The 119,338-nt window shown below is 43.3% G+C and overlaps 2 protein-coding genes across 6 annotated transcripts; one reads left to right on the top strand and one right to left on the bottom strand.

Moving 5' to 3' along the window:
- The first annotated feature begins 2,898 nt into the window (after window positions 1–2,898).
- Window positions 2,899–37,002, top strand: FHL1 (four and a half LIM domains 1). Of its 4 annotated transcripts, none has more exons than XM_074883098.1 (6): window positions 2,899–3,451; window positions 32,745–32,926; window positions 33,640–33,817; window positions 34,307–34,476; window positions 35,028–35,214; window positions 36,004–37,002. In XM_074883098.1, exons 2-6 carry the CDS (start codon window positions 32,771–32,773, stop codon window positions 36,159–36,161), a joined length of 849 nt encoding a protein of 282 aa, XP_074739199.1. In that variant the 5' UTR covers window positions 2,899–3,451; window positions 32,745–32,770; the 3' UTR covers window positions 36,162–37,002. The 4 variants fall into 4 exon arrangements, with proteins under 4 accessions (XP_074739199.1, XP_074739197.1, XP_074739198.1 ...); XM_074883096.1 differs by lacking the exon at window positions 2,899–3,451 and adding an exon at window positions 23,968–24,059; XM_074883097.1 differs by lacking the exon at window positions 2,899–3,451 and adding an exon at window positions 23,977–24,059 and having other exon boundaries at window positions 36,007–37,002.
- An 800-nt stretch (window positions 37,003–37,802) lies between these two features.
- MAP7D3 (MAP7 domain containing 3) lies at window positions 37,803–84,486 on the bottom strand. 2 transcript variants are annotated; one of them, XM_074883095.1, is made up of 22 exons: window positions 84,317–84,414; window positions 77,264–77,322; window positions 76,506–76,548; window positions 70,364–70,465; window positions 69,446–69,526; window positions 67,876–68,039; window positions 64,930–65,044; window positions 63,951–63,983; window positions 58,857–58,958; window positions 56,370–56,468; window positions 55,879–55,977; window positions 54,657–54,782; window positions 52,192–52,337; window positions 51,674–51,810; window positions 50,851–51,095; window positions 46,269–46,404; window positions 45,091–45,271; window positions 43,842–43,946; window positions 43,542–43,595; window positions 42,656–42,749; window positions 42,023–42,221; window positions 37,803–40,914 (listed from the first exon to the last, which is right to left on the bottom strand). In XM_074883095.1, exons 2-22 carry the CDS (start codon window positions 77,282–77,284, stop codon window positions 40,605–40,607), a joined length of 2,592 nt encoding a protein of 863 aa, XP_074739196.1. In that variant the 5' UTR covers window positions 77,285–77,322; window positions 84,317–84,414; the 3' UTR covers window positions 37,803–40,604. The 2 variants fall into 2 exon arrangements, with proteins under 2 accessions (XP_074739196.1, XP_074739195.1); XM_074883094.1 differs by lacking the exons at window positions 76,506–76,548; window positions 77,264–77,322 and having other exon boundaries at window positions 84,317–84,486.
- Between the last annotated feature and the right edge of the window lie 34,852 nt (window positions 84,487–119,338).

The following is a 119,338-nucleotide window of genomic DNA, read 5'->3' as shown; positions in this document are numbered from 1 at the left end:
CCACGGGTGGAGCATATCACCCCCAGTCCCAGCCTGACAGGTGGAAACCAGGACAGCCAAACCCACTCAAGGGGCATGTGAACGTTGTTCTGCATGGATTCACCCTGAATGCATGTGGCTTCCTTCCACAGAGCATCAACTTGCAAAAATGGGGCCCATTGTGTGGAAGACTTTTTCCTCCTCTGTGGCTGCAGATGGATTTAATAGAAACAGCATGGAGACACAAAGGATGATGCAAACCACATCTCCTTCTTCACTGGTGTGGATGAGACCATGCTCTGAGGTGAGCCCTTTGCTTTTGGGGTAGTGTCCTGCCCCGTGAGGTTTCTTGCAGAGTACTTGGCTGTAGAACAGCCTCCCTGCGTGGCTCTGTGAGCTCCACCATTTCCAAATAAAGTTTTCTAGCAGTTAGATTTGAGTGAGTAATTCAACCGACTCGGTTTTAAGTGCTTGTGCTCATAGTTCATTTTGTTTAGATAACTAGTCAAGGATACATTGGAGCATTGGAGTTCTTTTTTTTAAAATTTATTGTGATTGCCAAAAATCAATGCTGATTATCTTCCTTAGCAAGCAATGCTGATAGCATGGGGTTGACTCAGAGTTGTCTCAATCCTTTGAAATGAGTTGTATCATTCTTGCAGTTTATTCTTGTTTAATCCAATGCTTTGGCAGAGTTTTTAATAGTATTATATTGTATGTGTAATACAGAAATGCCCGAGTGCCTTTTCCTTGACTCTAGTTGCGTGCTGTCCTTGCTCTCTAAATCATCTTCTGTTCTATTCCAAAGAGAATAAAGCTGCTGTTGTGATATGTGTGAGGTTAAGAGTGCTTAAATTCTTCTCTGTTAGGTATACTGGTCATTTTAAGCCTGCAGATTTAAGGTCTGATCCTGCAAACACTCACTCGCTGTCAGAGGCAGCACTAATTGAAGGTGTGATAGAGTATTTGCTCTGTGCCACGTGCCTTTGCTGACCCTTATTCTGCTGCTTTTTTCTGGACGTGACACTGTGCCCATGGGGCTGACCGGGGAAGCCAAATGGGCTCTGGAGGATGCAGCAAGTGTAGGATCAGGCCTTGAGCTGTAATCCAACTAGGGCAATGGGTTGTTCAAATACCAGCTTGCTCTGCTGTAATCAGTGGGAGGCAAGTTAAATAGATCAATTTGTTATTCAGCTGCTACTCTATCAGGCTGACAGACATATTGCCTTAAGAGTTGCTTTTGATGGTAGCTGGTGTTTGGGATTTGGCAGTGGAATTTCTAGCTTATGTTATATGTGGAAAGCATCTAATATTTTAAATAAAAGGCAGAGGATCCTGGCAGCAGCCTGATGCTCCCTACAGATACAGGATGCTTGTTATGCTGTAGGTGGGCTGCAGGTACCTGCCGTTGGGCTTGTTCACTTAGTGGGGTGCTTGTGCTTCTCCAGGATGCATCTTCATCAGGGTCAGTCCCCAAATACTCCTTGTAGTGGCAGAGGCACTGACTGGTCTCCAGTGAGGGGGCATTAACTAAGCTCCACTGCTACAGGTGCTCCTGGACCTGTGCTACTCTTGTGTCCTCCTACTTCTGCTTACTGCCAGAAGCAGGAAGGCTCCTTCCTTTGAAGGAAGAAGCCCTGCAGGAGGTTGCTGCAGAGTAAGTTGCCCCTGGTGACATTTTCCTACAACTGTGCAACACCTAGTTCGTCTTTATATCCCAGCACTCTACAGTTCATGCTTCTGGAGCTCTTGGCTTGGTTTATCTAATTGGAAATGTTCTGTCTGAATGTTCCATCCTTTAGCGGCCTGAGTCTCTGTGATTTCTCATGAGTGCCAGAGCTCTGCAGCTGCAGTCACATAAGCAATATCATACTTTGGGGGCACGGGGATGTTGCTGCTGTTCTTGTTGGTCCAATTGCTGGTTACAGCCAGCCACTAGAGGAAAAACTCTTGCTGATGGTAACTGGGTTTTATGCGTGTTGGGAGAGCAGTTGGAAAAATGAGCTAGAAATGGATATTTGGATTCCTTTGAAAATCAAATGTAAACTTCAGTCCATAATGGTAAATAATGTTGGTGCCTGAAGTTGCTCTTGGCAAATAGTGACAGTCTGAGCCTTGAAACTCAGGGCAACCCAATGTTCTCATCCCCACTAGGAGTGTTGTTAATATGGATGATGTGGTGTTGGAAGAATCTGTGGGGCTTACCTGTTGAAAGAATAGAGACACACAGAAATACAAATGCTTTTGTGAAGAAAGTGTGTTTGCTCTTATGCAGCATTTCTTTTAACTAAACAAACACAAATTTCTTGGCCCGAGTATAATGATCTGCTTTCCAGGGATACCAGTGGTGTAGCCAGCATACCCACCAGGATGCCCAGCCTCTCCTGCCATTAGTCAGAAGCTCTGTGGCTCTCAGGCACCACAAAAGCCTATTTATTAGCACAAGAGCTCCAAACCAAGCACCTCCTGTTAGAAAAGTAACTTGCTGGACCACATATCCAAGAGCAGAAGCGTGGAAGAAAGTAGAGCAAACTTGGAAGACATAAGAGCAGGAAAAAAAGAAAAGAGATAAGGGATGGAGAAAGGAGGGGGGGAACGATGTGAATGTTGTCAGATTTGTCTGGTGTGGTGCAGCACAAACAGGCAGGTTTGTTTAAAAACAGGAAGGAGTTGCTACCTGGTAGTACTTTGTCTCATGTCTGCTTTGAAGAAAATACTCCTTTTTTGGCATAATTTTTGATGTGCTCTCTTCAGTTGGGTTCATTCCCTCTCTGCAGGATGCTGACTTGAAACGCATCCCTTCTGTTTGTTTTTTGTCCTGGAAACTCTGTCTATGAACCTAAAGGTGACACATAGTAACAGAGCTGCCAGGAAAAGAGTTAGCTTTGGGAGAGGGTAGCTTGGACAGAATGGGAGGCTGGAGATAAATACGCCCACAAAGTTTTCGTGCCACTTTTTCCTTGTGTGAAAGAGTCTGGGAGCACAACTCCTAGCACTTTGGGGGTAGCAGGGCTTTGCTCATCCTGGTGAGCCCTATGGGTCCCAGTAACAGTGCTTTGCTGTTGTGGGGAGGCAGGGGAATGGCTATGCTGGCAACTGGCCATCACTGGTTGGGTTTTCCCCCCATGGACCATCCAGAGGCCCTGGGAGGAGCAGGCTGTCCCCCCCCTCCAGCTGCTCCCTCGGCAGGAACGGTGCTATTGGCTGGACTAATTTTTTTTTTTTTTTTTTTTTTTTTTTTTGCAACGCACCTCCCTGCTATAAGTGGCAAAGCAGCCGCTGTCCCGCCAGCTGGACACCCCAGCCCAGCGTTGCCTCGGCGAGGCTGGAGGCGCAGCCCTGGACCGAAGCGCTCCCAACGTCCATCCCGCTGCCCAGGCTCTGTGCCCAGCCGCACGCTGAGTTCAGTCCATCCCATCCCTCCTCCGGGCAGCAGCCGCCTCGCAGCAGCTCCCAGGCTCTCCGGCAGCCAGTAAGCACATGCCTGCCTCTCTCCCTCTCGAGCATCATCTCCCTGAGCAGGGCAGGGAAGCGTTTCAGCATCCCATGCTTCGCAGATCTTTGGATTTCAGGGCTTGTGCTGGGTCTTTTCTCTGCCTTGTAACTGCTCTGCTGGGGAAGGGTTTGTGAGAGCAGGGATGGGGGAAACGGGAAGTCTGTGGGTGTATGATGTACTTCTGAAACACTCTCTAGCAAGCAGTTTCTTCATGGATCACTGAGCCTTAGAAGCTGCCTATGTCTTACGGGGTGTTTTGGACGTGGAATTTATCTAAATTCTTGCTTCTCATTCCTCTTGCATCCTCTTTATTTTTTTTTTTTTTTTGTTACACGTATTCCCTCCTGGAAGGTGGTGGCTTTGAAAGTACAGGCAGCCACTGGAGTATAAATACAGCTTTTTTTCTTTGCTTCCCAGCTGAGTGGGTGTTTAGGGAGTGTTTGCAGTGGTACAGAGCTGTGTAAGAGCTGTCAGCTGTGTGTTTTCCTAGGCAGGTGATCAGATGTGCCTGTTTGAAGCTTTTAGTGACAGCTGGGGAGGAAATAACTAAAGCAGTGGCTGTTTCATGGGCTCTCAGGTGATATGATGCTCTCAAAGTGAGGGCTGATACCCTCTGAATTGTGGGAGCAGGCTGGCAGTAACAGAATTGAGGAATATGGAAATGCAAGCTTTTACCTAATAATTATCACATCTTCCTCTTTCTTTCTGTATTATGGAGTATCAGGCAGTTGCAGCGTTTCTGATGAGCCGCACTTGCAGCTGTCCCCATGTGAAAGCAAACACCTTTATCTTTATACAAATACTGCACCCCTGTATCTATCTAGATTTGTGGAATCGTTTGACTGAGTGAAGCTATTTGCTCATGTGCTTGCAAGATGGGTGTTTCAGTCATTAATCTTTAGCGACTAGGCAAAAGATAAGTTAATGTGTGTGACTCTGGTCCAGTTTGTATTGTGTAAGCAGGAGCTAGTCTGTGGTTTAGAAATGGATGTGGCTTCTTTTTAAATCACTGAACTCTAGCACATGAAAGGGAGGGAAAAATGATTAAAAATTGAAACAGTACACCTACCAGTTAGTCTTTTACCTTGTTTTGAGAGGAAGAGTGTTTTTTAAAAACAAAACTTCCGAAAGGAAACAGATTAAATTCTTAAGCCATGATATACAAAGCAAATAGCTGAGCAAGCAACCAAATATGGCTTTAAATTTTAAACTTTCTTTTTTAATGATAAAAGCACTCACATACTTCAGTGACAACATCCTCCTCTTCCTCCTCCCCCTGCCCCCCCCCCCCCCCCCCCCCCAGTACAGCATTCTTGAATACAGAACAGTTCTTAATTTCTCCTTAAAGAGCGCAGTATATAAAAATTCATTCTTGACTAATATCTGCTAGAAAAATGTGGATTAGGTGTTTTGGAGCTAACATCACAAGTGCAACCCCCACCCCACCCCAAGAGCTCAATGCAAAGTTAATTGCTCAGATTTTGGACTGCAGCTCTGAGGAACCAGTCCAGGGCTGGGGTTTTACAGCTGGTTTCTAACTTGCCCTTCTCTTGGGGAGTTTTGAAAGGGGGAGGTCTGTAGGACTGGGCTCTTGACGTGTTTCTAACATAAGTTATTCCCTGCTGTGAATGATGGCTTGCCTGCATGTATGTTGGTATAATTCTTTGCCTGGATGTAAATAATGGCAGCTGTTCAAAAGGAGACGTTTAGGGTACTCAAACACTTGAAAATAAACACTCTCCAGCCCATCTTGGCTGGCCTTTATTTCGGAAGCAGCCCTTCCATCGAAGCGTACCATGAATGGAAAATCTGCATATGGTACAGAGCAGCTGGTGGGAGTCCTGTCAGGTCCCTGTTCGCATCCATGAATAGGGGAGCGATGCTATAGGATGTGCTTTGTCTCTGATCTAAGCCCATATCCCATGAATATGACTTACAGTTTACACCCTTTGCACTAGAATATAGCAAAAGCTTTAAGCAACTGCCTTCCTTCCCCCCAGAAAGCAATTCACTTCCTTTTGTGTAACACCTATGTGAAAAGAGGGTAGTTCTGTGTTATAGGATATGCCATGGCCCTTTCTGTGCTTAGTGCATGCTGATGGAAACTTGTGCTCCTTTGCTGTGGTTTGGGTACCACAGCTGTCATCACCTTCCCATTTCCATCTTGGAAACACATACTCGGTGCATGCAGCTCCTAGCACTGGGTGGGAGCTGGGGCATGGCTGAAACTTCCAGTGCCTCAGTGGAGAAAACTAATTATGTGAGCCAGGAATAATACGATCCTCTCACCACTAGCCTGTGTGAATGATGTCCTTTTAAGTTTATTCCCTCTCCAGGGGATGCACTGGGGGGATTTAGGTGTCAATTCCTTAAATAACCTTGGAAAATTCCTCTGATCTTTGCTGATGAGGTGATCCAGTCCAGCCTATGTTTAGCACTTCCCCTTTTTGTGGTGCTGCTTAGACCTGAAGTGCATTAAATGCAGCAAGGTAAGCCTCACCACCAGCAATGTGCAAAGTTTGCTCAGGCTTTGGGTATGCTCCTAAACCAGAGCAGCTTCCTGCAGAGCAATGAGCAAGTTCTGGCTGGCTGGTGCCAGGCTTCCTCTGGGGTCACACTGAGGTGCAGGTGTCACCAGAGGATGTGTGGTGGGCTGAGCCATGCAGCCAGTGTCTGCCTCTCACCCTTGGGGTCCCCAGCCATCGTCACCTTGTGCTCTGCATGTAGGAGGGCAAAGGTAGCAAAGCTGAGATTTCAGATGTGATTCTGTAACTTCAGATATGTGGAATCACTTTTGCTTGAAAAGGTAGTGGAAGTAATGTCTACACAATAAATCTTCACAGACCTGACCTGTGATTTTATAATAAAAAATACATTGTAAGTCAAAATACTTCTCTGTGATTCATTGGGATCTCTTTTTTTGTATTTCTCCATTACAGAAGATGCAGACAGGGAGATTAACAAAGCAGAAATGTCTGAGATCAGTCGTTTCATGTCTGATTTTTGGCAGAGGGAGTGTGGGAGGAAGAAAGAGACCTCATGTTTCATTTAGATACCCTGATTTGGAGAGGAGTTTTAAGCAGATGGCTGTTGAGACACAAGGACTCTAAAGGATTAAATGCACTTTAGATAAACGCATGCTTCCACTTCTGCAGCGTGGTTTTATAAGGACTGTGCCATATATTCTGGCTTCAGTTCTTTTATCCTTGGGTCCAGTAACAACCCTGTTTGCAGCCACTTGTAGGAGCAAAGGCACTGAGGCTTCCCTGGGGTTCAGAAATGGGATATAGCCCAGTGTGTTTTGACTCCTTGATGTGCTTTGACTGGGGCTTTTTGTGGATGGGCAGCCCATAGCCAGCTCTTGGGACGTCACCTCAGCTGGCTTCTGTGGGAATGAGTCAGAGCTGAGAGGCCATGGCTGGTCTGTGATGAGCGTTTCACCCTGCTAACCCCCCACCTGTGTCCAAAGGGAGCCTGCAGACTCAGCAAAAATAGCGTGGAAACTTGGGCTCTGAAATGATGTGTAAATTGGTGGAATAAAGTCCCTTAAAGAAGGATTATGAGGTGCTTGGTGCAGGGAAACAGTCCTGTGGTGTCTAGAGGCAGTCACAAAGTTGGGCTAAGTTGAGGTCTACATGCTGGGAGGGAGCCTTGCAAAACAAGCAGGGTGCAACGAGGGGAAGGGTGGCAGGAAAACAGAGCCCTGTTCCAGCTTCTTACCCACAGTCCCAGGGGATGCAGGTGCTGTGCTACCACATGCTCACCCTCCCCAGGCCTGTAGCCAAAAATCTCCTACCAGAGAATGACTCATTGTGCTGCTCCAAGTTTTTCCCGCAAAGGCTTTGCTCTGCTCCAAGCTGGTATGTGGAAAGCCACAAAAAAGCCTTCTTGGTGGGGCAGCGTTCACCCTCCCCGTGCGTCCCTGCTGCACGTACTGAAGCAGGATTTGGCCCCTGATACTCTGAGTGATTCGGGTGTGTGTGGTGCCAAGAATGCTGCCAGAGCAAATTCCTGCTGTTAGAGCAAGAGAGCGCGGTGTTGTCTGGGGGAATGGACTGATGCTCTTGTGCTTCTCCAACTTTTTAATCTCCTTCTTCAGAGATGGCAAATAGGGTTTGTGTTCCATGGCAGGACAGGGCTAAAATTACATTTAGGGCTGTGGAGCTGTTCAAAATCAGGGCAAGGACTGCATTATAGCCATGCTGGAATGGGATAGGCAGGGTTCTGAGGAAGCACTTTTTCAAAAAGGCCAAATTAAAGAGTGCCCTGTAAAAGGCTGGAGAGGACAGAGTTCTCGACAGCGATGGAGCTGCAGCCCAGGGTGGAAGGGCTGGTATTTTGCTGTGCGCCTGACTGGAAACTTTAAGGCAGAGTTACAATTTTGGTTTGGATGCTGTTACAGAATTGCATTATATTTATAAATAGGAAATTCAAAACCTCTTGACTTCAGATTGGGGTTTTTGGAAGACCTACTCATTCTGTAGATGTGCCTGATCTTTTTTTGTTGCTTGAGGTGACCCTAGTGATTGATGTAGTTTGGGATGCATCCCTCTCTTCCTTCTGCTTGGCAGAGCTGGCTGTTTGGCACGTGAGTAGGCAGTCAACAGTCGTTAACTGTGATGGATTAAAAGTGCTTGGATACAGCTGCATTTGTGATCTGTTGGGATCAAATGCAGAGTACCAGTTGTCACCCAGACCTCTAATGAAGAACAGGAGAAAACTATTCCTGCTGGGAGCAAGCACTGCAGGGTGGCTTTTCGGCTTCCGCCCCTGGGAAGGGGAAATCAGAGCGGAAAAGAGGAGACTAAAATCTGCCTCACAGGAGGCAACCTGACAGGTATAGTTTGGACCAAAAATATTTCAGAGTCAGTTTACTTGTTGAACTGCAGAGCTACAGTGAAATGAGTTTGTTCTGATGTCTCTTCTGTGATGTAGATGGGGAGGAAGCATAGGAGAAATAGCTAAAAAAAATAGAAAACTTTCCCTCCTGCAAAATCCTCCCACGTGTCTTCCAGACATCAGAGACCTTCATGCTTTATGATGCTTTGAGATAGGGGGAGGTTCAAATCAAATGATAGCTGTCTCCAGTGGTGTCTACTGAAATGATGGGTTTAAGAGACCCCTGTTAACAAGCAATTGCATGTGCTAGATATGCTGAGGGACTCCTGTTGGGAGGCATGGTTGGTATAGAGATCTATAATCCACCTATTTTGCTTCAAGCTAGCTTTAATGCTGAAGCAGCTGCCCCAGTATGTGAGGATTCTTGTGTTACACCAGTGTCTAAGCAGCAGAGGACTTAAAGCTTCTGGCAGAGCGAGAATTTGCTCTCCACTGTTTTGCTTGGCCAGAGACAGCGAAAAATCCACTCAATCCTCCAAAACTGTCTTATGAACTGGTGTGCTGGATGTGCCTTTCTTCCTTTGCTAAGAAAAACAGAAGTGGTTCATCACACTAGACCAATGGCTGGTCCAGCCCACAGTGGTTGCTAGTTGGCTTTCCTGCAGAGAATTGGCTCCTAGCTCTTCCCCAATGCCTTCATTTGGGAATATTCATTCTTCATGTGCTTCCAGTGGTCTCTGACCAAAGATCCCCTTAAGAATAACTATGAAACCACCCTAAATATAGCTCCCCCACTCCTGATAGGATGCTGGGGTGGGAGAAAATAATGTACTTTCTGTTAAAGAAATGCCCCAAGTTGTGGGAACCATTCTGACTTGGCAGGCTACTTGCAAGGCATTTGCTATTTGTTTAACTTGGGACTGGCTGCCCCTGGCAGTTACCATCACCCGCCTTTCTTATCTACTCTTTTCTATAATAAACATTAGAGCAAAGGTTTGGAATTAGTCACTTCTGAGGCACTGCCTGCCTGCCTTTCCAGCTCCTGTCTTTATCATCTCATTTTTGGACTCTCAAGCCTTTTCCACTTTGTTCTGTGCCACTTGGTTTGCCCCTCTTCTCATTGATCCAACATAGCAAAGAGCTCTCTAAAATATCCCATAGGTGTATCATCCCCAGGACTGCCTCATCCCAGAAGACATGTGGCCCTGGGACAGCTGTGTGTACTCGTGCTGCTGCTGGGTACTACAGAGATTTTTCTAGCATGATTTGCCTAATCCAGTGGACAGGCTGGATGAGTTGTTCTGGCTGACATCTGTTCAGACGGACAGCCCGCGGAGGCAGGTTGGGATCCTGAAAGCATCCTGGGGGCCTGGCACCGTGTCCTGCTCTTTAGTACAGCATTAACTGCAGGGCCATCAGTGCTTCGAGGGGATGCAAACACAGACAGCATCTCCAGAAGCACAGGGGTGTGTGGTCCTTGTTTAGAGATTTGAGTAATTCCTACTGATTTGCTTCCACTTAAAAATTCCCTGATGATCTCTAAGTGTTGTCTTGACAGGGTCTTGCTTCTGACAGTACCGTAGGAGAGGCAGTAATGAGTAGTCCAGGGTGCAAGAATCTCTCACTGGTCTCATCTCACTTCAGAAATACACAGAGCTATATATTTCAGTCAACACATGCTAATACAGTTTCCTGTCTACCCTTGCTCTACCCACTGTAAGCCAGTCAGGCTTCCCCTCTGGGACAGCCTGCAAGGTAAATGCCACTTGATGTATAACGTATTTCAGTGCTGCCTCTGGAAATGGCCCCAGTGGCCGCATCGGAGCAGGATGGGAGATCAGCCCACATTCACCCCACAGCAGCACAAAGGCACTCAGTGGGAATGCAAATCTCTTTAGTTCTGTCTGGATTTGCTTTGTTGGATGCATGAGGATGTCATCCACCTCTTGCCATAATCTTCCTTTCTTTCTTATACCGTATCACTGTAATGATTTTTAGCTGAACATGGAAAATTTGACTCTGTGATAGGATGGGTTTCTTGCACTGGGTAGGGGATATAACCCACCTGCTTTCATTTCAGAAGGCTGGACTGGGGGCTTAGCCACAGATTACATATCTTGACCAACATTTCATTTTGCTGGATTGAGCTGGTCAGGGTAGAGTTTTTCTTTCTTGTAAAAACACATTCAGTAAAACAAAAACCCCAAACCCTCTGTTAAATGTAAGAGGTGATCTGGGCAACTTCTGAGCTGTATTTTGGCTCAGGTCTAGGTGTGACAGAAAAATGGACACTGCTGATCTTTTTCAAGCACTCTACACGTTGCAGATAAGAGCAGGTAAATACCTTGGGGTTAGTCCTGCTTCCCTGGCTTCTCGGTGCCCTTTGTGCTGATGCATGTGGTGATGAATGGGAGGAAATTCCTGCCCAAGAGCATAAACAGGCATCAAGTCCTATAACTGTCCTGTGTCCTCATAGTCCTGACATGTGAAATGAAGCTGATGATGGCTGGTGTTAGTGAATATGCTAGTGTCCCCTCCCGATACCTGATTCGAGGAAAGGTTTTTTTGATTTCTGGCTGGAGAGGATTGCAAACAGCATCTCCCTGGTTACTCTGATGTGTTATAGCCTTCTGCAGCACCTGTCTGGTGTCTGGGATGGCAGGGGGCTGCCACGCAGGGTTACCTGCAGTGTGTGTGAGTGAAGGCCATGCCTCACACCTTTTCTCAGTTCTGTGTCGCTGGGGTCAGGCCCAAAGTCAGCTTTCCCTCTGACCTCCAGTGCTAACACAGCCCACCTCCATAGCAATGGCTGTAAATACTGTTCTCCCTGCTTTTATACCCCAGGCTGTGTTGGTGCTATAATGTGGTGAAGTTCTCTGTGTACTTCACTAGACACGGAAACAAACAACCAGTAAATCTGTTACAAACCAATGAGTAATTTGTTTTGGTTACCAGGGAGATTGCCGAGTGCAAATTCAACCTGAAATAACGATGAGCTCATCCTCTGAGCATCGTCGCTGCCTGAGCTGGAGCAGCCGGATGGAAAGGGAGCCAGAGCCAGTAACGCTGTCTGCTCCACTGACATTTGGATGCTCTGTGAGCTGTTTTGCCAGAGAGCTTTTGCCTTGTAAACGAGATCATGCAGGGGATGGTTCATGAGCTGTTTGCTGAGCCTGGGCTTTTACAATTCCTGGAAGTGTGGCAGTAACATTCCTGGTGGGACCATGGGCTGGAGAGCCCTGGGGGCAGGATAAGGTGCCACAGAGGTGGCCTCCTTTGACATCTCCCCTATCTTGGAAACCTCTCCCTGTGCAAGGATTGTGGGAACAACTGAGATACTCGACTTGTTGATAAGGGCTAGTTGTAAACAGCTAGTTAGATAGTATCTGATGGGTAGAGCTTCTCCCCTGCTGCTGTTCCAGGGGCTGGAGCAAGGACGTGGAAAAACCTCACCCTCTTCTGCAACATACCAGGGGCAGGAGCTTGAAAATGTGGGCTCTGCTATTATTTCACCCTGAAGTATCCCCAGTTTAAGTAGATCAGGCCTTGACTTTTGAAGGAGTGATGCTAGTGGCAGAGTTTGGCATCTTTCTGTGTCTGCCTGTCCCTGCAGTTTTTCCCAGGAATAAGCCCATCCGTGACACTAGGTGTCAGGAGGACCTGAGCTTGGGCAGTCACTGGGGTCACATCCTGCCAGGGCACCGCGGGGTCTGGGAGCAGCTGCTGCAAGCAGAGAGATGGCTTTCTTGCTCTCTGCTGCAGAGCCGAGACCTGGGTGATGGAGGCTGGGGTTGGAGGGAGCTCTTGCAGAGCTGCAGGTGCCAGTCAGAAAGGCAGGACAGGGAGGCTGTGCTGCACTTGGTCTCTTTGGCAGCCCAGCTAGAAGGAGTCTAGGCAGGGCTCCGATAGCAACCTGCACCTTTCTCTGCTAAGGTGGAGATGTTTCCAGATGTACTTCCATTCAATGAATTCATATTTTCTGAAGGAATACAATTTTTAACTAAAAAAGTCTGTAGGAAGAAGTACTGCCTGTCCCTCTGCACTAGGATGCTGCAGGGGAGATGCTGACAAAGTTGTGGCAGTGGTCTCTGCTGCTCCCTTTTCTTGATTTTTGCTCCCCATTTCTGAGTTGTCAAATGGTTGAAATAATGTAGAAATATATCAACGTGTCGCCTGGCAACTGTCTTGATGAAGCAATGTATAATCCACTTACCAGAGGCACACTGATGAACCTACTCACATGGCGCAATAACACAATCTTTTTTTGGATTAAACCTCATGGCCCTTCTGGAGCAAGGGTTGAAGGTTGTATCTGTAGAAAGGGTGTTGGTTTTGGCATTTGGTATTTTTGTATTTTGGAAGTCTTTTATTATAATTTTACAAGCATGGAGTGATCTGTCTCTGTTCTTGCAAGTCCTTTCCAGGCCTGTGGGTGGATTTCTTCCAGCTCTGTTCTGGAGCCATGTGGGAAATGCTTTGGTGACGTGACCAGGTCCCTCAGCATCATGGGCAGCTCTGTTGCAGCCACCAGTGCATTCAGCCACCAGCTCTAGGGAAGGGCTTCATGAAATCCTAATATTCAGAGTAGGCTGGTGTTTGAAAGAAGGTGATTTTAATGTGAGGAGTTATAACTGAGATTTGGGTGAAAGAGGCATGAATTCACCCACACGCATCTGCCTTTTATAGGCTGGCAGAGAGTCAGTAGTGGTCTCAGTGGTGTGCCTGGGCCATCCCAGCGGCTGCTTTGAGTCCGCATGACTCTGCTGTGTAGTGCAGCTCCTTCCACCGTGTCCCCCGTATTGCCCGTAATGGAGTTGGCAGGCAGCTAATGAACTACTCCATGGCATTTTATCTTTTGCTTTCAGCAGCTCTTTGGAGATGAGGCACAGCATGTCTAACGTGTGCATGAATTGTTTGCATGTGGTGTTTTCTATTCCTTATGTCACCTCTTTATTATGGGGCCGAGCAGTGGGTGTTTAGTGTTTGGGAGTGGGACAGGCATCCCTGCAGACCTGCACTGCCTCTCTTCCCCATGTCCTCCCCCAGCAGTGTGTCCCCACCCCAGTGTTTCACCTACTTGGTATCAAGGCATGTTTGCTTTTTGGCTGTCTCTGGGCAACTAAAAACACTGCTGTACTTTGCAGATCCTGGACTTGGCCAGGACCAAGTGTAACCTTGCTCAACATTGGCATAAAGCAGGCAAGGCTTGCTACTGGGCTTTCTCTAGCACAGCTGAGAAGACAATTTGGCTCGAGAGGTGTAACTTTATCAGTAGGACAGTAGAGTCCTTGCTATTGCAGGAAAAGTCCTCGATGATGTGGAAGCCTCACCCTTTTCCCATTGTCCTGCAGCATTCCCAGCGGGACATGGGTGCTCGTGGGCTCTCATGCAATGCGGCTGCACAAGCTGGTTTTAAAAGAAAGCAAACCACTGTTTCACATCTGCTTTAGCTTTTTGACAGTTTTCTCTGGCACTTATGTGCAATTAGGGCTGCTTTTTTGTCACATGGAGCCGATCCTCTAATAGTGTGATTTGGACAGTAGTTTGACAGCTAGCAGCAGTTGTATTGAGGCCTGTTTCTCTTTGCAGACTGTGTTACTCGTTGTTCCTGAATTTATTGTCTCGCTGCTACTTGAAAAAGAAAACAAAATCATTTTTTTGGGCCTGGATCCAGCCACAGAGCAGAGGATGGCTTAATCAAACACATAAGTGGTTGTACCAACTCCAGTTGGTTTATTTCTGTGTTTAAAATCAGGCACTCTTCTAAGTATCTTATTTTTCTTATTCCAAGCTTTGTGTTTAATAAATGTAACAGCCCATAGACTTTGCCCATTGTTCCAGGAGTGAGCACTGATAGAAATGGTGTAATGTGCAGTGCTGCTGAGGAGACCCTCAGTGGGAGCATGGGAGAGGAGAGAGGATCTTCTCTTGCCTCCAAGCTCCCTGGCCTGTCCCTGTGGAGGTGGAAGATGAAGGTATTTGCTGGTTCAGCGAATGGGAGGCAAATTAAATTTAGCAGCTTAAATAACCTTGCCTCTCCACATGGCTTTGGGCTGAACTCTTTCTTGCGAAGTATTAGTCTACTAATCTTAATATTTCCAAAGACACAAAAGCAACTGAAATTTTGCTCAGTTACCCAAAAAACTAGAGTGGGAGGGTGTTGTGGGGAGGAGAATTCCCCTGCTCCCCACCTCTGAAACAGCCTCCATCCTGCAGATGAGGACACTCAGTGGGGATGCTGTGAACCAGGGCTGGGCTCCTGTCCGTGGGCTGAGAGCTATTCTGGGCTGGGTCTCTCTGGTTTGGGCTGAAATTAAATATTAACCCTGATGAAAGATTTAAAGATATTTGTTCTTTTTTTTTTTTTTTTTAATAAAATGAGAATCAATGCTTTCTAACTGACCCCATGGAGAATGCTTTTTAGTGTAGACCTTGCCTAGCTCTGATCTGACATGATTTCTAGGGAGACCTGGGATCCTTATCACTTTACGAAAAATCAGATTTACATTCCTGTATCACACAGACACTTTGAAAATATTATCCCTGGCTCCAGAGAAATGGCTCATACATTTTAATGCCGTTATTAGAAATTGAATTGACAACACTTACCCTCAGTGGAAATTGCTGTGCAGCTTGGGGAGAAAAACATGCAGAAAGCACTGGTGGAGACTTCAGAAAGCTCTTGTCACCCTGAGATGTGTGTGCTTTTGGTGCAGTGCTTCTGCTGAATGAAAAGAGCAAGGTTTGATACACACCAGAGAAAGGGCAAAGCACAAGTGTGTGGGCCAGTGGCACGGGGTGAGACAGCAGTAGGGCTCAAAGCATCAAAACAGCTTCTGGACTGAAAGGTAGAGCACATCCAGGCCTTGCACAGTGCTGGGGAAATATGGGCTGCTCTGGACTCATGTGTCCCAGGGTGTTGTGGTGATGTTGCACACAGGTGCTTTATTTGCTGTCTTATCAAGAAGAAGAAATTAAGCTGGATGAGTGCTGGCTTAAACTGGCGTATGAGTATAGTGCTGTTGAGGTTCTCAGACTGGTGAAAGATGCCCTTGGGAGGAGAAGCAGCAAGGAACTACAACAAAAAACCCCAACAAATCAGGTTCCTTTTACATATTTTTTTTTTTTCATGTAAATGAACTTGAAAGAACCAGCTGATCTCTGCTCCTCTTGGGGTAGCTGGTGTCTGAGGAGGACTTCATGTTTGGCTGCAGTGCATTGAGGCTCTGGAGTTGCTGAGCTGGGAGTCCCTTTCTCCTAAGCATGGAGGAAGAGGGACACAGTTAGCAAAATACTCCTTTATTAGGGCTTCAGGCTCTTCTGGAAGTTGGGCTGACTTCTCTGGTTTTGCCTGAGTCCTTAATCTCTTGGACATCAGTTTGGGAAAAGAGCAGCTGAGGCAAGTTCAGTAGGATCGGGGTGAGTGGTGTCCTAGTCTGGCAAAGGTTCCAACTTCCCTACAAAAGGGGTGAGGCAAAGAGCCTGGCTGAGCAGTGCAGTGTGTGGTTGTTAAATGAACAGAGCTTTAACAAGACGCTTGATGGGCCAGTTTGAAAAATATAACATGAATGGTGGCTGAAGTCAACTCTGACCACAAACTAAGCCTGGACAAAGGGGAAAGTTAAATGGCATTCATTTCAGCAGAGGAAATGTGTGGTAATGCAGGATCAGAGCAAGATGCCTTAGAAGGCTGCACCACAACTTGGTCTTACAAGCGGGCAGGTGCTTGTGGGCCTCCTGACCCCCCTCCAGTGGGTGTCTTCTCCTTGGCTTGTCTTGGAGCACGTTGGCTGGCACAGTCAGCGAGTGCTCATGTGATGCAGTGCCAAAAAAACAGTTGTGAATTTGAAGCCACACCAAGGTGAAGTGTTTTCACTTCTCCTGCCCTTGTTTTTGGTGCAACGTGGCCCAGCCTGGCTGAGCCTTCATTGTAAGTGTCGGAGTGTGAGGAAGCTGACCTCTTCTTCCATTTTAGAATGTACTTATCTGAAGTTGAAAGTTGTATCAAACCCTCCCAGTTTCTGAGAATAACTTCTGTGACTAATCCAAACCCATAGGCCTCACTGGAAGGGACTTTGCAGCTTTGTTTTTCCTTCTGAAGAATGCCCAACATATGTCCTGACAATTAGTCAGAGTGCCCAAAAATACCCGTCAACCCTGCAAGCTGATCTCCTTCGGCTCTTGGAGCAGAGACAGACACAGGGTTATGCACTGTGGGGCTTTGGGAAAGGTTATTTTTAAAATGGCCACATAACAAGGGTGATTTGGCCCTTTCAGCCACCAGCACTGTCTAACAACTGAAGGTGTAGGTAGCCAAATGTTAATCTTGCTCGAGGCGACTGTCCTGTGCCCAGGGTAATGGGCTGGTTGTCCTGCTAAACCCATACACCAGGGCTGGCTCCTGTCAGCTCTAAATCAGTGCTCAGGGAATGGCCGTGGGGCTTGTGCCAAGTTCAGGCGGTGCTTTGATGGTGTGCTGGATGCTAGGAAATCTTCCCAACCAGCATGCCAGTGCTCAGAAGGGCATGTCCTTCTCATTAAAGCAGTGGCCTGTCTTCGTCCTTAGTCAGGCAGCGTGATTCTGCCCAGCCCTTTTCTGAGAAGCTTTTGTTTTAACCTTCTCTGACCACCTGAGCTGAAGTTGTCTATCCTCGGAGTCTCCCATGTGATGCGTTTCTGGAGGATGTTTTGCCAGAATCATAGTCCGTTCACAAACAGCCCTTTCTTCTCTGCTGTGAAAATAAAGGGGAAGCACCAAGGCTCCTTGGTCTTGCAGAGTGCCACTTGTCTGGGGTTTTGGCTTGGCCCACTGTGCTGTGGGGACAGAGGAAGGAGGTCTGCAGAACTGATTGCCCAGCACCTTCCCAAGAACATGATGTTTTGCTAGAAAACATCATGCCAAAAGAGTTTCCAGCCTTTGGAGGAAGAGCTTGGGCATAGGCGTCAGTGCCTGCCTTGCAAGTCTTCCTTGCTGCCAGGTCCTGTTGAACGCATGCAGGAGGGTTGCAGGGCTACTGGAAACCCATGTGGGGGATGCTGGAGAACATGTGTGTTGTAGCGGATGTTTGGGTAGCTGCTAATTTCTGACTTGTAGCGGGTAGATTTCCAGGGAAGGTGAATGACCCAGCTTTCAAGCAGTGATGCAAACTAATAGTTGAACTTCCTTCTGTGCTCTCCACAGTGAGCTGTTTAACTTCACTGGGGGAGAGCATTGCTCACCCAGCTGCCGTGCCTGTGAGAAGTAATTGAAAGCAATTAGGAGTGCAGAGATCGTAATGGAGGTTGTGAAATATTATTTCAGTGATGGCTCACTAACAACTTGGTGAAGCCTCGACATGAGCATTTATTGTGTGGGTATGGTAGGATTATATTGCTGTGAGTGTTCATCAGACCTCATCTTTCCTGGAAAAGACTGCTGTGCTGCCTGGCTGGGATCAGTGTGGTATTTATTTGACAGGGACTTAAGTTACTTTTCTCAGCTCTGAAGCCGGGGCTAAGCCATGGGGGAAAAGCTGTGGCTGGCAAACCTTTGCCTCACGTTTGACTCCAGTGGTCATTCCTCCTCCACGTGACTGCATCTAAACTTGAACAAAGAAAGATCCCTGCAGTTGGCCAAGATCACCCTAAAGAGCAACGCCGTCCTAAGAGTGAAGCTTTGGGGTTATAACCTGGAGTAATAACTGAATTGTGGTGCAGCTTGCTTGGCCCCAGGGAGCGCTCCTCCGAGGACCACATCAGCCCTGGTAAAAGATGTGGTGAGCAGAAACCGCAGAGCTCCTCATGGGAGCTCTGAATGCAGGGGCCTGGCCAGCGTGGGTGAGAGCGTGGCACTGCTGGGGCCCCGACATGCCAACCTGGAGACCATCGCCATGGTCTGATGACCACGCCAAGACCATGCAGGCTGCTTCCCCCGTGCCTGCTGGCTCATCTTCCCTGGTAAACACGGCACACCTTATTCCTGCACCCTCGGCTGCTTTTGTGATAAATGAATTTGCAAGAACCAGTTGATTTCTGCTCCTCTCAGGGCAGATGACTTCTGAGGAGGACTTCGTGTTTGACTGCAGCTCATTGAGGCTGCTTTGCTCAAACCGGGCGCTGCTGGGTGGATCTGTGCATGATGCATCTGTAAGACTGCTGGGAAGAAGGAGGTGAATGCTGTGTTTGAGGCTTTTCAGCCTAGTTACGGGCTTCATGCTCTTACAGGGCATCTGAATCAGACCAGTCTTGGCAGTACATGTGGATCTTTCTCTCAAGAGGAGCAAAGGAGGTCTTTGTGTCCCCTTAGGGTTGTCTGATGTCCAGGCACATTCAGACCTGTTGTTTTCACCTTGCAGTTCATGCAAGGGGGGTTGAGGGCAGCCTGCTGAGCCTCCCAGTCTGCTGCCTGCACACTCACAACTCTTCTCTGCAGACTGTGTCGAGGCAGAAGGATGAGAGAGACAGAGCTGGAAAGAGAAACACAGCCCAGATTTAACCTAGTGCATTTAAGACTAATACATTTGTCTTTCTAAGAGATTTTTTTAAAAACCTTCAGCCTTTTGGGACTGTCCCTTTTTGAGCTTGTATTGAAGGTCTAAATCTAACTGTAGGGACCACAGCAGGCACTCGGCATCCTCGCTGCTGGAAGATATAGTCTTGGCATCTTATCTGTAATGCAGCAAAGAGCCACAGGGAGGAGGGAGCAGGGATAGGAGGAAAAGCACTTTCTTGTGCAGTTGATTTGAAGCCAACCCTGAGCAGCACCTAATAGTGCTTCAGCCTCTTCTCACCCCAGTCCTCTCTGGAGCCTGTATGTCCTGAGGCTGCTGCCATGGGTCTGGATGGTGCCTGCACACCACCACACTGCAGCTTCTGTTCTCCAACCCTGACACAGCCAGGAGGGGGGACAGGAGCTGAACAAAGCTTTGGGTCTACCAAGCAGCTCTTGATTTATGCGCAGACACTCCCCCCAGGCCTTGGTGTCACTTGGCTTTCAGCAGCAGTCAGAGGTCTGCCATGTCAGCAACAGGTGATGGGAAGAAGTGCCAGTCGGGAGCGTGTGTAGAGGGGAGCTGCAGAGCAGATGGCAGCAGGGAAATAAATTTGGAGCAGCCATGGGAATAGTCCTGGAAACAGTCCAGCCTGTGGATGGAGGCAGATGGGAAAAACCCAGTTTATAGCTCTTCCCAGTTTTGCTATTTTTCAGATGCCTTTATTTCCAGCTCCATTATCTCTTGACCATTCTTTCCTGTCTTTCTTACATTCCTTACTACACCCTCATCCTTATTTTTTTCTCTCTTCTTATCCTGCCTTCTTTTCCCCCTTTTGTTTCTGCTCGCATCATATCTGAGTTCATGAAGGGTCACCCTCTCTGTGTCTGCCTCCTTATAAATCTATTCCCAGTTCCTCTATCCTTACCTTCACAGCTGATCCTAAAAGCTTCCCTTGGCACTGAAAGGCTCAGCATACAGAACCCAGCTGTGGGCTGGAGTTCAGCATGGAAGAAGGGAAAACACCTTGTGTGTCTTTGCCATGTGCCATTTCCTTCTCCACCATCCCTTCTGAGCTGGTTGCCTGAGGGCACAGGGCTTGCCTGATGGCTGGTGTGTTGTCCCCTCTGTCACTGCAGTGATGTCCTTGCTGGTTTTGCTCTGGATGTGGGTACATCCCATGTGAACCAGGGTATCTCTGTCTTGTGTTCACGTGAGTGCCTGCAGGATGCTTCAGGGGTGCGGAGGCGTGCAGCCTTGTATGCAGAATGGGGGAACCGAGCCAGGGTTGAGTCTTCTGAAGCGTTTTTGTAATACTTCAAAGAGAAGCTGTCCAGTTTGGAACTGAACTGGCTGATTGAAAGGACTAGGTGGAAACTCCCCATTTTGGTTCAGGTGTGATTGTGGGTGGCACTTAGGGTCCCTGGCTGGTGGGGAGCAGGGGCCATTCCCTGGCAGCCCTCTCCAGATGGTCTGCAATGCTCTGCAGTGCCTTTCACTAGAGCAGAGCCAGTGCTGGGAGCAGGAAGCACATGAGATACTGAGTGCTTGGAGAGCTGGATCAGCCCCAGGGGTCAGTCCCAGATCCCAAACCTGCCTGGCGTTTCTGTGGCAGTGGGGCTGCTGCCTCCTCTGTCCTGCTGATGGATGAGCTGCAAGTGCAAAGGTGGGCTTTCTCTTGGAGAGAGCTGTATCTGTGTCCTCTCTCTTCTTAAGCCCAATTCCTTTGTTGGTTGGCTTCCTGCATACTCTGTCTTTATATGTATTTATATATATATGCACATAGGTTTTAAAAAAGTTATTTTGTTTTGTTTCTGCCTCAGAAGAGCCAAGGGATGTTTAACTGGGGTCTGCAATAGGTTTGGCAGAAGGAGTGCGCTCTGCTGTGGGAGAACACACATTGCATGCAACCTAAGATAGATTTAAAATTTAAAAAAACCCTGAATCTGCTGTGTTGTTACTTGAAAAGGAAGAAGTGCCTGTACAAATGGTGAGTGGGAGCAAACCTGGATGTGGAGTGCTAACCCCCATGCTGCTGGGCGCAGCCCTGGCCGATGGGACCGTGCAGGTCCTGTGCTGTCACAGAGGCAGCCTCCAGCTGGAGTGAGGGCATGGAGTGAGTCCAGCGCTGCCTGCATGACAGGAAGGGTAGGGAGCAATATGGGGCTCTTGTTTTATGGGGAGCCCAGGGAATGGCTAGTGTGCTTTTCTATGCAGGTTAACTGTGCATTGCTAAGAAGTGTGTATAGCAGCAGAAGGTACAGCGTTACCCCAACAAGTGGACAGGTGCTCTCCTCCTGCTCATATTTACTGCTGCCTGGTTCTTTCTTTGATGATGGTGACTAATAGTTCATCAATGTCTGGGTTATACCGGCTCTATTTAAGACTTTCTGCCCACTGAGTGACAGCAGGATGTGTGAGCAAGCTGAGACTCCCAGACCTTTACTGGCAGGATTGTTAAGGCAAGAAAATACTCTGGAAACCACAATGTGAATCATTTGTCTATCCGAGTGGATGACACTATGCCCCAGCCATGCCACTTTGCAGTCAGACCTGTGTGGTGGGATCAGTGTGTCCAGTCCAGCTCCCTGGAATCCTGAAAACCTACAGGACAGGTTTAATGTTAAAAACATGAAAACCCAAGCCTGCATGCCCTGCTGTGCACTCGCCAACATGTTTGTAGAACTCTTTTTTTAATTTGGAACCTGTGGGTGCATGGTGCCAGGCTAACAGAGAAGGGCTCAGACAGGGCTGGCACACCTCCTTTCTGGGGCACCCTCCCTTTCCTGGAGGCTTCTGCTCCCTGCCATGTTTCAGAGGGCAATGATTTCTCTCCTTGGTACTTGTGCTATACCTTGCCACAATGGTGTGTTTAATCACCTGGGCTTGCTGGGAGGAAGAGGGGCTTGGGGAGAAGGTGGGAATTGTCCAAGGTCATATGGCTAAAACCAGCCAAAAAACCAAGAGCAGCCCTGTCCTCTTAGCAAGGGCTGTTCCTCAGCCCATCTCTGCTGCACTGACCCAGGGGGGACAAATTAAAACAAAATGGCCTTTTTATTACAGACTGCTCTGGGGAATCACTGGAGGCTTTGCAGAGTGAGCTGTGCCATGAAGTGCTGCTCTGGGGAGTTTCATAGTGAAGCTTCGTGAGCATCAGCAGAGCTGTGTTGTCTCCCTGGTTTTTGGCCAGGCTTTCTCCTGCCCACCTCCTCCAGCCCACGCCTGTTGTCATGCTGAAAACACACATGCATTTGCGCACGTGAAACATTTTGATGGCCAAGTGTCCATCCCAACTCTCCACATGCCTCTGCAATGCTGTCAAACCACTGCTGAATTGCAGCCGCCTCTGGGGTGGGACATGGCAGCTGCTGACACTGCACAGCAATGCTATTCTGCCTTTTGGGATGGGGAGCAAAGGTTACCCTTTCTAATTGAAATACGAGGGTATTCTGGAGGAAGTAGGAAATGACTGCTGAGTGGGAGGGTGCCAGTGCTTTGTGTAGGGAGCTAGAAAGGAATGAGACTGGTTAATGGTGCAAACTCTACGTGCATTGCCAAAAATGAACTCATGTCTGTAAATATTACACTGCGTGCAGCAAGATTAGCACAGGAAAATACCAGTTGTTAGGGTTCCGGTTACCATCTGAATTATGCAAACAATTTGCTTGAGTTTATAGACGAGCTGGGGCAGAATAACGTTGGGTTTTTCCTAGCCAAAGTGTTTTAATGTGCTAGTATTTTAGCACGTTTCCCAGCCTCAATCTGCTACACAAGTGGATCCATGCTGTGCTCTTTTGGGACGGCATGCTGTCAAGTGTGGCTTTTTCCGGGGCCTGTTGGAAAATCAGAGATGTTGGGATGCTGGTGAGATGCTGACCTTGCATGTGTGCTACCTGGGGGCCCTAAGATGGGCATGAAGGCCCAAGAGGTCACTGACCCCGGTGCTGGGGCTGGAGGCTGTGCACGCTCTGCCACATGTGTGTGGTCGAGGAGCTCTCGGGACCTCCGCAGCAGGGACGTGGAGATGTTCCCAGTTCCTGGCTGTAGCAGGGCCACTCAGGCTGAAGATGACGGTTGCTGTTTAGAGGCCAGACACCACTGCGATGGGCTCTGTGGAAGGAATGATAAACATTGGCTCTTCCCAGTGGCTGTCAGGGAGGTTAACTGACTTTCCCACGGCCAGTGTCGAGGCGGGATTAGCAGCTGGGCGTCCCTGGCCCCCGGCCCTGAGTGTGCACCGCCGCCAATTCCATAACCCGGAGCGAGCGCGCGGCCATGGAGCTGCCGCTGCCTGTGTGTCCCCATGGGAGCCGGCCCTGAACCAGAGCTCCCTCCGCTCCCTGTTGTGACTTTGGTGGAAATACATTGGTTGAAGCCATGGAACTGGGGTCTTCCAGGGAGCTCCGTGGATGCCTGAGTAAGAGCCAGTGCTCTCTATAAGCCCCGTGCTGGGGAATGAGCCCAGCCATACCCCTACCTAGATGCTAGAGAAGCCCTGTAGTCATGAAACCCAGCTTTCCAAGCGCTGCTGTTCAGGGACTTGCTCACTTTGAGCAGTTAACGTCTTGAGCTTGCTTAGGGTAAAAGCTGGAGGAGGACCAGGTACAGTCGATTTACTGCCAGTAAAACTTCAGTGTGACCCTTGTGTTGAAAGCAAGTCTAACCTCCCCCATGAAGGTATCTTCTATTCCTTCTGTGGACTGTCAGCTGGGTCCCCAGGGGTACAGCCCATGTCCTTCCTGGGCCCTACAGCCAGGGGACAGCACCTTGCTCGTTCCTGGGACTGCAGTCCCTCCTGGCCCCCATGGGGCTGTGATCTACCTCCTCTCTTCAGCAACAGCAGTGCAGAATTAATGTCGGGCCTGTAATTTAGCTCAGGACTGTTACAAGACGCAATCTAGCTCTAAAGCCAAGGCCAAATAGTACTAGCATGGGGTCAAGTTCCTGAGGCACACTCTGCCTTTGGGACTAATTTGGGTGCTGAGTAGCCGGGCAGGTATTTACATGTTGCCTACAGAGACCTAGAGGTCTCTGGATCCTATTCTTCTCCCTCAGATCACCTAAAATGGTAAGAATTTTCAAGGGGGATTAAGGTTGTGATCTCTGGGGAGGGGAATGGACATCTGGTAGGAGTCCCGTCCGTATTAATAGCCTCCGTTTAAATGTATGTTATCAAACGGGGCAGCTCCTTATCGGCCAAAAGACTGTGAACTCTGTTACCTAAGGGGCTGCTGGTGACTTTGGGCTGCTAATCATGGCTTTCCACAGGCACACAGGTAAAGTGGATGTGCTGCCAGGTGTTGTGGGAGAAACCCCACGTGTGCGATGCCTGGTAAATGGGGAGGAAGGTTTTGCTAACAGGCTCGTCCACCAGAGAAATAACTCTTTTGAACGCAGTCTTAAGCCTCAGCAATCTGCAGCTGTAACTAATGATGGCAAGTGGGTTTATAACCAGTGTGGGGGACTGGCCCTGGGAGCGCAGTGGTGGCAGCGGCCTCATCTATTTTGTAAGCTTCATTGGATGGTAAGTGCTTTTGTACCCACTGCTGTGGGAAGGCTGGGGCTCAGCTGTTATCTGAGGAAGACTAAGTGAAAATGGGGGATGATGCTCTTCCTTGCAGCAAGCAGTTATTGCAGTGAGCAGGGGAAACCTGTAGCAGAGGGGAGCGTGCAGAAGCCCAGCGTGTAAACCCAGATGGTTTGCTTGGCTCTGGTGGGAGGTTTGTGGTCACTCCCTCTTCTCTGTGTTTGTCTTGTAGATCAAACATGCTGACCCTCACCAGTGGCAGGAAAATGTTAACTTTTTCTTCCCATTAACACTGACAGGAATCTTGAGAGCATGTTTTGCGTGTCCCCCAAGGCATGTAAATGTTGTTGGTGTTGTGTCTTCCCATCCTGACTAAACTCCTCTAGCCCTCCAATTACAGACAATTGAAAGCTCTTCGGGATTTTTAAAAGCTTATCTGATTCTTAAAAGCTGACCATGTTTGTGTGTATGTGTCCAGCGTGTGTTTACATCACAACATACAATGAGACATAGCCCAGGGGGTGGATGTGCCTGGGGAGAGGGTGTCAAGTTTGGGGCACAGTTCCTGTGGGCATCAAACGGAGCCAGGGGACAGAGGTGCTCATGAGACTTGGTTCAGAACACAGACCCTCTTCAAAACTGGGGAGGAAAGTCACAGCATGCTGTTCAACTTCATGCTCAGTCTCCCAGGACAAGGCATGAGCGTGAGGCTTCTTGCATGGCACGTAGCTACTTAGGATTTGCTTGTGTGATGCAGATATACGTTCTGCAATGTACCTTTCTGAGTAAATTCTGACTTCTGTGGATTTTTAAACATCTCAAAGGTGTTTAAAAAGAGTGATCCATTCAATTAAAATGAAAGAAGAGATTTACTTTTTAAATTCAGCCCACAAGGCTGACTGATGCTGTAGCGTCTTTTCATTATACTCCTAGCTGTATCTTTGTTTTCTTTCTCATCTTCCTCAGGGAGGTGTTCTCAGGGGCAAGGACCCATGGATTTGATGTTGTGCTGTATTATAAAATGCTGAAGTGTCTTCTGAGCCGATGCTGTGGTTGGAGTGCTTCCACCAACAAGTTATAGGGCAGTGTCTGCTCCCACACCCCGTGGGGAGCCCTGCTCTCCGGGACAGCTGCAGTGGGGTACCGTAGTGCCTGCCCTGGGGGGGTGAATCATCCACAGCAGGAGAAAGGCTCACGTTTGGCTCTTGGGAGCACCTGGGCATGAGAAGGGCATCCAGCTACTGAGGTGGGGGCAGATCTGTGCATAGCTGGGAACATAATTGAGGCGTTTCAAAGGTCAAAGCTTAAGGCAGTCGCAGAGTGAGCGAGCTACTGAACAGGACTCTCTTGCTTTAGCCAGTCTGATTAGTTTTGAAAGGTTTGGGCTTCACTGCTTAAACTCTGCCTAAGTGCTCAGCCTTACTGGAGGCAGTGATGTGCACTCTGGGAGCCTTGTTAGCCTAAGCTGAGCTCTGTGTTAAGTGCAAAAGCAAGCCCTGAGGGAAGTGTTTGCAGGGCTGGAGCAGTGTATTTTTTTTAATAGCAGGTCCCTACTTCCCTGGGGAACTGTGAAGATTTAATAATGATTGGGACGTGCTCAGACATGGTGGAAATAGGACTGTAGGGAATGTTTTTGGCAACTGCCTGAGGAACTTGGAGCTGTTCTTGTTCTAAATAAAGAAGCTTCCATTTTATCAACAGACTAATTTTTGAATTATAGAGTATGAGAGTCGCACGTGTCCCAGCCTGGCAATGGAAGAGCACAGTTCTCCACTTGTTACTGCCATCCTTCACAGCAAAAATGACCTGCAAATAATTTTTTCTTTCCTTTGTCTTTGCAAATGTTTGTTGTCCAGGGCAGTGTGCCAGTGACCTTGAGGTACAGTCCCGAGTGTTGCTTTGCATTTCAGATTAACGGGACCCTTCTTTTAAGGGTATTCCCTGGTATTTATAGCAGACCACGCGACATTGCATAGAGGAATGCTGAGAATAGTAACTCAGGTGACAGGCCAGGGGATGCCAGGTTGTGAGCTGAAATAGGCAGGGGTAGCCAATGCCTGGTGGTGTGGGGGCTGTGTGTACTCAGTCTGCTGAGAAAAATAAAACTGACGGAGTCAAAAAGCAATTGCTCTTTTCCTTAGGTATTGCCATAGAGTATGCAGCTGTGCGTAGGGCAGAGTGTTAAAACCTTCAGCCTCATCTTGTTTCCGAAGTAGCAGAATAATCGTGAAGTACAGTTTCCCTGGTTGTTTTTAGAGACCACACTTCAAGTTCTTCCTTGGTGGTTTATCACATTTAAACATATTCCCCAGAGTCATTAACACATATCCTGTGTTAAGTGCTTTGCTTATCAGCTATGCTTCAGCTCCCTTTGCTGAGTTCTTCGGTTTCATTTGTTGTGCAAACCACTGCCATGCTGCCTTGCGGTGTATAGCTTGACTGAACCTGGAGCAACCAGCCCAGGGGTGATGGGAGAGGCAGGAGGTTGTGTTAATCCAATAGTTTTAGTGGGGTGGCACTTCTTAGGTCTGTGCCATTTCCAACCCAAGCTTGCCGTGCTGCAGGGTACAGCCCTGACCCTGACCATTGGCCGGGAGAGCCCTGTGACCGCTCCACAGCGTGACTTGAGGTGTGTGGAAGCTGGCAGAGCGCAAACATTTGAGATCTGTATTTGAAAGATGGAAGGCATGGTTGTCCAAGGGCTGAGGGGCTGTTTTTTTGAAAAGCAGCAGATGCTCTCTGAGGACAAGTGGCTAACTGGCACCTCTGTGGTCAGGTAAATGTTAGGGTCTTTGTGCCAAATACCCTGATACTTGAGAAGGCCACTGGTTTGGCCAGCTGCCCTCAAACTGTAGCCAAATCCATCAGGGAGCTACATTTAGACAGCACCCTGCCAGGGCTGGTGGCAGAGGGACACCTTGCTTAAAGGGGGGGTTAGTTTCTGGAAGTATTGATGGATTTTTCTTGAGCTCTTGTTTTTATTGAGGGTCCTCTAAGCTATTTAAGGATGGGCACATACTGCACTTACTCCTCCCCCCAACAGCCTGTGCTCTCTCTTCTCACCTGCTTCTCTCCAGAAGAACATCCTGTGCACACGGACGTCAGCCTGGGCCGGAGAATAGTTCCAGTCTGTCCATACTTTTCCTCTGTTTTCTAATTCCCCTTCTGTGGCCCCAGAGTCAAGCTGAGGTGGGGTTTGGATCAGTGCATGTCCTCAGGGTATGTGATTCTCCTGGGGTTACACAGGAGACACTTGACCAGGCTGTTGGTTCACTGTAGTCTGGTGTTAAGGTACAGCCAAAGAAACTGTGTTCAAATACCTTCCAAGCTACAACACCTGCACGTACTGCTGTTTTAAGCACAGCATGGTGAAATGAAGCACAAAGGTACAGCACTTACGGTTTTAGTGGTTAGTTTGATGAATGCTTACCCTGAGCACTGAATTTTGTGTTGCTGTAGCACGGTTGTACCACTGGTGTGAATTCCTGCTGTGTGCTCAACAGCTGCTGCACAGCTTGCATGGGGAAGCTATGCAGTGTGCACTAAAATAAAGGCCCCAAGGAAGCATGAGGAGGAGTCGTGGTTTTTGCATATACCCAGTATATTCTTAGTTTCATGACTTGTTTATTTTCCAGACAGCAAAGACAGGCCAGGGTTAATATACCTGGAAGCTCTGGAAAGTTAAGCAGTGGGGACCTGGTGCAGCTGGAGGGTGAACAGGTTATTAAGGAGATAAACATCTCCAAAACCATGACCTGCTGCCAACCAGGCTTTAGAAGATGTATTTATTTTTTTACAGAGACAACAAATACCTGTCTAGTTTCTGTGAGAGGGGACAGAACAGCTTAGGGGAGCAGCAGTAGGATGCTAAATGCTTTTTCCCCAGGGCAGCAGAGCTCTGAAGTCTCCATGGCCACTTGCTTCACTCTGGGGAAGACGATCTAGTGGTCCCAGCACAGCTGCTACCAGTGCAGGGCCCTGTTCTGCCACAGACTGGTGGCTTTTGGGGCTGGGTGGGCTGCTCCTGTGGGAGGGTTGTAGGAGATGGTCTGGCTGACATGGGCTCTTGGCATGGCATGGGTGAGCAGAGATCATGAGCAGCCAGCACGTTTGTTGGGACAACATGGTCAGTGTTTGCATCCTCATTGTAGGCAAGGGGATAGAGGTGCCTTTTTGGGGTCTAGATCAGGGTAGGGATGACACCACCGAGGGCAGAAAGCGCCTGTAAGAGCTTTTCTTCTTCCTGGAAGAAAATTTATGCCCCAACCTATCTATGAGAGGGGCCTTTTGCTCCATGAGATGGCAAAAGGCAGGCAGAACTGGCCTGCCTGCCTGCACAGCTCAGCTCCTGGGGCTGTCAGGCACAGCGTTAATTTGTCTGTGGAGCTCCAAAGCCGCTGTGATAAATGTATGTCTCCCGTTAGCACATGATGCATTACATGGGAACACAGGATTATGTTACTTCCTGAGCCATATGTTCACGATTATGTGTTCTGATTGAAAGCAACCCTAAACCTGAGATCAGGAACGTTTCGATACCATTTGCACTGGACTCTGTGCAATTGCATTTCTTCTAAATAAAACCCACTTGCTTGATAAAGCTCTGCAGAGCTGGCCATGGCTCACATAGTTTCCATGCTTCTCAGCTGTTTGTTTCATTTACTTGAACCGGTACACACACAACCCTTGGCGTAGTTGTCAGCAGGACGTGGCCGTCTCCTGACCTTGGCAAGGCGGCATTTCCAGACCCCGGTCACCACAGAGTGCAATTTCTGCCAGCTTGGCCTCCAGCCTGCTTCTGTAAGTTTTAGGGGAAGGGTGTGAACCCGGTCCCCACCTCCGCCGCAGCCTCGCTGCGTGATGCTCCTCTCCAGGACTGTCTTTCTGCAAGAGAAATACTCCAACTTACTCTGGCCTGACCTTGTGGAAAGGGTGACAAAGGGGAGACAGTGAGATGACTCTTGGACTTTAAAATCTGCAAAGCAATAGTGTAAATCCAATCTCCTGCCCCAGCATCATCTACTGCCTATCCAGCAGCTTCCTGAGCTCAGAGATGAGGCAGAGGAAGAGCTCTGAAATAGCAGTAAAATGTTCATTTGCAGGCAGGCATCTCCCCGGGCTGTGTCAGGGCTGCTCATGGTGTGCTGCCAACAGCATGTTACTCTGACAGAAAAGAAGGGGTTGTAGAGGAGATGGTGAAGGCAGCAGCCACCCCTCACTTCTTGCTGAGGTGTCTGGGCAGTGTCAGGAGCTGTTGGGTTTGATGTGCGCTCCTCTGGTGAGGTTTGCTCACGCTGGCACCCCTGCTGCAAGGCCCCTCTCCTCTCAAAGGCGGCAAGAACAATCTGTTGGCCTCAGGGGCTCCCGTGCCAGTGTGGGGATTTCTCATGCCGACAGCTTGGGCCACACAGTTGATGGTACCTCTAGAATTACTGGGGTGGGCAAGTGTCCAAGAAAGAGCTGTGTAAACAGGTCCTTGTGCTGTGACAACACAACAGTCCTGACTGCACAGCATCCTACAGCTGAGAGCGAGCCCAATGGGGTCCCGCTGACCCTCCCTTGCCATGAGGGCACATTGGGGAACAACATACCCTCTCTACACCCCAAAAAGCCCAAGCCCTGTTTCAATTTATAAAGGTGCTGTGCTGGGGCTTGGAGCAGCATGGATGGAACAAGGAGCCATTGTGCTGCTGAGCTCCAGTGGGAGCAGGAAGCAAAGCAGCCCCTAAACCGCAGGGCTTGGGAGCTTGGTGGGGTGGTCTGAGGTGATGCTACAGGATGGAGGTGCTAATGGCCTCCCCCACCTCACAGCAGGAAGCAGCAGCAATTTATATGGCCTGTCTGTGTCCTTCTCCCTTTCCTGCTCTGTGCTGGTGCTGCAGCTCTATCAGGAAAAAAATAATTAAATTTCCTCTTGGTGGCCCCCATTGCCAGACCGCTACCCCATCTCGTCCGGTTGCTGATGGTGCAGAAAGTTCAGGGCTGTGTCCCGGGTTGGTGGTGAGGGGGAAACGGGGCTCTGCAGTGCTGGGGGCTGCAGGGGCACGGGCAGCAGGGGCAGGGATGGAGCTGCATTTCTGGGACTGCAGGGGTTAGCATAACCCTGCTGGAGCTTTTGTGGCCCCCTCGCAGGAGTGTTGCCGGCTTCCTCTGAGGAAGGGTGTGGGGAAATGGAAGGAGCCATTAGCAGAAGTGGTCTGGGAGGCTGAGACCGGGTGTGCAGGCTGGGGCGGGTGTCTGGGGAGAAAGCGTGAGCGTGCACCTCCGGCCAAAGTGGAAAATTTTCTGGTCAAGAGCCCCCACACCCACTGATGTCCTGGCTCCCTGGCGTGGTGGAACATCGTGCCTTGTCAGAGCCCTGCTGGCATGAACTGAAGAAGTATCTTTACATGTAGGGAGATATTTTCTTGGTTTTTTTCCTCATGACTTTATATGTGAAAGCCTGGTGAAAAGAGGCAGCTGGAATCTGCACAACTATCCAGCACAAAAGGCCTCGAAGGGCTGCAGCTGGCCGCAGGCTTAGGCTGGAAACATGGAAACTATCTGCTCTGCTCGTGGATGGTGGGGATTTCTGCGCACAAATTATGCGGCACCTCAGCCAGGACCTCGCTGAGCCCTGCAGTGGGCCTGGCCATAACGAACTAAGTGGCTCTCAGTGAGTGATTAGGAATTATTATCCTTGCTTGATGTGAAATATGTAAATAAACCAGTCTAGTATCCTTCCTCTTAAGAAGGTGATGGGGAAAGGCTGGTGTGGGACTCTGCTCTCCTCACCAGCAAACTTTGCAGCCCTGCACTCACAGCAGGTTGGACCCCAGGAGGCAGAGCGCTGCGTTTTTGTGCTTGGTCAGAGCTGTTGTGGGCAGAAATCTAGCATTCATATCTCGGATGGCTATTAAGGGAACTGAAAACATTTGTGTTATTAATGCATTGCTGTATTGGGTTTACGTGACAAGGTTTTGGTAGTGGGGGGCTACAGGGGTGGCTTCTATGAGGAGCTGCCAGAAGCTTCCCCCATGTCTGACAGAGCCAAGGCCAGCCAGGCTCTAAGACAGACCCACTGCTGGCCAAGGCTGAGCCCATCAGCGACAGTGGTAGCACCTCTGGGATAACGTATTTATGAAGGGGAAAAAAACCTGCACAACAGCAACTGCAGTGGAAGGGAGGAGTGAGAATATGAGAGTGCAACAACTCTGTGGACACCAAGGTCAGTGAAGAAGGAGGGAGAGGAGGTGTGCCAGGCACTGGAGCAGAGATTCCTGTGCAGCCCATGGTGAGGCAGCTGTGCCCTGCACTGATGGAGGTTAATGGTGGAGCAGATCCCCACCTGTAGCCTGTGGGAGACCCCATGCTGGAGCAGGTTTGCTGGGCAGCACTTGTGACCCTGTGGGGGATCCACGCTGGAGCAGTCTGTGCCTGAAGGGCTGCAGCCCTTGGGAAAGACCCATGTTGGAGAAGTTTGTGGAGGACTGTCTCCCATGGGAGGGACCCCAGGCTGGAGCAGGGGAAGAGTGTGAGGAGTCTTCTCCCTCAGGAGGAAGGAGTGGCAGAGACAGTGGGTGATGAACTGACTGCAACCCCCATTCCCCAATGCTGCTGTGGCAGAGGAGGTAGAGAAATCAGGAGTAAAATTAAGCCTGAGATGAGGGGTGGGGGGAAGGTGTTTTAAGATTTAATTTTCATTTCTCATTATCCTACTCTGATAATAAATTAAACTAATTTCCCCAAGTCAAGCCTGTTTTGCCCGTGATGGTAATTGTTGAATGATCTTTCCCTGTCCTTATCTTGACCCATGAGCCTTTCATTGTATTTTCTCTCTGCTCTCCAGCTGAGAAGGGGGGTGATAGAGTGGCTTTGGTTTGTGCCTGGCATCCAGCCAGGGTCAACCCACCACAATTGCTTCTGCTAGCTGTAGTGGCAAGCACAGCGCTCCCAGGAGGCAGGGCAGCCCCTGCCCTTGCTGAGCTCCAGAGCATGGCCCCAGGAGTTGGCCCACATGGCCCTACTCTGTAGCCTGCATTTTTCTGAGACTTCATGGTTATTTCTCTCTCTGCATCCTAAATGGCATTTCATGACCTGGGGCATCCAAGCTGCCTTCTTTAGCAGGTGTTTGTGATTGCTGTGACCAAACCCAGGTTGTCTACTGCACCCAGCCTCCCTGAGTGTGATGGTTCGTTAGTCTAATCTAGACCCTAAAGACAAAGCTGGAGGCACCTTGAAATGCCAGTGCAGTTGGTAGAGAACTGTCGTGTTTTATAAACCACCAAGCTGCCTGAATAGAAAAATTGTCCTAACATTCTGGCACCAAAGCTGCTTTCTCTACCAACAAGACCACCATGCATTCATTGCTGAGCCATCTTCCTGATACTTCTTATTTACATAGACCCAAGAAGCTGGAGCAGTCATCAGGGCTTCACCCTCTTTTGTCTTGCAGGGCCTGGCAGTTACACTGTGGGCACCATGTCGGAGCGCTTTGACTGCTTCTACTGCCGTGACCCTCTGCACGGGAAGAAGTATGTGCAGAAAGAGGGCCGGCACTGCTGCGTCAAGTGCTTCGATAAGATCTGTGCCAACACCTGCATTGAGTGCAAGAAACCCATTGGAGCTGACTCCAAGGTGAGTGCTGAGCAGTTAAATGGGTGGTGCTGATAACCCTCCCCTTTTGTTTTCCTGGCTCTGGTCTGTTTGTGAGATGCTGTGTGGAAACAAGTTCTCTTGTGAGTCCTCTGGCTGCTGGGCCCTGTGCTCCTTGGGCAAAGAGCCAGCGGCTCTGGGGCACTGCAGCAGGGATGCTCATGATGGGCTGGGTTTGCACAGGAGCTAATTTCAGGATCTAGATTCAGTCACGTGAACTGCTTCAGATGCTGAATTGTCCTGAAGAGTACTGCAGCTAATCCAGCCTGCACAGGACTTGCAGAAAACTCATCTGGGCACAGCAGTCAGGAACTTAGGGGCTGATTTTTGTCAGTTTGTCAAATGTTTATTGCTTCATGTTTATGGCAATAATAACACACACCTGAGCTTGAGGGGGAACTTGACAACCAGTGCAGCCCACACTTACAGAACTTCATATCTCAAAGCTGTTGGTTTGAAGCATGTTCTGCTACTCTGAAACCCCAAGTGAATGTGACTGTGTCAGTGAGTTTGGTTAAATGTCCTTCCCTTAACTGCCTGCAGATGAGCTGCACCTCCAGCCACTGAATGGAGTCATGCTTAGGAACCAAGAGATCTATCCTTTACTGCTCAGGCTGGTGAGACGGTAGCTTGGTTTTAGGGCTGCTCAGCAAGAGAGAAGGGTTTATTGCTCACTCCATTTCTGTTCATTCCAGGAGTTGCATTTCAAGAACCGTTACTGGCATGACACCTGCTTCCGCTGCTTCAAGTGCTACACGTCCCTGGTCAATGAGCCCTTCATGCTAAGGGAGAACAACAAGGTTTGGTGTAGCAACTGCACTGCCGCTGCGGATGCACCCAGGTGTAAGGGCTGCTTCAAGCCTATTATTGCAGGTACTGGTGACAGGGGTACAACTGCCACATTCTGCTCTGGGGCAAAACTGTGGTGGTTTATCAGGCTGCAGTTAGGGGTACGGGCATCATAGTGGAAGGCTGGAGCACCACAAAATGGTGCAAGTTTTGACACTTGCTCTCACCTGTCCATTTTATCCAAGTGTTGAAAGGCTGCTTTGCAGTTAACCCTCATGTGGATGGTTCACACTAGTAGTCTTGAACCATTTCTACCAAAAGCTTTGCTCTGTAAATCAAGGTCCTCTTCTCAGAAAGGCTCAGGCACCTGTCTGACAAATGTTTTGAGAAAATCTAGGCGGCCCTGGCTAAAGTCAGATACAGAAATTAACAGCTCGGCCCTTGTCCCCGTTACAGTTGAATCCTGTCATAGCTATGGACAGGACTTGCCTACAGGTATGTTACCTTGCACAGGAGGAGGAGTTTGTCACAAGTCTGAAATCCCACATAACAAGTTATTTCTGTCTGTTGTAGGAGACCAAAACGTTGAGTACAAGAAGATGGTCTGGCATAAGGACTGTTTCACTTGCAGCCAGTGCAAGCAAGTGATTGGATCTGGGAGCTTCTTCCCCAAGGGTGATGACTTCTTCTGTGTCTCCTGCCATGAGCATAAGTTTGCCAAGACCTGTGCTAAATGCAAGAATGTGAGTCCTCCTGCTTTGCAAAGGCAGCTGCCAGAACTAGCCCTCACATGTCTTTTGGAAGCTAGGAGAGTAAACCAGCAGACAGATGATGCTGAAGCTGTACCAGTGCTTATGTTCTTTCCTGGAGATACAGGTGGTGCAGTAATGTGAGAGCTGATGGTTCTTGCACATTGCAGGAGCTGAGCAGGGGCTGTAGGGTTATCTGATGGCAATGCCACTGAAACCAGGTGGGCACTGGCCTTGCACTTGCTTTGGGGATGGTTTAAGCTCTCTAGTAGGTATTTTGTATTCAAGCAGTACACCAGTATTTTATCAAATAGCTGTTTTACAACTGATTTGTATAGAATTGCAGAATTACTGCAGGTAAAATAAACTATTATGAAAACTCCATGCACACAGGATTTTGGGCTAGAGGAACTCAATTTAATTTTAATGAGCACTTTCAAGAGCTCATCTCCATGACAAAGCCCTCCCCCCCTACACCCCATGCCTGCATCCCATCTCTTCCTCCTTACCGATTCTGAAACACATCTCTGCTCTTTCCCTCCTAGCCCATCACTTCTGGAGGCCTCACTTACCAGGAACAGCCTTGGCATTCAGAGTGTTTCATTTGTTCCAACTGCAAGAGGCAACTGGGCGGGAAGCGCTTCACAGCTGTAGAGGATGATTTTTACTGTGTTGACTGTTACAAGGAGTGTGTTGCCAAGAAGTGTGCTGGCTGCAAGAATCCTATTACAGGTATGTTGGATTAAATGCAGCTTGAGGGCAGTGGGTGCTTAAGGTCAGAACAGCGATTCCCAAAGCCCGGCAGCTCAGAGGCTTCTAACACCAGAAGCAGGTCTAGTATCCTAAACCCAGTCCCAGCAATTTACACATGCTCTAATTCTAAGCCACATGCTCTTGCTGAATGGAGTGTGAGTAACTGAGCTCTTCACTCTCCGCACAGCTCAAAGTTACCTTTTTCAACACTTCCCCAAGTAGAACTGTTCCAAACTATATCTTAGTCTGGGAACCTTAGGTCTAAAAGGAGCAGTGTTCTATTGCCCCAAAGTGACATTTGTTTTGCTTCTGCTGTATTTTGCACATATCAGTTACTGGATTACAAAACTCAGCCCTGAAATGTGGGCACTACCCTGCCAGCCCCATGAGACTTGCATTCTGTTCTGCATTTTAGAGCATGGGTCTGAGCCCGTAACAACCAGATGGGGCATTCAGCCCAACCTGTCCTGGGTCTACATCTTGGTCTTTCCTTCAGCTTAATGGTTTCCTGGAGAAAGGATCCAAGGGAAAAGGCTTCTTGCAGGGACAAGCTGCACAAGCCATATGCTAAGCTGCTTGTTCCTCTAAGAGCAGTAATATTGAGCAGCAAACAATGTGGTTCAGCTGCAATTCTGGTTGGTGTTTTAGGCATACAAATATGGTCTGCAAGACTACAGGAGGCAGTAAGAATGGGATCTGCTGCTTGGTGGGCTAACCCAGCCAAGGGAAAAGCTACTATCGCCGTCCTATAATTGTTTTCTCTCCTAGCAGGATTTGGAAGAGGAACCAGCGTGGTTAACTATGAAGATGAATCCTGGCACGATTATTGTTTCAAATGCACAAAGTGTGCCCGTGGTCTGGCCAACAAGCGTTTTGTTTGCCATAATGGAAAAATTTACTGTGCTGAGTGTCCCAAACGACTGTAAGGAACAGACAGCAACTGCTGTAAAATGGATTTTAGAGCTCTGCTTTCCAAAACAGTCCTGGTAAAGGAGCAGGTTTTTGCATGTTAAGAATTTTAACTTTTTCCATTTTAGTATAAAAACTAAAGTAGCCTCAATATACTGGGTTTGACTTTTGAAGCTCCTGCAGTACAAAAGCATGTAGTGTTGCAAAAATCTAACTTTGTTTCCAAGTAACTTCTAGTATAAAGGCTTGAAATGCCCTTAGATTTAGAGATCCACATACCAGATAATCTGCACGTGGCTTGAACTAAAACAAAGCTAGTTTTAAACTTGTCTGGCATACATTTAAGCTTGGCGCTTAAATGAAGTGGGTTTGACAAGGCATGCACCTCAGAAACAGAGATGCAAAGATTGCACCCAGGATCAGAGAGATCCATTATTAAGCTTTTACAAGCACAAGTACATTACATACATCACACCATTAATAGCAGCTCAGTAATCAATACCTTAGCTTACCCTACCACACCAAATTGCAGCATGTGTATGGAATAGCTTCATCTTACATATAACAATGTTTTTTGGCAGTATGATTTAGCTTTAGTTAAGTTTCCATAAACTTGTTTTAGTCTTGATTTCTGCATGGTTTGCCCAAAAGTTTTTCTCATCAGCTTTTTTTACATCATTGTTTAAACGAGGCTGTCTATATACAATTATTAATCCATTAACAAGTAGTAAATCTTTCAACTACAACAAAATGCACATGCATTTAGAAGTGCCTTAATAGCTCAGACAACGATAGCTTTCCTATTATGTCAGTGTATCTTTTATGAATTAATAAAAATGAGACTAGTGCCTGCTTGAAGTTCTACAGTCTGGAAAACTGTTTTTTTTTTCATTTTGCCATCTTACACGATTGACACCTCTTATGGCTGAGCTACTGAAATCAAGTCTCATACACTGATACTGGCAAAGTAAGGAGTCAGCTGTTCTGCCATAGCACCCTTAAATATCTGAGGACCAAAGCAACAATTTCCATAAACTAATTATTTTTTTTTAATATATAACTGACACTGGACCATCTGCCAAGAACAGCCTGTGTGAAAAAGCCCTTTGGAGAACATATGTACTGCCACTGTCCATGCACAGATCTACCACCCATCAGCAACCTGAACACTGGTTTATGGTTTTCTCTATTTCACTACTGTAGAAAGAAATACTTATCAACTGGATGCTGCTCCAGTCATTCCATTCTGTTCACAAGCACCTACCAGAAACAAAGAACCCCTGCAAGAAAAATAAAAGGCAGCATCTTGCTGTATTCTTGATGGACACTGCTCCACTGTGGCCATGGGGCACTGCTGGCCTCACCCTTAGAGCACAAAGATGCTACAAGTAAAAGGCAAAGGCTTACAGTAAAAAGCAAGTTAAAGAATTCAACAGTTACAAACACATCATCAGCATGTACAAACACAGCAAGATCTGAAGGTGTTAGCACAAATACCTTCCCAACCACACAAATGCAACTGCCAAAGAGGCTCCTAGTTTTGGGAATCTGCAGTGTGGAGTAGTTAGAGCAGTACCCGAGTGCATCTCAAGGCAGGTCAGCATGGCAAGGGGTTGGAGACTCCTAGTAAGGTAATGTTTAGTATTACAGAAATAAAGCATTGTTCAACTGCAAAGTTTATTTAACAGTGCTCACATATTTACATAGAGCTGTAACAGACCATTCAACAAATAATATCAGCACAGAAAAAAATATCAGCATCTTTTTTTGTTAGAATGATTGTCTCTGCCAGAATGAAACAGCTATCATACAAAAATACATTTCTCCTTTTACCTAAGGCACTGCTCTAAAGTCTAAAACAGACCTACCCTATTCTGAATAGCAAACAGCAAGAGTAAGAAGGCTGAGGGTTTCCTATTGTAACTGCGTTGTCGAGGAAAGAACACATTTATTTCCAGCAAAACCATTTGCATTTAACCACTGAAAACACAGCTGCCATTTGGATGATTCATGTGAATTGAAGTATCAGCCAATAGTTTATAGCAGGATTTGAGACAGCTACTCTTTAATCACTTATCCAGTATATCTGTTACAGGAGATAGAAGAACAAGGCTGCATTAGTACTTTTAGTAGCAATTTTCAGAAGATGCTTAGTTAATATCTTCATGCTGTAAAAGCAGGCAAGTTTAGGTTAAATAGATTACTTAATGAAGGCTTCAGGGGAAGGGAAATATATATGCAGCTTGCAGCCACTGTTATAAAGCTAGAACAGGAACACTTAGAATAATTAACATGAACAAAATATGACTTCAGTGGTCTAATACTGTTATGTACACAATAAAATAATACTTCCATAAGTGTAGATAAACTTAAATAAGTAATTCAAAAGGAAAAACATTTTTAAAAGCATGACATGTTAAACTGCACTATAACAGACATACTAGGTACTCAACATTTTCATAATATATTAGTGCATATGCTGTAAAACATTTTGATGTTTGCCAATAGATTAAAACATATTAGTGATGGTACAATACCACATTTTGAAACTGCCAATTTTTTCATGTTGTTAGAAAATAAGGAATTTTTCCTTTCCATTCAAAATTGAAGCCAGTAAATTTTGTGTTTTTAAATAGCACACGAACCAAAAAGTAACTTTTTTTCTAAACCATTACAAAGGGCATTCAGCTTTAGCACTGAATGAGTCTTTTATTTCATCAAGTGCCATTTTAGGATTATGCAAAATCTGGCCAGGGGCTAAGTGGGGAGCCTTCAGGGGCATGTTGCTGTACATGATACTGATAGGAGAAAAAAAAAAGACTTAAGAGACTCAAACAGGTTACTGTAAAGTCTGTAAAAGGGAAACAAGTGATATTTGAACAAGGAGATCTTATCTAACAATTAGCTAAATTAATGGAAAAGGAACATCAGCACAGTATTTTCCCTGAAATGTTTCAAGGTGCAAATTAGAAGTTTGTCATCCCTCCCCTGGTGTTTTTGTTTTTTGCAAACTTGAAGATGGATAAAGGTAAACAAGCAGCTTTTCAAAACAAGGCCTTCGGTACTTGATAAAACACTGGATTACTGAAGTACAATCAGATTATTTCCAGGTCTCTAGTGTTCACAGTTCTGTCCAAAGAGCAAAGAGAAGAAAACATTTAACCATCACAATTGTGTGTATGCCACATATGTCTATCATCACTGTCGGAGCCTACATCCAGGGAGTGAGCACAGAACCACTTGGTTATTTACAGTCCAAAATCAGTGAACTTTTCTTTTTTTATGTATGAATATTAGTTTTTGAAGTTATGTACATAATTCTTAAACCATATTATATCTAAACATTTTCAAGTGCAAAATTAAAAGGCAACACTTTCATCACTAAAAAGTTAATGATTTTGATCAGAACAAAATGTGATCAGCAGTATCACGTTAAATCCGTCTATTCCCATGGCCCAGTTAGTTGTGGCCTCAAGGGAAGCCTCAATAAGGCTACGTCCATGGGAATAAAATTCACAAGACGCAGAGTGACAGAGGAGACTCAGGAAACAGTTCAGTCTAGAAAAGTGCTACACTTTAATAAAAAAAAGTGCTACACATCACTTAAAGAAAATGTGGATAGCAAGTGTTGTTTTTTTCCACTACCATTCATTCCAACTGTTCACACAGTCATTTATCTCAGAGGAAGAGATCTCCTGCCGTGAGTACGTCCATTTGGGGTTTAGCTCCAACATCAGTGGTTTAGTCTTACATAAACTAGCTTACTGAAGCCTCCCTGACACGCTATGCCGTCCTGCATCAGGGTTTGGCTTCTCAAGTACATGTGGCTTTAGATGCAGCCCTGCTTCTTTCCAAAAATTCAGAATATTGCGTGTGCAACTTTATTACTCCTCCCAGAATGTAATACAACTGTGGAATTTAAGGTTGTTGTTACCCTCCTCAGTGAAGCAAAAGACTATTTCTAAGTAAGTAGAGAGGACAGCTAATACCTCGCCAGAGCCTGAAGAGACCTTGTAAGACCATGCAGGCCAGCATCAAAAAGTTACAGAACATGTCTAGGAGTGGAAAGGTCCTGTCTGTAGAGTTACATCAGACACCTTTTAAACTGTTAGTATCTTCAAAAGTAACGTGCCATTTAAGACATCTTAGGAGAAGCCTAAAAATGCAACAGATGGGCTTGAGCACTGGTAGGAGATACAGGAGCTTTGCAGGGGCTCAGCTGTGTCTTTGGAAGAGCCTTAATGTCGGGCCTTAGCTGCTGCCTAGAGCAACTCCCTAAAAAGGCATCAGTTGGTGACTCCTTTTGACAGAATGCAAGTTACAAGCACTAAAGAAAGAGCTTTCCCTCTGGACTACACATTGGAAAAAGTGCCTTGAAAATAAGAAGCTGAAGTTAAGGCAAGGAGAGTAAATTGCAAGGAAGTTAATTGCCTAGCCAGAGGAAGAGACAGATAGGGAAATCAGCTTGGATTACCTGATGAAGCATCTATAGGTTTGGTCAATGAATTCACTGCACCATCTTCCTCAAAAGCCAATTTGGGACTAGAAGGTATTGTAGCAGCATCATTCAAGTTTTGATTACAGTTACCAGCAGAGATCCTGTCTGAGCTCAGTTTGGTTGACTTGGAATGTACTCCAATGTCAATAAACTCCTCAGAAGTCCACGAACCAGATCTTCCATTAAGATTCTGAATAAGTCCAACTGTATGATCAGCTTCATTAACGCCCAACTTCACTGAGTCATCGATAACCATTTCTTTTGCAGGATGGCTAGAAAAGAAGAATGGATACTTGTATTACAGTTTCTGCATGTTTAACCTTTAGATTGATTACAGGCCAGCCAATGAGCAGGCTGCATACTTTGCAAAGCACTGAATATCCTGAAGGGCATTCCCAGACAAGCTCCTCCAGCTGCCATGCAGGATCTCGCCTCCAAGAGCCAACAGGGAAGGACGACTCACCAACATACAGCCACTTTTTACTATACTAATAGCTCTCAGGTAAGGTCTGGCTCCAGAAATTTGATATAAGCAACAAGTTTAAAGTCCTACACCATTAAAACCCTGTTTTAGTAGCGTGCATTTTTCCTTTTTTCTCCAGTCAGAACAGCCTCAGAAGACTAGCGATATTTAAAACAGATTCAAAATCTAAACCCAGATCAGAGTGATCAATTTTCATTCATTCTCAAGAAAATCATGAAAATGTCTTTATATCCCATCACTAGAGGAATGAGATTAATTTATCATCACTTTATAAAAAAAGAGTTCACAATGTCATTTCTAAATCATTAGCATTTAGATGAGCAAACGGAACAAGCATCAGAGGACAGATTTTCCACTAGTGGATGGAAATGCTTTATGTTTAAAAGATAAAATTTTAAATACTAAAAAGGAATTCCCATTAAGAGAGGCTTTTGTGTTGTATCTGGTGCTTCAGCGCAACTGAAACTGTTCTAGAGCTTTCTGTAGATTATTCTTCCTTTTCAGTGTTGTTTCTCTCCCTCTTGTTTAATGTTTTGTTAATGAAAAGAACTGCTAGCCATTTCAAGGGAAAAGATTTCAAGCCAATGCTGTTCTTTGTAAGTAACACTGCCACATTGCTGGCTATGTGTCTTACTTCTTAGCAAAGCCAGTACTGTAACATGGTGCCATCTAAACAAGCAATTATCCTGAACTAACTGCCTCTGCGTGAAGCAGTAAACTGACAGCATGCACACACCACATGCCTGGAGCAAGCCAGAGAAATACCACAAAGCTAGCGGGGTGCAAATTTGAGGCAACGCCACATAGAGCACTAAATTTAATTTAAACATAGAGAGAGATTTCTTGTGTGATGGGTAACTGCTCTGACAGTAAAGCAGCCACCTACACAGACTCACCTGGAATCCTTTAATTCAGTAACAAGTAGAGACCCCTCATCACTCTTCAAATCGCCTCCATTCATAAACACTTCACTGGCCTTCAACTCTGACACATCTTGTTCCTCAGATTCTGTAGAGATCAAGCTATGCGCAGTCCCTAAACAACCCTCTGCCTCCCCCTTGACTTCCTGGGCTAAGTCAATGCCATTTAGCTTTCCTGAAAGCAGTGGGGGGAAAAAGAAAGAAAAAAAAACAACTTTCAGTAACAGAACTGCTATTCTAAATGAGTAAAATTCAAGTGCCAAAATGACCTTTCCTGGCCAAAGCTCAAGGCATTTGGCTTCAATAGATTCATTTCTCTATAGACAAGTTGCCTATAACAACATGAAATTTGTTTTCTGTCTTTAAAAATACACTTGTAAAATGAAAGCACGCTGCCTGCATTTCACACTCAAATCACTTTTGCATTTGATCATTTTGTCTGTCTCTTGTGGTACGGAACAGACCATGATTTACTCTCTGTTCAAGCCGAGAGTCTCCCTGGCATTTCTGACCATCACAATGCTATTACGCGAGTGACCTTTTTAACAATTCTTAAACATCGCTGCAACACTGACTGCCACTTAAACCTGACTCATCAAGTTTCCTTACCTGGTTGATCAGTCTTCTCAAGACCCAACTCTTCCTCCTCTTCAATGTCCTCTCCCTCCATAGCCTCAGAGGCAGACTTCCCTTCATTCTGCAACTGAATTGCCAGAGTGTTATTCAGAATAACTCACTACCCTCTAGTGTTTCACAAATGGTTCAGTCACAGCTCCCATGCAGGACTATTCTGTGCCCAGCAGTAAGCCACACTAGTCCAAAGGCTAACAGACAATCAGGTCACCCAGCAACACTTGTTCTGCTGAGCCACAGCCTGTAAAGGAATGTGTGGGACCCACTTCCATCTCCTACCTATGAACTATTCCTGAGTTCCTTTTCCCCTCATTTCTCCAAGGTGTGTGCTAAACATTTCTTGATTTTCAGGGTCTTTGAATGTTCAGAGGACAACTACTCCTCAACATAATACATGTAATTTACCACAAACCTTAGGTTACTCCCTTAACAAGAATTCATCCAGTTTACTGTAGCAATCCAAGGGCCATCCAAGATTTGCTTTAAGCAAACAGATGAAGCCAGGAATTTAAGTTTTCTGGGGAAAAGTAGCCCCAGCAGAATGCATACAGTTTTTTTTAAAAAATCTATTACTAATCAGTGGGTATTTTTACCAATCTGCAAGTGACAAGGCCAGATCATATTGTTTCTTTATGTCTTGAACAAAAACGCATCAAGGATTTCTTGTCAGACCAAGCAAAGCAGAAGAATGTGTGCAATGGAAAGCTACTGAAAATTATTCTGGTGCACCAGAACTTTGCACTTCATGTGGAAGCCAGTTTGTGTAAGGCTAACAGAGGAAGACAGGATACAAGGATACAAGGCAAAGCCTTCTCTGGGAAGGACCTGTTCTGTCATTATACAGATCCAAACAAAAAAGTACCTTGGATTCATTTTGATCTGATTTTCGTGTTCTTTTCATTATTTCTTCGATTCTCTGTTAAAACAGGGAAAATATTTGCAATGACATACAGAGCTTTACATTTCAGCATTCTGGTTTAAATTTTCATATTTCATAAATTTACTACTTTATTCACCGTTTTTAAAGCTCACAAGGCAGAGCTGGCTTTTTTAAAAAAAACACACTACTATTTAAATGCATCTGAGACTGTTTGCCTGTTCGGTTTAACACTTCAACCACTATTTCAGGCTGAGAAACCTCTTGGCTTTCAAAACAGTATACCTTTTTTCTTTCAAGCCTTTCCTGCATATTTTGCTGCATAATTCTCTCTCTTTCCAGTCGCTGTCTTTCAGCTTCTTCTTGAGCTTTTGCTTCAGCTTCTTCTCTCTGAACATAAAACAAGAAGAAGAGAGCACCCAGTGCACAACTCAGTCCCAAGAGTCAAAAGCAGAACCATTACAGAGATTATGGTTCACCACAGACAGGAACATCAGACAATCAGTATTTAACATTACCATACATTGAGCTAAATGCCAATTACCCAGCTACTGACATGAATATATACTACTATGACATTCAGAAACTGATCTAAAAAGAAAAATGATGTGCATAGCTATATTGTGATTATGCAAATGTTCTAAATGTTTTTGAGCTATGTAGGGTTTAAACTATACTTCAGGATGAAGATTTGTCTAAGGATGATAATTTATAAAGTAACAAGACAGCAATTAAATTCTAAATGTGGCAAGGTTAACTTAAAAATCTTGGCAGTCAGGTATTACTACCAAGATACTTGGTACTGAACAGCTTCTGTTCCTTCTACACTGAAAAAATCTTTTCCAGTATGACTGGAAAGAAGATAGAAGCATAGTTACCACTCTGAATAATTGTTACAAACTTAAACAAGCTTTTAAAGAAATGTTCAGACACATGTCAATGCTATCCATAAGATACAGCTCTTTAAACACAAATAATTTCATTGTAAAATTGCTTTCATTTTCAAAATTAATGTCATTTAAAGAAAGTCCACTTTCTGCAAAACAGCTTCCTTCAGTTAGAAGGACGCCTTTGTAAAGGTACACAGACACTAGCTGTGGAAGACTAGCTACCGAAAAACAGACTTTGAAACACTACCAATCTTTCTTTTTAAGGAATCAGAGCAAGCCAGATGACTTTCCAGACAGACCACCTCCTTATAATCTGTAGCAGTAAGCTGGTAAAGTGGGCTCAGTACAAATATTTTATGTATGCAAAATAGCATCCCAGATGGCTAAAAAAATTTCCAAAATACCTGCTTCTGTCCCACACTTGAATTTAACAAATGTTGGGAAAAAAGATCACATAGACTAGGGCAAGGAAAGGACTTCAAGACATTCTCAAATCCATCTCAGACAGGATGAACTCTGCTTTACATCATTCCTGTCAGAGATTTGTCAAAACTGTTCTGTGAAAGAAAATCAAAGACAACCCCCTCAAAAACACGTCAGCAGCTTGTATGAGGAACACAGTTGGAGCCTACAGATATGCAGACCTGGTGTTGAAGCTCTGCAAGTTTTTCCTGCTCTTCCTGTTCTCGGCGGATCCTCTCCTCTTCAGCTTGTTTTTGTTGTTCTTCATAAGCCAGTCTCTTTTCTTCCTCCTGCTTGCGGAGCAGCTCCTCCCGCCGTGCTTTTTCCTCAGTTGCTCTCTTGGCCATTTCTTCTTCTCTGATTCTAGTGTGCATAAAGATACGTTGCTTTTGGTGTGGATTTACAAATCCAGACGAGTCAAAGGATAAAGCAGAATAACTTGGAAGAAATTGTCTAAGAATACATAAATGTTCTTTGCTGATTAAGTCAAGGCCAAGGCAGGTTGCTCCAATAATGGAATGTTTGAGAACTGGATTAATCGACAATTTAACAAATACTACCTGCATCCACAACATGAATGAAGCTTTTAATGACTGTGAAACATAAATCTAGTGGATTTCCTAAAAGACTGTTTCTTCCATAGTTCAAATTCCAGAGATATACTGATGTGTACAGTGCCAGACCATGCAGATGTACACAACAGATCTGATGACATATTTCTGATAAAACATCTATAGCAGACTATATGCAAGTTTATGACAGCTTTATACCCATGAGTGGAAAACAGACAAAATCTGATGTTTCATCATGTTCACAGAAATACAGACAGGTGACCCCTGATCTGGAATAAAGTTAGTCAGCACAAAGTTAATAATTTATTTTTAACAACTTCTATGCAGTGAACCAAATGCACACTGATTTATCACTTTGAATTAATTGGCTGCAACATTTCTGATTCAGATGTCAGGTCACTAACATGAGATTTAATGTACCATCAAACCACTGCCCGAGTTCATCAATGGAAAGTTTAATACAGAGAGGTTGGCTATTTCAAGACAAATACAAAAAAAAAAAAAATACAAGTGGTATTTTGAAATAAAAGCACCACTAGTGACTGGAAGGAAAAAAGAAACAGTGATTTGCACAACGACTATGCATTACATATATACTGAGACACAGATTAATGATACACACAGCAATCTGCCCAGTCTCAAATGGTGCCAGCGCCTGTCTCTGCTTCAGGAACTGCATTAAGATTTACAGGAACTTAAATTAAAGCTCAGGAAATATATACTGCTGGAGTATCCGTTCCAACCACACCCACCACTGAAAGCATCCCTTCCTTCTCCTGAATTGTTACCTTTCCTCTTCCTGTCTCTGAATTCTTTCTTGGTCTTCACGCTCTCTTTGCTCCCGTGCTAGACGTCGTTTCTCTGCCAAGATTTTAGCAGCTTCTTCAGCTGTGGTGGTCCCTGCTACTGTTTTGCTACCTGATTCTGCAAAGGTTAAAACAAACCGCTGTTAAAAAGCCCCAATAACTTAAAATTAAGAAAGATGTTATCACTGTGAAACGCGATTTTTCTTTTGGCCAACTGACCCACTATCTCTTTGATCAGTGCTCATCACTCCGTGAGTACACCCTGTATCTAAAGGCCCACAAGAGCCAAAGGGGAGTCCTAAAGAGATGCAGAGCCACAACATCTCACTGACACTGAAGCAGTAACAATTCATTTCAACTACACTGATCCAGCCATATTCCAGATGATACAGTTATTCTCCAATCACCATAGCACTTAGAAACATGTTTCTGAAGAGACACGGTTATTCTGTATCACTTAAAAGTGAAAAAAATACTGCTTTAGGAAATACACTTAACTTCCTTCTGATAAAACCAAATGCACATGACCCTAAAGACTAAATACTAATTTTTTTGACTTCTCTTGTTTCAAAACATTAATATTCATGCCTTTATAGAGTATCTTAGGGTGCAAATAATCACCATTTTATCTGGCCCTGAAGGCACATACTAATGACTTCAGCAATAGCATATTTCTACACGTTTTAGCAACAAATCAATTTCCAATTACATGGAGATCAAAACACCTCCAATCACCAGGTTAGCAGATATTTGTACAGTCCTGCAGTTTATGTTTCTTCACGTTCTGCCTGGTGTTATGATGTCTGAACATCAGATATACTATTATAAATTAACATTAGGAAAAAATCCCCACAACCCTTACCATCCAGTTGCTCTCAATATATATAGAACTAGAATTTTTATCAGTAATTCCCACTCTCTATAAATATTACTGTTTGAATTAATCATCTGAATATTCAGAGAATTAGCTCTTGGTATCAGTAGAGCAATAGTGTCGTAATGTTGGTGAGGACCTGCCTTTCTTTTTAATATTTCACAAATCGGCACATACATGTTTGCTTAACATCTATGAAGCCTTCAAGTCAAGGTAATTTTAATGAACAATGACATCAGGGTTTGATCAGTTATTTTGCTTCTGACCTAAAGACAATCATTCAAAACACAATGCCATCATTAGGAACATTAATACCTGAAAAGCTGCTTAAGCCTCATGGACACATAATCACTACCTGCAGCTGTAGGGCATAATTACACAGAGTAAACCCTCAGCAGCTGAATCACAGCAGTGTTCTGTGCATAAAAATTGTTCTTGCAGTCCTAGGAAAAGTATTCCAGCACTGATGGAGTGCAGTCACAGAGAAGTTTTCTAATATTTAGATTTACCCAATGCTGAAAAAGAAGCACCTCCCCAGAACACACATTGCTTCTGTTTTGGGCAAAAATGCAGTCATGTCGGTAAAAACAAGAATCAGCCACGACAGTTCCAAATTTAAACTCAGTCAAAAGGGGTCCTACTCCTTCTCCTCCTCCTCCCTGAGCGGGAAAGAACACTTCTTTGCAATTACAAGAACCATTAGCAGGATCTGCCTACTCAAGAGTTGCATGTGCTTTTCTTCCTACATTCAGCAACTTTTTGATTTAAAGAAAAGGAGGGAAGGTTTCATTTAGTGTTGCCAGTATATAACCATGAAGAAATCAAAATGTCTCTCTTCCCCTCTACCACTTGAGTGTCTTGCTAGTTTAGACAAGTCACTTTTTACAGCAGAGGCCATCTTCTATTATGCACTTGCACAGCAACCAACACAGCAGTCCTCTTTTAACACCACTGGAATCTTAGTTGTATAAAATTGGTTGACATTTAATGTCAGGTTTAACCTATTGCCACCCCCCCGCCCCCAAACTGAACCTAAATAAGACAACTTAATCCTCAGCAAGAAGCCTAAAGGTTTTAGGCTTTTAGGTTATAGGGTTATAACATGATAATGATAGCTTGAAATATGATGAATATCTGGTATTGAAAATGCTAGAAGAAAATTAGTCACAACAATTCAGATCACCACAGATATGGAAAGAACAGGGCATAAAGACAAAAGAAAGGGTAGGACCTCAAGTCTACGGTGGACCTTCCCATTGCATTTTCACTTTTGAAGCTTTACTGATGTTTTCCATATGGTTACTTCAATCATGCTTTCATCTCCATGCACCCCTTGTATAGTCTGTTTCCATAGGGCAGGACATAGGACTTCCCAGTGGGATTGCTAACATGCCTTAAGATTCTTCCAGCATTTTATACTCATCTCCATTTTCCTTGTACTCCCACTGTCATTCCTGGTAAGAACTGTCTTTTCCTCAAAGTACCTTTTTGTGATGGAAGGGCAAAGAGAGAGATAGGCAAGAGAAATGTCTCAGAACAATTGTAAAATGAACTATTAGTTGGATGGAGGGAAGATTCCAACACATTTCAAGGCAAGTAATTTATTCACAATTAATACAGGAATCATATTCCAAAGCCTTCACTACCCAGATACAGAAAAGGGAGGCTCCATGACAGTTTATTACCTATCATCATGCATAAGGTGAGAGCTCATGAAGGAGCACTTCTTATGCTTTAAGTTGAAACAAGCCTTTTAACTCTCAGAGAAGCTGCGAAAGGCTGCTGCCAGAAATGACAACTGCTCCAAGTCACTGAAAAATAAAAAGTGTTTTACTGCAGAACAGTATATTTTAGTAGGAAGACACAAAAAACAAGACAAAAACTTGATTGCCGTCTGTCAGCAACAGGCAATCAAGTTTAGTTTGAAGGAGAAGAGACTGTATGAAGATACAAGTGCACAAAGCTGAAATTAGGTTGAACCTACAAGACCTAGAGACTGATTTGCCACATGCCATTCACTGGTGTGCTCTGACTTCAGAAGCTGTCTGAAATATGGTATTGCACCAACCCACAGGGTGAACTGCCTACACAGACATGTAAAATGAAAATTGCCTTGAAAATTGAAAGCAACTTTTTCTTTTTAAGAACAAAGATTTTGCCTCACTTTGCAATATTGCAGTGTACCAAAAACATTCGAAGAGATAAATGAAATCATCTCTAAGCTGAAGAACATGCCCACTATTTCCTTATCTTCTATGTGTCAGAGAAAAAGAGCTTCACCGAGCCCCAACATGAATCGCTACAAAGATGACTAGCTTGGAGATTAGCAATAAAATAAAATGAAAACAGATAAACTGGGTTAATACAGTTCCAGAAGTCAGCGTAGAGAGGAGACAGGTGGGGCAGCCAGGGAACAAGAACACCTGTTCTTGTTCCAGAACAACTGGAAGATCCAGAAATAGGACACATTGTTATGGAGGTTTCAACCAACCGATGGCATTGATCACAATTAATTATGCCCCCTCTGAGGCATGCAAGACATTTATCACAGTAATGTAGCACATCGAGGGATGGACATTCTGACTGCAAAGATAAATGACGTTACACCAAAGACGGATGTGCAGCTTCATACAAACATCCACATTTGAGTATGACACTGGGCTTCCTTCTAGAGGAGCACATGCTCAAAGAACCGTACCATGAATGAGTTTGTCAGCCCAAGCCGACTAACACTATTTCACGTCCAACATTGAGCAGTGTCAGGAAGAGCCTCAGAAGTAACAGACAACTGCAGCAGCTGAGGAATGCGCAACAGGAACCGTACATGCAGTAACGTGCAGCAAGCGTATGTTCCCACTTACCTTGTGTCTGAAGGTTTTTCACCTCCAGTACTGCCCACTGGCTGCAGCTTAAATTCCAGAGATCCCTCCTTTTCCCGTTAAGTATTCCCTATGTCCTTCTCCACAGAGAAGTGCCTGCCAGACCTCATCAGAAGGCCCTCCCAGATTCTGTTCTGGAGATGGCAGGTGGTGTTCTTCCAGTAAGAGGGACAGAGGCTGTGCTTACTTGGCACGATGAAAAGGTCTAGGGAACTAATTGCTTATCCAGTGTATGGCTCTCCTTAATCTACCAAGATAATTTCTCAGTGTGACCTGTGAACTGACCACCTTTTCCTGAGGCAACAATGATTATACATTCACTGGAACAGAGACAGAGGCAGCCTTCTAGCTTTGTGAAAACTGGCTCTCAGCCTGTGATTCACCAGTAGCTGAGTTATTCCTCCAAGCAGGTCTCTACACAAGCAATTTTAAGAACTACCAACTGGACTGAAAGACCTTTGCATAGTTTAACTATTGACTTTGCAAACCTTAGCTAGTAGATCTCTCAGCTAATGTGGCTGAAGTCCAAAAGGCAAACAGGATTTCTGCTCTTCCTAAAATAGTACAAGCAGTAATATTGAAAGCTCCTGACTTAAATCTCCAAGTTAAATAAACCGACTACTACACTAAAATCCACACTCAAAAGTCATACCACGTAAAATTATTGTATAAATAATCAGCAATGAACAGCTTCTGCCTTAAAGCATCCTACCCTCCAGTGGGCTGCCTCATGAATGAATTATCTCACCAGTCCTAGCACACACTGGAGATGTCTCAAATAAGAGTGCATCAGTCACTGAGAAACGCTCACCTTCTTTGGTTTTTGTGCTAGCAGCTACCACATCCCTGTCCGAGACTGGTGAAGCACCTTGCTCTTGTCCTGTTCCTTCTGCGCCCTTATCCTTTGGTTTGCTCTCTGCTTCAGTTTTCTTTTTGGTAATGTTTATAACACCTGGTGTGAGAGGTGGACGTTGGATGGGTGCCGGTTTAGAGACTGGAGTAGGAGATGGTGGCCTTTGTTTTGACATGCTAGGCGAAGGTGGGCGAGTCTTTTGTCTGTTGAAATAAAGAATATTTTTCAGGGCTAACACTGAAAACTTCAAACACGCAATTGAGGACAGCAGTCTACTTTGGTTAGTTTACATTATGTACCTTGCTTTTAAAAATAAATCCACATGCAAAATACTGGTGCCTTCCTCATAAAACTCAAACACAGGATTCTGGAATACCCTGTGCACCTGGACTCACTACTTGTGGGCTAACATCAAAACAGGTGTGCTAGCCCTGACCTTCATTTACTCCACATCAAGGATGAACCCTGTGATTCCAATCCAAGAAACCTCCTACAAAAATACAGGCAGATCAACTTATTCAAAAGCTCACATGCTCCCTGTTGGCTTTACTGCAGACTACAGAAAACCAGGGTGTATTTCGTCTGCACAAAAGAGACAAAGGTTCATGTAAGGCCTGCTTCCCTACTGTGGAAAAGAGAAATTGGATCAAAAGTGAAGTCCTTATGTGTATAAACATGGCAAAGCACAGGTCATCCAAGTGTTAACAGCCCAGCTGTCTGAGGCAGGAAGCAGCCTTCATTTTCTTCTGAATAAAGGAAGGTATTTAACCTGGACACATACCGAACTGCAGAAGGTGAGGGAGGACGCTTCACCAAATTAGCAGGAGAAGGGGATCTTCTACGGGCAGACACAGATGGAGATGGCGAGGGAGGGCGCCTTAAACCAGAACCTGGGGACGGTTTTTCTGTTTCTGATTTCTAACAAAATACATAAAAACAAAATCATGCTCACTCTCTAGAATAGTTTACAGAAGGGCTGCTACCACAACAAACATACAACTTCTCAACAAGACTTACTTTACATTTCTTTTATGTTCCAAAACACAGACGCAGTCAGTATGTTACCTAAACTGAACTTCAGGAACCATAAGCACCAAACAGCACGCCTTTAAGGTACCAGGGAGATCAAGGACCATAAAATCCCAATTTGACTTCAATACTGTGGTTTTGAAGCAAATGCTATTGAACATTTCAATAAGCAAGGAAACTGCTGAAACAGGAACCCATCCTGAGCTATTCCCCCCCCGCTCCCCCAACCCCGATTAATACAAACCTAATTCGTGTGGGTCTTCAACAAACCTGGGTTGAATCTGGTGAACTTGCATCAGATGAAGATACAGAAGACTTCAATCTGTCGATGCTACGACTGCGCACGGGCACTTTAGGAGCTGGGACTGAGGAATTGATGGAACTGGCTGAAGCTGAACGAGGACAGAGGTGAGATTCTATAAAAGTTAGGAATTTGACAAGACAAAACGAGAACCAAGTGCACAGCATAAGAACAGAAGAAAAAGAAGAGGGAGAGAGAAAGAAAGATTGTGTGTGTTAGAAACCATACAGGGAAACACCACAGGCAGTGCACATTGCAACGGGTCATGGACACAGACGCCACCACCACACGATTAGTACTTTGGAAGCAACAGCACCAAGAATAAAACCATTGTGAAAGCAGCAGTCTGGAGTAGATAAAAATAAAATGCTTTTCCAAACAATGTCTAAATTGCAATACACCAGTGTTACTTTAATTTTAGTCAAGCTGCATCTAATCACAAATACTTCTGTTTTAATGGCTTAGCATCTTTCTTTACAAGTTCTTCATGACAGGTTCAAATTTTAAGCATGTTTTGCGCATACTCAGGGAGGAAATCATAGAATCATCATAGAATCATAGCACAGCTTGGGTTGGAAGGACCTTAATTATCATCTAGTTCCATCTCCCCTGCCACAGGCAGGGACACCTTCCACCAGACCAGGTTGCTCAAAGCCCCGTCCAACCTGGCCTTGAACCCTTCCAGGGAGGGGGCAGCCACAGCTTCTCTGGGCAACCTGTGCCAGTGTCTCACCACCCTCACAGGGAAGAATTTCTTCCTTCTTTTCAGAGTAGTTATAAAGCAGCATTGCATTAGGAATCTGAACATTACTTTATGAACTTTCCTTGTGAAATAAGCATTGTGCAACATCGTTTTATTCTACTTTCCCTTTCTGCCCCTTTATTACTACATATGCATGCCTTTTACCTGCATTAACAAATCAAAATAGGTGGTGTAAAAGAAATCTATCAAAAGGTCAACTGTTAAACTAAAATACCTTTCCTACCTGAAGTGTCAATCTCTTCACACATAAGATATTGAAATAAATTGTATCTTGTAATCACTTTCTTCACTAGCGTAATTGTAGATGGATAAGCATACATAGATGTAAAAATCTACTTCTGAAACTAGATACTGGATTCTTCTATAGTCTGAATAAATTGTGACAGATGCCAGCACTTAATTTCGTAACTTTATGGAAAATACATTTTATTTTTATATTTACAGCATTTGTGCAAGGAGAACTGCATTCTGTTTGTGCACAGTTTGTGCTAAAGCACAGGTATGTTTCTACTGAAATGAAGAAAATACCTTTAAGTAAACTGATGAAAATGTAAAAGTTATCTTTAATTCAGCAATAGTGAATAAGTCACATGCTGTCAGTAACAGTGAAAAAGATGGTATTTCCCCACATGACATGAACTGAAATATTCATGGTGAAATAAAAGTGGCACATAGACAGGTGTGCAAAAATATGACCACTGACTACAAACCAAAAAAGTAAAAAATGATTACCACACAAGGTGAGCAGTGTAGAAATGTCACCATTACCAACAAGGACCAAGTTAAATGGCATAAGATAAAAAATAAAGATGGAAAAACATACTTAAGAGGAAACAAGCAAAACTGGGAACGCAAGTTGTAAGGTAAGAGAGGAGATAGGACTCCATATTGGTTCCAGATATGCATTTACCGGGGCACTATTACAACCAAGAACAGGTATAAAACACGTGGGATGCAGCTAGGGCTTCCCCACGATCCAGAGATTCCTGTGCTAGTACTAAGTTGAGCCACAGTGTGGCCTTGTCAGCTCAATCTGGACCAATATAAAATTGCTTGAGCCAGCCAGGGTTTCTCTACAGTGTCTTCTCCTAGTATGTCTCTACTTCTACAATCAGCCTGAGCAAAGCCAGCTCAGGGTTCCCTGTCCTTATGTTAAGATAACCCATTTATCATGTTCCTACAAGAGCTTCTCCCCCTAAAGAAATTTAGGCTTTGCACTTATTCCTTTCAGCCTCCTTTGAAACGATATGTTTATTTGGGTTCTTCCCCTTTCATTTCCTAGCACTGTTCTCTGAGCAGTATATCTCAGATTCATTTGAGGGTACACCCAAATGCAGATCTCTGTCAGTTAAAAAAAAAAAACCAAAACACCAAATCACCACAAACAAAACCCAAAATGAACACCAGCATCCTGTTCTCTGCAGAGCAAGTAAACTGGCACTGGAGTTTAAAAGCCAGTATTATTCTATGGTTTTGTAAAGTAAACATGCAACATAGCATATAAATTGGTTATTACTGACCAAAGAAAATACTGGATAAGTAGTATTATACATAACCATGTATTAACTGTCTGATTCATACTGAAGTGTAGCACAGTTAGCGACTATCATGTAAGTTCTTGCTTGAAGAGCAACTGCATAAAACCTTCAGGCTTTGCTGCCCTCCTGTTACCTGAGGGATCTTGTCCATCAGCCGATAATGTAGCAGCACTTTTACTCCTAGCTAAGGAGGCCTGTGTGGGGGCGAGGAGGCGACTGATTACGCTACTGTCCAGAGGACTGAGCTGAGAGCGACGAGCTAAATAATGGGAACAAATCAAAAAGGATCCAACATGAAATCATACAATGAAAAAGACAAGCAGTACAAAGCAAAGGAAGACTGTGAGCATTGTTGCAAATCATAACAGTTTTGGAAGAAAAATACTGAAGTCATGGAAAGGGAAATCCAAACTAAAAGCACAGAAGGGTTAAAAACTGCAGTCTCTTACGTTGCACTTCTTGTCCTCAGTTTGCTTAATACTAATCGTTTTAATGTGCAAAAACTGGCACGTGTATGACAGAGGTGAATGCTGAAGTCAGTCAAAGTATGAAAAGTTCTTGACACAGCTCTTCAGAGCTACAGTCTCTAGATTCCAGAAAAGGCTGTTCTGACATAATAAACAGAAGACTTGCAAGTCAAAGCAAATGGTTATCGTCAGGCATCATCTGCACACACAAATTCCCATGGACAGCACCCATCATCCTCCCATACAGGAAAGATGCTGAAGCAGAATATAATTTCCACTGTTGGCAACAGCTGCTAAAAAGGAAAGTTTCAGAATTGCTAACTCAAAGGGAAAAACATGTTAGAAAAGTTGCTAGTCTTCAGCTTTAGGAAGAGTTCCTAGAAGAGAGGTTATTTGTAACCTAGTGGGGAATACACAGACCAAAACAGACTGAAGTGAGAACAGGTTTCTTCCTTCATTTGCATGCACAAAGTTTAGGCTAGCAGCAGGAACAGAGAAGTTGCTTTTAAACTGAATAATGAAAGAGAGCTTAAAAAGCAAAGGTGAGATTTAACTAAGAAGTGAACATATCAGTGACATTTTTACTGTATCTTACATTTAAGCCTACCAGCTTTCAAATATGTCTCTCTCTCAAGCAGAGAGACATTTTGCTCTCTACTTATGGTGCCATTTAGCAAAGTCAAAGTCCTTCTTACAGGATTTCTTTTTTGTCCAAAGGGAGAAATTCAATCTTTACCATTTACTATTTTATCTTTACCACTAGGCAACTAAAAAAGCCATTAAAAAAGCCTAAAAATTTAAGAACCAAGGAAACTAGTGAATGTAAGTCTATCCAAACTTTACTATGAATGGCTTTAAAAAAAATATTCAGCTTTATGAAACAACCACCTGTTTTTTCTTCCTTTTTCACTTTTTCTAGTTCTGGAGAGGATTGGGGTTTACTACTCATTCTATTCAAAGATGTGCTCCTCTTCTTTTCTGTTCCTCCTAGAGACCAAGCGTAAGGAAGATTATTTTTAACAAGATATTTATATGTATGATTTTCTAAACTGCCATTCCCATGCTTTGGTTTTGCCAGTCAGCTAAAACCACTGACCTATCATTATGAAGCACTATTTTCTCATGAGCTAAATGGTTTGGCTACCATTTGTCTACTCTCCCCCCACCCTTCCACTTTTCAGGCTGGTTTACAGACAGTTACCCAGTATCTGGCACTGCAATGTGCATAATGATATTTATGCCACAGCGCATAGACTACATGCACAGCAGTGAAAGCCTGAGTAAAAACATTTATAATGAAACTGGGACATGGTTTAAAGTCAACTTCAAATATCCCATTTACTGCCTCCCAACTCTCAAAACAAACTGGTTTCTAGCACCTTTCTGTTCCACCTGTGAACCTTTGAGTGCAGACTGCTGAGAATGTAGAGGAACTTTGTTATTCAGTCTGTTTAATGAGGCACTTCTCTTTGTGGTACCTGGAAGTGAAAGCGCATGGATTAATTATGCTGAAAAGCCTAGAAGTCCCCTCCAACACCTGCCCCACTTTCCTAAGATACAGAAGAGTAATTAAGCCAATTTATAGTATGAATACTTCAGAAGCAGGAAAATTGGATCAGGGAAGAATTACTCTATATAAAGGATTATTTCTTATATTCCTGTATGTTACTGATCATAGCAGTAGGATGCCAGTCTCAACAGACTTCTTGTTTGACCTACCGAGGCCATCCTTGTAAGCCTTTTAAAATAAATAAATTATTTTAAAAGGCCATTGCTCACATTCTGTATGAGTAAGAGCGAGCTCAGAATTAACACAGAACACAGCTGATGAAATACTCCACTGATCCAGGGACAGGCATCTTCCTCCCCTTTCCACATTCTGCTCCTCCACCTTCCCAGGCACATATGCACAGCAGAAGCAATCTGGTTAGTTCTGCGACTGTATTTTCTGTCATCTGAATTTAGACATCTTTTACCAAACAGCCATTTCTTCCTGAGTGCCAGACCAAGAGCACAGAACCGCTCTAACTTGCTGTAGTGATCTAAACCTGTCAGTTGACCTTTACACCCTGACTCTGTGGATCAGTTGGAGTCCTGTCCAAATTTCTTGTATTTCACGCCACCTGAGAATTTCTCCTCCAAAGCAAACAAGGATTCATAAAGGATTTCAAGGTGGAACAGTAAATTTGAGAGCAATCCCAATTAGTTGATAATTAGTGACCTCGTTTGTTAGTGGCTTAATTTGTACTTTGCAGCCCTGTTTCTGACTCATACTCAGAGCTGAACCCTGCAGACACATTATATACAAATATCATTTTAAATCACAGTCTCCAGTGACTCAGAGCCCCTGCAGCTATGTCAGTATAGATATATTCACTGATTCCCCTACCAGGCACACAGTGTATGAGTACAAGCTTTTCTGCTGCATCACCTTCCAACATGAACCAGCAAAATCAGTTAGCTGTGTCCATGTTAGGCATTCTTCTAGCACAGCTCATTTGATCAAAGGCTGCAGATTGACAGAACACTGCAGCATAGACCTAGCTGAACCTGTTTTCCTATTAAACGGGTCTTAGCTTATTAATGCTTTTCATCATTTTGGAAAAAAAAAACCCAAAACATTCAGGATACAGGCAGGCTCCTATGAAACACTGAGAAGATTCCCCACAAGGAAATCTCAAAATGATATGTGCTCATGCAAATAATCTTTATTTTTATGAACAAGATTAGGACAATTTCTTCTGTTTCATAATTAGTTGTTTGGTTTTTTTTGTATTTGGAGAAGGCAGATTGCCATGATTTACAGAAAGTATTGGGATGGGGCAGAGGGGAGGAGGCAGAAAGGAGACTCACATGTACAGGTTTACCAGAAAGTGGGAAAAACAGAGATCCACCTCATTCCTACATCTCTGCATCTTAAGACTAGTTGCGTCGTGCACATTTTAAACATGACACGCTGCAGTCAGGAGCTTCATCCACTCCAAAGTTGCAATTCAAAATGAGACTGTAAGCCACAGAAATTGGTAGACAATCTCTAGAGTGCAAACACTCTTAGAAACTCTTAAAAAAATAAAATTAAAGAAATAGTTGGCTTCCAGGCCATTTTTATTCCTTGATAGTCATTGGCACAGTAAGTAGTCCAGAATGGTTGCAAGCAGTGGCGTGCACTAACAGTTTAAGAAATGCATAATTTGAGCATCAGTATCAAGATTACACTAATTTATTGGGCTAGGAAACAGTGTCAGAGCTGCACACTATGGCTACAGTCATGCTAGAACTTCAGGTCAAAACAAAACAATCTCTTACCACCCAAAAACCTCCCACAGGTGTCAGAGTTTTTCATGCATCTTTCTCTATTTGCTTAATATTAAAAAGAAAGTGTGTATCTATAGAGTACAGGACTGGCACAACAGAAAGATGTCAAAACTAAGTTGATTTTTCCCTTCCCACAGGCAATCAAAGGACTGAAGCTGTCTAACAAAACAAGGCAAACTTTATTTTTGTACTATTTCTATTTTGCTGAAATTTTAGGGTGTGATTTAAGGCATGCAAACCCATAATGATGTGAAATGATTTGTGAATCAATCATCCACCAAGATTTGACTTTAGTAAAAGAATTACAGAAATAAAAAATAAAAAACCAGCAATTTTTACCGTTACTCTTCTCCTCTAACAGAGATCACATCAACTGGGCCAAAGCCCTGAACGGTCAAGCTGGATTAACAAATTGCATGAAATGCATTTGAGATCAAAATATTAAGTGAGTTACACAGCAAGGGAGGAAGAGGAGTCTCATTCCACCTCCTGTCTCCTCCCCAAATAAGTTAAGCAGCACACCTGCTACCAGCAGACACACAAACACTTACTTCGATCAGAAGCATTTAAAAGCGCTGCAGACGATGACAACCGTTTATTCATGACAGCTTCTGTCTGTTTGAGGTTTGCTGTGGAGGTGGACCGCTTGCTGGCTGTGTAAAGAAGAGCTCACTTTAGAATTCATCTTCATACCTGAGGAATAACCTTGCACACACTGCTGCGAGCTAACTTTTGAAGTATTACATCCTGAAAGGTATTTCCAGTTTTGCTTAATGAGAAACAGAAGTAATTTTTTTTTCTTTGAACAGACTTGATACAATTAGCACCAGTTGTAAGGTGCACAGAAGAGGCATTTAGTTTAGTGGAGTCATGCCAAGATTTTATGCATATGTATGCAAACAAGTAATTTTTAAATCCTGTGCTCCTAATATGTAAAGACAAAAGCTGCTGAGGTTGTGTGTTGTTACCAGACTGGTAAGACAGAGACAGTAACAACAAAACTTGAAAAACAATAATTTCTTTCTTTGTTCCTTCCACATAGGTATGTCAAAACAGTTTTACAATCACTAGTTAACAAAACCAAAACAAAACAGATGCTTTTGGAGAGATAAAAGCAAGTCCTGAGGAAGGCAAGAAAGCATCCCTATTTCTGATTACTTCCCAATGGTTGCTGTAACTATTTTAGAAATTTCCAGTTTTTCTCTAAAAGCTAGTCCTTAAGTTCATGTTTCCTATCAATTTGGCAACTCTTCAGAAAAAAACTGCCACAAGAGGCAATAAGTATTTTTTTTGTATGTGTATACACACAGACATATGGACACACATAAAAATCACATCTCACATGGCAAAATTTCAAGTTTACTATGAGCCAGATAAATACCTGCTTTTTCATTTCAAATAATGTACTTTCAGGATGAACACTACCCCAGAGTGTGAAAGCCTTGGAAAAGCATGTACTTGTTGCTATGGAAACCCAAGAAGCAGAAGAGAATAATGCACACAAAGGAGTGCAGACTAGCATAATAAACATAAGAAATCCTATACATCAAACACAAGTAATCGATTTTGCTGGCATATTGGACAGCAAAGGTGATTAATGTGAACTCATTAGTGCATAAGTACCAAAGGAAAAAGCAGCACTACTCACCACAAAGGCAGCATCTTTTCCCTTTGGCCATGGGTGCTATAGCAGCTCCTTATAGCAAGAGCCAGGACATAAGGGTTCCTATAGACAGTCCTACCTCTGCACCGTACTTCTGACACGGGTACCCAACCCAGGCCTCCTGAGCCAGCGACTCCCGCAAAACCATGTCAAGTGAAAAGCAGATTTTGTAGCTGAAGCTACAGAAGTGGGAAGCTCTTGTCACAGTGAACAAGAGCAAAGTCCCCACAGGGTAAGAGGGAGAAAGGGGGATCTACTGAATCTAGTTAAGAAATTAAGATCTGAGCTCAGCAGATACTTTCCCAATGTAAAAAAAAGGAAGAAAAAAAAAAAAGGCATTTTATGAATGAAACCTGAGTACTGGGATAACTAAAACAGTCTTGAGAGGTTTTATATATGAAAATCGAAAAACTCATCAATTGTGTATCTGGGTGTTTTCGAAGGTAAAGAGTACCCTCTAGTGTCTGTTCTTAAAAAGAAAGCCTGGCTCCTTGCACGAGTGTGCAAGTCTAAGGCCTCCAAACATGGAGATGCTTCACACAAATTTCTCTTGGTTCAAATTAGGACTTCAGCAGTTGCATGAAATCTGAGATTTGGTCTATCACCTACTGAGACACAGAGGGCAAAAAATTAAACTCTTGCCTTGAGAAAAATTACCCTGAACAAAGTAATTATTTTCCAGCAAGTTTACAAGTTCTGGAGGTGGGCTGTGCTCTTTAGTAAAGAGACAAGGGACAAAACTTCTACTAGAAGACTCAAAAGAAAAACATACAGGCTAAATAATATGACTGTTCAGACAAAAAAAAAAAAATCAGTTTCTATTTTTCAGGAGAACAGACAGCAGTGGTGAGGGCATGAGCTAATATTTGAGTTTTCTTTTTCCAGAAATGTTTAGTTTGTATTAACTGTCCAAGATCTTAAGAAGACAATGCTTTTTTGACCAATACATTTGTAAATATATGATCAGATGGCCTCAACTTTTTCCCTACCTCATCCACAGGACAGCTCCTGCAAACTTTAAAGCTTTGGACAATTCACTAGGAGAAAAAGCTTTAGAAGACAGAAAGGATAGTCTTGAGTAAATTAGGCTGGTTACATAGGTATTTACAAAGTAACTTTTGAAAAAATACCTCAAATATCTTTTGTATTTTGGGAAGAAAGCTAGAATACTTACATCAAGGGATTTGAAATGGAAGAAGCATACAGCACAAATCTCATGTGATACCAAACATCTGTATTTTTGGAACGGGGAAAGCAAACTGTAGCAGCAAAGCCAAAGAAAGCGTATGACTGCCATGCAGCAAGGCTTGCAATTGGGTAAGGAGCTGGGAAACACGGTATCTTAAGAAAATTGTTACGAGAGAGCGCAACTCTCAATCCTAGCTTCTTACCAAGTTTCACTGAGAGAGGGTGCTGCAGCACTCTCTATCTGGGCTTGGATAAAATTAGGCTAAATAAATTAAGATTATCTGTCTCTCACTTCCTTCCAAATTTCTACTAGGACAAGAAAGCTCTTTATTTAGAAAGGAGAGACTCCAGCAGCCCAATTTCTATTCTAATAGCACGTCTCCACTACAGATGCACCTGAACATCTAGTTTTGCTTAGCAGTCATCGCTAAACCTCCTTCATTTACAAGGACTCTGTCATCAAGGATGCTTTATTACACAGCCTTGCCATTTCTCTTGGCAGACCACACCCTGCATGTTTCATTTTAGCACTGACAGCAATATCATTAATGTTAACATTTGACTCTGGGGCTTTCATCAATTTTTAAATTTCAGGCCATTAGTGAGGTACTTGGTACAGTCTCAGTGAATCACATTCTGTATATACATACTCCTCTACATACTGCACATTACCTCTATCACCCACAAACGCTGTTTTACCAGTCAATGTTCCTAAATATTACTGTTGACACAGCCAGTTCACCAAAGAACATGTCTTATTCTATATTTTTCTGCACAGCAATATAATAGACAAGAAAGGATTTAGTCCTAAAATAACGTAAAGAGTATTTTAAATCTGTTCCCCCAATAATTTTCATTTTAAGAAACGGAGACTTTAGTCCCAAATCTGCCATAGAAACTGATGGTGGAAAAATAATATTGTATTGAAACTTGCTCTAGATGTGCTGTTACACAAGGTGCACTACTCAGACACAATGATGTAATGTAGCAGAGCTTGTATGGTGTCATTTTTCAGAGTAAAAAAAAAAAAAAAGGTAATTGTTGTCTTTCCAGCAATTATGCAAATATAAGGTGAAAGGGACTAAATAAGGATATTTTAGAAAGTACACCATTTGGATAGATTTTAAATAACAATTAAGTGAGGAGCTCCCAGAAATATAAAAAGCTAAGAACGATCCTGAAACAGGAATAAATACAAGAAGCGTCAATTCAATCATGATTCCACATTATCCAGCCCAGGTAAGACAGCTGTATGTTTGAAACCTCAACATAAAATCAAACAGAAATTTAAACCAGTGTGGATGCACAAGTGTCTTAGTCAAACGCTGCACTGTTTACCTCCACAGTCAATTTTTTCAAAATTGGTGCCAAATTATTCAAATTGATCTACTGTAGCTGAACTTATCTGCTCCTCCTCTTGCTACTATACATGCATAAGGTACAGCTTAAGCACCTATTATTACATCAGGAGCATGTTTGGTGAAAGACACTATTTTTAATGTGCTTCAGCAGCACTGAAGATCTTCCTCCATGATCAAAAGGACAGACAAGACTCATTTTCTCATATAAATCAGGAGAGAGCAAGTAACCTTATGTTTGTTATAAAGTTTAGCTTTAAAATTAGATAAGGTAGAAAAGAATGGGAGAGAAAAAAAAATAGTGCTTTCCTAAACATGTAAGGCAAATGTGATTTCCTAGTTTCAAGGTTAAATGACATTTGGTGATGTGGAATACAGTAATTGGATTTATATATGTATCCAAGGAACACATGTTAAACAGGTAAACCAATCCAGTCAAACTGGCTAATTTTGGAGAAAATTAGGGATTCATGCTGTGCACAGAAAGGCAATAGAGAAGTTAAATAAAATACACATGCTTCTGCTGTGTTGCCAGAATAAGCCACAGTAGTTAAATCATACTCAGTCAGACTTTCATTGCATTTTCAAGTCTCATATTGTCAGCGTTACAAGACAGCTGCATTGAATTAGTAATGCTGTGAGCATGCACAGATTTTCAGAATTCAGATTTAGCTGGGTCTCAGCTGAGAGCTATCATCTTCAACCAGCTACAAGAAACAATTTTACTTATTAAACATATAGCCTTGACAAATGTAACAGTGATACAAAGCATTTCTATGAATGGCTCAATCTGTGCACTGAAAAGTGCCAGAAATCCAACGAAAACACATTTAATATATAGAATTATGTTTAGATAATTGGATAGATCTGATTTTGCAAAACCCTTCATGGAAAAAAATATCAAACTGCACAAAGGACCCATTCCCTTTCACAAAGTTTCAGCAAAATATCATTTGATTTTGCAAATGTTACTTCAATTGCTGGTAAAACAAAGCAAAAAGAAAACAAACCAAACCCTACCATGTACTTTTTGCAAATTAGGAAACAATGGAAGGGTTTGAAATTGCCCTTAAAAAAGAAAAAAAAGCTTAGACTACTGAACTAATTTAAATTCAAATACATGCCACTAAGAATTTATCTTCTCCTCCCCCATGCTGTATCCAGTCATCTTTAAAACCCTAAACGCACATATCCTTACCCTGAAAATTCCCTCAGGATGCCATGACTTAAGCTGTAGTTTAATTAGCTGGGAGGGATAGTTAAAAACATAGGGGGCTGCTTTCTACTTAGGGATCACATTTGTTGCACAGCTGGCCAAGATCCAGGAAAAGATCTATAAGATGGTTTTCCTTAGTTTCAGAGACACAAGAACTCAAGTTTAAAAGGTTAGTAGTGAGTGTAAAGCAACAGAAAAAGAACATTTTAGAAATCAATACCACCAGTTCCACCTTCATCTGTGGTCTGTTGTTCTGTAGAAGAAGAAGGTTTGTAAGCTAAATCACAAGGTCAAATAGCAAACAATGCAAGTTAACCAAAAAATGGGGAAGCTGGATATCATAATGATAATTTATATCAAAGCGCTTTCAAACATGTTATAAACACTTAAAAGTCAACACTCAAGCTGACAGAAGACGACACTACTAAAACACACTCAGTACAATTTCACTAATTCAGAAGATAGCCTGAATTAAAGCATTTTCTTGTTTTATTTTATTCCTGAACAATAACTTATGTTAAGTTACTTATTGGAGGGGTCTTCCAATTAGGCAGTGCATGAAAAGATCCCCTCCACTGCAATCCTGATTTGCTGGCCTGATTTCAGAATCTTTACAAGCAGAAACAGTTAATTGTGTGAAACAGGAAACAATCTGAGCTCAATTTAAAGACTGTTAAAATGCATCGTCTACTCTAGAATAGAGCCTGTTCTCAGAGAAGCTTGGACACTGCCCACTGCATCTCCTTACCCGTTACTGGTCCTTCAAATAATCACTTAGCATTGTGTTTAAAACATTTTAGATGTAGTATTACAGTACACCAGGTTTTTTTTTCCTGTTTATCATCAGTCTTAGCACACCATTACATGTATTGCATTTGAAGGAGTCAGAATTATTTTAACATTACATGTTACAATTCCCCTTATCTGATGGTTGGGAGCTGGCAATGCAATACTGCCAGGTGTTGTATTTCCCATGTGGCTTCTCTCCAGCTCTTCCCAAAGTCAAAAATAGCTCTAAGTCTGAGCAGCATTTCAGGACAAGTACAGATATGATTCTTTCCCCAAGAGCTACCCGTAGATCCTGTTTGTAAGATCCAAGATAGGAAAGGATGGCAAGGTCCCTATGAATACTGCTGCACTTGCCAGTGTTCACAACAATATTCCGTGACTTTAGCCATGCTGGAAAAGGTGCTATTTACCTGTTTTGCTCTCTGAATCTGGAGTTACAGATCCTCCCCATGACCATCTCTTCTGTCGTGTTTCCAGTCGCTGATTCCGTTCCAAGGTACGATGCATAACTGCTTCATATCGTTCCTATCATCAAACAACATCTCTGTGAAGCTTATAACTATAAAGCACAGCTATGCTAAAAGACAAAATACAGATTTTTTTTTTTCCTTAGTATGATTTAAAATCTGTTCTACCTATACTGCCTGATAACAAGCTTTTGCTACAAAAACTATCATGCAAAGGATGGTAAGGGTAATTAATGGTTTCAAAACACTGCAAACATGATTAGGTTGAGCTAAAGCACAGATAATCTATTCTACTCTTTATTAAAACAGCCACCAAACAGATTTCCTATTCAGTAAATGGCACTACTTATTTTCTAAATAGGGATGAACCCCAAACTAAGCAAAAATAATTGCTTACCCTTTAAACTATTCTGAAGTTATTTCTAAAAGGCAATAAAAATTCGCCATTATAAAATACCAAGTATAAGGTTATTTTTATTTGCAGAGAACTACACAAAGGCTAACTCAAGTCTTAACAGATACTGGCATTAATAGAGATACGATGAAACCACAAGATATGAAGACAAAACTGCAAAAAAGACCAACCAACTCCAGACCACTGCTGACAGGACAAAGAGGACTGAAAGAAGCTTTTGATTCAGTCTCCAGGACTAGTAACTGCTAATGGGGGAACTTTAGCTCTTGTCCATAAAGATGGACTGTAACCATGCTAGACTGTTTCTCCTCAGCCAGGTTTCTATACATGTGTCAACAACAGATTTCTCTTCTGGAATAGTCATATCCCAAGTGATCTTTTTAAGCAGTATTTACTGCTGATACAGTGCAGTAAGATGCCAAGGGGATTCATTATCCAAACATTTCTCCCTCCTGAGGACACAAGACTTTCACCTTATTTCAACAACATTTCACAACACAAACTAAAAAAGTCACAGTGTATTAACAGACAAAGTAAACTTGGAAGGAAGGGAGGATGGATTCCATTCACTGACAAAAGAGAAAATTAAAAGTTTTTGTTTGAAATACAAAGCTTAGCTTCCCCTCTGTTAAAGAAACCTGAACTGGAGTTTACCCAAGGTGCCAAAGTACCCAGACATTATGTAATCTGTAGATGATATTTCCATGGAGGTATCTGCATTGCGGTAATTCTTCAGAGTCACAGTTAAAGACACAGGCTTCACTTTACAGACAACAAAAAATCAGTTAGCAGCTCAAGGTGCCAACACAGTAAGTTGCACAGCTGTACAGAATAATTGAGTAACTGTGAGAAGACAAGGTATCTCAATCCTAGCCACAGCTAGTTGTCTTCAAGACTCTCTTCTCAGGCAGAGAACTGCATCTTTTTCCACAGTATTTGCTGTTCTGCTGCTGCTTCTACTTTATTTAAGGAAGATGATTAACTAAGTGAGATTTGGCTGAGGTACCAAACAATAATGTTGGAGACTATGCATTTTGGATGCATTTCTATCTACTAAATTTACAATTGCAGATAGTATCTTGCTGGCAAATATTGCCCTAAAATAGCTTAGCTTCTTTGAAAGTGATTATTTTCTAATGTCAGAGTACCAAAGTCAAGATGTGTTCTCACTTTCTGGTTGAAAGCATGGTTTACAGGTCAAGTGCACACTATTTTCCCACCTGATGGATTCTTCATGTATAACTCTATGTACAAGGTCATCTTCCTCCAGGGACCAAGTAAAAGACAAGGTTAACACCAATCAAACACTCACTGGCTAGACCTTGTCTTCCTTGATTATTCACCCTGGTGGCCACTTAAAACATATCCACCATCCTCAAAATTACACGAATAAAAGGTAGTATGGGCTTAGGAGTACACCTCTTGAAGCATAAGGGATGCTAGTTGCTTAAAGTAGTTGCTTAAAGGGATGATACTGCACTGGACTGCAGTTAAGGCCCACCCAAACATTTCTGCTTGTTCTCCAGCAATGTAAACTATTCTATGAAGTTCAAATGGAGTATCAATCTGAACACACCCAGAAGCCAATTACAGATAACTGAACCCCAGTGTCAAATACTGCCAGTCAAAAAGGGTAAAAAAAGATGTATTGCTAGAACAATGTAACAATGGCTGGACTCCAAGGGAACAGCCAGCCAGGCATACAGGCTCTTCATCAATGACCCACAGCAAGTTCTTACAACCAGCTTATGAAAGCACACGTGCGTGTCATCCCTTTACTGCTGACACCCTGGAAATGAACCCTTTCAGAACTTGCATCACATTTAATATGCAGACCTACTCTTCAAAAGGTATGGCACAGCTTTATGTATTTATTTCTACTTTCAGCTTCTATCAATTTGCAATGAGCTCTGCAACTCACACACTGCTCTACTGGCCCATGTGCAGTCAAAGCAAAGGCAGAGTCAAGTAAGAACAGTCAATACACAGTTCGAAACAGCAAATGGTACCAACACATATTATCAATTGCTCAATGTATAGTAACAAATTGTAATTTAGAACTGAAAGAATGTGAGCCTTAGGCCACAGTGGGGCCTAAGGAAGCAAGACACAGAATTAGGTCGAAGACCTGTCACCCACACTGATTTACAAACAGAATCTACAAAGTGCACCGAAAGGAATCTAGAAATCTAAGAATATGGGTGGAGTTTTTGCTCATGTGAAAAATAACTAGTGGCCAAACAGCAGCCACAGCTCCTGACGTCCTGAGTGCCTCAAGTATAGCTAAAGGTAGGCCCGGGACGGGGAATGAGGACATGTGTCTATACAGCCCACTGGACAGATGGGGAAATTTTTTAATGCTCTAAAATATTCACTAGTTCCATAACTTTCTGTTTCACATCACTTCAGAGCATGGTAATGTAGGAAAACAATGTAGGAGTTTCTTTAAAACTATAGAACTTTGACAGTAGTACCTTCTCCTCCTCTATTTTTTGTTTTCTCTTTTCTTCTACTGCTGCCCTCCGTTGTTCCTCTTTCTGCTTCTGTTCTTTTAGCTTTCGCTGCCTTTCTTCTAACTGTTTTTCATACTGGAGTTTTGCTTTTCTCTCCTTTTCAAGGATTTGTGTCTCTTTGGCAGCTGCAAATTTTTAAGAAAAAATGAAAATCAAACTTAACTATTTATTGATATTACAATGCAACCTACAGGCAAGAGACTATCAAGCAAAATATCACCACTTAAAGCTAAAACAAGAGTAGCTTGCAGAGCTGGATGACACTGCACATGTTGATGGAGTCTTTAATTCTGTCCCCAGGTTAGGCTGGAATCAGAACCTTTCCTGCCATTAGACTTTACTGTCTAGACAGGAATGTCAGGATATGCATATACCCTCTGTTAAGCATATACTTTTTTTGACATCATAATAGTGAAGCATTTATAAGTAAGTAGTAAGTTGAGTATCAAAAGGCAGAATTTGCTATGTTGCGATTTTAATTTTTTTTAGAACAAGATATAATGAAAAGATTTAAAGCACCAAGCGACAAGATGGGAAAACCCCACAGTTACTGCACCCAAGTTCAAAATAGTTACGTCGCGTTGCTATTCTCCACAGCCTCCACCTAGGAACAGCTGTGTGCAGTTTAACAGGAAGCTTCAAGTCCTGTGACAAAAAGCTAGTGGTTGAATACACAGTGGAAGTATTTTCCACAGCTCAACAGATAAAATGAACTGAGAGACCAGATAATTATACCAACAATGCACAAGCAGTACCTACATATAAGGGCCCCCAAATACTTCTGAATTTATATGCATCCTAGTCGTATCCTCTCTCCACATTAGGATAACACAATCATTCCCATTGCTGTGTGTCTTTGCTTTTACGTTAACAAACATAGAGGCCAGAGAGACACCACTCTGCACAAGCTGGGAGGCCAAGAACCAGGACTGCAGGGCATACTGTGACCCTTTCTTCTCTTGCTGCACACACATGCACTGATTCACATCACAAACAGCATAAAGCTGGGCAAGAGTTTTATGCTCTTCTCTAGGTTTCAGATAAAGCGCATACTGCTGACACTTCAATCCAGGAGTCATTTCAGTGTGCTAGGAAACAAGGGAAGCAGTGTTCAAGGCAATCAAGTCATTCAACTAGCTCAACCTTTTTTGGTTTTCTCTGAATCAGTGTTCCCCAAACCTCAGTCTTGAGGGCTACAGGAAGTAGTTCTAAGCTAAAAGTTTTACTTTCTGAAGTGTTTTTGTTAAGGCTTTCAATAAGTAACAGGCTGAATTTGCTTGGTGGTCACTAAGAAATGGAAGGTCAGAAGTGACATACAGCCTCAAGAAGCTAAAAATCTCTGGAATGTTTTCCTCTCAAATCTAATACTTCTCCATTCAGATTCACAAATGGTCACTGATGCAAGACCAAGAGCAGACCCTGTCTCTTATTCCCAGCAAGCTGAAAAAAGTGACTGAAGAAGAAATAAGAGGGTAAGTTATTAATAACAAACATTTTAGGAAATTATATTTTAAATGAAACATGAAAATACCATGTTGTTTTTCCCGCTCTTCCCTACGCTCCCTGGCCAGCCTTTGTCTTTCTTCTGTTCTTAGAGTGGAACCATCTATCACTGTCAAAAGAAAAATAGAAGACACATAATTGTCAGTTATTTTGAACACTCAAATTTAAATAAAAAAGTTGAAAGTCTTTACTATCAAAAGGATAACAAACCTTCCTGAGATACACATACCACCAAAGCACTGCACACTCTATAGAGATTAAAGATGTCGTCTGAAAAATTCATAGGAAGCCAAATACCCTTTTTCCTCTTTCCATTCTCTCACAACCACCAATCCACTATTTTTAATAGGTGCAGCAGAAAGCAGACACAATATTAAAAGGCCCAATGCATACAGTCAAAAGAAAGCCTGAGCAGAAGTCAGATTCTTGAGAAGATACCCTTATTCCAAACTCAGCTCTGATCCTCATTCTTATACGTATTAATTCCTATGATCAAGAATTACAGGAATCTAGAAAAGCTCAATCTGAGAACAGATAGTTCACCATTGTCATGACAAATTCAAAGTGCTGTAGAATAGCTAGTTTGCAGGCTAAGCAGAACTAAGACTGCTTAAGTCTTTGCAGGTATAAAAACTTGAATTTCAGCAAGAAGTGAACCGCTAACCTGGGCAGAGCACAAAAAAAAAAATCATTTAGCTTTGTTGTTATGCCCTGTTGAAAAGATAGGCAACTTCACCAACTGAACTCTGAGCCAGTCAAGAACAAAAGTCTGTCATCAAAATCAGACCTTCAGTGAATCTATGAACCATCTACCAGGTGCTTTATGCTCTGAAGCCTCCTGAAGAAAGAGCATCAAACTTCTTTTTAAAAGATGTTTTATTCATTCCCTACTAACTCTCCCTTGTGAACCCAGTACTTCATTAAGAACAATGACCAATAATTATACCTGGTTTAGTTGCTGTCTTTATGTTTATTGAGGTCTGGACTGCAATAGGGCTAACACCACTTTGGCTTCTTCTTTCTTCTGCTATGGCTTGGGCTGCAGCAACTGTGAAAAAGAATCATTTCATATTAAGAAAAGCTCTACAACCAAAACTCATGAAATAAATATCTAAAATAAATACATAAAATTCTTTTTGAGGTTGTGGATACTTTTATTAAATAACTAACTTGGGACTACTCAACTTGTAAGAAGAAAAAAACTTGTTGAATGAGACTTCAGACCTGGCACAGCTTTTCTTTGGAAAAACAATTAGGAAACCTTGTGTTTTAAAATGTGTAGCAAACCACTATAGAGTTTAAAAAAAAAAAAATAAAAATCAAACTTATTAAATAACTTTTCTAAGAAGAAAAACAATATTTAGCAAAGTTCTGAGTCTGACTTACATGTGTATTTGTGGGCTGAACACATATATGTAATAGTCGATTAGCACTGGTGGAATCATATTCTGATGAGACCCAAGCAGGGAAAGGTTTATGAAGACCTTTCATTATTTCGTGACATGAAACAGAAAGTGGACTAGCTGCATAAACAATTAAGGGATGCTTACAATGTACTTCTAAAACTGGATCTTCCAAAATAATTTTAAATTATAAATTAAGACTCGAAAACAGTAATTTGAGCATTTGTGCAGAGACCCATTCACCTTATTCAAGTCTCACCAAGGTGAGCAGAGTGAACTGCAGGGCTATGACTCCTGGTTAATCATACAGAAATGAAATGCTAGCAATATTAATTTCATCAAATAACGAAACCCATTAAGATGTCAGGGAGACTAATTTACTGTATCACTTTCCACAGATTTTCTTTATTTTGGTATCAACTTTCACTTTAACTAATCACCTTTCAGGCTGTGAAGGTGAAGCATTACAGAGAAATCAGGCAGGGCAGCCTGTAAGACAGCATTACCCCATTTTCCTGCACAGCTTTGAACAGGAGTGTCCTTACAGCAGTGACACCTTGTTCTCACCTTGGCTGACAGATACAGGGAGATCAACTTGGTTCTTACAGAAAAGCCCGACTTAGGGGGAAGCAACAGAATACACCACGCAATCAACCAAACATGAGACAGCAGAAGTTGATGCCTGTTTTAAACAGAAAAGGCAATCCACAAAAGTAACACATAACGTGCTGTGATTTCAACCATAACATGAAGGGCGAATAGTAGAATTTGGTGTTACATTTAAAAAAAAAAAAAAAAAAGACGACAGCTTTGCCAATGATCTCAGGCTTCCCTTTAATATAGTGCAGAATGCAAAGGAGGAAGGAAGAGTCTCCCTCTTCTCCATGCATTGCCATGACAACTAGTTGTGTCATGGTAATAACCCTCCCTAAGGCTGTGCCCAAGAACAATCACCTCAAAGTGTTTAATCCGATGTGATGTCAGTGATAAATGCTGATTACAATACTTATTCAGCAACTCTAAATTGTCACCCGCAGCTGTTGCCATGTCTTGAATTAATTTTTCATTGCAGCACCAAACAAAAGTCTTCCTCAGTTCCATCCCATACATCTCTGAGGCTCTTTTCAAATAAGTCAGAGACCAGATATACTGCGACACGGTAAGATTACCAATTGGCAAAGAGAACAGCTAAAAAAGGACTCACTGTAATTTCACTATGTAGACCAAAAGTCAGTCAAAAAGCTGATTTTGTACACTGTAGCACATCACATGGATGGGAATCTAGCCCAAAAATTGACCAAGCCTGAGGAAAAACAGCTTACTGCAGGTTTTTCTGAGAGCAAAAATATACAGCCAGGGCATTTACATCCAACAACACCATTGTAGATCACAAAGGCTTCTTCAAATACCATTTAAAGTCAAGACAAATACAGAAACATTTGTTGCATCCTTCCTTTGCTCTCCATCAGCAAGGGAGGAGACAGAAGGTGTACAGGCAGACTGAGCCAATTCAGCCCAGCCCAGCCGGGAAACAAACCCAGCAGAATAAATTCACCCTACACCTACAACAGGTTTAGTTAAGACCAACACTGGAATTCTGCCTCAACTCTCAAAGTTTAAACATTCAAATTTCTGTAACAAAGTTACGGTAAGAAGCAAGCTGCAATTTAAACAGGTACAGTATTAATCTTATTTTACTTGCAGAAGTATTTTATTATTAGAAATCTCACTGAACAAGCCAGTCATAATGGATGTAGGGGGTTATGTTTTAATTATTCATTTAAAAATAAACAAACACTTGAATAAAGTTCATGATTAGAACTCATTTAAAATGTGTCATATCTGCAAAGCAATTAGTTCATCTTAATTAAGGTTGCAAAAAATTACTGAAGGATCTATAGAATAGGAAAGTGGGTTACAGAAACAGTACAGCTTGCAAAGGACGCAGAGGTGAAAAAAGTCTAGAAATACTTAGCCACAGGATTTTGTATGTCAGGGTTTTTTTGTATGTCAGTTAAAATATTTATGTTCACTGCTTCAATGCTTCATTATTTCCATAGAAACAACGTGCTTACAAATTTGAAAGTAGTAGATTTAAAGGCAGTAGGACTGCACCTTCATGCTACAGAGAAGCAATCCATTTAACAAAAAGTTAGAATTAAAAGTGAACTGGGGATTTGAACAAAAAAAAATTATTAAAAGGGGAACATACATAACATTAGATGCACCCCCAAGATGTGTGAGCTCAATTTCACCAAGTCTCAGGTCAACAGACAGGTTTTACAACCCTTGTCAATTTTATGGTAAATTTACAGTATGAAACTGTGATTTTCAAAATCCACATTCTACTACAGTAAGAGAAAATGAATTGCATAATGTTGAACTCTGTAACCTTTAAAAAATACAGATTTTATTTTTCTTTAATAAGATAACTCTTAATTTTTAATACATTTAAGTATTCTTTGGCACAGATGCCTAGTTTTTTTGCCTAGTTTTCCGTAAGGAATGTAGCAGTCTGCTATGGAGCAAAGCTTCACTGAAAAGAATTTTACACGAATGTGTAAATGTAACTACCTTTGTAAAATAAGCCTAATACTTCTGTAATTAATCAGGATACTCGAGTATGGTAAACCAGTTTACAACCATTTCACTACAACCTGTGCCATATGCTGTATATTACTGGGGGGTGCCTTCATGAACATATTCAGCAAACTTCCTGGAGAAGAAAAACTCTCTTAGAGACAAATTAAATCTTATTTCTATTCTGAGCTTCCCCTCCCACAGTAGTCACTAAAGTCTTTCACAACTGTAATTTGTGATCAGCATAATGTGTGTGCTTATTTTACTGTAGACAACCTCTAAATACTTCAGCTAAAATTAATAAAAGTACAAGCCACACATGTGGCCAATAATAAGTTGTATTTATGCATAATAATATAGGGCTGTTAGGTAATTTGGGAAGTTTTCCTTCTGTACCCTCATCACCGTTTAGCACTATGTGTCTGGCCAAGTGTATCATGGATAAACCAAACCAACAGAAGCACCAGGAACTGGCCGCTGCTGAAGGCAACATGCCAGATGAAACCAGCTCTCCCAATTTCACCTTCCAGCTCACGACCGCGCTAACTGCACAGGTATGGTGGTGCCTCCCTTGCACCGAGCATGACGATACTTCCCTTTGCCGATCAGGTTTCCAATATGCCCTGAAGAGACCGGTGCTAAAAATAAAACTATTTCTATTTTAATCCTTGCACTGAGTTAATACCCTTGGCCCTTGCCAAGACTGTCAAAGGACCCACACAGTTGCTGTTCTTAGTAAACCTCATTAAGGAGTGAACCAGCCCCATCCCTTTACCTCGTGAGGTTTAGGGCTTCCATCCCATCGCCTCTCCCAGTATCTGTGACCCGGCTGGACACTACCCCACTCACTCTTCCCGTGCTGAACCAGAAAGGATAGCAGAACATGCTGACTTTCACAGCTATCCTCTGGTTCTTATGATTTAATGACTCATTATGCAGAGCAAACAAACAAAAAAATCCATGACTAAGCCTTTGAAACAAAAGTTAGGAGGTCTCCTGAATGTTAAGCATTGCTACGAATCTAAGCATTTTCATAAAAGTTTAAAGCAGGTAACAAGAAGTCAATAAGCAATCCATAAACCAAAAGTGAACTTTCCAGCAAAATATCCCTGATTTTATAGCAAACTGTGTCAAATCTGCAAGATGTCATTTTTGTCTTGCTCTACTACAGGCAGCTACTGTTCGTCTAGCAGATTGTAACCTTTTTCAGTAACACTGTTCAGATCCTTTTTCTTTTAATAATTTTTGTACGTGCTTTCAGGAAAGACAAGTGAAGTCAGCATTCAAGTTTGAGATTTCTGCACGGTCTTTTAAGCTGATTTCCACTAATTAATTAACACATTTAAGACATGGATGCAAGCTCATATGTTAGATGCTTGAAAAATTGGGTATTGGTTTTACATCATTACTCCTTGTTTAAAGGACGCCAGAAGGATGAACCCTCACACAAACAGGTGGACACCACAGAAAGTTTCTAATGATGAACAGAAAAGCCCTCTCTGTACACGTTCCTCTTTCTCTGCTTTCCCACTTCTGCCTTTTCCTGTTGATCCTCACATCCCATCTTTGGGCTGCAAGGACTGACAGGCTCCACAACCAAATACGTGAGCCTCCCAGTAGGCACCTTCTGACGGACCAGCTGGAAGGCAGATGGTTCTCCTGTTTTGTCTGGGCAGTCACCAGATGGGAAGCACACAGATCTCCAGAAAGCAGTGCACACTCTCTCAGCTTCAGCAGGCCAGAAGAGCTTCCTGTTGTCTTACCCTTATTTCAGACTCTATTTTCACACTTTCATTCTATATTTATTCCCTGCATGGGATACCTATTTTATTACCTTTATGTGTTTTCCTCCCCTTAAGCCCATTTCTGTAGCTAATTCTGTACAACAATCTGGTTTTCTTCCCAATGTTCAAGGCAGTTTAGGATGATTTCTTCAGTTCATCACAAGTATCAATCCCACTGGAAAACTTTTGACACAAGCATTCCTTTATAGTATATGAATTAGCAGCTCCACAAGTAAGTATTTAAGACACGTTTCCAAGAATGTAACTTTTTACTTATCCTTAAACATCCACACTCAGATTAAGAGCTGGAAACATTAAAAAAACCCCACATAATTAACAAAACACTACTTATTTCTTGTAAGTAAACCTACAAAGATATGGCTGAAGCAATCTTAAAGACATGTTGCTGTATTTTTTCAGCCTAGGGCATGACCAGAGAGGCACCAGGAAGGTTGCTAGTTAATTCGTGGCTTGAGCTTCCCTAAGGGAAGCATATAATCTAAACCAAACTTGAATGTAATACAAGCGCAGATCAAGGAATCAAAATTTGTCCTTAAAAGAATTGGCAGCCATCCCAAAAACTTTCTAGTCAGAGATGCTATAGCACTGGCCGACAGCCACATTGGGCAAGTACCATCCTTAGTCTAAACGCTGCTGTTACGCACTGTGAACGTATCTCCTATGGAGTCTTCCTGATTCCTGCTGTCACTCGTATTCTCTTATTTTTAACCTTGCTCACACTGCTCAGACAAGAGTTATGCTTTTCTCTACTTCATGGGAAAAGCAACTGCCAGCACAACACTCAAAGGGGACAAAGATGTCAGCAACTCTGGCAGAAGTCATCATAAGGTTGGTAAGAAGCACTCTGGTACTGTGCACACAGGGCTGACACACTAAACCCATTCCCTTTGCTAGAAAAGGCTCCCAGCTTCACCATTTGGGGTTCTTTAGGACATGTTATTATTTACCACTTGAAAGAAATTAAACTGAACCACAGCAGATACTCTCCTCTCACCCACTGGCTTTCTGCTGCCTTTGTTTTCCCCTTTGCCACACTCTTCTTCCCCCAGCTTCTTCCTCACCTTCCCAAAGAAATGTGAAAAGGCTTTGCATTCTCCACGATCCACTTGTCACTTTTTTTTTTTTAAAAGAACACAATCTTTTACCATCTCTTTTGATATGATTTGTACAAAAAGACCCCCAATGGGGACATTTCTCTACTTCACACATTCCCAACTCTCTGCAAGCTTTAATACAACTGAGATAATTTCCCTGTTCTACCTGGCATTAGTTATTAATCTGTTTATTGCATAGTGCTTACCAAGCTTATCTGCACAATGACCTCTCTTCAGAGCTGATGCTTCCTGCAGAAAGGATATACAAGCCTTACAGTCCCAATTGTGTTCTTTAGCAAACAGCCATGCATTGCTCTCTTGTCTTTGCTGTCTAGAAGCACAGTCTTCATAAGACACAGCCACAGGGAAGACAGAATTTTGGGAAGGTTGGAATGCTCATTACGTTTCTCAGTGAAAGAGCAAGGCACTAAAGTATTTGTACTTTCTGTAAAATTCTCCACCAGAATACATTAAGGCTGCATTTTAGATGCAAAAAGAGTATTTCTGCATGGTTTCTGTGGGTTGGCAACTACAAACTCTTCTTATCAACTGCAAAACAAACAGAAATTACTTTCACCTACCTTGAGTGATTTCTTTTAAAGATATATTAGACACTGCCTGCAATGCTGATGCAATAAACTATGACTAAAAGTCCCTTGTGAACCTTCCAAAGTGTAACAGAAATCAGTATCTACCTGGTCCTGCACAGTAGAAATTCCAAAGTGTCCTAATACATGGGACTAAAATGAAAGCAGCTTATATAATAAATATGCCCTTACATAATTTCTAGTGGATTCATTGTGAAATTTAGTAGCTATGTGACATAAGTTAAATATTTATATGTAAGTGTATACAGGTTAAACACTCCAAACCTGACAGAATTAGACACAGGTTTAACAGCTACAGAAGGATGCAAAAGGTAAAATGGTGGAGTTTTAAACACAGAGTGGAAGATTATTAGTACCTGCTCTTCTGTAGAGATCATTTTCTTTCTTTAATAACACTTTCCAATGCCTCAGGCTCCTGAAGTACATTAGAAAAAAGTTTTTTAACATGTTTTGTCCCTCACATTGGATTGGCTTAACAGGTGTCAGAGCAGTTTAGTTCCCACCATAATTCTAGCTCAAGTGTTGGCAAAAGCTAGACAGACAGAAAATAGCTATCACTGCTTTACTCCTCCAACTCTGGAGGCTGCCTTCACCTGACTCCTGCTCACACTCCTACAAAAAGTAACTTCAAGACAAACTTCTGCTCTATTCTCTTTCACATCTGTCTTCCCTGTTGTATTATTTATTTCTTTTATATTGTACTATCCCTAACACTGGATATTGGCTAATTTCTATCCCCTACTTCCCCCTTTCCAGAGCAGTCTGGTTTCTTTTGCTTCCTCGAAGCATGTTCTTGTAAATGCTTTTGTCCTCTTGTTTGCAGGCTGGCTATTGTTTAATACACCCAGCCCAAACAATGCCAGCAAAGAACACAGCCTAGCACTACAAGTCACAACTAACTTGAGACAAACCCTGTGAAAACACCATTTTGAGCTTTCTTTAGATGGAAGAATAATAGCTGCTTTACATGATGGCAGTGAAAACGACTGCTTTTGCCTTTTAAACTTAATGAATTTCTTATGGCAACTTTAGAGGTCATGCAAACACTGTCTCTGCTTCAGAAGAAGAGGGACTGTGTTGGCATTTACCTCCAAGAGACCAGCCTCCAGACTCAGATCAAATCACTCAATACAGCTGTGCACCAGAACACTGCTCTAAGACACTGACAGGTCTGCAGCGTGTTTAATGCTGTCTAAAACAGAACACAGTGGTGCAAAACGTAAGAGGAATTAAACTGCAAGTTTTCTTAGAACTGTATGCTTAACCTAACTAATTAAAAAATGAAAGCTCTGAGGCATTCCACTACAAGTAATGTAAGACCCCGGCAAATCACAAATCAGTTCCTGCCCCAAAGAGCTTAAAGAATGGGTTAAGTGAAAAATGACAAACAGGTGTAAAAAATCCTAAGCAGGATAAAAGGGCAAAAGAGACCAATAAAGAGACTATATTTTTGCTTCATTCACTACCTAGTGGCAGAAAGTCTTCCAGACAAATCTGAAAGTGAGTAAGGTGACACTTGCTGATCTGGTCTGGAGATGACCATCCTTGGTTTTGAATGTCCAGAACCCAACTTGTATATCATTTATCCACACCGTGCTGCAAAAATATGTTCCTTAAAGAAATTCTCTTGGCAAAACTAAGTAGAGAATAAACTTTCAAATGAATAAATGTGTTCTATTGAATTATGTTCTTTAAGTATAAAGATCTCTACAGGATTTCTCTACTCTTGTAGCCAATCCCTCTCGGACTTGGGAGAGGAATTTTAACACTTGGAAGCTTTAAAACACTTGCCCGGAGAAGGCAATTCATAGGCCACTACAGTATCTTTGCTCCCTCACAATATTCAGGTCAGTACATTTAAACAGCAGAGGGTGTCTGTAAATTAAGAGCCAGTTAAGTACTCATAAGACAGTATATTAGAAGTTCCCTGGGAATTATGAAGCCAAAACACACTACGAGGAAAGACAGAGGTATGCTGAGCATGGCTAGTGGTAACTGTTTTCTTCAAAGGCAACTTCAGCTGTGGATTCTTCACCTAGAAAGCAGAAGTTCCAAACTGACTGGAAAATAAAAATAATTTAGAAGAAAACAAATGTCAAGCAACTAGGCCAGGCTTCTTAAAAGCAAATGCTTGCATCCATTTATGTACACTGTGAACACACAGGCATATATAGGGTGGATGGCTGAGGCATTATGCAGGGCAGCTGAGGCTTCTCTTTCAAACGAAAACACTTTGAGTAACATTTGATTTTTCTTCCATGAATCCCACACTCCAAACAAGTTAATCACCAGAATCTAGAACAGTTTTAATTACTGGACAGACTTATGCAAACACATCGAAAGCATATCATCAATTAAGAATTACCTGGTTGTAAGCTATGCAATTGAAAACTAAATGGTGCTAGTTTATTTGTGGCAGACCAGGAATTCAAAATCCCGTTTGTTTTTAAAATATCACAAGTCATCTGATAGGTCATATTCACAGAAGTCATTAAAACTGCATGCTCAGAATTTAATTTGTCAGGGTATCCTTTCACAACAGGACTGCAAGCATCTCCAATTATTTAATCAAGTTTAAAGACAGACAGCAGCATTTGAGACCCCAGAGTATTTCTTCCATTTATCTCATAGTTATCCAGTGCTTTTCTTCTTAACTCTCTTATCACTTTTAAGAACTGATAATTAATAATAGCATATCAGTACTTTAAATATTTCTACCTGTTTTCTTTTTGAAAACCACAAGTGTATAAAGCAGCAGCAGTCCTTAATTCTAGTCACATTGTAAGGCTATGTACAGTTAGGGATAGTACAAGCCACAGTATCTCTGGGCTGTCACCGTTAAGAGTTATGATCCTTGAAAGTCATGTTTGTTTAATACTTCCATCTGAATTAGAGCATGGAATCCAAATTTATCTTGTGTAACTTTAACACATGAAGAAATATGTAGAGAATAGAGCATTCTGTATAAGAAATTTTAAAAAATATGTTGTATAGGCACATGGTTTTGATTTTTTTTTTTTTTGCTTTGCAGCAAGGAGGATAACTTTCTTGAATGCATTTGGAAAAATCTCAAGAATTTAAAGTTTTAAATTAAAATAAAACCTTTTTCAAAAACCATTTACAACTGGAAGTAATCTTCAAATGTTAAGCATCTAATACATAGCATACATCTTTATGGATCAGCATGAAATTATCCCTACTCTGTACTATTGCATTTCCATGAACAAGAAGAAAATGAAATTAAGGCTCATAGCCATTACAATTACACTAAGTTCTCAGCCTGACTTGGGAATGTTCTCGCTCACCACCGGGATCTATGTGAAATCCAATTTCTGTGCAGTTCTTTGCATTCATCACCTCGGCACTCTGTAAAGCAGTGTAACTACTACTGCCACGCAGGGGGAAAAAAGATGAAGCACAGAAAAACCTTAAAAGACCTTTTCCAAAGTTACTAGGAGCTTGACAAAACAAGACCTGGTGAATGCCAGTTGAATGCTCCAGTCACTGGGCCACCGTTGCTCCACAGAGTCATTCGTACAAACACCACCAAGTAAGACAACTGAACACTGAGGATGCTTTTACTGCAGCACCCCCATGCTATCAGAAACCTGGCAAAGGAATAGTTCCCTTGTCTTGCAGCTTCCCAGACAAGTCTTGAAGCCTACCTCTACTGACAACCACTCTGTAAAAACCAAAATACAAAAGTAAATTCTTTCTCTTGCCAGCAAGCAGCTCTGATGCAGAGGTCAATTAATTGGTTGAGTGACTGACAGACACTTGTGGATCCCAAACAATGTTCTCTAGACAGCACGCACCATCTTCTGTGTGGGACTTTGCCACCAAGACTGCCAAAGGGTTCTCTAGTACTTCCACAGGCGTTGGTGCAAACTTGTGTTCTGTTCTTAAGTTATGTTTTGTAACTATTACCTAGAGACCCGACAAATCTGAGCATGTTCCTCACTACTTGCTTGAGCAGTGAAGTTTCACTGTTAGTTATCCATCCAGCCTTCTTTTAGTGCCAATTCTGTGGATATGTGTTTGGTAAAGAAGTTACCAGGAACTGTGCCCCAGGCAAGAAAAAGCCAGACAGTGTCACTTATACTGGGAGAAACAACTGATCAGGTGGAATGAAGCTGTTATTAGACAGCTTCCAACCACGTTGGGCTTGGCCACGCAGGTCACACAAATTATGCCTGCAGCTAGACTTGTTGAAAAAAGGCACTTTATTTTTGTCCCAGGTCCTGAGGCAGGTTTACCAAAAGATCACATAGGTCTTGGAAAGGAAAATATACATACATAATTTTAATATACTGTTTTGAATAATATTCACAACAGTGATTCCATACACTAGTGGAAATCCTGCCAACAGCACAGCCAAGCTCTGGCAAAAGCAAATATACATTCTCTACCACTGGTACTACCTACAAAAGACAGTGTAAGAGAATTTAGTATTTCAGTGAAAATGAAGATAAAACAATAAATGCAGGCTATAACAGCTTAAATTATATGTATTTGTAGTCTGATTATCCATACCACTCAAGAAAAACCTAACTTACTGGGTAAACCACAAGTAACTGACTATTCCCCTCTTCTCAAATCTTAACAAGCTCAGCAGTGCTTATGGTATTAGAACAAGAGCAAAAATTCCTCTTCATCCCTGAAGGATGACAGCAGCAAGCATGGATCACAAGAATGGAGTAAGCAACTGCCATTTATGCACTGCTGTTTCACAGTGTACAATCACAATTCATTTCTAATGTTAAGTGATGTTCATGCATCACTGACAAATGTTAACTGGCTTCTAGATGTAGTAGCAAATTCTGCTTTTTGTCATCCACCTGAAGTAAATAAGATTGGACAAGGGTGTAAGGGCAGAAAATTATTGCAAAGGAATTGTAGAACTGGCATAGCAGGCATGATTTGGCCTGCAGAGTCTTAATTACACTTGATACTCAAAGAAAGAGAAACACCTTTTCCTCACCTCAATACTGGCTTGAATTGGCAAATAAAAGATTCTCTTTAAACTTACCGCATTGGTACAGAAGTTAGTAACAAGTGGTACCATGGGATTCTACACTTTCAAGGCCTAAAACAATCAACAAGCACCGATCAGCCACAGATCAAACCATTATCAAGAGGCTGGTAACAGAGCGCAGAGGCAGGGAACAAGAACCCAGCAGTCCTGTAATAAGGGCCCACAAAGGAACCTATGCAAAAGGTAACTGTACAAAACGTATATAAATACCTCCTAGCCAGACTACCAGAAGGAGCTGTGGTTTCTCAGCAAGATGCTGCTCATTTATATTTATTCTTTAAACATGAGATTCCCAACCAGAAGTTCACTGGCAAATGACTGACGGTGCACAGCACTATATTTGTTTTGTATAGATTTTGTTCTCCAGATTGATTAAGATAGCAAAGTACACAACTGCCCACAGACCAGCAGAAACTGGGTGCAAGTATTCTAATTAGCAGCTATTTTGGAACCTTCTCAGAAGCTCCCCATGCAGCGAACTGAACTTAGAAAGGCAGAAAGTTATGTCCCTCTCTGAACCTACCGAACTGCAGCGTGGGACAGAATGAGGTTCCTCCTGCTGTCTTTTTTTCTACATCTTCTCCAAACAGCTGTGGTATCAGACTTGGTTGCTGCTCACAACTTCTCCAAACAACAGCAAATACAGTAGCAATTATCTTACAAATTCCACTGTTAACCGCTGGACTGCAAGGATGATTTCTAAACATCATTTGCTTTCCCCAGAGAGTGAGGGAGCACTACTGATAAAAAGTCAGGAGCAGAACTGCAGCGACCTGTACAGTGACAGACAGTATTGCTTCAACTCACATTAGCAATGAGCCCATCTTCTAGCAGATAACTGCTAGAAATGCATTCTATCTAAACTGAAGTTTAGATTCTGGTTCAGTGACTTCTACCCCCTCAGGGAAAAAAAATTCAAGGTCTAGCCTTTCCAGGATCTAGTGAGGGTTTTTGTTTTTTTAACATGATGTGCATATTAGAACATGTGCATATCTAAAGTGAGATGGAGCTGCCTGGTTCAAGGAACATTTCACCTCTGGTTTCGAGACTAAATCTAGGTCATGACAGCTGTCAGCAAACACGGGCGCCCTTCTTTAGAGAAACTTAGGAGCCACAGTATAAGTGCATCCAACACACAAAAGATAATTCAGCAGTTCTAGCAGGGAGGATAAGGATCAAATAGACATGGTCTGTGCAGGTGAGAAGCACTATCTTTTGGCAGACTGTTATCCTTCTGGAACACTAGATTGTTTTAATTTTGAAAGAGAAATAAAAAGTAATTAAATAGTATTTCTGATACACAACACAACGAAGAAGAAAGACTGCTAGATGAGAGTTGTGCATTCAGAACCTTTTGCCAGCACTCTATGTAATTACATAGGTACATATATCTCTCAAGCGAGAGAGGCTGTCAAGAGTAGTTTTTGTACATAGTCCAAGTTAGTTTAAATCAAACCACAATTCTCCTTCTTTTTTTTTTTTTTTTTGTCTGGGATAAGATGTTTATCTTTTCTAATGGCTCACCCACAAAGCTAACGTGTGGGGATGCGCCATGAAATTATGCTTGGAACACACATCATGCATGCCCAATACTCATTTCAGAGTGCGATAATTATTAAGGACCGTCAGTATAAACAGGCACATAAACACATCCAAGGACAAAACCAGAACAGAGTTTCTTTCGCCCTCAAGACACCTGTTCAAAAAAGTTAAAAGAAAAATAAACTGAGGCGTTATCCAATCTTGGATTAGGAATCAATGGCACAGACTGTCCCTGTCCTCTGCGCTCGGAGCAGTCGCCGGACACATCGCTAGGACAAGCCATCTGCGATAGCTGCCAGCCTGAATGCAAGAGCCACCAGAGAAACCGAGAAGTTCAGACCGTCAAGAAGTGGTGAAAAATGGGCGACTCGTGTAACGAAGCAGTCCTGCAGCCGCCTCTGCTGCTGCCTACAAGCGGCGAGAGGTCCCAAGTCAGCAATTAACGCCTGGAGGTGGGGGAAAGGACGCCCGGCAGCCTCGCAGACCCGTCCGGGCCGGCGGGCGGGGAGAGGGGCTGTGGCCGGGCAGCCCCGGCGGGAGGCGGGAGACGCGCCTCTCCCTCAGCCCGCCGCCAGCCGGACACAAAGCCCGGCGGCCTGCGGCGGCCCCACATCCCGCTGCCCCTTCCCCCCCGCCCCGGCAAGGGGGCCGGGCGTACCGCGGGGCGGAAGGCGAGCGGGAGGCACCCGGCCCCAAGGCGGGTCGTGCCCTTGGGCCGCCGGGGCGCGGGGGGTCCCCAGACCGCCCCCGTCGGGACGGACACCCGCCCCCCCCCCCCCCCGTCCCCCTTTTCCTTCCCCTCCCGGCCCGGGGCCGCGCTGCCCGTTCTCACCCATCTGCTCCCGCAGCCCCTTCAAGGAGGAGGAGGAAGAGGAGGAAGAGCAGGAGGGGGGGGCCGCGCCGCCACCGCCGCCCTCCGCCATCTTCAGCGCCGGGACGCGCGACTGCCGGCCGGGCAGAAGGGGGACGCGGGAGCGCAGTGCGCAGGCTCCGCGCCGCCCGGCAGCGCGGCCGCGGGGGAGGGCAGGGCCGCGCCGCACCGCCCGCCCGGCGCCGGCCCCTCGCAGCCCCCGCTCGGCCCGGCCGCTCGCCGGGGCCGGGCGGGGTTTGCCGCCCCGGGGCGTAGCGAGGCCCGGGGCTGTCCCCCGGCTCCGGCGGGGTCGCGGGCCTCAAGCGGCCGTGGGGGGAAAGGCGCTTTCTCCCCCTTGCTCCGTCCCGCCCGGAGCCCGCCTAAGGCGGTGGGTGGTGAACACCCGCGGAAAGGCGCGACGAAGCGGCTAGAAACGGCCGCTCCACGCGAGCCGTCGTGATCCCTCGTGGGACAGGCCCTGGGGGGGAGCCCGGCACCCCAGGCCGCCTCAGAGCAGGACACGGCCTGTGCGCATGGCAGCAAGGCCAGCGCTGCAGCTGCCCCACGGGTCATTAACTCATGGCCCCCAACAACTGCCAGCGCCGTCCCGCCATGAGCCGTGATGAATTGCCTGCTGATGGGGAGCTCTGAGACACACACCTCTGGGCCAGCTGCCTGCGGCAACCAGCCGCTATAAACAGTCCATCTGTCAACTCCTGTTCCCAACAAATTGGCTCAAGCAAAGGGGAGGCAGGCTCAATTTTCACATGGTCCATCAAGTTTTCATCTCAACTTGGATGGGCGGGAGTTGGAGACGGTTGGGCGCAGTTACCTTGCTGTAGCAAGTGCAGCCTTGGCCTGAAGCTGTGGAAAACGCACACAGCTGGACGAGCTCGCAAGGGTTGTGGCTGCTGATGCTGCTGGGTGCTGCCGACAGTTTGCTAGGCTTGGGTGACCCATGGTCTAAAGGTGAAGTGCATCCCATGTTCAGTGGTCCTATGGAAATTTAGGTTCACCGGATTCAAAAAGAAGAAGCAATCACAAATCAGAGTTGGGTTGCACCCACTGCATAACTGAGAGCTCACTGGCTTGCGACAGGGATGGGAGTTGAGTCCTGTGTCTCAAGTACCCCTGATTTTGTACGTGCTTCCAAGAGCAGGATAAGGGTGAAGTGGTCCGGCCAGTCAGGATAAAAATCACTGAAACCCCATCGAATGAATTCCCAGATGTTGTTCTACGTTAACTTGAATTTGTCACTTAGTTGTTATTTTGCTGCCTGGTTTGTTATCAGTGAATTCTGGAAAAGTCTTCTCATTTTGCTTCTGGGTTTATGCTCTGGGAAGAGTAAGAATAAAACAGCATCCATGGCCGTGTTAAAGGGTAGGCTCTTTGGGCCCTGTGCAGAAAATGCCCTTTGAAATCATAAACAGAAAGTTTACCTGTCTGTGGGCCAAAGAATTATCCCGTAAACGGGAATAATTAATAAAAAGTAGCACTAAGATCACGTAGTGTTTCAAGAGAGTAAAAAGGAACCTTACAAAAATTCAGAGCAGGGCTCCATTTTAACTTGAATATTCAGACCACAGACTTGCCCTCTTCTCTGATTGTTGTTTGTTATATTGGCTTTCCCCACTTTAGCACGTGTGTACAGATAATCTTTTGACTCTTGTTTCCTCTCAGTGTTAATAGAATGTCTATTATTATTATTTAAAACAAAAGGGCAGCTAAAGGGGAAAAAGCCCTCAACGTTCGGTGCCAAATTTCCCAAGTTTTTGTTTATAATATGTAGTAATAACACCTTGCCACTTAGCAATCTCAATGTGCTTTATACACATGCTGAAATTAAATTTCACCATTCCAGTGAGAGACATTCAGATGTTATCCTCATTTTACAGATGAGAAAACTGAGTCACTGAAATCAAAGTCTCTGGTTATGTCATGAACAAAGCAGCACAGCAAAAAAAAACCCAGCCCAGATTTCTTGACTCCTTGTTCTGTGTCCATGCCCTTTTCCATCTCCCTTTCATCAACAGCTATCAGAAAATATCACCAAGATGGTTTATATTGATTCTCTACAACATAAAGTACAATAGGCGTGGTACAAAAACATGGTCAAACTACCTGAAAGAATGCAATTTTTATGTTTTTGCAAGCTCAGTAAATAATGTGTAGTTATGAGCCTGTACTTCCCGTATCTGTAAAAATAAAGTGTGAATGTTTTGAGGTGCCTTTGAATTTTGATTAGGTTACATATATTTTCCTTAACTTACAGAATTTCTATAACACACTGTGCAATAAAAGGGGTCAGTGTCTATTTATCCATTTTTGCTTCTCTGAGAAAAATGAGACAATTGGCATGGGAAGAATTACTCTGCTGAAGGGAATGCTTACAAAAGGAATGGGCAGCTAAAATTAATTTTCAAATGAGATGGTATTTTCTGTTCTTTCCATTTCAGCAGACACATATACAAGTGGCCTCAGTGCTTGCAATTTAACACGTCTGATATTCTGCACATGCAAATCTTCAGAGTAGAAGGTATAAATTACAGGAAGGGAAACAAACCAAGTGTTGCACACTCAGAATATTTGTGGTGGGACAGTGGAGGCTGTAAACTTAAAATAAAAAGGCCAAGCACATACAAATTCATGAGAGATAAAAGGACTCTTGAGGTAGAAGTGGGGCATTGTCCCTTCCTGCTCTCCATACATATACATACTGCTTGATATGCATATCTTTTATCTTTAGACACACAGGAACTGAGCTGAGAAAATCTGCCTCGATGCAGAAAATGTGTTACCTTTTTCTCTGATGAGCGGTTTAGGAATGTTTGAGCTAATGTTTCAGCATTTGTAACTGTAACTTTAGTCTTATTTCCTGTTTAACCTTGTTTCTCAGATTTTCAGTTTGGTCATGCAATTACTGCTTACGCCTTTTTAGTGGAACTTCATTAAAATTTTGACCTTGCGTGGCTTCAGCAGCACTTTTAATCATCTTTCAATTTTGCAGCATTTGCAGATTTGATTGCAGTAGCTGATTTATTCTAATCCTTTAAAGACTGTCCTTTTTTCCATTGTCCCTGTGGAAAAGTGAATAATTTAATTTTACAGTCATCTCTTCTGTCCTTTTAGTTTTCATGTGATAGTTTCTGACAAATCTTTCAAAAATGTTTCAGGCCAAATCACTGATGGGTACATATTGGCATTATGAGATGAAAATCAATAGAACCCTGGCACTGCATGCAATTTGAGATTCCAGGGGCTTTATACTATCCATTTCAGTTTAAGAAATACCGAAATTAGTCAAAATAATAGTAGCTGAAATTAGTCAAGTAGAAGCTTGCATATGTGACAACCCAGATGCAAGGGGAAAAAAAAAAAAGCTAGCTCAGAAAATACTTAAGCCATTGGTAGATCCGGGGACAGTGTTAGAGGAAGAAGCACCCACCCATTAATCTATTTCTTATCCCATTTCCCAAAGTATCCAGTGTTACACAGTATTAGATGTTGTGCTTGACTAGACTTATCTGGTATAACAGTTTTTATATTCTAGTTCAAAAAAACAGCCCCAGGTTTTCTGTGAGCCTACAGGTCCTAATCGCTTTGATCATTGAAGTATCTATTAGTAAAATGCATATTCAACTTCATTTATGTCAGAGTCTCACTGAGTAAGAGGTAAAACAAGAAACCAGGGAAATTAGATGTATTTGTATATTTATATCCATGCGCAGGCTTCTGAAAAATTGTTTAAAAGTGTTTCAAAACATTCTAAATCCAAAAGTGTAAGACATATATTGTGACAGATTATAGTGGGTTTCCTGTGGTGAATGTAACTGCCATGAGCGATGGAAAGAAAATTGGTGGCATGAAAATTACTGTAGCTGTCCAACCTTCTTTCTAAATGGGCTTTAACTGCACATTCTTGTTTATTACTCTCCTGCTGGGACAAGTACCTGCAACAATCTGTGTTACTAATACATCTATACTCTAAGGACCTCAATTCTCAGTCTTGGCTCAAGTTGACTTGTATTTATCTGGGTGAATAATTCTTTAGCTATAAAGTTGTCAGACAGTATTGCTTACTATAAGAGACACAGAATCAAGCCCTTAGTTTGTCCTCGGTCCAGTATGTTTATTAGTTACCTGCACGATGGAATGGAAAGCATCCCTATAACATTTGCAAGCATTGCTGACACGTTAGAATTCAAACTGATCTTGAAAGTTAGAAATACAATCCAGGAGAAAATGAGGAGAAATAGGGACTGATGCAAGATAAAACATTTAGACAGGAATAATTGCAGAAAGACAAGACAGAGAACAACTTGCTACATAGCAGATAGAGCAGAAAATAATCTGGGATGTCACAAGCTGAGCATGAGTCAACAGTGCCATGGTATTGTGAAAAGGGAAGCGCCTGTCTGAGAGCGCGGACAAACGGCAGTCCTCCCCTCAGGTCAGCAATGGGAAGGCTTCAGCAGGACTACTGTTGAGGCACTGCACTAGAAGATAGAAGCCAGTTGGAGACGATCTAGAGGAAGCCAACAAAAATGATGAGAAGATGAATGAGGAAAATTAAAGAATTGGAATTTTTTTTTTAGTCTAAAGAAGAGGCAAATGAAGGGTAATAAACTGCTTTCTTTGACTGAAGCAGAGAGAATAAAAGACAACGGACTTGATTTTAATCAGGGAAGATTAAAGTTTCATTTTAAGGAAAACATTAGCAGGTAGGGATAGGGAAGCATAGTGGGATAGATTGCCTGGGAAGCAGTAAAGCTCCAACATGGGAGATCTGTGGCTGGATGAGTCTCAGCCCAGAAAGGCAGGTCTGATCAGAGGGCAGGAGGAGGGACTGCGTGACCTCTTGAAGTCTCTTCCAGCTCTGTGTGTCTGTGATTTTACAATTCCTGCTTGTGGGTTTTGGGACTATTGGCCAGAACAAGTATTATTCAATGCAATGATTGCAGAACTGCCTTCTAAATTTAGATGGAGCATACTAAGCAGTGACAAAAGATAAATGAGTTCAAGGGAAGACACTGTGGTCATGCGGCTACCTTGGGCAGCTGGCAGAAAAGGTTTGATGCTTCAGTGCGTGACACCAGCTCTGTATCTTAGATAATCCTTTGCTGTATAACAGTTTTGTAAGGACAGGAGACCAATTTACAGAAAGGAATGAAGTGAGAAAGAGCATGCACATGTAATACATGTGGAAACAGATCCTGTCTGTAATCCTCTGCATGCCCACCAGTTCTCATTTCATAGAATAACACCTATGTGTTGCCTTAGCATACATATTTCCCATGAAATGCAAATTTTAGTTATTACTGTGGTCAAAATAGGGCTATAGAAGTCTGTTCTCACCATGACTTGTCTTTTCAGCATTTATGTATCTACTTATTTATTCTATGACTTTCCATCAAGCAGAAGCTCTCTCTGAGGTTGACAGTTACTGTATTTATGAGTATATGTGTGTGTGTCTGGTAGGTTGAACACACTGAGGATAGTAAACAAAGAATGGTAAATGATAAAAGTTTAGCTCTTGGGCCAATTTTGTGAAAGTGACTGCCTAAACAACATGTGTAAAAGCTGCATCTGTTCAGCTAAACTGAGATGCTCTGTGCTTAAGTGCTTGCTGCAGGTGTAAACACCTAATGCTGTCATCACTCACTATTTATTTGTATTGCCACAGTGTCTAGGAGCCTACAGTAATAGCAGCTAAACAGAGATGGCAGTAGGCTACTCCCTGCCCCAAAGAGCCCAAATCTGGGCCAGAATTTATTGCAGGATCTGTAGAGCAGCTGGCAAGTTTTAAAAATAGTTTCCTTACTTGCTTCTGTCTTGTCCTGCTCTGATTTGGAGCAGTATATTTCCCAAAGAAAAGATTAAGGTGAATCAGCTCAGTCAATTTTCTTAAGGTACAAATCCCGTCACACTGAGTCATTGTACAAATGCTGCACTGGCTGTGCAGATTCCAGCATTTCCCTTTGCCTACAGCACAATCTGGTAAGTATTACTGAATCGTTTGAAATTATACAGAATTTTGATGTGATTACTGTCAATGGCACTAAGTAATACAATTCCAAAAAGCTAAACACTGATATGGTAATCCTTATCACTTCTAACACTAAACAATTTAATTTTATCATCATGTGCTGATGAGATAATATATTCCAACAGTGGCTTTTTATGAATATTGTATTGTTCCAAGTGGTGTTGAGATAAAACACCATTGTGGAGAGTTACAGTATTATGCTAACAGTGCTGTACATCTGACTGAGATGACATTTTTTGAAGACTCTTAGATGACTCCTCAAATCTATGTAATGATCTAAAAGTCCTTCTGATTGATTCCTCCCTAGAAGTGAGTACTTATGGGAAATTTGAGAATACAGAATAATTTTTCAGTTATCTGAATGTGAAAATATTTCTCAGTAACTCAATGCTGCTGAGATGTTTTTCTTTCTAACACCTCAAAGGTGGCTTCTTTTGAAAGATCAGTTTTCAAAGAAGTGTCCTTGGACAAAAAAGAAGAGCAGTGAGCCGTGTTAATTTTATTATGTGCAGAGCTCCTTGGCAGAGGAGAGGAGAGTCCCTGATAACTGCCTCACTGCTTTTGGAAAAAGCAAAAATAAAGAGCAGATTGTAGTGATGATGGGGAAGGTTCTTAGTGCAAGGATAGAAGCTTTGAAGTCTGCTTTCCTAAGTTGATGTAAGATGTTTGCTTGGAATTTGAAGAGTGGCTCTGCCTGCAGTAAAGATGAGATTTGTCAGGAACAGCTCTCATTTTCCAAGCTCTGTGTAGACCTTTTGCTTCATATTGCCACCTGCTCTTCTTAGATTTCTTGGCAGGCCTAGATTTAATAGCCTCATTACATTGTCTTCATTCCCTGCACAGCTTTGGTATAGACGATGTCCAGCCTCTTGTCCAGCCATTCCCATGCCAAAGGAAAGCGAACTCCAGCCAGGGAGAACCCTGGCAATGATGGTTATGCTACCCCACTCACAAAGGGGAAGAGGAGGAAGAAACTGCTTTTCAGCAGCAACAACAAAAATCTATCAAAACTCAAAAATCCGATAATGGTTTTATTAACACACTTAATCCTGGAGCTAATTTAGTCCAAATTTCAACTTCCTCCAGTATCTTGGGATTTATCTACCTGAAAATCCCTCCTTTATCCCAATGCCATCTAGCTGCTGTTCCAAGCAGCTTGTAAGGGGACCCTTCCCCTGCACACGGGAGTGGGCACTAACAAGTTGTGTTCTCGGATGACTGCGTCCAATTTGCTTTCCTCTGTCAGAGGCCAAAGATGCTCCTGGTGTGAGATGGATGCCATTAGAGCTGCACAATAAAAGACCGTATGCGTGTCTGGCACAGATAGGTGCTGGCTGCATTCACAGTGTTGGGAAGCTGTGGTTCCATTTCTTGTCTGGGAGTTACAATCTGTTAATTCTGCTGCTGAATTTGCCTCTCCACATCCAATTAATCCAACCCTACCAAGTTCAATATGGGGTAAAGGCTATGGGTCCTATTCAGCAGTATCAAAAAAGATTTCTAGCTCTTAGGTTACTTAATCAGTTTTTAAAGACCAATTTCATACTGAAATAACGTTTGGGCAAACACAGAGTAGTTCCTTTTTGTAAGGAAAGTATTTAGAGAAGAGGCTTTAGCAGTATAGTTGTTACTGAAATCTACAGTGTTCCTTCCTGTTTTGGCTTGGAGATTGCTGCTTTGGCAATTCCCACTGGCTTCTTACATGGCTTGGAAAGACCCTGGTCTCATAGGCTGCTTTTCCATAGACCCTACCTTGTCCTCCCATGAAATGGGCCCTCTCCTCCTGACCAGCTGAACAAACTGAAGTGGGATTCTGCAGATGAACTCGTCAGGGACAGCGGGAGGCCCCTGCCACGGTTTTAGACTGTAACACTGTGAAGCTCCTGTATTCCAGCACAAAAAGAGGGCAAGGAGATAAATGAATCTAGTGTTTGTTTGTTTGTTTTGCCTAAAGAAGCTTCTTTGTAAGCGTATTTCACATGAGTATTCTTCTGTCCACGTAAAATAGATCCCTTGTGTCTGAATTTAAGTCTCTGTATATTGTTACTTGTGCAATGGCTTAGAAATACTTTAGAGGCATTATCTAGGAGCTTTTATGACTTCTCTCACATATTTCCTCTGCCTCCCTGCACCCACACATCCAAATACACATAGTGAGAGATGCAGGGTCAGACTTCTGCTCATTTTACACAAACAAAACTCTCTTTTTACACTTTTTGTTTGTTTGTTTTAATTTAACCCAAAAGTCAATTTTGGACCCATTAGACAGCTCTTGGTAAACACTAGCCCAACAAGAGCTGTGCTACCAAGGACCTCACACTCTGGAAGGAGTGATAAGCAGCTAGATTTGGAGCTGAGAGCCTTAAAGTACAAGCATCAGCCCATCTGTGGCCAGTTTCCCTGTCTGGTAGGGTTGTTTTGTGAAGTTGTTGCTACAGAATCACAGCAGTGTCATTTATTCTTGAAACTGTGGATTGCATTGCAGGGACAGCCATAACAAATCGCGAGCATCTGTCATAAGCAGGTTTCATGCTTTCACATTTGCATTACTCTTCATTTAACGCTCTGAATGGTGGCATGGAGCAGGAAGAGAACAGCCAGATGTTTCTCCTTGAGCATTTTCTAATTGTCTTTCCCTCAAAAGTTAACCATTCCATGATTCCTTTGGCTTCACATTTTTATTTAATGTCAGTTTTGGGAAGTCTTCAAGATTGACATCTAAAGAAGGCATTTCCACTTCAAAGCAATAAAGCAAGAAGTGCTTTGCTCTTTGGGGAGATCACCGAGCACAGAGTTTTCCTAGCAGAACACCTTTTCAAAATAGAGCTGTGAGCTGCCACAGAAGTAGACTTTCCACCACAGAAAAAGGACATGTGCTCCATTTATGAAAAAGGAAATTAATTAATCAAAATTACTATTATAAAATGATCAGTTTTAAACAGGAAGGTAACAAGTTGTCCCTGACTGGACTGTGTGAAGGTGGTATATGTGAGGCCTGTCTATGGTAGCTAGAGTTTTCTAAGTCAGAGATACAAATGCTGCAGATGCTAAAACTATGCCAGTTCCACTTTGCACACACAGCCAATCAGTTATTACACTCCCCTCTAAGGTAATCAGTGATGTACTCTGCAATTAGGCTTCCAGTGTAGCTGTAATGAGCACTGGCTCAGTTCTTCAAAGCACTGTGAGTGTCAAATAATAGGTAAGTGCATCATGATGAGTAAATTGATGTCGTGGGCCATGGATTCAGCAATGTGCCGGATTGTAGCCCCCCCAAGAAATTCACTCTGTCCAGTCTGTTACCTTCTAGCTTTGCATTTATTTACATCTTTGGCAAGGACAGCCAGATTTCTTCTAGAAATCTAAGGGCCAAACTAGCAAGACATTTAAATATTCTGAAATAAATGAGACATAGGAATAGCATGTAGGAATCTTTTAGATATATTTTGTGGAAATGCTGGGTGATCACATAAGTGATATTAACTCCAGAATAATTCTCCAGAGTACCCGCTGTAATTGTCTCCAATGCACAGTGAACCATGCACAAGAGCCACCAACCATTTGAACACCCAGTAGCCAGTGAAACAGCTTCAGTAAAGCATCGAGCACATACTCTAGTGAGTTTTTCAAGGGAAACTCTTCCGTTTCAGTACTCTCCAACACTCTTACCCTGCTAACAAAAACCTCTGGGGCTCCTGTTTTCTGGAAGTTATTGGCTTTCAGTATGACTGCTTTTAGCACAGGTCATAGAAATTGCTAATAGAGTTTCTACTAGTTTATTTGCCATGACTTCTGCTTTCACGTGTGAAGGTTTCTGGCTCAAGACAACAGTGGTGAGCCCTAAGTGGTTTGAAATCCTGTGGTAAGTGGCCTAGTATAAATTACTGTGAACACAGTGCGATAATACCCATATGTGTATAAACTCAGCTGCAAGTGTGTTGTTGAGGTTGCACGGTTTGTCCAGCGAAGAAGAAAAAAGGAGAGGTGTTTGAAAAGCCCCAAAGATTCTCCTTTGCCTTACTATGGTGATGCAGCACCTGCTTTGGTGTCTGAGATTCTACATTTCAAGGTGTTTTAGCACTTGATCAAAGCAGGCAGCTCACACAGAGGCCCTTTGAAGCTCACTCTGCTATAGGAAATGAAAAAGAAAGAAGCACCCAGTGCCTCGGTAGGTCTGAGCATGAGGTGCTTGCTTTCCACCAGCAATACTGGTTCTTCTTCTTAGTATGACAACAACCTGCTCAGCCTACCGGGTCTGTAGCCTTGTCTTTTCTTGGGGGATTCCTGGGGGCATGAGTTTCAGAGAGCCTGCACCCCACTGACTGAAGGCAGTATTGGGGTTGCATAACTCGTGTGAAAAGAAGTTTTGGCAAGTCGTGCGATGGTAGCACTTTAGCCATGCAACTTTTGCTGGCGAGTGGGTGGAAGAGTGGATGGGGGTGGGGGGTTTCCATTTGAAGTTTTCATTTAAATACTGACATTTGACAGTTATTACTGTACAGTGGCATCTGAGCAAACTCAATTATTTTGCTGTTCCACACCTGGAAAAATAACTACTGAAGTTCAGACCTCAGGGTAATAAGTGTTGGCTGCTACTTACTTTTCAGTGGTAGTTTCTTATCTGCTTAAAGGTGATTCCATGAACCTCAATTAGTTAGTGGTTATACAGTGCTTTGAAATTATAAGACATTATCTACCGTTTAAGTATTATAATGTTTCTATAACATATTGTAACAAGCACATGCTTCAGTACACAGCAGCACACTCAGCTGTAGGCCAGAAATGCCACTCAAGTTAAATAATCCTGTCAATGACACAAGAAAATCAAGGAAATCTTCATCCATTCTAAATTTACTGTGTGCCTTGAATACATGGATAGCCCAGCTAAGAAAATCAAGCTCAGTACAAACAGCTGTCAAATGTAACAGTGATGGATGTAGCGGAAAAACCTATGTACAGTCCAGTCAAACAGCAGAGTGCTTTGTAGAGTGGGACTGGGAGGAGGATAGGACAGGTATAGCATCATCTGTGCCCAGTGATATCTTTCAATGTCCAGCCCTGAAGCTCACGGTTGCTCTGAGCATGACTGTGCAGTACTATAGATGTTCTTTTATTTTGATACGTGGGAGACAAGGATGAACCTGACTTCCTCATTTTGCTCTTCGGCCGATACTGCTAGTGGGGAATAAAATGCATTGCTAAATTAATAAGTCATAACGTTTTTGGGCTCGGGCCACTAAGCTGTCTCTCTCTGCTTTGCACGTGAGTATGGGAGATATGTTCGCCTGGGGATAGAGTAACAGCTCCAAAAGGCTGCAGTGAAATCAATCTTGTTCTGACACAATGCAGCCAGTCAGGCCATCTGTGGGAAGGAGCCCCCAAAAAGGTAACTGACAAAGACTGATAATCCCCAACTGAGCCTCAAAAACTCAAAGCACCCGGCCTAGCTGTGGGGGAGCTTACGATTTACAAATTTGAGAGTTGTGACTGTGAAACTGAAGTTTTACACTGTCAGCAAGTGGTTAGAAATAAGGATATTTAGTTTATATTTCTTGACCAGGGTCCACTTTTAGTCCCAGGTCTTTCCCTGGTTCACCAAATCTGTGTGGGCATATGCAGGTTAGCAGGATCCTCTGGTGTGGTCTGAGCATCCATCTGTATAGACTTCCACTGCTCAAAGGAAAGGATGCTCTGGGTGTGCGGTACCAGCCCTTCGGTGTCTCTGTGGGATTAAATCATTAGAAAACTGACCCCGTGGAAGGAGTCTGAGGGTACAGCTTCCTGCAGGCAAGGCCGGGTGGATGGTGTGAGGCGTGGGTAGGACTGCAGGGCTGGGCATGGGGGACTGGTCAGCAATACCCCCTCCTGGAGTGCAGCGAGCTGTTGGCTTGCCTCAACTGTAATCCCATACTCAGTCATGCCACTAGCTTCTGTCCAGTCTTCCCCCTGGCTGGGGCTATCTATGCCTCACACCCTGGTTCCCACCGTAGTCCCAGAGACATCAAGGATTGATGGGTGAACCACTGACAAGCTGGGCCTGCGTACATGGGGTCCCAGAGCTGGAGAGAGGCCGTGTGCTGCGCAGCCACCGAGGGTGTGCAGCTGAGCAGGAGATTTAGCTACAAGAGGCTCTGTGCAGCACAGCACAACAGTCTTGCCTCTAAACATCCTTATAATGTGGTTTCTCTACTTCTATTTGTGTGCCTTATACTGCACAGGTAGCTATCCAAGAGGAAAGGCTGCAGAGTTTCATCATTCCTCTCCCTGTGCCCTTCGTTCCTCTCCTCAGCTAGTGTCAACACGAAGTTTTGATCCCCTTCACACTGGATGGAGAAGCTACAGCAAAGACTTTTCCACCAACTGAGTGACATATCGCATCCATGCACGGCTGTGGTGTTCATTGGTCAGGGAGTACTTCTTGTGGAGATCAGCTCACAGGAGTGGAGCAGAGGAATGAGGACCTGAAACTAAGAAAAAATTAAGATTTTGAAAAATTAAATGAGGCTTATGAGGTTGTAAAAAAACCCACTGCAGATAGAAGTGGGGACTGGCACAGAACAGAGAGATGGGACTCAGAGCTGGTGGAAGAAGTGTTGCATCACCTCAGTGAGATGTAGCTAATGTCACCACCATCTCGGGATAAGGATCGAAACAGACCCTATTGCTCTGTCTGTGCATCATTCTAGTATATAGGTTGTGATACGGGAAGGGTTGGTCGAATAGCACAGAGAGCAACTTTTAGATATTCAAAATAGCTTTAAAAGAACAAATATGTCTCAGAACTAAATGCTTGGTGCCACCTGCAGAAATAAAGAGAGAACTACTCATGCCTGTTTGCCGCTTTTCTGACAAACACCTCATTTCCAGACAGTAGTGGTACAAGCACAAAACTGCATTCTGTATTCATATTTCATCCTACTTTCATGGGACAATTTTTCTTAAAAGCCTTTGATGCAGCAGAGCTCTTAAGAAACCATTCACTTGAACACACTGCACAGTTTAACACTAAAAATGAGATAAGGTGCATGCCTGCGTGGAGTGACTAAATGTAGGATGCAGCACAGAAGGATGCTATGTAGCATCTGATCTGGACTTTTTCTCCAGCAGGCTGTGGCAGAACAGAATAAATCAGGAATTATGAATACTTCATGTGTGGTGGAGGGTGCACCAACTGCATACTTGGTTAAAGCCAGTGGTTCACTTACCACCGTGCTCTTGGAAACTGAATAGAAAGACCAATTACCGCCTACTTCTGTAATGACAGCTAAGGGTTGTGTTTCTCTTTGGTTTCCCAGCCAAAGCAATGGGCTGCATGTCAAAGCCTGTACTTGCAAAGGTAAAGGCTAGAGGATTTGAGGCAAGCTGGATGGTTTGTGTGTCAGTGAGAGAAGGAGTCATCTAATGGACTCCTGAAATAACAGGAGGACACACTGTCTTGGGTGTGGGCCATTCTGATGACCTGGATTTGGAAATGGTGAACAAGAGAAGCCTTGGTTGGTTTTTTTCTTCGGTGTTCAAGGAAACAGGGCTCAGTGTTGTAAATATCTGGCTTTGGTTTTCAGCCTCTCTTCCCAGTGGGAACAATCCAGTGAGGCGCTAGTTATTACCTGCTATAAATCAGCTGAACATATACACTTCTGATTCGAGCAGGGTACCTTCCCCTTCAATTATCACTCCTTCTCCTGTACAAACGTTAAAGCAAAATTCAATTAGAAATGATCTGGGAGAACACATTTAAAAGCTAGTTCTGGCTCCCAAATGCCCTGAGCAGAGCAGATGTAACGTTCTGAGGGGCTGCAAGGTATATCCCTTCAGCAGAGTTCAGATCAAGGTTTAGATTTAAGCATCTCCTGGGCCCCAGGAGTTTCAGACACACTTTTGGCTGTGGATTATTTCTGCCCAGAGCAGTGGCAGGCTGAATGGGGTGGTCCTGGAAGAGACACTTCCTTGACTGTTCCCAGAGGATGGGTTAGACCCAGGAGCAGCGCAGGCTGGGGCTCTGCCAGCATGGATGGCAATGGCATAAATGTCACTAGGTGTTGAGCATGACTTCTCTGGTTTCAGAAAGGACATTTTACTGGATGTGTAGGGAAGTCTCAGATTTAAGCCTTATTCTCCATGGTCTGAGCAAGGCCATTGCCCTGAAATGGGACAGGGTTGCCTTTTTCTTAAAGCAATGCTACCACATCTGGTAAATTCCAAACTCCTTCTTTACCTAAAACCAGTGCTTTTTTTTTTTTTTTTTTTCCCTGAAACAAACTTGATTGGCACAGCACAGCTTGTTCCACTGTGTAGTTACAGTGTTTGGGCTTTCACATACTGGAATTTTGGTATCTCTTTATAGCAAAAAATTAACTCTGTATTAGGACAGTACTAGGTGATAATTAATGTAAACTAGTGTAGAAGAGTGCATCAAAACCCAGTATATCTGCTAGGCATCTGGTGAAAATACAAAGATAGCAAAAAGCTTTTGTCCCTTAAGTCTGTTTTTCCTGCTCTGGTGAGATTGGTAACGTCAATATTTTTTCAGAAGTATTTCAAAACATAAATCTGAATTATACTGAAGAAGTTTACATGTTCATAAAGATTTTTATTTTTGGGGGGACTACTGAAATGCATCCTTTCTTTTGCCTCAAGACTTAACAATAATTATACAACTGAAAATGGAATGATTCTGAGAAAGGGCTTGAGAAGATCTGGGGTGGCAGTATTGATTTTACAAACACACAGTGAAATCCTGTTGCTATTTTTAACGGCCTGCCTCAGCTAAAAAAGGAAAAATATCAGAAGATGTAGAAAATGTGAAGAGGAAGTACTGCAGCGTGAACCCAGAGGATTGCTCAGAGAGGAAATGAGTCAGGCAGTTGCTAAGCAAATGCAGTTGCCTATTTACAGAGGAATTAAAAGAGTTAAAGGGGTGTCTTATTAAATTCCCAATCAAAATTTTCTGAGCAGAGTGCGGATGGCACAAGGAGGCACTTAGAATTAAGGCGCCTGGATCAAACACTGGATTGCCTGAGGTTTGCCCTGTGCTAGCAGAGATAAAACAGACAGTCAGCCACAGTCATGGACAGGAGTCAGAAGCCACAGGACAAACTCAATTCTACCCTCACTGGTGATGTGGGCACTGTTGTGACCATGGTCTGGCTGTTGTGGGCAGGGAAGGAAGCCCTCTGGCAGCCAGGACATCAGTCCTCCCACTGACCACTCACTCCCTGGTCCCCATTTCCCTGTGTGATGGTGAGGGTGGGTTGAGATACAGTTGAAGAACACCCAACCACTGTGGCCTTCATCCATCCATCCATCCATCCATCCATCCATCCATCCATCCTATGGGTACCATCTTCCTTTTGTCCCTTTGAAGACCACAGCCTGGAGGAATTTCTGGTGGGAAAGGAGAGGCATGGCTTGTTTTTTCAGCTCATGAAATGAGGAGTCACTGGGATCTGCTGGCAGAGTTTGTATGTGTGGTGCACATCTGCATGAGAGGTACACCAAAATCACCAGCATCTTTAAGCAGGCCACAGAGCAATGTTTCAATCTAGCAGGCTCTACTCTGCATGACTGTTTTTCCTTCTCACCAGATACATGCAGTTAACTAGCTGGAATGGAGAGAAAACAAAAGCTCTTCTTCCCACTCACATCTAGTACCCATAATTAATGGGTAAAATACATTTCTTTCTGGTAAACAAGAGACTAAGTAAAAAGACTCCCAGCATTGCTTGGTAATAAAATAAAATCTAGTACTAAATCAGAGCCTATAGGACATGTTGCAGAGAGGGGCTGCTGCCTCTTAGCAGCTCAGTCTGTCCTGGGGGAACCAAAGGCTGATGTGACAGTGTGTTGTTCTGTTAGCTGGTAACAGTCCCTGTGGTTTGGGTCCCTGACTGCACAACCAGGTCTAGTGTAAGCAGACAGAGAAATTTATATCCACTTATGTGAGATATGAATCTCACCCTATTATGTTTAACTGCAAGGCTTTTACAGGGTTTTGGCTCATGTCTAGTGAAAATGTTATTATCACTTTAAGAAATTCCCCAGCCACAGGGAATGAGAAAAGCAGCGATGATGTGACACACTGAATTCAGACTGTGGAAAAAATCTTGGCTATGACACTTATCTATTTGAGTTTCTGTGTCATCTGTACTTTCCTAGCAGAATAGTTCACATAGTTCAGGCAGCTCCCACTCCCCAGCTGGATGCAGTAGGAAATCCTGCCACTGATGTGCTGCTCTCTCTTCCACATCTGCAGCCATATGTCCATGGGCTATTATGGAACAAGATTTCTTCCTATTGCTATTGTCTGGTTTTGGCCCCAGCTGATTGTCTGAAATGTTTAGTCTGTTATCACCACTGAACAGCTCAATCTTGGTGACTCTCGGAGTAACTGGAGCTTTCATATTTTTGACCATCAGCATCACAACTATGTAGAAATCCTTGAGTTATGAACAGTAAGTTTTCAGCCTTTAGATAACTTCTGAATGTAGATGCATGTATCAGGAAACTTGGGATCAGAGTTTTCCTCCACTCACATGCATTGAGGGAAGCTGCAAATGTGGGATAATTTAGGGATCCCAGCAGGAACCCTGTTGGGGAATACCACTGATCAGAAATGCCCTTCTGCACAGCTGATGGAGCAGGCTGAACGAAAAGGGCAGGAGGGAAAGTCCCGTTGCACATGGGAAAGAACAGTGGGTCCAGGGCTTGTTTCCAATGCAAATGGTCCAATGCAAAATTCAGAGCAAGGGATCGTTTTTCCTGAAACCACAACCACCAGGCATGAAAAAGTCAAAGAGAAGAATCAGACCTCAGTAACTTGTAGGAAGTTCCTTCTACAGACTATTTTGGAGGTCCCCATCTTTCTGAACTCCTGCCTGGACAGTGGTATTTGGCTCAGATGAGAACCATTACTCCATCATATTTACATGAATATCACTACAGATTTACCAAGGAAGGGAGGATTTAAAGTGTAACCTGTCACAGATTAAAGGCACAGGGCCAAATCTATGGTTTGTAATTTTGGTGGTCTTGTGCAAGAGTCACTCTGTCTCACTTGCACAAAGGATTTTAAAGGTAACTAACTTTAAGAAATATCTGAGCCCAGTTTACGGTTCTTACTTTTCTTCCAGAAGGTGTTTCTGGTTTGTGGAAGAACAGCAGTGGAAATTATTAACCACTGGACAGTATTCTTGTTATGTTTGTTTTTCTGGTTTTGTTCCTGCACTGTACGTGTGCCTGGGACCTGGACAGGAGCATATTTAAAAAGGAGCTGAAGGAGAGGCGGAGGACTAACCGATGCTGCAGATCAGCTCTCCTGTTCTGCAGATGGATTACAGTGTACCGTGAGCCGTGCTTAACAGTCTTTTCAGTCTCTCGGGCTCATACATTAAGCAGTAATGCGTAGCTGACAGGGACGCAATCCGTGTCTCGTTCCAGCATGTGTCAGCTTGGCACATGTTACCTTCTGCTGGGCTCTGTGTGTGTGTCTGGGCTCAGAGCTCACTGCTGCAGACCCCAAGGAGATAAACTGAGGTCATCCTCGGAGGACAGCAATGAACCCTGAGCAAAATTCACTCCCTGTTTCTTGCAATTCTACTCTTTCTTTTTACTGCTGCTTTTGAAAAATAAGCAGCTTGCTTCTTTTTATGCTGCTTTTACTCTTGCTTCAATGACAGCATTTTCTTTGCAAGAGCCACCTGCTGTGTGCCCAGGAAAAGGCCCATCAGCAAAACTTGTGTGAGGCAACAGTGACATCCAGTGGTCCCATGTCAGGCCAGGATTTGCAAACCTCTGAATGCAATCAGTCTGCCAGGGTTTAGCTCTGACTGTGTCATCAGTAAACTGGGTCTCCACTAAAGTCAATGGCTGTTTGTCACTTCTTTAATAGAGTCAGTAAATTCTTTAAATTTCACCCGGTGTAATTAAGACCTTGCGTGCCTTGTCCTGGTTGTAACATGATTACACCTTTGTCAAAGGAAGGACAAGAACTTGCTCAGAATAAGACATAAATGAAAATCCATAAGAAATATTTCCTCCTTAAATAAATATAAATACCTTAAAAAAGAAAAGCTGTATTAGTGGCTTATCTGCATAACCACTATAGTATGTGATTGTAGGTCCTTCTGCTATTTGCTGTATATTTTTGCTGTGCTTAACCTAGTAGAAAGTCAAGTTAGGCTAAACCCTTACTCTAATGACCCACTCTTCATGCTTCTCTAAGCCCAAGTTTAAAGTCACAGAGTTCTGCAGGTAAAAAGTGTCTTGCGATGTATTTAACTAAGTTTCTTTTGCAGCAGAAAGAACTACTGCTTCTTCTTATTGCCTAGCAGGCAGATGTGTGGGATTGAGACTCCAGTGGGGAAAACTGAAGAAGTCAGGGAAAGTGTGGAATATTCCCTCCACCTCCCCAAGTCCAAAGCCCTGTGCCCATCAATCCGCTCTCCTGGCCAATCTGTGTGTGTGTGTCTAGGAGCATCCCCTTCTCCTGGGGAAGTGGGGGAAGCACCTAAGGCAAAGCTGGCTTCATTGAGGACACCTAAATGCAATCAAGCACTTCACAGTGGTGAAGACTGCTGTGACAGGGGTGTGGGGACTCCCTCTTGGGGACTCACATTAGTCTTTTGGATATGCTTGGGACTTCTCATCTGTCCTGTTTTCCAGACAGAACTGTGGTAAATCAGCTTGTGCAGACCACTGCATCTGAGCTAGCTCTTTCAGAGCAGACCAGGTGTCTTTAACAATACCATGTTGTGGAGACAAGCCAGGTTTAAACAGGTCGTTTTAGAATCTATCTTTTCATTTCACACAAGTTTTGCTACAAATGTAGCTCTCAATCTTTTAAACTCCCACCACAGCCACTCATACCTACCTCAGCTTTCCTTCTCTTCCCTCTTTCATTACTTAAATGTCCCACAACATGAGTCTAATATGGTATTAACCACTCAAGCCATAAAGGTCCCGTTCCAAAGCCTCATAACATCAAATTACTTTCAAGGCAATTTTCATAATCCATAATTCCAGAGGACTAGGAGGCGACACTACTAATAAAATCAGTTAGGAGGTTGACATTGTAATTTGTGTCCGTCTCCATGCTGCAGTCACTCCGGGGCCATGAAGTCAGGGAGTGGAATGTAGGTGCATTGCATGGAAGTAGCACTTTCCATTCCAGCAATTATATGTTGTGGTTGTAACAGCAGTAGCAGACTGGATCGATGAACCACCTGCTAGGTGCTGCAGAGATTCATGGGTTGTGCAGAAGGTTCTCAATTTGCTATGAGAAATGTTGGTGAGGCTTGGTTCTTGAGGGTAATGCAATATTTTTGACAGGTGAAAGGCCAGGGCTGAGTCACTCCAGCTGACAGGGAGCTGCCAGAACCCTCACATGAGATGCAGTGTGCTGTGGCCATACCCCTGGCACTAACGTCTGGAAAGGTGCCTGGCTGAGGGGAGAGGAATAGCCCTGAGTGCTATAGTCCAGTGCCTGGACACTATCTGGATATCCCCTGTGCTGGGAGATCTGGGAGGATTGCAGAGGTGAAGCAAGACCTAGAATAGCTGCAAAACAGATGTTCAGATGCAAGTTTTACAGCTCTGTCTTTTGCAGTCATGGAGAAAAAAAATAAGGGCTGCAGAGAGCAGATTAAGGGCTGCTAAGAGCAAACAGATACTGCTCATGTGTGGTTACATGAGATGGTACGTGTAGGCAGCTGCACACTCTGCCCAGTGCTCCAGCTGTAGTACCTGGTGAGCAAAGTGGTAGTAGCACCTCAGCAGTTGCATGGCAATGAGCTGGATGCAGGCAGATAAACAACTGGGGTATATTTTCCCCAGTAAGGGTTGCACAGATAGACATACAAAAGCCCGTGCCCAGGGAATTCTGCCCAAACGGTGGAGCTGCGTCACAGCAGGAAGTGGATGCGAGCAGCCGTGAGCCTGTTGAACATCATGTTCTAAAAGTTCACCCAGTGTTTCTGCCATGTAGAAAGGCAACGTGAGGTGATGGCACATCAGACTTCGATAAGCAAGGTGCAAAATGTTTGCTGACACTAGGTTTCTTTCAGGAACCATTGATAACTACTCTGGGGGGGAACAGGATTTTGATTTCATTAAAATTTCTACTACTTCTCATGTTGAAACATAACCAAGAAAGAAATAGGAGAATATGTTTCAAAACATGTTCTTTTGGGACACTCAAAATCCTTGTTCCAATTTGAATTTTAAGCGTATAAATCTTTTAGAATAAAAAATGAATGTAGAAAGGTTGATTTTTTTTCCTTCTAAAAATACCTGCTTGGGATATTTTGACAGAATGAAACATATGTCATTCTAGAACCAGCCCGTAGCAAAGGACCAGAGTAAATGTGAAGGTGTGGTTGTATTCTTCAAGTTGTATTTCTTGAACACCTACAACTTCATAAGGATTTTACCCAAGTTTCTAAAACACCTACTACAGGATTCAATAAATCATGGTCAAAAAGATTTTCTCCTAGCTTTGAAATTGAAAAGGAAAGAAAAAAGTCAATTCTATATTAAAACCAATTTGTAACTAGAAGTCTGTATGGGCTAGCTGTCAGCTGTCTCAGAAAATACTCTGTAATGTTTACATCCTTCAAGGTTTCTGAAAGAGAAGGTTAACCCCTTGCTAATCTTTTTTTGTCCTTATTTAGTGAACTAATATAATATTTTACAATAAAATTTGCAGGATTATGGTTTATGATCCAGCATGTTATTTGCAGATCAGTGTCCAGAGGGCAGCTGCAGTCCTCCCTCTGCTCAGCCAGCTGCCCTGTGCAGCCAGGTCTCTGTGCTGTGTGGCCCTGCAAGGCACCCCAATGTTTCTGTTTTGAAACAAAAGAATAATGATTGTTTGTTCAAACTTAGCACTGGATCCCTTTGCTGTTAAATATTTGATGCTGTTTATTTTGAACAACAGTGGTCTGATTGTTTCTGATTCAAAGGATATGTATTTGGGGCCTTAACTCTTTTTTAAAGGTGATTATCTCAGGGGAGCTGGGCAGAACTGGGTAGCTCCATTGACTAGAAAATGTGGAGAATATTTGCACCGCCTCTGTGCTTTCAGTGCTCAGTCGGTGACAACTGAAGTAAATAACAAAAGCTGAGGAAATGCAAAAATACTCTCATCATTATGCACATCTTAGTTTAGGGACCAAATTTAAATGTTCAGCGGTATAAAGAAAGCTCAGTCCAGCGGGGAGCTAAACATCCTTTAATAACCTTCGCTGTTGCATAATGCAGAACTGAGGTGTTCTGAAAAGGGAGCCTTTTAGTTAAAAATTATTCAAGAAGGTCTTGGGAGGATGGCAGCCAGCAAGGCCAGAAGGTTTCATAGAAACTGTAAGCAGCTGTTAAAGGCACAAGTATATGAATCTTTCTGGTTTGTTTTAGAATAAAAATGGCTGGTTGAAAAACATCCCGAAGAGTCAGCCACCCACATTCTTCCTCCAAAGAATCAAAGATTCCGAGCTCACAGGCTTTGAGATGTAATTACAGTATGAGGAGGTTTGGGAGAGCTGAAAAGTCACCATAGCAACCTCTTGGCAAAAATCTTTGCACATCCAAAGTAAAGCAAAAAATTTTTTTATCTGAATGGCCCTACGGAGTCTGAATGCATTCTATCTTCATTTTCTGCTGCTCTTCATTTCACTGCATTCCTTAATCACACTTTTTTTTCTGCTCTGAGTTCTAAATGTCCTCTTCTAGAACTTCCCAGGAAAGTTTTGACCAGAAACGGATGCAGGATGCTGCTTATTAGATCAGGCTCTGCCTGTGACTTAGTGCTAAAGAGGAGGTGCCCTCACATGGTGTTCCAGACACTTTGCAATAATCTCTAGTGAAGCTGATAAACAACTTGTGTTGAATAATCAAAACCACCAAACTAAACTGAAAAACAGGGAAACAGAAAGAAGATGGACAAAGTGGAGAAAGGGAACAGCTAGACCTTCTCAATAGTTGCTCTGACGTTGCAGTAAAAACTCCTTCTACACCATGATGCCATGATACTGATTTAATGGGTACAAAAGGTTGACAGGTACAATAACTTCTGAACCACCCACCCTTGTAAAGTCCTGTTCAATTCCATGCTTGAAGAAAGGCTCTTCATACAAGAGTTTATGTGAGTACTAGAAGCTACTCAGCATGGATTGGACAAGACAAACAGTGCATGCCTAGCAATTTCCATGAATATGATCTGCCCATAAAAGAAAGAAAAAAAAAACTTGCTGGCTGAGGCTGGTGGGTGGCAGGAGGGTGCTCGGCCACGGCTGCTTGGCTGTGAGAGGGTCTGTGCTGGTGCACAGTGATAAGATAAGGCAGGAGAGGAGTTCCTGCATATGGGGCAGCTGGGCTAAGGGATGCTGTAGTAGTCTTTAGGGGAGAAACCTGAAGTCTGGAGTCTTTATACAGAGGTAACCAAGAGGAGGAGATAGATTTGTTAGGAAGAAGGTGAAGATGAATGACTAGATTATTTAGGAGAGCAGAAGAGAGGGACCTGTTTGCACACTAGTGTCTGAAGGAGCAGGGTGAACTGCAGGGCTAAGCAGCCTTGGAAGGTTCAGGCTCTCTCCAGTTCCTCTTATGTCTCTAACCAGATCCAGTGAGGGAGCTGAACGCCTGGGAGCCACTGCCAAAACATTTAAGATCACACTCCTACAGGAGACAGGAGCAAGCCCTCTGGGGCCCTGTGCAAACCATTTCATCCCTTCAGAGCTAACTCTTAAAATTCAGGACTTGGCCTCCAGCTAAGCTGTAGCCAGGACCATCCTTGCCTGGTGCCCCTCACTCCTTGGTCTCAAAGTCTTTCTCAGTAGCAAGCAATATTTAATATTTTTTAACTCGGCAATGACTGATTAATAACTTGCAGGAGGGAAGAAAAATACTGGTTGATCTTTACGTTATAGTGCTATATACTACAAATAGAGGCTAGACAGCTGTTGTGGGAAAATGAGAGCTAATGTTCTGTAGTGCAGTCGCTTTTGAATCAGAAACAAGAGGAACTATTCAGTTCAGTTGTTTCTTTCTAATTTGTGTTTTATAATGCTTCATGTTCTGGACTTTGCTCTGCACAAAACTTAATACAACCTGTGACGTACCACAGTCTGGGAGCGTAATGATTTGTTTCTTAAATGTTATTGCGAAAGTCAACAAATCATTACTGGAGTAATAAAGGAGAAGGTTGGGAGCAGAGATTTGTTGTCACAGCAGGTTTTCCTAAGAAATGTGGTTTCAGAACAGAAATCTGTTGCTCTTCATTGCTGACCCACTGAAAACATCACAACATCCCATCTGATTTTCTCTTCATATTTCTCTTCACCATTCTTTTGGCATCTGACGGAAGAAACAGTGTGGAGCACGGGGCAAAAATCTACCTTGATTTCTGTGCTACACAGGGAGGTGAGTTTTTGCACAGCACGTTTTAATGACTATGGGGTTTTTAGGAGAAAGTGTTAATCACCTGAAATATGCAAGCAGTCCTGTTTAGGTACCACAGGCTGGAAGCATAATGATCTGTTCCTTAAATATTACTGCAAAAGTCAGCAAATCGTTGCTGGAGTAGTAAAGGAGAAGTCTGGGAGAAGAAATTTGTTGTCACAGCAGTAAATGGGATGTTTCCTAACTTTGTAAGTTTTGTAAAGTGCAGTCTTAAAAGGAAATGGAGAGAGTTGTTATTAGCTCACATTTTTAATAATTTTCTAATGTTTATTTTACATGTCTGCACACAAAGGGACAATTTCCATTTTCCCAGTGGTCAGAGTGTAGTAACCCCTAGTGGGGAGCCCCAGGTGAGGTCTGCATCTAATATGAAGCCAGGTGACTCCACTGAACAGAGCTTGGCCAGCTTAGACTGTCTGAGGATCTAGTCCATTTCTTACAGTCATTTTATATACCACATTAGTAGCTGAAGATTTAATCCAGTGTGGTCTTAAACCAAGAATAAGCCCTTGCCTTTGATGCCCGGTGAAGTGAGCAGAGAAAGCAGAGCACCACAGGGGAGTGTGCAGGGCACTAGTTGTGAGTCCAGGGCTCTCTGTCCTCTCAGTTGCTCTGGTTTAAACTACAGTCATCTTTGAAGAAACTTTAGTCAAACTAAAGCACAAACGAGGACAAGCTCCTTCCAATTTAGAGTGGCATATTTGGGTTTTGCTTTAAGTGTTCAGTGTATGCTTATACCTTGGAACTAGCCCTTCCCCAATTACGAGTATGTTCCCAGGGCTCAATTAAACTGATGAAAGTCTGTTTGTAGACAAAGCCCAGCAGTGAGAAGAAATACTTTTCTCAACTGTACTGTCCATGAGCAGCCGTGTGTCCTGCTTCTCTGTGTGCCTCTTGCCCTGTCTGCTGCCCTGTGGTCTCCCATCCCATGAGAGCCTGGGGGGTATAACTGTGGGGTATAAGCACATCCAGCTTAACCTCACTGGTAGGGCTTTCTCTTCTTGTTTTCCCCATATTTGTAGGAACTTCACCACTTCAGACATGGACTCCTTTTGTCCAAGCAGGTTGAAAGTTGCTAACAGGTTTGCAGAGTTGTGACAGATGGACAAAACATGCAAAGTGTAATTGTGTAAACCTCATCTCTTTTAGAAACCAGAGGGTTTGTATAGCTGTGACTTTTACAGAGACTACTGATCTAGTGACTCAGCTCAGCCACGGGGAGTGAGGACTTCTGGGCTCCCGTGCTGTGAATACCATTTCAGCAAATTGCAGGAGCAGCTTGAATTTCTCAGCCAAGTGTGTGTTAGGAGGGTGCTCACCAACATCTTTCTTTCAGAACATGCCTAAAGAATGAAGAGGTTCATGTGTGACCCTGGACAGCACTCTTCCGACAAGGCTCTTTGCATCTTGATGGTTGCTGCTCATCTTCTCCTCCTGGCAGGTACAGTAATTCCCCTCAGGATTAACCATAGCGGTGATGCTGTCAGTGCGCTCTGGGCATCCCCTAGGCCAGGGGATGTCTGCTGGTTTCCTGGTTTGTCCACACACAGTATATCTATATAAGAGCCCACTTTCCTCTTGTTCTGCTACAGTGCAGCAGTTATTCTTGCTCTGGACCTCTCTCTTCTCACTGCAACTGGTACTGGGGTCCTTGTATGTCCCTGAGCATATGTTGGCCTGCAGACCTACAGGTCTGGGCATGACGCACACCCTCTCCTGGGATACTAGTTCGGTCTGGGCCACAGACGAGTCAGTACAAATGAGAAAATATGGCAAGGAGTGAAATGTCAGGCTTTGGTTGCATCACAGCTGTTGTCCACGTTTGGAGGTGAAAACTGTCTTGGTTTTGTCATTATTCACTTGTTTCCTTCCTAGGTGTCTTCCTGCATTTCTGTATGTTTTTTTTTTTTTTTTCTAGTTTTACACTGCTCACTGTAAAATAAAAGTTGTGCATTTATTTACTTCATGGTCTTTGGGGAAAAGCATGAAGCTACTTGCAGAACCAAATTCCCCAATAGTAATTCAGGCCCTGAGTCAAACACGGTAAGCTCTGCTTCAGGAACACTCAACACCTTTTCACTCTACCATAAATCCCAGCAAAACAATAATTAGTTCTATGCTGGGTTTTGTATTTCTTTCTTTGACTTCTACTCAAGAACAATGCAGGGCACAGAGATAATTCATGCTTCTAAAATACACCCTGTAGCACTGGGGTCATTTCCAGCACACAGTGCAGTCAAGGAAAAAATGAGCTCTTTCCAAGTAAAGCCTCCATAATAAAAAGACTAAATTAATGTCTAGGTCTTGACAAATGCACCCACTTTCTCTCAGCTTTGGCCAGAGGCTCCTAATCTGTCTGCTATAAGATGTTGGAAGGCCTGCCCCATGGAAGGGTGATTACTCAGCATGCCTCTGCTGGGGTGCAATGGTGCTCTGGTCACTTGTGGAACGGGTGCCAGTTCTGTCAGTCGTACACCCCACAGGGATTCCCATCTTTTGGAGAAACCTATGGGAAATGGCTTCTTACCCTTTTGGGCCCTGCAGCTGCTGGAAAGTATGGCTGAAGACAGCTGTTGCATTTTCCTGTGCTGTAATGAATTACTCACTGCTTGAACTGTAATTGAGTAGCTACACCCACCTGTCTACATCCCCTAAAGCTCCACCATGGATCTTCTCCTGCAGTCCCAGCACTGGCCATGTGATTTCATGCACAAGGGTTTGCTCCCCCTAAGGCAGAGGCTGGTGTGTTAGTGGAGAAGTGCTAAACACCCATCCCACCCAGGGGCCTCCACCAAATGGATGTTACACACTGCTGTTCTGAGCCCTACGTACTCCCACTCAAGGGGAAAATAATCATCTTGGGTGCAAACCAACGTCTTAGTGAAGTTGCAGTGGTGGAAGCTAGACCAGCACGTGGGTGCAAGATCCGTGACACACTGAGGTGCTCAGTGGAGCTGGTTTTAGCACTGAGACAGACATGAAAGATAGCAGAGTGTTGTAATGTGTAACAGAAATGTTCTCTCTATGCTTTGAATGCACAAGGTTACACTAGGACAGCAATGCACCACTTCTGATCACCTACAGAGAATTAGACTCTGTGGATGGATCATTTCCTACTTGCCTCCAATTTGAAGTGTGTGAAGCAGATGGGGAGAAGTGCCAGATAGTTTTGCAGTCCACGACATGTATACCTTTATTAGAAGTGCAAATTGGTCAGGTTGGACTTGGGAATTTTATAGAAATATATCTGATTTGCATGGCTGGCAAACAGGTTTGGAAAAATTTTAATTCATTTGAGGAAAATGCTGAAAAAACAGCCCCTAGATGTGCTTATAAAAGGCTCAACATAGTGGCAGTTCTTATCTAGAAGAAATATATCCTGAATTAGTGAAGCACATGTAAACACGTGAGCATAATGGCAAGTTAAAGATGCGGGTCACCTGTACAGGAGGGGCCTGGGTTACAATTTGAGTCTGATTAATACCACTTTGATGGTGCATGTGGGGCCACCTCACCCCCTACAGAAACACTTTGTTGGTGGCAGATGGAGCTGGTGGAGAGACTGGCTCCTGCCTTCCGTGACTGTGTGCTGCTGTCTAAACGTGTTGCCTGTGGACTGGTGCTGCTCTGTGGCTTTGTGCATGTTCACTGAGATTCATGCCTGGGAAAGGGACTTTGTCGTGGCTGGTGATGACTGCAGTGGAACTCACTGAGTAGGAGACCGTGGCAAATCCAGGAGCCAGAATGGAGATACATGTCTTAGCATTGCACTGGGCTGCCTCCTGTCCAGATACACAACAGACACTTAACGTGGAGTGCAAAACCCAGATAAGCAGAATGAGAGACCCTCCACGGCTTGCTGATGCCCCTGTCAAACTGCTCCAGGGACCGAGGTTGGCTGAGTTCGAGCCATTGAAGATACTACTCTGCTACTCTGCAGTCAGAGCTGGAGCCACATGTGGGCAAGTCACTCTGCCTGTGTAGGTCTGTGGTTATTATTACTCAGGGAGGTTGCCTCTGTCAGCAAAACCTTTTGAGTAGGTTGTAAAGATTTTATGAGATAATTTAAAGTAATATAGAAAAAAGATGCCCAAACAAATCCTCCAGAGCCTGAGGAAAGGACAGTCCTTATGATTTTTATTTTTAGCAGAAACCTTGACCTGAAACCTGAAGGTTAGGGATGTGTTATGTCACCTAGGAGCCAAACCTGCAAACACCTCTTTACCCAGAGTGTGCTGAACCAAGACCTTTGCACTGGACACTCATACTGATACTGGACCGTGTGGACCCTAGACCTGAATTCTGTATTGATTCCTATTTGACATGTCTTGAGGACCTCAACTTTTCTTTTGCAGAATTAAACTCATCTTCTCTTTACTGGTAGTGTGGGTGGTCTCAGAATTAAATTTCAAAGGCAGCAGAAACTAGAAATAGAAGAAACTTTTAATTTTTTTAATTATCATTCAGGGAAGTACCTGAATGAGATCATATTGCAGCTTTTTCTTTGGAAGTCACACTTTATTTCCCTTCTTTACCCTCTTTCCTAATGCTGTTTGCTTACAGAAACACGTTATCTGCATGGAGAAAGACTGGATTTACTGGGAAGGAATGATAAGTATGTGTCTCTGGTCAACTTCAGCATCCCTCAGCTATGTCAGTTCACGGTGTGCATTGACCTAAACCGGACTGCCAATGTCAGCTCTTGGGCAGCGTTTTCCTATGACGCTAACAACACCTCCACTGACATAAATGACATAGAGCTTGGACTCTCTGGTGAAAACAAGCGGTTGAGACTGTATCTTTTTGGCACCAGACGAGACATTGAGATTGATCTGTCCCTTTTTGTGTGGTATAGCGTGTGCTGCTTGTGGGACACCAGGAAACAACTGCTAGAGGTCTACTGCAATGGTAATCTCGTGCATACTGAAACCATTGGCAGCGCTGAGTGCCTGAAACCCAATGGTAGCCTGGTGCTGGGTCACCTGCACAAAAGAAAGGATGGCTTTATCGTGCGGGTAAGCAACAGCTTCATTGGCAGCTTGTACTACTTCCAAATGTGGGACCGTGTGATGGGTCAGGAAGAGCTGCTGGACTGTGCCATGGGCAATACTGTCAGCTGGAGGGAAGAGTACTGGAACTTCAGCAGCATCCTTCCCATTGCGGACTGTCACCTGCGCTGTGGTGAGTCTCTGCAATATTTTTTCTTCCTGGGGCTTGTGTGTTGCTGGGGATCACACACAGAGAGTAGGGAACCCTCCACTGCCCAGGACAACAGGGATTGTCTAATAGCTTCTGACTCACTGATGCTGTGATTGAGTCCAGGAGTGGACAGAGCTATAGCCATGCATACGACATTGCCTACTCACCCCACACAGGCTCTTGAAGCAGATACGGAGGTTGTGGATGAGGGAAAGCTGGCAGGGACAGGCTCTGCCACTGAAATCCTCTGGAGGCTGCTGGCAGGTGGCATCTTTTAGATGAACCTTCTAGTGGTTCATCCTTCTGCTGGGGCACCAACCAGCTACTCAGCTGGCCTGGCACTAAGTGAGGTAGGTTGGACACAGAAATTTTCTTCCAATATGTTTAACAATACTTAACTAGAGGCATTAGTTAGATGATACTAATCACTTTTCCACAGGACTCCTGTCTTTTGTGTGCCCTAGATGGATGTTGCTTCATTGAAAAGCACTCTTAGCAGTGTTTTGGGTTATCTTATCACTCAATCCTGATGTCTATATGTACTACATGGTATTTAAATGACACAGTATTAAAACAGAGGACAAAGATTGACTAATTGACTGATTGACTGACTAATTTACATTTAACTAATGACATGCTGTGATATTTAGGTGCTCCACAATAATAGTGAATGCATCTTTACTAATTGTCTGTAAGCTGGTGGCTTCACAAGGAAAGCAGAGGCACAGTACTAAGTGATTGATCATTTTTGGTGTTCACTTTGAGAATTCAAGGAGCATCCCATCAGACAGGACATCTCTGTCAAGTGCAGCACCCACTGACTTCACCTAGTTTCCACTGCACTTGCCCATCTCCTACTCCAGGTTTCATCAAACCAGGGCCCAAGGCAATAAGAGCATCACAAAATCAACAACTGCTGCTGAAACCTGTGCTCAGAGGGATTTCCCCCCCCCCTCTCATTGCACACCTTCTCACTTTGCACCAAAGAATGCAGGCACTAATAACAATTGCTGTAAATTACAACTTTCCCATCTGTCTCTTGGCCCCCTGCCCCACTGCCTTTATCCAGGCAGTCCTCTTTCTGCACTGCCTGTTGCTGGAGCTATTCCCCACTGTGTCCCTGACTGGGGGGGACAGATGATCTGATGAGGAGTGAGCAGGAAGGCTCCATTTCCCTTTTGCAATTAACACCTTTGCCCTTGGGCCCATTTGCTCTATGAGAAAGGTGTGTGCTTGGCTTGGCAAAGAATTGGGAGAAGCTTAGTCATGTTTACTGATGAAAAGTTTAGCACCTAAAATCAAAGCCTCCGCTCAGTGTTCCTGGACTTTGATTTTTCAAAAACAATAACCTGGATGAATTTGAGCAGCTCTTTAGTGAGACAAGGCACGTTAGAGAGAGGATTTCAATGGTCAAAGTGTTTTTTCCTTCCAAAGAAGTCCCCAAGAACCAGGTGACTTCCTCTAGTTAGGATTCTTCAGTGCAGCCTGAATTGGACATCAAGTCTGGAAAATGTTGGCACAAATATTCAAAGGTTATCAGCAAGGAGAAACAGCAGCGTGTCTCACAAGCGATGAACTACACCAACAGGCACCGAGGCTACTCTTGCCTATGGTGCCGTGAACCGCTGGACGCACATTGTGTTCCACAGTGGGAGAAGGGTTACTAGAGTCTGACATTTTCCCAAGGGTAATAACTAGATGACTGTTGTGAAGTCCTAGTTACAGAGATGTTCATAAAATTTAATCATGTTTGAGAATCTGTCATGTGTCAGTTCTTGGCAAGACCTTTGCTTCCACTATAAATCTACTCCTTACTTTAATTAACTGAAATTCATGAGCTAGCTATTGCACAGAGGCATACTGATAATACACTAGGTAGGGATAACAGTGAGTGGTGTAAATACATACTGAGATTTATGTCCTGTCTGTCAGATAGGGGAAGCTGCGCTTGGCCATAGTTCGTATGGATTGTCCATATGGGGTCATACATATTGAGTCTACATGAGAACATCTGGAGCATGCATATAAAAAATTGTTGTGACAAAGTGTTGCTATGTAATGAAATGTCATGGGGAAGTGCCATTTCAACGCTAATGTCATGACTCAAATTGTTACTTATGCCCTATTACTAGCTGAAAGGTTTGCTTCCTGTGTTTATATATGTTGTTTATATACCTGTGCATTGCTTGGTTCACCTTGACAGGAGACAGTTTATGCAATTGTGCTCGAAAGTTGGGCAACCTGCTTTGTTTTGGAAATCCTACATTACTTTTGGAAAGCCAGGACTTATTTAGGCACAGTGAGTGAAACTTCTCACATGAATATAGCAGGAAGCAGCCTTAAGGAGGTGTGTTGACTTTTTATAAGTGATATAATTATCATAGCAATTGCACTGGCTTTGCTTAATAGCAGGAGTAAAGTTATTGTTCTGCCTTTGCTTTTTTCCCAGAGTTCTTGAAGATGATCCTTTACTTTTCCAGCTCAGCTGGGCCTTTGCTAAAAGTATAGAAGTAAAAGTGTGTGCTCTCATCCTCTCACTGATTCACAGTCTTCAACTCTTCCTCCCCCTACCTCACCCACACACTGATTTCTTATTTTCTTCTTAATTTTAAATAATCTGGGAGAGGGATGAATATACAATATCTGAAAATGACTGCTAATAATATGGAAATATATTTATTACAGTTCTCTTATTGGTTGGTCTAAATTTTGCTGCTCTTCTATTGGAAATCATGCATATTTACAGGATACCAAATAAACTATTTATTAAATTATCAAATCAAAATCCATGACTAGGACTTTAAAAATGTCAGTGGTACAGGATTTTTCTAACTTCAGTTCTCATCTGTCATCACGCCTTGGCCTTCATTTCGCGAACGGAATTACATGCATGTTAATTAAAGAAAATGAAGTCACAGGATGCAGGTGGCTAGTTCCACACCTGCCTGCTGGTAATGATCCTTGACATGTGAGAATAAACAGATTTTTTTTTTCTTCAGGTGATAATGAGGAAAAGAAAGAGAAACGAATTAGAATCTGTGAAGTTGTAATTATGCTTCATTTGTCAGGAGATGAAAATGGCGTTGTGGATTACATTCCTGATTAGAATGGGTTTGGGTTTTGTTTGGCCATTTCTGTATTAATTTTTTTCCCTAGCAGATTTTTCTGATTCACCCTGGCTGACATGGGGTGATATCATACATCACCCCTGAGGCAATGGGTTTTGAAACATTACACTGATAACAACAGGAACAGAGTGGAGGTTGTAATCACCCAGCGATATGGAGATTCCTTTTATCTGGAGAAGATCTGCAGCACTGTAACGTTCAGGAGGAGAAGTTAAACACTATGTGTACAGTTTAGTTTATGTCCTGATAAATCATAGCCTAATATCATGTCTGTACTTCTGTAAGGAAAGAAAAAAATAATTTGTTCCAGTGATAGGGCATGTCTGCACAGCATTGGCCCTTCTATGTTCTCATCACACTTCCTCTATGACATCAGTTCTTAAAAAAAGCTCGTAACAAGACACTCATTTTCTATCAGCTTGAAACCAGGGACTAATTATCTGTAGCATCACACTGGGGCTCACAGAACCCATCTCTGCAGCTTCACACCACAGGAGGGCACACAGGTTTCCACTGGAAACATAAACTGTGGGATTAAAGTCACTGGGGATGCTGGAATATCTGCCTCTCCGCAGCACTGGGGGTCAGGTACTCTTGGTTTTGCTCTCTGTATTCTCATGGTAGTATGTGTTGGGAGGATGGGAAGGGCTTGGTATGCATGGATGCTGGAGGAAAAAGCACATCCCCTTAGTTTCAGGTCCTACTGTTTTCTTTAGAGGAGTTGTTTTCCTTTGTCTCTAGGGTTTTTCTATTAATTAAGTAGATACTTCTGGCGGCTTGTTTTCTGCATATTCATGTGTATGTCAGACAGTGCTAGTGGGTATTGGTAGGAGGTCTGTGTATTGAATATCTAGGTCTGTCTTGCAGCTAGATGATCTAAGCCTGTGGATCTTTTCCAAATAAAGAATCAGCAGATACCCATTATGTCAGGTCATGTTTCTGACCTATTACAGGCAACAAATTTGAAATGGCCATGTGGCAGCTTGCTCCTGAACTTGCTAGAGTTATAGTGGAAGAGTAAAGCAGAGTAAATTAGTCCTCTTTTTTCCAACAGTTTAGTACTAAAGCAAAAGACCTGAGTAAAGAGGAGAGATGTCCAAATGAAAATCTAAGATTCATCAAGCATCATGGAAAGCAGGCTTGCTATTTTTACAGCTGGGAGCAGCAGGGACTGTGCTACAAAGAGCACTGATCTGCAAAATCAAGTTGCTGGACAGTTTGATCTTTGGAACAGTCCTTGCATCCTTCCTACTCCCCATCCCACTGCCTCCACGTGTGGAGAAGCCTTCTGGCTCGGCTCTGCCAGCTCTGAGCGTGCTGCCTCTGCTGATGATACTACGGGAGCTGAAACCGCTGTTTCCTAGACCATGAGATGACACCAAAACACAGACTGGCACCTCCAGGGAGCATTTGGAGGCTGAAGGCCTGAGCTGAAGACTGAAGGGTCTGAGATTAGCCTGCAAGAGCCAACCTTGGAGAGACAACTCAGAGCTGGACTTCCAATAGCTTTATTGTCCTCTTGTTCATGAAGTTGGAACTCAGAAATTGCTCCAGTTTGACTTTGTGCTGAGTGCACAGCCTGTGGCTCAATGCAAAGAGCAAAATTACTTGTTTGTCGAAGAAGCAGAAGCTTGTGTACTGTAGCATGCATGTTCAGAAAGCGCTTTGACTTCAGCTGTCCTTTCAACTTCTCAAAATAATTTGAAGCTATTTAGGATAAAAATAGGAGGTTTCAAGTTGTTAACAGCTCCTGTTTCTGTTATTGTCCATAGATGTATTGCCATTGATTTGAATGGGTCAGAGATGGGCTATTATTTTAAGCATGGGTGACTCTCCTTACCTTGAACTACAGTAGAGAAAACAATGTTTTATGAAGCATGGCCTTATCCCACTTATTTCCGACCACACTCCTTATTCATAGTCATTTGGCTTTGTATTCATATGTTAAGTTTATTTCTCTTAGTCAGAGCTAGAATGTCAAGCCTCTGACAGTCATGTGAGTGAAGAAAAAACCACAAATTACCAGCATAGCAAGGAAACAGTACGTCTAGAGCAAAATGTTGTGATCCTGCTCTTCTTTCATCACCAAGGCCTGTAATGTTATACGGTGATTCGGTTCACTGCAATTTTCTGTAATACATGTGACAAACATCACCCGTTTTGTCCCTGTCTGCCTGGTGATGTGGCAGATTGCCTGTGAAATGTAAAAATTGTATCTGGTTTGACAAGGTGATTCACTTCAAGGAAAATTAGCTATGAACAAATTCTTAGAATTCTTTACTTTGAAAACAACAGGTAGGATGGTCGGCATTTATAATAAGAATCCTTATGCCAGGTTATCATTATACCAGAGACCATGAATATCAATGTTCATCTCACATGCATTACTGCATGTTAACCCGTTAGCATCCAGTGTTTGACAAATGCCTTTTCCTGAAGGCCGGCACAGGTTACATGAGCAAGAAGGGAACAGAGAGATAACTGCTCTGCAACACAAGCAGTGAAAAAAGATAATGCTGCATAAACTCTGGTCTTCCTTGTCATCTAAACTCTGCAAATCCTGTTTTCTCCCTTGTTACACTGTAGCTACCTCTGGGGAAGTAAAAAAAAAACCCATGTGCAGATGTATTTTTCCCCTTTGCATTCAGCCTGCAGAGGTCTGTGGAAAAACAGCAGCTCTTTGTTATGAGGACTTTTGCTGAAGGACGCATCCATCTCTCTCACCTGGACTATGCTCTTCCTTACACTTTTGCCACTGTGGATTCCTAGGTCTTTTGGTGTTCTTTTCAGCAGGCTCAAGTGAAGCATCATCAACAAGGGCTCCTACGCTGTCCCCGTTACCTCCGACCAGTAGTACCAATGGTACCATTCCACGTAAGTGCTAAATGAGGCCATTTTAAATGCTGACATGATCATCACTGACACTGACTGACACCATACACGTGACAATTTAAGACTCAGTCATGTTTAAGCTATTGCTGCCTTAGCAAGGTGTTGTATATCAGCAGATCCTCCTATCTCTTCCCATGCATTCTTAACAGGCAGTAAAAGCCAAGGTAGTGCACCCACACTGTGATAATTTGACCATGTGTTTGGGCCCTTAGGCTCCTTAAAACTTCTAGCAACGCAGCAGTAATCTAGACTTGGGCACTTGGAGTCTGGGATTTCCCAAAGAGCTGTTGT

The sequence above is a fragment of the Strix uralensis genome, chromosome 13, assembly GCF_047716275.1.
Source record: "Strix uralensis isolate ZFMK-TIS-50842 chromosome 13, bStrUra1, whole genome shotgun sequence".
Classification (NCBI taxonomy): domain Eukaryota; kingdom Metazoa; phylum Chordata; class Aves; order Strigiformes; family Strigidae; genus Strix; species Strix uralensis.
This window is presented reverse-complemented; position numbering and strand designations above follow the sequence as displayed.

What these genes read in the sequence shown, in the direction of transcription:
- FHL1 (XM_074883096.1), top strand. Translation starts at nt 24,038, where the DNA reads ATGGCTTTCCACAGGCACACAG. An exon ending in CCTGTGCTAAATGCAAGAAT is followed by an intron (nt 34,477 to 35,027) that starts GTGAGTCCTCCT and finishes TTTCCCTCCTAG; the next exon opens with CCCATCACTTCTGGAGGCCT. An exon ending in CTGCAAGAATCCTATTACAG is followed by an intron (nt 35,215 to 36,003) that starts GTATGTTGGATT and finishes TTTCTCTCCTAG; the next exon opens with CAGGATTTGGAAGAGGAACC.
- MAP7D3 (XM_074883094.1), bottom strand. Translation starts at nt 84,407, where the DNA reads ATGGCGGAGGGCGGCGGTGGCGGCGCGGCCCCCCCCTCCTGCTCTTCC. An exon ending in AAAGACAGCAACTAAACCAG is followed by an intron (nt 69,527 to 70,363) that starts GTATAATTATTG and finishes TTCTTTTGACAG; the next exon opens with TGATAGATGGTTCCACTCTA. An exon ending in ACTGAATTAAAGGATTCCAG is followed by an intron (nt 40,915 to 42,022) that starts GTGAGTCTGTGT and finishes CTTCTTTTCTAG; the next exon opens with CCATCCTGCAAAAGAAATGG.